The sequence below is a fragment of the Rutidosis leptorrhynchoides genome, chromosome 6 (genome assembly GCF_046630445.1).
Source record: "Rutidosis leptorrhynchoides isolate AG116_Rl617_1_P2 chromosome 6, CSIRO_AGI_Rlap_v1, whole genome shotgun sequence".
In the NCBI taxonomy this organism is placed as follows: Eukaryota; Viridiplantae; Streptophyta; class Magnoliopsida; order Asterales; family Asteraceae; genus Rutidosis; species Rutidosis leptorrhynchoides.
The window spans coordinates 268142002-268286180 of NC_092338.1; the positions used below are offsets into that span (position 1 = coordinate 268142002).

The 144179-nt window shown below is 33.1% G+C and overlaps 1 protein-coding gene across 1 annotated transcript; it reads right to left on the reverse strand.

Annotated features, from left to right (window-relative positions):
- Positions 1 to 54694: 54694 nt before the first annotated feature.
- LOC139854490 (uncharacterized) lies at positions 54695 to 55284 on the reverse strand. The gene is made up of 2 exons (XM_071843791.1): positions 54930 to 55284; positions 54695 to 54825 (listed from the first exon to the last, which is right to left on the reverse strand). The coding sequence occupies exons 1-2, from the start codon at positions 55282 to 55284 to the stop codon at positions 54695 to 54697; spliced, it is 486 nt and encodes a 161-aa protein (XP_071699892.1).
- Positions 55285 to 144179: the final 88895 nt, after the last annotated feature.

The following is a 144179-nucleotide window of genomic DNA, read 5'->3' on the forward strand; positions in this document are numbered from 1 at the left end:
AAGAGCTTCCGCTGTTGCATACTAAAATAAGGACAAGATTTGGAGTCCATGTTTATATGATATTGTGTAAAAACTGCATTCAAGAAACATATGTCGATGTAATATATTTCTATTGTAAACCATTATGTAATGGTCATGTGTAAACAGTATATTTTAGATTATCATTATTTGATAATCTACGTAATGCTTTTAAAACCTTTATTGATAAAATAAAGGTTATGGTTGTTTTAAAATGAATGCAGTCTTTGAAAAACGTCTCAAATAGAGGTCAAAACCTCGCAACGAAATCAATTAATATGGAACTTTTATAATCAATATGAACGGGACATTTCAATTATGTAATTTAGTCTTCCACTAATGTAACGACCCAACCCGTTATCCAACCAATACACGCTTAATTTTTGTTTTTCAAAAAAATCAGATTTACAGGCAAATGGAGCGCCGCTCCATATAGGGGCGCGCCGCTCCGATCCCTGCTGTCCCAAATGTCGTTTTCCCGCAAAAAGATCTCCCGCTCCCCGACACTTTTAGACGAAACGGTTTTCACAACATTTAATAATAATTAAAACTTAACACGTTTCAATTATAAAATGAGTTATACGACACCGGGCCCACATATGCCCAAATTACCCTTTAAGTACAAAATACAAGTTCGACCACATGATTTTAATACAAAATAAAGACCGATCATGGTGATTGGGAATATGCTACCCAATCCTAATCAAATCCAAAAGCAAGATCTTCTAAGCAACTACTCAAATCCACTAGTCCCCACGCTTACCCGAGCCACCGCATCCATGCAAATCTATAAAAATGTAAACAACGAGAGGGTAAGCTAACGCTTAGTGAGTGAAAATATACTACATACATATATATGCATAAAATGGACACGCCACACAAATAATCAAATACTGCATACCAGAGCATCCAAGCATAAAGGCAAGCTAAGCTAAGCATACCGTACGATCACTAAGCAATAAGTTAAGGATACATCAATAAACAATAAGTTCACCAACGACGATGTGAACAACGCCAATAAGCTACACCCGAAGGGTTAGCTTCATAACAACAATAGGACAATATATATATATATATATATATATATATATATATATATATATATATATATATATATATATATATATATATATAACCATAAAGCGTACAACGCCCAAAGTTAACCCCTTAACCCAATACCGAAAACCAAATACCACAATGAAGATTGGCTGAACTACACGAGCCTTAGTAAATCCGCATCCACACTAGACTACTATCTTCATTACCACAATAACATCGAGGTTGGCCGAACTACACGAGCCTTAGTGAATCCGCAACCACACGAGATCACTACCTCAATAAGATGACCGAACTACACGCGTCATCGTGACTCCGCATCCACACGTGACTCACTTCTCAATATTAAAACCCTTTGCCATTGGGGTTAATTAATCCACGTCACAAACACGTGTGATAACGTGCACACAAAATGTGCACCTCACCAAAGGTGGTCAACCAAAATGCACAACCATGCCAATTGGACCCATACACAAGTCCATCAAATCCACCTATATGTGAAGTGAGCTCTATAGTCGAGAATCACTTCACCCGACCCGCACCCATCCTACACATACATATGCACATAGGATATTAACACTCACCTTGTCGCCTTGATGAATGCCACCGAATAATCCGCAACACGCCAATGGAAAGTACCTATTCCATTAATCACATAACAAACAACACAATTAGGGTAGATTTACAAATCAACCTAAATTGACAACTAGTGCAATTTCGACCCAATTGCACTTCCAAGCTCAAACCGCGCCCAAACTAGCCAATAATCACTAACACAAGTGAGAATGGTCCTAATACGCCAATTAAACCCAATCGTAAGTGTTAAACACCAAAACTTACCCAATTTGGCATCTAAACCCTAATTTTGACCCATTTCAAAATTAGTCAACCCAAATTCACCTAAAGTGGTTCCAACACTTCCATAATCACTAACACTAGTGATTACACACTACTTACAATCCTTAAGCATGGTTAAATCATTAACCAACCCAAAACCCGCCAAATATCAAAATAGCAAGTTTCCATAAACCCTCTTCATCAACTAAATGGGTTTTACAACTAACAATCTCAAACCTTAACTTGAATATCAAATCAAACAAATGAAATTCGGAGTTTGAACTTACCAATACTACCACAACGTAGCCGTGAACGAGATGAACAACTGATGTTTGAGCAGAGTGGTATAAAATACTATTAATTTTAGCAGGAAAATACTATTAAATACGATACAATTTTACACAAGATATTTATTTATTTAGAGAATGGATATGCTTAAACCTTGCTACAACACTTATAGGCAGTGTACCTAATCGTACAGTAGTGTAGTTTTTAGTAAGTCCGGTTCGTTCCACAGGGAAAATCTTTAAACAAAGCTTAATGCTATATTAGTTTACTTTTATAAAAATACAAATATATATATAAGTAATATTATTATTATAAAGGGGGGTTTTTACCGTTTAATGACCGGTTTGTCGATTTTAAAACTTTAGTCGCAGTTAAAACCAAATGTAAAATATTAAAAATAAATACAAGACTTAAATTAAAGCGTAAAGTAAATAACGATAATGAAATTGTGAATAATAAAAGTGCGATAAAATAAACTTGCGATAATTAAAAAGTACGATAATTAAAAGTGCAATTAAATACAATAACAGTAAAAATGCGATAATTAGAAGTGCAATTAAATATAAAATAAAGGAAATTAAATATGAAATAAAAGAATTATACTTATTTAAACTTCCGTAACCATGATGTTTGACGTGTTGATTTTAGTTTTATGCCCATGGGTTAATTGTCCTTTGTCCTGGATTATTTAATATGTCCGTCTGGTTTTTGTCCATAACAGTCCATCAGTCATAAATATAATGTGCGAGTGTCCTCGTCAAATTATCCTTATACCCGAAGTTAAATATTCCAACTAATTGGGGACTTAAACTGTAACAAGATTTTAATACTTTGTTTAATAATTACACCAGGATGTCGACTGAGTGTAACCCAAGGTTTTAATATTTTGTTATCAATTATACCAAGTGTCCTTGTACATAATTTCACCCCTGTTTTAATTATTCTAGTGGCTATTAATCCATTCCCGTGTCCGGTTAAATGAACGATTATTCGTACATATAAATACCCCGCCCATCGTGTCCGATCGAGTGTATATGGTAATTTATAGGGACGCCCAATTGTAAATCTTTATATTAACATGAACAAACTATCATTTAGTTAAACAAATATAAAGCCCATTAATAGCCCATAGTCTAATTTCCACAAGTGTCGTTCCTTTGTCCAAACCCCAATTATGGTACAAAGCCCAATTACCCAATTTTAGTAATTAGCCCAACATCATGATTACTTCGGATTAAATAAGCATAATAATAACTTAGCTACGAGACATTAAATTAAAAAGGTTGAACATAACTTACAATGATTAAAAATAGCGTAGCGTTACACGGACAGAATTTCGACTTACACCCTTACAACATTTGCTAACATACCCTTATTATTAGGATTAAAATTAAAATTAAAATTAAAATATAAATATAAATATTTACGTATAGATATAGAGAGGATGGATATATATATTTTTTGCGTTCACCAAACTGCGAATTTATAGGAGATGTGGCCTGACTTTTCATGCCATGCGATCGCATGGACTTTCTTCTTCCTGGCCATGCGATCGCATGGCCAGCTGGGAGAGCTCACATGTTGCTTGTTTCCTTGTGCCGACGTTTTATAAATATAATATAATATATATATTAATTTTAAGAATTAATTATATATTATATTATATTCATATGCATAGTTGACTTGTAATTTTTAGTCCGTTGCGTCGAGCGTTGAGAGTTGACTCTGGTCCCGGTTCCAGATTTTCGAACGTCCTTGCGTACAATTTAATATCTTGTACTTTGCATTTTGAATCTTGTACTCTTGTAATTTTGAGACGTTTCTTATCAATAATTGGAACCTCTTTGATTGTTTTTTTTTACTTTTGAGCTTTTTGGTCGTTTGCGTCTTTAATTCGTCGAATCTGTCTTTTATCTTCACCTTTTATTATTTAAACGAATATCACTTTTAAATAGAACAATTGCAACTAAAAGCTTGTCTTTCTTGAGGAATAATGCTATGAAATATATGTTCGTTTTTAGCATTATCAAATATTCCCACACTTGAGCGTTGCTTGTCCTCAAGCAATATCGTCTTGAAATACTAGAATCACTTCTTTATTCTTCACACTTTGTACATCAGTGATTTCTATACGGCAGTATAAACAATGGTAGTAACGATATGGTTTGCAGTCCCACATGACTATAAAAATTTAGATCCATTAAGGAAATTGGATCTTTATGAAAACATTTGATTTTTTGAAAATTAAATCTAGTTTTTACCCTAGATAAGTTTTCCGGAATAACCCTTCACCGGTGTTTGCAAAATATTTTTGTGGGCTTGGTGGGTTTCAGATTTGAAAATTTTAGCTCAAAACTTGCTGTTTTGTGTCACCCACTTGGTAACCTTGTATTAGGAAAGCAACACGTCCAGTTTACTTGTCCCGTATATTACCTTTCGGTAAACTACCGTCCGGTTGTAAAGGAAAGCGTTGAACAAGCAACTGTTAAGGCAATGTCCCCTGACATGCTTTTAATTATGGTCTATAATGTGTCAGACGCAATTACTATCCTTGGTAGGAGCAATAGTAAAGCTCACCCTTATGATTTTTCGGTCTGGCACAAGGTCCTGTCTTTGACCACTATGCAACCACCGTTCTTACGGTTGACACCCGATTTAGTTCAGGTGACCTAATGAATTCCAGGTGAATTCCTAGGATTTTACGTTCAATGGTAATGAACGCATTGAAAATAGGGTTTTCAAAAAACAAATCGGTTTGTAATTTTGATCAAAATATTTTCTCGTTCAAGCTCGAGTTTAGATATCATTGAATTCCATGAGTTTGTAATTCTCAATCTTTAAGGTCAATCTCAAGGATTGAGTAATTTCAGGCTTAAAAGCTAATTTTTGATCTTTTAAGGAGATTATCCTTTCTGGGGATCTGATTCATTAGTCTTATCCAGCTAATTTGCATGGTGCCCCCCATTTTACGAGATAAATCCTTCTCATGGTTAGGATAAATCTGACCACTTGGCGACCCTGTTTAATGCTGAGGTCCGTGGATTTCCTGCTGATTTTAGTGATGACTTTTCTAGATTTTTCGTCAACCTACAGCTGGTCTGGACGATAACTTCTTGACCTAAATCAAGAAGCGCGTGTCTTTTTCAGAAGACTTTACTTCCTTTTAATGATGGAATTGATTCATCGTGTAGATCCATCTTTCTTACAGTAAATCAGGTAAAACTTTTTAGTTTAGTCCAAAGCAAAAGTATTTTCAGTTATTTGTACAATAATATGTGATATATGTTTTGAATAACTTGGAGAATTTTCCCACACTTGGCTTTTATTTTCCTTTTTATTGTCCTCTATTCTATTTTAAATGAATTTTAACATTTTGGTTTGTTTTTCAATTTATGTCCTTTCTGAGGTAACAATACTTTCGGTGTTAAAACCTAGTTTTATCGTTCATAAAATTGTATAAACATGATTTTGAGTTCATTTAATTGAAAATTTTGAAATTTTTTTACTAGAATTGGGTAGTCAGTATATAAGACTAGGGCTGTTCTTTATTATCAGAGAGCACTAGATTCTAATACAACTACTGCTTTACTAGTATTTTTAATGGTAACCAAGTGTTTATGATAAAAATTTAAAAAATCCGAAAGAATTTAACCCCTTCCCACACTTAAGATCTTGCAATGCCCTCATTTGCAAGAAATCAGTAACAATTTAAATTATTGAGGGTGATTTGTGTGAAAATGATTAAATTTTTACCAAAGTTTCCAAATATATTGGCGTTTGTTTGCTGAATGATAAATGGTGCACATCATTTGTTCATTCCGTCTTGTTGTTATTTCACATATATTTTGCATCTTGTCGTCAAAATTAGTAGCTTTTGCTGAACTTAATGCCAGTCTTTAAAAATGCGCTGTTTTACCCTGTTTTGTACAATCGACAATATACATACATACAAATATAATCATGCATGGCAATTTGAAATGGGATTCAATATCCCACTTTCAAATTCTAAATATGAAATATTAGTACACAATAATAATAAAAATAATAAAAATTACACAAATATATCCAATAACATAAGTTTAAACATGAAAAAATCAAAAGATAAAAACATAAAAATCATAAAAATAACCAAATGGAACTAAATCAGTCTGGATATGGGTTCCAGTTCATCTCGTCAGGTGGGTTCCATTGTTGGTTATAGGTGTTTTGATAGGCTTGGTTATAGTCATACCGGTTAAAGGGTGGTCGGATATCGGGGCAATGTGGCGGATAATGAGCAGGTCGAGTAGGTACATAGTTATTTGGTACCTGATATGATAGCTGGCTCATGATTTGGTGCTGATGAACTAACCAGCTATCGTGTTGGCGTCGCCTATAATCCTCGTATACTCGCTCGGAGTTCCACTGCTCATACATACTATGTCTGGCCGCGTTCGTCATTGCTTCCTCATCTATACGAACGTGGACGTCAAGAATAGCATCTCGAAAGACATCCCTAATGTCTTCCGCCTCCTTCATTACCTCGTCTGAGCCTCTCTCTACCTGAGGATGAGATCCCTCATAGGGTACTGCCTGGTTACGTCTACTTTTCAATACCTTAGCACCCACATAAACTTTCAATCCTAAGGGCTCAACCTGTTCTCTACAAAGCTGTAATGGACCCCCTTGGTTTCTATCAACACCTAAATACTCTCCAATGAGAGTCACAAAAATACCTCCTCCTATTATACTCCCGTCCTGCATTCCCTCTACAATTTTAGATAAATAAAAAGCAACACAGTAAGGGATATTGACAAAGCTTCTAGGATCCCGAATACACTTTAGGTAGAATAAATCATGTAAGGTAATTTTTTCTTTATTATGACCTCTCTGTGTAATCGAGTTAGCCAAAAATCTATGAATAATACGAAGCTCGGCTCTGTCAATATGTGTATAGGAGTGTCCTCCTGCTCGTGTAAAAACATCAAAATGTGACATACGCCTCCAAATGGCGTCAGCGTCAAAGTTACTATCTACCCTTTCACCATAATGAATCAAATTTGTACAATTGGGTAATAGCAACTCACCAGGAGTATATATCTTTAAGGCCCTGGCCATGTCCAACATGGACATTCTGTACATCCTACCGCCAAGGATAAACCTAAGAAATCTTCTATCATCTATTCTAACTATATTTGCATCAAGTGATACAGTACTCATCAACTCAACACACCATTCCTTATATACAGGTCTACGAATGGTGAAAAGACGTTCCCAATCTGTAAAAGAAGAACTGCCATACCTTTGAACTAAAAGCTGTCTAACACGGTCAGCTAGATGGACCGTTTCCAAAGGGGCCCAATCGATTACCCTTGGCACCTCTACATTTTTTGTTACCAATTTGAATTTGTTCCTTTGATATGTCTCGTAATCTCTCCATCTCCTATCAAATCTCAGATTAGGATGCAGAGTGTGCTCAGGAATCGTTGGGAATTCTACTGGCGGCCTCATTGAGAATACTATGAATTCATCAACAAACTGTACCGGATCATAATAAGGTATGTGCTGATCAGGCTGTTGTTGTTCCTGTTGTGGTTCTTGTTCGTGTTGCATTTCTGGTTCTGGTTCTGGTGCTGGTGCTGGTCGTCTAGATGATGATGCTCCTGAACCTCCAGTATCGGCTTTCTGCAAAACACATTAAACACAAAATTTGTGCATCCAAATATGCATTAGTGTTAGCAAAATAACAACTTAAAACAATCACTATAACATGTTAAATCAAAATTAAACTTATATACATTTTCACAATTTTTTTCAATTCTACATTTTTCAAATAAGCACATATGAAAATGTATACAAAGTTCATAAGCTTTTAACTCAAATAACATGTCAAAATATTCATTACTAATAATTAAACAAGTCTCAAATGGCAATTACATCAAATTAATCAAGTTCATGAATTTAAAAAGTCCACTTTAATCTCCAAAAATCATGTTTAGGATCATTGTTTGGATCATTTAACTATCTAAACATGTTACACTACTCAATTTAGCAATAATTCATGACAAAAATCGGCCATAACCTGTTTATATCAAAAAGCCCCAAATTGCTCAAGAACACAAACCCTAGATTTCTAAAAATTTTGAAGTTTTTGGCTTCAAATCATGTTAAATAGCATCAATCTAGGTTATACATGCATAAAATACTAACAATTTAACACTAATTACACTAGAAATTAACAAAATTGCATTAGGTAAAAAATTGGTAATTATCACAAAAACTAGGAATTTATAGAGTTTAGGGGTGTAATTTTTACCAATTTGCTGAAGAATGAGAATCTAGGCATGATTAGAGCAAGAAAAATGACGAATTACGGTGAATTTTGGTGAAATTTGGAGAGAATTTGAGTGTGTTTTCGGGTATGTGTGTGTTTTTGTGGAGAAAGACAGACCAGTCGACTGTCTTGTATCAGGTCTGATTTTTACCTCCATGCGATCGCATGGAGGTATAGTGAAAATCCCATGCGATCGCATGGGGGTCCGGGTACAGTGTTTTCAGCTTTTTTTTTTTTTTTTTAACTTTAACTTATAAAACAATTAAGTGATTAATTTTAAAATTTTGTTTCCCTTTTTCTTAGGACGAAGTCGTTTCGGATCGATGTCCTAGTCCGTCCTTCGACAAAATTTTAAAATTTGTCTTTTTCAAGCGATTGTTTTAAAACCTTAGTTTTTTGGGTTTTTTAATTTTTTTGGCATACCTTACTTCAATAAGATTAAAAATAGTGATAATAAAAGTTCTCGTCCCTCCCTTGGGTAAAGCAATTTCGGTTCAAAGACCTAGTCTTCAACTTACGACGAATTTTAAAAATCGTATTTTTAACTTAATGAGATAAAGTAAATTTTTGTTTTTAAATTCACACAACTTAAATATAAAATTCAAAATTAATATTAAAAATTCACACCAAACTTAAAATTTGAAATGCATAAAATTAAAAATTCATATTTTAAAAATTAAAAATTCACACCAAACTTAATTTAAAAATTCATATTATAAATTCACACCAAACTTATATTAATTTTTACAATTTTAAATATATTGTTTTTACAAAGTTTACAATATTAATTTAAGATTTATATATTAATTTTAAAAACATGGTAAAAATAAAATTAAAAATATTTTTGGCTTTTTATCCCACTTTAATCAATCAAATATTATCAAAAATATGCGCCCCTCTTTTCGGTAAAGTAATTTCGGTTCCATGACCTAATTTAACTCATGACGAATTTTTGAAATATTTTGGGTTGATTGATTAAAGATATTTATACCTTAAGAATAAACGTTAAATTTCGCAGTGATGTAATAAATTTTTGAATGATATCAATAATTTTGGTCGCCAAACCTAATTTTATTCAATACCAATTTAATACTTTATAGCGAACAAATTAGCGTTTATTATCAAAAGGTTAAAAATAAAAATAATAAAAACTGTACAAACATACCTGTGAAATAGATTTCTTAGTTATATGATCTATCCCATTCATAAGATAGTCGGTTTAATTGGTTTTCCATGGCTACATAGGCGTAACCTCGAGCATTCAGTGTCTTTTCTTCTAAACATATGAACGGTCCGTCTCTGCATAAAGTAACAAATTCGGTATTTGAATAGGTTTGATTATTTGAACATTTACCTCCATGTGACCATTTTTCGCATTTGTGACATCGTTCTAGGTGTCGTGCTCTTCTTTTCGCTGCGGATTTTGATTTTCCTTTACCAAATTGTAACTTATTATCTTCGCATCTGGATTCTTTTCTAACCCCGTCCAATCTTTCTCTGATTACTGATACTATTTCACTCGGAAGTGTGTCATTATTACGTTTAGTGATCAAAGCGTGTAGCATTAGACCATGGTTTAGTTCACAGGCAGTCTTCATTTCCTAAAAAAATAAAAATTCAGAATGGGGGGAGAAGACTAGTTCTTTAGGGTCTGCTAGGGAAAGACCATTCGGGTTCCATTTTCGAGAACTACATGAAAACATACAATCTAACTCTAACAGAAATACATATTATCCTTTAAAGACTTGATTCTTCCCACACTTAGTTAGCTGTGGTGTCAAAATTGTGATTAACTTCATCATCGAATTCCATTGGACTATCTATGTAGTGTTTAACTCTGTGACCATTAACTTTAAATTCATTCCCATTTGAATTTATTAATTCTATCGTTTCGTATGAGAAAACTCTTTTGACTATGAATGGTCCGGACAATCTTGATTTCAATTTTCCAGGAAATAGCTTGAATCGTGAATTGAAAAGAAGAACTCGGTCTCCTTCTTTAAATTCTTTTAAACTTCTGATTCTTTTATCATGCCATTTCTTCGTTCTTTCCTTATAGATTAACGAATTTTCGTATGCTTCATGTCTTAATTCTTCTAATTCGTTTAGTTGACTTAATCGTAGACGTCTAGCTTCATGTAAATCAAGATTACATGTCTTCAAAGCCCAAAATGCTTTGTGTTCAATTTCTACTGGAAGATGACATGCTTTTCCATAAACAAGTCTAAAAGGTGTGGTTCCAATAGGAGTTTTGTAGGCTGTTCTAAAAGCCCAGAGTGCATCCTCCAATTTAATGGACCATTCCTTCGAATTTGATCTTACGGTTTTCTCTAGAATACGTTTTAAAGCTCGGTTGGTATTTTCAACTTGTCCACTTGTTTGTGGATGATATGCGGTGGAGATTTTATGAGTTACTCCATATCTTTTAAGAACTTTCTCAAGTTGATTATTACAGAAATGAGTACCCTGATCACTTATTAAAGCTTTCGATGTTCCAAACCTTGCAAAAAGATGTTTTAAAAAGTTGACTACAACTCGTGCATCGTTAGTTGGGAGAGCTTGTGCTTCCGCCCATTTAGATACATAATCAATGGCTACGAGAATATAGAGATTACTATGAGATTTTGTAAATGGACCCATAAAGTCAATACCCCAAATGTCAAATACTTCACATACTTGGATAACATTTTGTGGCATTTCATCACGTTGATTTATTTTTCCGGCCCTTTGACAAGCATCACAGGATTTGCAAAGAAGGTGTGCGTCTTTATAAATTGTAGGCCAATAGAATCCAGCATCATAAACTTTTCTTGCTGTTAGTTGAGGCCCATAATGCCCTCCTGTTGGTCCTGTGTGACAATGGTTTAATATTTTACTAGCTTCATCTCCAAATACACATCAGCGTATTATTCCATCGGGACAACTTTTAAACAAATGTGGATCTTCCCAAAAATAGTGTTTTATATCACTGAAGAATTTCTTTCATCTTTGGTACGATAATCCTTTTTCAAGGAATCCACAAACTAAGTAGTTTGCATAGTCTGCAAACCATGGAATTTCTTTATAATCTATCTTCAATAGATATTCATCAGGAAAGTTGTCTTGTATGGCCGATTCATTTAGAACTTCTAATTCGGGATTTTCAAGACGAGAAAGATGATCAGCGGCGAGATTTTCTGCTCCTCTTTTATCTCGGATTTCAATATCAAACTCTTGTAAGAGTAAGATCCAACGGATTAATCTTGGTTTAGCATCTTGTTTTGAAAATAGGTATCTAAGAGCAGAATGGCCGGTATAGACCACCGTTTTTGCTAGAACGAGATATGATCGAAATTTGTCAAAAGCAAAGACAATAGCAAGGAGTTCTTTTTCAGTAGTTGTATAGTTTGTTTGTGCTCCTTGTAACGTCTTACTAGCATAATATATAGGTTGAAATCGTTTTTCAATCCTTTATCCTAAAACGGCTCCCATTGCAAAATCACTTGCATCGCACATTAGTTCAAATGGTAGATTCCAATTTGGTGTTATCATGATCGGCGCATTAGTGAGTTTCTCTTTAAGAATATTAAAAGATTTGATACACTCATCTGAAAAGATGAATGGAGCATCCTTTTCTAGGAGTTTATTCATAGGAGTGGCAATTTTAGAAAAATCTTTTATGAAACGTCGGTAAAAACCGACATGCCCTAGAAAACTCCTAACTCCTCTAACATTGGTGGGATGTGGAAGTTTAGGAATTACATCTACTTTAGCTCTATCCACTTCAATTCCTTCTTTTGAAATTTTATGACCAAGAACAATGCCTTCTTTAAGAATGAAATGACATTTCTCCCAATTAAGTACTAGATTTGACTGTTCGCACCTAATGAGCATTCGTTTCAGATTAGCTAGACATGTTTCAAATGTATCACCGAAGACTGAAAAGTCATCCATGAAAACTTCCATGCATTCTTCTATCATGTCGTGAAAAATCGCCATCATACACCTTTGAAAGGTTGCAGGGGCGTTACAAAGTCCAAATGACATGCGTTTGTAAGCAAAAGTACCATAAGGGCACGTGAATGTGGTTTTCTCTTGGTCTTCGGGTGCTATTGGAATTTAAAAATATCTGGAAAATCCATCTAGGAAACAATAGTAACTATTTCCAGCTAATCTTTCCAACATTTGATCTATGAAAGGTAAGGGAAAGTGATCTTTTCTGGTGGCGTCACTTAATTTTCTATAATCAATACATACACGCCATCCTGTTACAGTCCTAGTAGGAATAAGCTCATTTTTTTCATTTGTAATGACAGTCATGCCACCCTTCTTAGGCACGCATTGAACTGGCTTACCCATGGACTATCAGAGATTGGATATATCAAACCTGCATCTAGCAGTTTAATAATCTCTTTCTTAACTACATCTTGCATATTAGGATTTAGTCTTCGTTGGCGTTGCACATACGTTTTATGACCTTCTTCCATAAGGATTTTATGTGTGCAATACGAAGGACTTATTCCTTTAATATCATGAATCTTCCATGCAATGGCTGGTTTATGAGCTTTCAACACAGAAATGAGTTGTGATTTCTCATTTTCAGTAAGAGAAGATGATATTATTACAGGTAATTCAGATTCACCATGTAAATAAGCGTATTCCAAATGGTTTGGAAGTGACTTTAACTCTAATTTCGGTGGTTCTTCTATCGATGATTTATATCGATATCTGTCTTCTTCTTTTAGCATTTGAATTTCTTCTGTTGTTGGTTCATATCCATTAGCTATAAGTGTAGCTAACATTTCAGCTTCATCAATTGGTTCATTACCTTCTCCTAAAGAACATTCTCCTGTTCCTTGTAATTCTGGAAATTCTTCTAACAATTCTGCATGTGCATCTATAGTTTGAATATAATAACATATATCATCTGCAGATTGCGGTTGTTGCATTGCTCTATCAACTGAAAAGGTAACACTCTCGTCCTCTATACTTAGGGTCAGTTTCTTACCGAACACGTCTATCATTGCTTTAGCCGTGTTTAAGAATGGTCTTCCTAATATGAGAGGAACTTGAGAATCTTCTTCCATGTCCAGAACAATAAAATCTACTGGAAATACTAAAGTACCAACTTTAACTAGCATGTTTTCCATTATCCCTCTAGGATATTTTATTGATCTATCGGCTAGTTGTATGTTTATTCTAGTTGGTTTCAATTCTCCAAGGTCTAGTTTAGCGTATAGTGAATACGGCATTAAATTTATACTAGCACCTAAATCTGCCAATGCTTCTATTGAACTAAGACTACCCAGAAAACATGGAATTGTGAAACTTCCTGGATCAGATAGTTTTTTTGGTATCTTATTCAACAGCACTGCTGAACAATTAGCATTCATGGTAACAGCCGAGAGTTCTTCCATTTTCTTTCTATTTGAGATTAGATCTTTCAAGAATTTAGCATATCTAGGCATTCCTGAAATCACATCAATGAAAGGAAGATTTACATTTATCTGTTTAAACATATCCAAGAATTTGGATTGCTCGGCTTCAAGTTTCTCTTTCTTCATTTTACTCGGGTAAGGAAGTGGTGGTTGGTATGGTTTAACATAAGGTTTAGCCTTAACTGTGTTATCTTCATTAACCTTCTCAACTACCGGTTCTTTTTCCTTATCTTGATCAGGTTTTGGTTCTTGTGGAGTATGAATAGCTTCATCAGAAGTTACAGGTATTTCAGGTGGTTTAAGTGTTGTACCACTTCTTGTGGTAATAGCTTTAGCTGTTTCATTTCGGGGGTTAGCATTTGTATCACTCGGTAAACTTCCCGGTTTTCTTTCACCTATTAACCTTGCTAGGTTACTTACTTCTTGTTCCAGATTTTGAATAGAAGCTTGTTGATTTCTAAATGCTTGAGCATTTTGTTCATTAGTTTGTTTTTGAGATGTGAAAAACTGCGTTTGAGTTTCAACTAGCTTCATCATCATATCTTCTAAATTCGGCCTTTTATCATCGGTTTGTTGTGGTGGTTTGTTTTGAAAATTAGGTCTTTGCTGATTGTAAGTATTATTGGATACTTGTTGATTGCTAGGACCTTGTTGGTTGTTGTATGGAATATTTCTGTTATAATTCTGGTTTTGATTGTAAATCGGTCTTGGCGGTTGATAATTATTCTGATAATTATTTCCAGGCCTTTGGTTTATGTATGAAATATTCTCTCTATGTTCCATTGTTAATTCAATACTGAGACAATCTTTTGTCAAATGTGGTCCTCCACACTGCTCACAACTAATTCGTATTGAGTGAATATCTTTAGTCATCTTTTCCATTCGTCTCTCGACAGCATCTATCTTTGCGGAAATGGAATCTAAGTCATGGCAAGAATCGGCTCTAGCTGCTTTAGATGATCTAACGATATCTTTTTCTTGGTGCCACTCATGTGAATGGGAAGCAGTGTTATCAATAATTTTGTAAGCATCAGTTTCGGTTTTCTTCATAATAGAATCACCAGCTGCTATATCTATGTCTTTCCTTGTAGTGATGTAGCATCCTTGGTAGAATATTTGTACTATTTGACAGGTGTCTAAACCATGTTGCGGACATCCTCTTAACAACTTTCCAAATCTAGTCCACGCCTCATATAGAGTTTCATTTGGCTTCTGTGTAAACGTAACAATTTCTGCTTGAAGTCTTACGGCTTTAGATGCCGGAAAGAATTGTTTAAGAAATTTTTCAACTAAAACGTCCCATGTATCAATCGCCCCTTCAGGTAACGATTCCAACCAATCTTTGGCTTCTCCCTTTAAAGTCCAGGGAAATAACATGAGATATATCTGTTCATCCTCCACTTCTCGAATTTTAAATAGTGTGCAGATCCTATTAAAGGTACGTAGATGTTCATTTGGATCTTCCTTCGGCGCACCACTAAATTGGCATTGATTAGTCACCATGTGTAGAATTTGTCCTTTGATTTCATAATCTGGCGCATTAATGTCTGGATGAGTAATTGCGTGACCTTGGCCAGTGCGTTTAGCTCTCATTCGGTCTTCCATACTTAAAGGTTCCAGATTCTCCATAATTGAATTTGTTGAATCGGAATCACTAGAGGATTCTGATTTAATGGTTCGTTCCTCAACAATCTCTGTTTGAATGATTGGTGGTTCCGGAGGAAAGTTTAGTGGTTCAGGATCTACGAATCGTTCTTGAATATTCTTCGGATTCTCAATTGTGAGGTCGGGTTCAAAAAATGGATTATCCGAAATTTGAACTGGAGTACTTGGTCGACTGGATGACGATTCTAAAGAAAAATCCACGGCAGTAATATTTGCTAAATGTCTTGATCTAGTTACAGGTGGTGAACGTACAAAAGGTGGTGAACGTCTTGCTCGGTGCATTCACTGAATATCCTATTAGTTTTTAAAAGGAAAGAAAAATTATAATAAGTTATCCAATCAATAGACTTTTCTGATTTTGCCCACGTTTCGAATAGCCAAAAGATGCAGCAGAGGGGCAGGATTCGTTTGGTCTCAATATAATTAAGGACTGTTTGGCTCCAATAACCCGGTCCACGTACAAATCCAACTATTACTACGAACCAGAAAATTTTGATGTCTATCAATTTAACCACTTAAAATAAATTTTCGTAATTTTAAGAAATTTAGATAAGAAGTAGAATAAAAATCCATGTCCTAAAACTAGAATAGCGAGAAATAAGAAAGAAAAAGAGTTCGTCGAAAAAGGTCGAAAAAGAAAAATGGTTGAAAAATAAAAGGTGACGGAAAAATAAAAGAAACTTATAAAACTTAAAAAACACTTGACTAACCTAACCTTATTACTACAACTAACTTAAAATTATAATCACAAATTGAAATTACTAATTGGAATGATAATTGATACATAGGTAAAAGGCGTCTAAAAATATTAAAGCTTACAAGTAAAACTATATCCCAAATGGCAATATCTTATAAAGGTACTAAAACTTAAAAAGGCGTCGCAAAATTCTAAAGCACCTAAATCTTAGTCTAAAGAAAAAGTACTTAAGGGATTTTACGGCAAAGCCTAAAAATCTAGAAGTAAAAATAACTATGGCAAAAACTATGAGTTAAAAATAAATACGAGCGAAAAATACAAAAATTACGCTAAAACTATTAAAAAGGGACAAAATATAAAAATATACAAAAAGTTGTAAAAAGTACAATTTTTATAAAAATATTATTTATTTATTAAAACTATTAATTTTATAAACTAATTAACTAAATAATACAAATTAAATAAATAAAACTAAATTAATTATTTAAAATACTAACCCTAATTAGGGTTTTAATTAAATAATAATAATAATAATAATTATTACACCGTAATTAATGCAGTTGACAGACTAATCAGACGTGTCAGGTGAGCTCATGCGATCGCATGAGTTCTATGTTACCCGGCCATGCGATCGCATGGGCTAGGGTTTCGGGCCAGTTACTGGGCTGCTACAGTACTGGACTCGAGTGTTTTTTTTTTGTGTTTTATATATTTATATAATATATTTATATAAATTAAATAAAACTTATATTTTTATAAAATAAAGATAAAGAAACTTTTATAGAACTTAAATATTTAACAAACTCTTAAAAATATTTATATTTTTATTTTTCTTTTTATATTTTAGAATATTTAAAACGTATTTTTACAAAAGCGTATTTTTTTTTATAAAAGTAAACTTAAAAATAAAAATCTTTTTTTTATATATATATAGCGTTGCGCTTCCGGCTTTTAAGCAAGAAATTGAGTTCCCCGGCAGCGGCGCCAAAAATACTTGATGTTTGAGCAGAGTGGTATAAAATACTATTAATTTTAGCAGGAAAATACTATTAAATACGATACAATTTTACACAAGATATTTATTTATTTAGAGAATGGATATACTTAAACCTTGCTACAACACTTATAGGCAGTGTACCTAATCGTATAGTAGTGTAGTTTTTAGTAAGTCCGGTTCGTTCCACAAGGAAAATCTTTAAACAAAGCTTAACGCTATATTAGTTTACTTTTATAAAAATACAAATATATATATAAGTAATATTATTATTATAAAGGGGGTTTTTACCGTTTAATGACCGGTTTGTCGATTTTAAAACTTTAGTCGCAGTTAAAACCAAATGTAAAATATTAAAAATAAATACAAGACTTAAATTAAAGCGTAAAGTAAATAACGATAATGAAATTGCGAATAATAAAAGTGCGATAAAATAAACTTGCGATAATTAAAAAGTACGATAATTAAAAGTGCAATTAAATACAATAACAGTGAACATTCGATAATTAGAAGTGCAATTAAATATAAAATAAAGGAAATTAAATATGAAATAAAAGAATTATGCTTATTTAAACTTCCGTAACCATGATGTTTGACGTGTTGATTTTAGTTTTATGCCCATGGGTTAATTGTCCTTTGTCCTGGATTATTTAATATGTCCGTCTGGTTTTTGTCCATAACAGTCCATCAGTCATAAATATAAAGTGCGAGTGTCCTCGTCAAATTATCCTTATACCCGAAGTTAAATATTCCAACTAATTGGGGACTTAAACTGTAACAAGATTTTAATACTTTGTTTAATAATTACACCAGGATGTCGACTGAGTGTAACCCAAGGTTTTAATATTTTGTTATCAATTATACCAAGTGTCCTTGTACATAATTTCACCCCTGTTTCAATTATTCTAATGGCTATTAATCCATTTCCGTGTCCGGTTAAATGAACGATTATTCGTACATATAAATACCCCGCCCATCGTGTCCGATCGAGTGTATATGGTAATTTATAGGGACGCCCAATTGTAAATCTTTATATTAACATGAACAAACTATCATTTAGTTAAACAAATATAAAGCCCATTAATAGCCCATAGTCTAATTTCCACAAGTGTCGTTCCTTTGTCCAAACCCCAATTATGGTACAAAGCCCAATTACCCAATTTTAGTAATTAGCCCAACATCATGATTACTTCGGATTAAATAAGCATAATAATAACTAAGCTACGAGACATTAAATTTAAAAGGTTGAACATAACTTACAATGATTAAAAATAGCGTAGCGTTACACGGACAGAATTTCGACTTACACCCTTACAACATTTGCTAACATACCCTTATTATTAGGATTAAAATTAAAATTAAAATTAAAATTAAAATATAAATATAAATATTTACGTATAGATATAGAGAGGATGGATATATATATTTTTTGCGTTCACCAAACTGCGAATTTATAGGAGATGTGGCCTGACTTTTCATGCCATGCGATCGCATGGACTTTCTTCTTCCTGGCCATGCGATCGCATGGCCAGCTGGGAGAGCTCACATGTTGCTTGTTTCCTTGTGCCGACGTTTTATAAATATAATATAATATATATATTAATTTTAAGAATTAATTATATATTATATTATATTCATATGCATAGTTGACTTGTAATTTTTAGTCCGTTGCGTCGAGCGTTGAGAGTTGACTCTGGTCCCGGTTCCGGATTTTCGAACGTCCTTGCGTACAATTTAATATCTTGTACTTTGCATTTTGAATCTTGTACTCTTGTAATTTTGAGACGTTTCTTATCAATAATTGGAACCTCTTTGATTGTTTTTTTTTACTTTTGAGCTTTTTGGTCGTTTGCGTCTTCAATTAGTCGAATCTGTCTTTTGTCTTCACCTTTTATTATTTAAACGAATATCACTTTTAAATAGAACAATTGCAACTAAAAGCTTGTCTTTCTTGAGGAATAATGCTATGAAATATATGTTCGTTTTTAGCATTATCAACAACTTTAAAACCGGAGCTTTGGTGAGAATCCGACTCCTTCATCTCCAAATCAAGCTCTCTCTCACTAAAAGAGGGTTTCTCTCACTAGGGTTTGAAGAGAGTGTTTGTGTGGGTGAGAATGAGCTCCAATTGAGTTCAAGATCAGTTTTGATGATCCCAAACCGACCCCAAGTGAAAAGACCAAAGTACCCCTCATTTAAAACCTTTAAAAATGCTGAAAATTGCATCAGACGCAATCGGAGCGCCGCTCCATAGGGTGGAGCACCGCTCCATAGGGTGTAGCGCCGCTCCAACCTTCAGGTACTGACAGTCGAGGAAAAAACAGTTTTCAGTAACTTGTTTTGGCCATAACTTTTTGACCGTAGCTCCGTTTTCGATGAATCAAATATCGTTGAAAACGTAATAAGATTTTCTTTCTAATGGCATGACTTTGAAATATCAACACAAATTTATTTGTGGTTGAAAAGATACGTACACACCTTGTAACTTCAGACAACGTCCAGTTTTGTTCGACGTTCGAGCAAGCAACACGTACATGCTTCGTACACCTCATACACGCATCGTACACCATAAATACATTATGTACATTAAATATTTGGGTCTTACAACTCTCTCCCACTTAAACACGATCACGTCCTAGAGATCCTCGTCACTTAACCATCCGGACCTACACTCCACGGTCCTCAACATGAGTCCCAATCCGAATTTCCTAGACAATTTCCCAATAAATCACTTTTGACAACAAAATCGTCACCCTTGATTTATCAAATCCACAATCCCGAGCACTAAAACTTTGCTCAATCCCTCACATCGGGAAAAACTCAACCAATCTCGAACCGAGATATCACCCCTTTAGCGTACCCTTACCAAGTACAATGCTAAAGTAACCATATACCAACATAAGGTCAACCATCTAAACCGACGATGACCGAAATAAAATCGAATCCTTACGGATAACACTTACCACCTAAAATCCTTTGTAGTGCGCAACACGACCAATACGCAACTACCGTAACATCATAACAAACGGCTGAAACCGATAGCGCCCCAAATGACTATGGCAACGCAAATCCCAAGGTGTACAAAATCAACTATTGTCACACCCGTAACAACATGTGAGCGAAACACGGCTATCGCATCACTAATCCCACAACATGGTCCTCACGACTCCACTATCGGTGTATAAAAAAACCAATAGTTCACACAACATGGTCCTTACGACCCCACCATTAGCGCGTATAAAACAACCAATGTATCACACATCAAAATGAAGGCTGGTCGAAAACTACACGCGCCTTAGTGAATCCGCAACCACACGTGACTCACTACCTCCACCGCACAACAATCGGGATTGGCCAAACTACACGCGCCTTAGTGAATCCGAACTACACGAGAGTCACTATCCCAAAAGAATGACCGCAACCACACGTGTCATTTGTGAATTCGAACTACACGCGACTCACTCCTCAATACAATGACCACAACCACACGAGTCATTTGTGAATCCGAACTACACGTGACTCACTTCCACAATAAGATGACCGAAACTACACGCGTCATCGTGAATCCGCAAACACACGCGATCCACTTCCCATTCTCAACACAGGAATAGTAATCCCATTCCCCATCGGTACTCGAATTTCCCGATAACGTTATACCATACCGATATAACACTACTCTCATGATGAAGTCAGCGGACCTCGTCAACGGTCATGCTTCACCGACCGACGCTCTTTTGGCCTAATACAACGAGTAACGTAACATCGCGCTCTGCTACGCCATAGTGAATCTTAACGGATACCACTAACCATTCACACAATCAAGCAAGAACCACCTATATCAAACATAGGCACAAAACAATAATTCTCTAGAAGAGAATCCGATACTCACATCCCTTAACCGAGGGATTTCACCTTGCTCGTCACACACGTCCATTATCTCTCAACGAGATTTACCACATTACCACCTCGGTGATAATTCAAATCCAATATCATAAGTACAATTTAACCGAAATTGTACTCTACCACGATCGACCAAATCTAGGTCCTGACACAAATTCCGGATATACTAAAACGTCATCCAAAATCTCACACTAGAACTTCCTCGTGCGGGAGTGTAACTCCCCCACTTGAAACTACGTTCCATAACCGCATCTTGTACAACCGTACAATGCTACCAAAGGTAGACTTTACCAACAATTGGGTTCACACGACCCATCACCATATCTTGCTCCAACCTTGAGCATACTAAGGATCTTAACCTATCCTTAAATACTTCGAACGAAAAGTGTACCACAAATTACACAAACTAATTGCTTTAGCTTGTCAAATTTCACCTAGTCACTCATGTACCTAAGGGTTTCTCTCCGGCACCCTAAGTACAATGTAACCACAACACAATCGGAGTCGAACACCACACTAGTAGGTATGAAAGAGGCACCTAATGTCGCGTCATGCAGACTCTTTTACCAACATACATCGAGATCAACACTCGATTTCTCGGGTTTCATCCCATCTGTCGAACCTTATGGTTCATCAACTTCAACACAAAAGCGAACACGTGCTTAACAATTGAACACCAAAACCCATTTCCATGGCTTGGTAGAAACATTTCCCAAATACTAAGGAATGCTTGGTTGCACCAAGTCTTACGCCCTTCACCCGACAATCAAACGTCACCATAGGGTACTTCCATTAGGAACGTCACCCATATCAATAACATGCACAAACAATGCATCTAATAAACTCAAACTCAACGGCGCATAATAAATAATCAAAGGGCATATTTATTAAAATGAAACGTACCTTAACGTCTCCTTGCCGCACCTGTCCGCTAACTTGGGACATTCCGACTTACGATGTCCTTCTTCTTGGCAAATGAAGCACACCATGCCATCACCCTTTGGCAACGAACATTCCCAAGACTTGTGACCCCTCACGCCACAATTGTAACATCTAGACGCGATAGAATCCGATATACTCATCCGCGTACCACCCGTGCTCACACTCGGACCCTTAGTCCTCTTACTTGGAGCACCATAAGAAACAACCCTTCTCTCACTTGAAGGTTCACCCATCTTTGATCGCGAATACGACTCGAAACCTCTAGCCACGGCAAATAATTCCGAAAACGATTTCGCGTAACCCCGACTAATTTTATTCTTCAAGTCATCATTCAAAGTTCGATAGAAATCTTGCATCAACAAATGGTCATTCCCCAAATACTCCGGGAAAAAACGAGCCTTCGCCATAAAGGTCGTCTTGAGAGTATTCAAATCCATAGAACCCTGTTGCAAATTTCGCAACTCATTACGCATTTTCGACAAATCGGCTGAAGTTCGGAACTCCTCGAAGAATTCTTTCTTAAACTCGTCCCACGATAACGCCATAAACGTTTTGCCACCGACAAGATCAATCTTACCATCCAACCAATCCTTCTCCCTACTCCGCAACAAACTAGTAGCGAGTCTTGTCTTTTTCTCGGGGGGGGGGGGCATTCTGTAGTGACCCGAACTTTTCCATGTTTATATATATTAATTAAGATAGATATTTACATGATTAAATGTTTCCAACATGTTAAGCAATCAAACTTGTTAAGACTTGATTAATTGAAATATGTTTCATATAGACAATTGACCACCCAAGTTGACCGGTTGATTCACGAACGTTAAAACTTGTAAAAATGACATGACGATATATATATGGATATACATATGGTTAACATGAGATTATGATAAGTAAGTATCTCCATAAGTATATTAACAATGAGTTAGATACATATAAACAAGACTACTAACTTAAGGATTTCGAAACGAGACATATATGTAACGATTATCGTTGTAACGACATTTAAATGTATATATATCATATTAAGATATATTAATATATCATAATATCATGATAATATAATAATTTAACATCTCATTAGATATAATAAACAATGGGTTAACAACATTAATTGAGATCGTTAACTTAAAGGTTTCAAAACAACACTTACATGTAACGACTAACGATGACTTAACGACTCAGTTAAAATGTATATACATGTAGTGTATTTAGATGTATTAAAATACTTTTGGAAGACTTCAAGACATATATCAAAACACTCATACTTAACGAAAATGGTTACAGTTACTTTCCCATTCTTTTCTTTCATCAAGAATTCTAGTCGTATTCTTACCCGTATTATACACAGCTTCAAAACGTACTTACTATGGGTATATACCAATAGGAACTAGCATGGGATTCCACTCCTGATTATGTCATGTATGACTAATCAATTTTAACTTCTACCATGAGCTAGTCAACTAACTAGAACTCCTTTTAACCCCACTCACCACTCACCAATTACCACTCATCATTCACTCCATTTCACTTCCAATTCTCTTTCTAATTCTCTCTCAACACACACACACTATTATGAACGTATTATTCCAGTAGTTAATCATCATCTTCATCAAAAATCACTTCAAGAATCAAGCTATAATCATCATAGGAAGAACACTTCAAGAACACTTCAAAAATCCCTTCAAGTTTACTAATTTACTTCAAAGCTTTCTAATCCATTCCAAGTAATCATCTAAGATCAAGAAACCTTTGTTATACACAGTAGGTTATCTTTCTTATTCAAGGTAATATTCATATTCAAACTTTGATTCAATTTCTATAACTATAAACTATCTTAATTCGAGTAAAAATCTTACTTGAACTTGTTTTTGTGTCATGATCCTACTTCAAGAACTTTCAAGCCATCCAAGATCCTTTGAAGCTAGATCATTTCTTGTCACTTCTAGTAGGTTTACCTACTAAACTTGAGGTAGTAATGATGTTCATAACATCATTCGATTCATATATATAAAACTATCTTATTCGAAGGTTTAAACTCGTAATCACTAGAACATCGTTTAGTTAATTCTAAACTTGTTCGCAAACAAAAGTTAATCCTTCTAAAATGACTTTTAAAATTAACTAAACACATTTTCTATATCTATATGATATGCTAACTTAATGATTTAAAACCTGGAAACACGAAAAACACCGTAAAACCGGATTTACGCCGTCGTAGTAACACCGCGGGCTGTTTTGGGTTAGTTACTTAAAAACTATGATAAACTTTGATTTAAAATTTGTTATTCTAAGAAAATGATTTTTATTATGAACATGAAACTATATCCAAAAATTATGGTTAAACTCAAAGTGGAAGTATGTTTTCTAAAATGGTCATCTAGACGTCGTTCTTTCGACTGAAATGACTACCTTTACAAAAACGACTTGTAACTTATTTTTCTGACTATAAACCTATAATTTTTCTGTTTAGATTCATAAAATAGAGTTCAATATGAAACCATAGCAAGTTGATTCACTCAAAACGGATTTAAAATAAAGAAGTTATGGGTAAAACAAGATTGGATAATTTTTCTCATTTTAGCTACGTGAAAATTGGTAACAAATCTATTCCAACCATAACTTAAACAACTTGTATTGTATATTATGTAATCTTGAGATACCATAGACACGTATACAATGTTTCAACCTATCATGTCGACACATCTATATATATTTCGGAACAACCATAGACACTCTATATGTGAATGTTGGAGTTAACTATACAGGGTTGAGGTTGATTCCAAAATATGTATAGTTTGAGTTGTGATCAATACTGAGATACGTATACACTGGGTCGTGGATTGATTCAAGATAATATTTATCGATTTATTTCTGTATATCTAACTGTGGACAACTAGTTGTACGTTACTAATGAGGACAACTGACTTAATAAACTTAAAACATCAAAATATATTAAAAGTGTTGTAAATATATTTTGAACATACTTTGATATATATGTATATATTGTTATAGGTTCGTGAATCAACCAGTGGCCAAGTCTTACTTCCCGACGAAGTAAAAATCTGTGAAAGTGAGTTATAGTCCCACTTTTAAAATCTAATATTTTTGGGATGAGAATACATGCAAGTTTTATAAATGATTTACAAAATAGACACAAGTACGTGAAACTACATTCTATGGTTGAATTATTGAAATCGAATATGCCCCTTTTTATTAAGTCTGGTAATCTAAGAATTAGGGAACAGACACCCTAATTGACGCGAATCCTAAAGATAGATCTATTGGGCCTAACAAACCCCATCCAAAGTACCAGATGCTTTAGTACTTCGAAATTTATATCATATCCGAAGGGTGTCCCGGAATGATGGGGATATTCTATTATATGCATCTTGTTAATGTCGGTTACCAGGTGTTCACCATATGAATGATTTTTATCTCTATGTATGGGATGTGTATTGAAATATGAAATCTTGTGGTCTATTGTTACGATTTGATATATATAGGTTAAACCTATAACTCACCAACATTTTTGTTGACGTTTAAAGCATGTTTATTCTCAGGTGAATATTAAGAGCTTCCGCTGTTGCATACTAAAATAAGGACAAGATTTGAAGTCCATGTTTGTATGATATTGTGTAAAAACTGCATTCAAGAAACTGATTTCGATGTAACATATTTGTATTGTAAACCATTATGTAATGGTCGTGTGTAAACAGGATATTTTAGATTATCATTATTTGATAATCTAGGTAAAGCTTTTTAAACCTTCATTTATAAAATAAAGGTTATGGTTTGTTTTAAAAATGAATACAGTCTTTGAAAGACGTCTCATATAGAGGTCAAAACCTCGCAACGAAATCAATTAATATGGAACATTTTTAATCAATAAGAACGGGACATTTCAGTTGTTATCCGAGCGTTGGTCTTAGAGAACTAGAATTTTGCATTAGTGTGTCTTATGTAGTTTGTTAGGATGCATTAGTGAGTCTGGACTTCGACCGTGTTTACTTGAAAAATCATTGCTTAACAAATTTTGTTGGAAACTATATATTTTTAACATGTGAATATTATGTGATATATTAATCTCTTAACGCGTTTGATATTATGTAATAGATGTCTACCTCTAGAACAAGTCCCATTGACTCACCTAATAATAATGAAGAGTCAAATGTAAATTGGAATGATTCGTGGACTGATTCACAAGTTCCCGAAGAGGAACCGGAAGAAGAGTCAGAACCGGAAGAAGAATCGGAACCGGATGAAGAAATAGAACCGGTGGGGGAAATAATAAAACGGTTAAGTAAAAGAAAATCCTCAACCAACCGACCAAGGTTAATTATGGTCAATGGTGTTTCCGTCAAGGAAACAAAAAATTGGGAGGATTACCAATTCTCCGATGAATCGGATTCCGACGAGAATTCCGATGATGTTATAGAAATTACCCCAACTGAATTTAAAAAGGCAAAAGAAAATAATAAGGGAAAGGGCATAAAAATAGAGAAATCTAATTCTAACCCCGATGAACTTTATATGTATCGTCAATCCCCGAAGTCCTTAAGTTGTAACAATGACCCGGGAACCTCTAAACCACCAGGTTTTTCTAAACCAATGTGGATAACGACGGCTCGTATTAGGGGAACATCATATATCCCTAGAAACTTGGCAAAACAAACCAAAACTGAAGAAGAAGAAACAAGCAATTTGGAATAAGATAGTTGTATTCGTGTGGTGTAATATAAGTAATATAGTGTGCTTATGCTTTATGATATATGTAAAAATTGCTTGTATTAATAAGTATTTTTTTTTTATGAATCTAACTCTTGTATATTTTACAGTATAAAAACACAAAATGGATAGACAACCCAATATTTTAAGAGACCTACCCGGAGACATGATTGATGAAATCTTGTCTAGAGTCGGTCAGAATTCTTCGGCACAACTATTTAAGGCGAGATCAGTTTGTAAGACATTCGAAGAACGTTCCAAGAATGCCTTGGTTTATAAAAGGCTTTCGTTCGAAAGATTAGGGATATCACATTGGGAAATCCATAAGTTACGATGTGTTTACTTTGACGCATATATTGCGGGGAACCCAAATGCTATTTTACGCAATGGGTTAAGAAATTATTTTGACTCAATATATCCGAATATTGGACTTCATGATTTAGAAAAAGCGGCTAACATGCAACATAAAGAAGCATGTTATGCTTACGGATTAGTAATGTTCGCTTCTCACCAAAGTGAGAACAAGAACATCGGCCTACAACTATTAAACAAAACGTTCCCACAAGTGACGGAGTCGGTAATTGGGGTAAGAAATGAGGTTTTTAGATTGTTACGGGACTGTTGGACATTACGTAACCCTCGTCCCTTTGACGACGTTACAACACGCTGTCTTATCAACGGCCATAACGGTTATGTTCCACAAGACCAAGGATGGGAAGTAATCCTAGTAAAACCAGAATGCATGACTTGTTTCTGGACGTATGAATTACGTGTCTTTATTGCCTTTGCTTAACGACTTGTGTACTAGCTAGAATTATCTTCACAACCATCTTGTATCAAATTTATTGTGTGCTATATTTCATGCTATATGTAAAATAAGCGGTATTGTAAGTTTGTAAAATATTGTGTAAAAGTTTGAACGTAAAATATTATTATAATCAGTTTTTCATATAGAATTGTAGTAGTTGAATTGTATATTAGCTACTAAGTATGAACTTAACGGGTAGGTACTACCCGAATTTAAACTTATAAAACGCTAATATGAAGAAAAAGCTTTTATAAATGAGTTCATATTATGCTACGAAATACTATTAACTACTCTTAATATTCTGTATGATTAACTTGTTCCATTTGACTATTTTGAAGGAAATGGCACCGACTACTCGACACACCGTGAATATGAATGAAGAGGAATTCCGTACTTTTCTAGCTTCAAACATAGCCGCAGTACAGGCTGTGCTACATACCAACAATAACCTTGGATCTAGTAGTACAGGAAATCGTGTAGGATGCACCTACAAAGAATTCACTGCCTGCAAACCTTTGGAATTTGATGGAACCGAAGGACCGATCGGATTGAAACGGTGGACCGAGAAGGTCGAATCGGTGTTTGCCATAAGTAAGTGTACTGAAGAGGACAAAGTGAAGTACGCTACGCATACCTTCATAGGTTCTGCGTTAACATGGTGGAATACCTATCTAGAGCAAGTGGGACAAGACGATGCGTACGCACTACCGTGGTCAGTATTCAAGCACTTGATGAACGAGAAGTACCGTCCCAGAACCGAGGTCAATAAGCTCAAGACAGAACTTAGAGGGTTACGAACCCAAGGATTTGATATTACCACGTACTAAAGACGATTCACAGAATTGTGCCTATTGTGTCCGGGAGCATTCGAAGATGAGGAAGAGAAGATCGACGCGTTTGTGAAAGGATTACCGGAAAGAATCCAAGAAGATATAAGTTCACACGAGCCCGCCTCCATACAACAGGCATGTAGAATGGCTCACAAACTAGTGAACCGGATTGAAGAAAGAATTAAAGAACAGACTGCTGAAGAGGCCAATGTGAAGCAAGTCAAAAGAAAGTGGGAGGAAAACGGTGATAAGAATCACCAATACAACAACAACAGCAATTACAACAACAATCGCAATATCAATCGCAACTACAACAAATGGCCCAACAACAACAACAACAACAACAACAGCAACTACAACAATCATCTCAACAACAATAATAACTGCAACAACAACAACAATCAGAAGCAGCTATGCCAAAGGTGTGAAAAGTATCACTCGGGGTTCTGCACCAAATTTTGAAACAAATGTAAAAGAAATGGTCATAGCGCGGCGAAGTGTGAGGTCTACGGACCAGGGGTTAATAGAACGAAAGGAACAAATGGTGTCGGAACGAGTAATGGCGGAGCAAGTAGTGTCGGAGCAAGTTATGCCAATGTAGTTTGTTATAAATGTGGAAAACCGGGCCACATTATTAGAAATTGCCCGAACCAGGAGAACACGAATGGACAAGGCCGCGGAAGAGTTTTCAATATTAATGCGGCAGAGGCACAGGAAGACCCGGAGCTTGTTACGGGTACGTTTCTTATTGACAATAAATCTGCTTACGTTTTATTTGATTCGGGTGCGGATAGAAGCTCTATGAGTAGAGATTTTTGTGCTAAATTAAGTTGTCCATTGACGCCTTTGGATAGTAAATTTTTACTTGAATTAGCAAATGGTAAATTAATTTCAGCAGATAATATATGTCGGAATCGAGAAATTAAACTGGTTAGCGAAACATTTAAGATTGACTTGATACCAGTAGAGTTAGGGAGTTTTGATGTGATAATCGGTATGGACTGGTTGAAAGAAGTGAAAGCAGAGATCGTTTGTTACAAAAATGCAATTCGCATTATACGAGAAAAAGGAAAACCCTTAATGGTGTACGGAGAAAAGGGCAACACGAAGCTACATCTTATTAGTAATTTGAAGGCACAAAAACTAATAAGAAAAGGTTGCTATGCTGTTCTAGCACACGTCGAGAAAGTACAAACTGAAGAAAAGAGCATCAATGATGTTCCCGTCGCAAAAGAATTTCCCGATGTATTTCTGAAAGAATTACCGGGATTACCCCCACATCGATCCGTTGAATTTCAAATAGATCTTGTACCAGGAGCTGCACCAATAGCTCGTGCTCCTTACAGACTCGCACCCAGCGAGATGAAAGAAATGCAAAGCCAATTACAAGAACTTTTAGAGCATGGTTTCATTCGACCAAGCACATCACCGTGAGGAGCTCCTGTTTTGTTCGTCAAGAAGAAAGATGGTACATTCAGGTTGTGTATCGACTACCGAGAGTTGAACAAACTTACCATCAAGAACCGCTACCCACTACCGAGAATCGACGACTTATTTGATCAACTACAAGGCTCGTCTGTTTATTCAAAGATTGACTTACATTCCGGGTATCATCAAATGCGGGTGAAAGAAGATGATATTCCAAAGACTGCTTTCAGAACACGTTACGGTCATTACGAGTTTATGGTCATGCCATTTGGTTTAACTAATGCACCAGCTGTGTTCATGGACCTTATGAACCGAGTGTGTGGACCATACCTTGACAAGTTTGTCATTGTTTTCATTGATGACATACTTATTTACTCAAAGAATGACCAAGAACACGGTGAACATTTGAGAAAGGTGTTAGAAGTATTGAGGAAGGAAGAATTGTACGCTAAATTTTCAAAGTGTGCATTTTGGTTGGAAGAAGTTCAATTCCTCGGTCACATAGTGAACAAAAAAGGTATTAAGGTGGATCCGACAATGATAGAAACTGTTGAAAAGTGGGAAACCCCAAAAACTCCGAAACACATACGCCAGTTTTTAGGACTAGCTGGTTACTACAGAAGGTTCATCCAAGACTTTTTCAGAATAGCAAAACCCTTGACTGCATTAACGCATAAAGGGAAGAAATTTGAATGGAAGGATGAACAAGAGAAAGCGTTTCAGTTATTGAAGAAAAAACTAACTACGGCACCTATATTGTCATTGCCTGAAGGGAATGATGATTTTGTGATTTATTGTGACGCATCAAAGCAAGGTCTCGGTTGTGTATTAATGCAACGAACGAAGGTGATTGCTTATGCGTCTAGACAATTGAAGATTCACGAGCAAAATTATACGACGCATGATTTGGAATTAGGCGCGGTTGTTTTTGCATTAAAGACTTGGAGGCACTACTTATATGGGGTCAAAAGTATTATATATACCGACCACAAAAGTCTTCAACACATATTTAATCAGAAACAACTGAATATGAGGCAGCGTAGGTGGATTGAATTGTTGAATGATTACGACTTTGAGATTCGTTACCACCCGGGGAAGGCAAATGTGGTAGCCGATGCCTTGAGCAGGAAGGACAGAGAACCCATTCGAGTAAAATCTATGAATATAATGATTCATAATAACTTTACTACTCAAATAAAGGAGGTGCAACAAGGAGTTTTAAAAGAAGGAAATTTAAAGGATGAAATACCCAAAGGATCGGAGCAGCATCTTAATATTCGGGAAGACGGAACCCGGTATAGGGCTGAAAGGATTTGGGTACCAAAATTTGGAGATATGAGAGAAATGGTACTTAGAGAAGCTCATAAAACCAGATACTTAATACATCCTAGAACGGGGAAGATGTACAAGGATCTCAAGAAACATTTTTGGTGGCCGGGTATGAAAGCCGATGTTGCTAAATATCTAGGAGAGTGTTTGACGTGTTCTAAGGTCAAAGCTGAGCATCAGTAACCATCAGGTCTACTTCAACAACCCGAAATCCCAGAATGGAAATGGGAAAACATTACCATGGATTTCATCACTAAATTGCCAAGGATTGCAAGTGGTTTTGATACTATTTGGGTAATAGTTGATCGTCTCACCAAATCAGCACACTTCCTGCCAATAAGAGAAGATGACAAGATGGAGAAGTTAGCACGACTGTATTTGAAGGAAGTCGTCTCCAGACATGGAATACCAATCTCTATTATCTCTGATTGGGATGGCAGATTTATTTCAAGATTCTGGCAGACATTACAGCAAGCATTAGGAACTCGTCTAGACATGAGTACTGCCTATCATCCACAAACTGATGGGCAGAGTGAAAGGACGATACAAACGCTTGAAGACATGCTACGAGCATGTGTTATTGATTTCGGAAACAGTTGGGATCGACATCTACCGTTAGCAGAATTTTCCTACAACAACAGCTACCATTCAAGCATTGAGATGGCGCCGTTTGAAGCACTTTATGGTAGAAAATGCAGGTCTCCGATTTGTTGGAGTGAAGTGGGGGATAGACAGATTACGGGTCTGGAGATTATACAAGAAACTACCGAGAAGATCATCCAAATTCAACAACGGTTGAAAACCGCCCAAAGTCGACAAAAGAGCTACGCTAACATTAAAAGAAAAGATATAGAATTTGAAATTGGAGAGATGGTCATGCTTAAAGTTGCACCTTGGAAAGGCGTTGTTCGATTTGGTAAACGAGGGAAATTAAATCCAAGGTATATTGGACCATTCAAGATTATTGATCGTGTCGGACCAGTAGCTTACTGACTTGAGTTACCTCAACAACTCGCGGCTGTACATAACAGTTTCCACATCTCGAATTTGAAGAAATGTTTTGCTAAAGAATATCTCACTATTCCGTTAGATGAAATCCAAATCAACGAAAAACTTCAATTCATCGAAGAACCCGTCGAAATAATAGATCGTGAGGTTAAAAGACTTAAGCAAAACATGATACCAATTGTTATGGTTCGATGGAATGCTCGTAGAGGACCCGAGTTCACCTGGGAGCGTGAAGATCAGATGAAGAAGAAATACCCGCATCTATTTCCAGAAGATTCGTCAACACCTTCAACAGCTTAAAATTTCGGGACGAAATTTATTTAACGGGTAGGTACTGTAGTGACCCGAACTTTTCCATATTTATATATATTAATTAATATTGATATTTACATGATTAAATGTTTCCAACATGTTAAGCAATCAAACTTGTTAAGACTTGATTAATTGAAATATGTTTCATATAGACAATTGACCACCCAAGTTGACCGGTTAATTCACGAACGTTAAAACTTGTAAAAACGACATGACGATATATATATGGATATACATATGGTTAACATGAGATTATGATAAGTAAGTATCTCCATAAGTATATTAACAATGAGTTATATACATATAAACAAGACTACTAACTTAAGGATTTCGAAACGAGACATATATGTAACGATTATCGTTGTAACGACATTTAAATGTATATATATCATATTAAGATATATTAATATATCATAATATCATGATAATATAATAATTTAACATCTCATTAGATATAATAAACAATGGGTTAACAACATTAATTGAGATCGTTAACTTAAAGGTTTCAAAACAACACTTACATGTAACGACTAACGATGACTTAACGACTCAGTTAAAATGTATATACATGTAGTGTATTTAGATGTATTAAAATACTTTTGGAAGACTTCAAGACATATATCAAAACACTCATACTTAATGAAAATGGTTACAGTTACTTTCCCATTCTTTTCTTTCATCAAGAATTCTAGTCGTATTCTTACCCGTATTATACACAGCTTCAAAACGTACTTACTATGGGTATATACCAATAGGAACTAGCATGGGATTCCACTCTTGATTATGTCATGTATGACTAATCAATTTTAACTTCTACCATGAGCTAGTCAACTAACTAGAACTCCTTTTAACCCCACTCACCACTCACCAATTACCACTCATCATTCACTCCATTTCACTTCCAATTCTCTTTCTAATTCTCTCTCAACACACACACACTATTATGAACGTATTATTCCAGTAGTTAATCATCATCTTCATCAAAAATCACTTCAAGAATCAAGCTATAATCATCATAGGAAGAACACTTCAAGAACACTTCAAAAATCCCTTCAAGTTTACTAATTTACTTCCAAGCTTTCTAATCCATTCCAAGTAATCATCTAAGATCAAGAAACCTTTGTTATATATAGTAGGTTATCTTTCTTATTCAAGGTAATATTCATATTCAAACTTTGATTCAATTTCTATAACTGTAAACTATCTTAATTCGAGTAAAAATCTTACTTGAACTTGTTTTTGTGTCATGATCCTACTTCAAGAACTTTCAAGCCATCCAAGATCCTTTGAAGCTAGATCATTTCTTGTCACTTCCAGTAGGTTTACCTACTAAACTTGAGGTAGTAATGATGTTCATAATATCATTCGATTCATATATATAAAACTATCTTATTCGAAGGTTTAAACTCGTAATCACTAGAACATAGTTTAGTTAATTCTAAACTTGTTCGCAAACAAAAGTTAATCCTTCTAACTTGACTTTTAAAATTAACTAAACACATGTTCTATATCTATATTATATGCTAACTTAATGATTTAAAACCTGGAAACACGAAAAACACCGTAAAACCGGATTTACGCCGTCGTAGTAACACCGCGGGCTGTTTTGGGTTAGTTAATTAAAAACTATGATAAACTTTGATTTAAAAGTTGTTATTCTGAGAAAATTATTTTTATTATGAACATGAAACTATATCCAAAAATTATGGTTAAACTCAAAGTGGAAGTATGTTTTCTAAAATGGTCATCTAGACGTCGTTCTTTCTACTGAAATGACTACCTTTACAAAAATGACTTGTAACTTATTTTTCCGACTATAAACCTATACTGTTTCTGTTTAGATTCATAAAATAGAGTTCAATATGAAACCATAGCAAGTTGATTCACTCAAAACGGATTTAAAATAAAGAAGTTATGGGTAAAACAAAATTGGATAATTTTTCTCATTTTAGCTACGTGAAAATTGGTAACAAATCTATTCCAACCATAACTTAATCAACTTGTATTGTATATTATGTAATCTTGAGATACCATAGACACGTATACAATGTTTCGACCTATCATGTCGACACATCTATATATATTTCGGAACAACCATTGACACTCTATATGTGAATGTTGGAGTTAGCTATACAGGGTTGAGGTTGATTCCAAAATATGTATAGTTTGAGTTGTGATCAATACTGAGATACGTATACACTGGGTCGTGGATTGATTCAAGATAATATTTATCGATTTATTTCTGTATATCTAACTGTGGACAACTAGTTGTAGGTTACTAACGAGGACAGCTGACTTAATAAACTTAAAACATCAAAATATATTAAAAGTGTTGTAAATATATTTTGAACATACTTTGATATATATGTATATATTGTTATAGGTTCGTGAATCAACCAGTGGCCAAGTCTTACTTTCTGACGAAGTAAAAATCTGTGAAAGTGAGTTATAGTCCCACTTTTAAAATCTAATATTTTTGGGATGAGAATACATGCATGTTTTATAAATGATTTACAAAATAGACATAAGTACGTGAAACTACATTCTATGGTTGAATTATCGAAATCGAATAGGCCCCTTTTTATTAAGTCTGGTAATCTAAGAATTAGGGAACAGACACCCTAATTGACGTGAATCCTAAAGATAGAACTATTGGGCCTAACAAACCCCATCCAAAGTACCAGATGCTTTAGTACTTCGAAATTTATATCATATCCGAAGGGTGTCCCGGAATGATGGGGATATTCTTATATATGCATCTTGTTAATGTCGGTTACCAGGTGTTCACCATATGAATGATTTTTATCTCTATGTATGGGATGTGTATTGAAATATGAAATCTTGTGGTCTATTGTTACGATTTGATATATATAGGTTAAACCTATAACTCACCAACATTTTTGTTGACGTTTAAAGCATGTTTATTCTCAGGTGAATATTAAGAGCTTCCACTGTTGCATACTAAAATAAGGACAAGATTTGGAGTCCATGTTTGTATGATATTGTGTAAAAACTGCATTCAAGAAACTGATTTCGATGTAACATATTTGTATTGTAAACCATTATGTAATGGTCGTGTGTAAACAGGATATTTTAGATTATCATTATTTGATAATCTACGTAAATCTTTTTAAACCTTCATTTATAAAATAAAGGTTATGGTTTGTTTTAAAAATGAATGCAGTCTTTGAAAGACGTCTCATATAGAGGTCAAAACCTCGCAACGAAATCAATTAATATGGAACATTTTTAATCAATAAGAACGGGACATTTCACATTCAATAGTACGAAAACACCCTTCGACATCCGAGATCCAAGTTGTGCTTACCAAAGGATCCGATTTTCCGTTATACATTGGGGGTTTAGTCCTCATGAAGCTCTTAAGACAACGCTCCATTCCACTACTACCTTGAAGTTCGGAATACTTCCTATCCATTTCTTCTCGAAACGCACTCATTTGCTCCGCAACGGCGGCCGCAACTATAGCGTTAAACTCCAAATCGTTCATCTCGATCCCGTTTCCCGTCACCATTCTAAGGAATGCAAAGCGATTAGATCACGAACAAGGCACTTACTATAAACCATTCTGACCCGTAATCCTACAAGTCCCGCACAAAATTAAGCACACACAAAAGTCTAAGTCTAGGCACCTATCTCAAGTCACCCAAATCCCTTAGACCATGCTCTGATACCACTTGTAACGAACCAACCCATTATCCAACCAATACACGCTTAAATTTTTTTTTATTCAAAAAATCAGATTTACAGGCAAATGGAGCGCCGCTCCATATAGGGGCGCGCCGCTCCGATCCCTGCTATCCCAAATGTAGTTTTCCCGCAAAAAGATCTCCCGCTTCCCGACACTTTTAGACGAAACGGTTTTCACAACATTTAATAATAATTAAAACTTAACACGTTTCAATAATAAAATGTGTTATACGACACCGGGCCCACATATGCCCAAATTACCCTTTAAGTACAAAATACAAGTTCGACCACATGATTTTAATACAAAATAAAGACCGAGCATGGTGATTGGGAATATGCTACCCAATCCTAATCAAATCCAAAAGCAAGATCTTCTAAGCAACTACGCAAGTCCACTAGTCCCCACGCTTACCCGAGCCACCGCATCCATGCAAATCTATAAAAATGTAAACAACGAGAGGGTAAGCTAACGCTTAGTGAGTGAAAATATACTACATACATATATATATGCATAAAATGGACACGCCACAGAAATAATCAAATACTGCATACCGGTGCATCAAAGCATAAAGGCAAGTTAAGCTAAGCATACCGTACGATCACTAAGCAACATGTTAAGGATACATCAACAAACAATAAGTTCACCAACGACGATGTGAACAATGCCAATAAGCTACACCCGGAGGGTTAGCTTCATAACAACAATACGATAATATATATATAACCATAAAGCGTACAACGCCGAAGGTAAACCCCTTAACCCAATACCGAAAACCAAATACCACAATGAAGATTGGCCGAACTACACAAGCCTTAGTAAATCCGCATCCACACGAGACTACTATCTTCATTACCACAATAACATCGAGGTTGGCCGAACTACACGAGCCTTAGTGAATCCGCACCCACACGAGATCACTACCTCAATAAGATGACCGAACTACACTCGTCATCGTGAATCCGCATCTACACATGACTCACTTCTCAATATCAAAACCCTTCGCCATTGGGATTAATTAATCCACGTCACAAACACGTGTGATAACGTGCACACAAAATGTGCACCTCGCCAAAGGTGGTCAACCAAAACGCACAACCGTGTCAATTGGACCCATACACAAGTCCATCAAATCCACCTATATGTGAAGTGAGCTCTATAGCCGAGAATCACTTCACCCGACCCGCACCCATCCTACACATACATATGCACATAGAATATTAACACTCACCTTGTCGCCTTGATGAATGCCACCGAATAATCCGCAACACGCTAATGGAAAGTACCTATTCCATTAATCACATAACAAATAACACAATTAGGATGGATTTACAAATCAACCCAAATTGACAACTAGTGCGATTTCGACCCAATTGCACTTCCAAGCTCAAACCGCGCCCAAACTAGCCAATAATCACTAACACAAGTGAGAATGGTCCTAATACACCAATTAAACCCAATCGTAAGTGTTAAACACCAAACTTGCCCAATTTGACACCTAAACCCTAATTTTGACCCATTTCAAAATTAGTCAACCTAAATTCACCTAAAGTGGTTCCAACACTTCTATAATCACTAACACTAGTGATTGCACAGTACTTACAAGCCTTAAATATGGTTAAATCATTAACTAACCCAAAACCCGCCAAATATCAAAATAGCAAGTTTCCATAAACCCTCTTCATCAACTAAATGGGTTTTACAACTAACAATCTCAAACCTTAACTTGAATATCAAATCAAACAAATGAAATTCGGAGTTTGAACTTACCAATACTACCACAACGTAGCCGTGAACGAGATGAACAACTTTAAAACCGGAGCTTTGGTGAGAATCCGACTCCTTCATCTTCAAATCAAGCTCTCTCTCACTAAAAGAGGGTTTTTCTCACTAGGGTTTGAAGAGAGTGTTTGTGTGGGTGAGAATGAGCTCCAATTGAGTTCTAGATCAGTTTTGATGATCCCAAACCGACCCCAAGTGAAAAGACCAACGTACCCCTCATTTAAACCCTTTTAAAATGCTGAAAATTGCATCAGACGCAATCAGAGCACCGCTCCATAGGGTGGAGCGCCGCTCCAACCTTCAGATGCTGACAGTAGAGGAAAAACAGTTTTCAGTAACTTGTTTTGGCCATAACTTTTTGACCGTAGCTCCGTTTTCGATGAATCAAATATCGTTGAAAACGTAATAAGATTTTCTTTCTAATGGCATGACTTTGAAACATCAACACAAATTTATTTGTGGTTGAAAAGATACGTACACACCTTGTAACTTCAGACAACATCCAGTTTTCTTCGACGTTCGAGCAAGCAACACGTACATGCTTCGTACACCTCATACACGCATCGTACACCATAAATACATTATGTACATTAAATATTTGGGTCTTAGAACTAACCTTTGTCTAATTCTCCATAATAGAAACATTTGTTCTTACTCATAAATCACTTTATCATTTTTCGATTATTGTTAAAATGGAAAAATTTCTTAAATCAAAGTGGACCTCTCAACAGAGACACGTGAATCATATCATAATGAATCTGATAACTCAATTATTTGGCATCATCTTTTAATTCTGTCGGTAAATACCATCATGTAAGGTATTATACCTAATATCTTGTTTATGTTTTCAAGTTATAATATATATATATACACATATATACACGTATATATTCTTATCCAACTATAATGGTTCGTGAATCGTCAAGGTCTAGTCAAGTTTAAATGAATGTATGTACAAATCTTTAAATTCTTGAGATTTAACTTAACAAACTTTGCTTATCATGTAAGAAACATATAAAGATCAAGTTTAAATTTGTTCGGAAATTTTCGGGTTGTCACATGTATCTCTTAGACAAATGGGTGTTATAGATATATTAAGATATCATAATCATATGGCGAGTTCGAATATATATGAGTCATTTCCTATTGTTGGATTGTCTGAAGATTTTGGTAGTGAGCTTCAATTGTGCTCCTTTTTCTGTTTACAAGTCATCTGAAGTTGCTAAGGAGGCTGCTATTGATGGTAATAATTCTGAAGGCGTGTTAGTTTTTTGTGTTTTTGTTGCTATTACTTATAATGTATCCTGTTGATATTTACATGTGTTGTGTCATATTATTTTAAATAGCAGCAGTGGCTTCTAGGTTTCTAATCAATGATAATTCGTTCGCTTATCATAATGCATATACTACTAAGGTTATTTTAGAGTATATGTTATTCTTCGTAATGTTCTGTTTTTCGGTTCTTTATTTTTTTTAAATACGAATATTAGCTTCTAGCTTTACATTGCAGTTATCTACTAGCAATGATCAGATTTGCCATTCTATTCTCAAGAACAGTCTTGAAGTGCTTAATTTTGAGGTATGCTTCACTTTATGTATATAGTTTTTATTTCATATTTAGCCTAGGTTTTGTTTTATCGTAGTCGTTTAAGTTTTATCATTTGGTGAATTAGTTCATAATTGCAGAATTTCCAGGTATAAACTTGCAGACACAAATGTTCCTCCATTCAAAGTAAGGTTGTTCTATGTTATTGCGTCTTGGCTACATGATTTACCAGCCTGGATTTGCAGATAGAAAGGGTATGGTTTTATACCCGCTCTAATGTAAAAACTCCACCTTTACAACGAACTAATGATCACATACTAACATCTTTTATGCCAACAGATCTGCAGTTCATCGGGGGAAAATATGAATGAAGAAACGGCAACTTACTTAGATATACGTTTATTGTACATTTTTTTTGACATGGTTGTATGTATGAACGTCATGTTAATAACGTTGTGTGTAATAAGCATTTGAATGGTAGGCCATATAAAAAATGAGGTACGATAACAAACTACGTAGTACTCGCGTAGCGTAGCGCACTAACCTCAATACTTGTTTCTCTCATTTCCTTCTCAGGATCGATAGGAACACGAGATCCTTTTTCACCGGCACATAATCTACCTTTAACTAATTTAAAAATAAATTTTTATTACTATTATTTATATTATTATTATAATATAATAAAACTAAAAGTTAAGAAATTATTTAAAACATCAAAACTATTTAAATTTTCATCAATTAAAATAACATTCCAAATTCAAAAAAAATAAAATAAAAAATACGCTAAATTTTTAAAACAATACAATAAATTAAACATAATTAAAAACTAGTCGTCGCCTTCGTCTTCAATTTCAGCTTCGTCTTCCTTTTTGTCTTCGGCGGTGTTGAAAGGTCCGACTTTTCTTTACTTCGGTTGCACAGTGCTTTCATACTCTTCCATCTTTCTTTTTCACAAAAAGAACTGAGCACCCCACAGTGAACTACTAGGGCGAATAAAACCCTTATCTAATAATTCTTGCAATTTTTTCATCATCTCTTGCATTTCTATCAGAGCTAAGCGATATGGGGTTTCTACAATTGGAGAGGCTCTAGGGACAAGATCAATTCTAAACTCCATCTGATGATCCGGAGGCATACCCAGTAGCTTGTTAGGAAAGACATCAAGAAAGACATCTGGAAAGTATTTCACAACATGTGTATCTTTCAACTCCTTTACTTCTTTAGATTGATCAACAATATGGGCGATAAAATATTCACACCCACGAATTAAATACTTCTTGGCTTTCATGAATGTGCACAATGGAAAGGACCTTCTCCTTCATTCCGCATACACTGTGATAATTCGTCCACTAGGTGAACGAATTTGTGCTATCTTTTTATCGCATATAATCACCCCTTCATTACTTCCAAGCCAATTCATACCTACAATAACATGAAACTCCCCCATTTTCATGTTAAATTAAATCTATAGGAAAACCTCTTCACTTATTGTAAGTTACAATATTTATATGCGTCACTAACCAACACATATCTTTTCAATCGCTATTTCAAGTTCTAAGGGACAATCAAGCTTACAAATAGGTACATTCAACTTATGACAAATAGATAAGGAAATAAAAGACTTCGTGGCTGTGTAGGCAAAAAGAAAGTGTACAGATATAGAATTAACGGTGAAGGTACCTGAAACGATATCATGAGACTCCTTAGCCTCTTCAGCGGTAAGTTGATAAGCTTGAGGTCTAGTTCTAATACCTCCTACCTCTGGTTCTTTCTTATTTTCTTTTCTTTATACTTTAGCTTGTTCCTCTAGGTACTTAGGATAATTTGCTTGAATATGATCCCTTGATAGCAAGAATAAAAAAGTTTGGTGTTGCTACGATAATCCAAAGCTTTGTGCCCTAGTCTCCCACACTTAAAAACAAAGGTTCATTCCAACTAAACATTCACCCGAATGCTTCTTCCCACACTTAGAGCATGTAGAAAATTCGTTGGTGACTGTTTTGGTTGGTGAAGGAGTTAACTTAGGTTTCTGAGGTGAAGAATTCACTATTTTACCTTTCTTGAAGGGCGATCCATGACTTGTAGTTTGTAATGCATCATTCTTTCACTTACTCGCTCCTCTAGCTATCAATTCTTGCTCTCTCTCTAGAGCACCATTCATGATGTCAGTGAGTTGTTCGTAAACCTTAGGATCTATGAAATATTTAATTTCTGGATTTAAATTTTGAATTTAATGGCGCTTAAGTCGTGCAGGATCAGAAGCGTGTTTGGGAAAAAATTCTGACTTATCATTAAATTCGGCAGTATACTGTACCACTGATTGATCACCATGCTCAATAGCCATAAACTCGAGTCTTAAACGCTCCATTTAAGCTTCGGGGGCAAATTTATCCGTAAGCATCTTACGAAAAGTCTCCTAAGAAAAGTTTCTATCATTCTCGGGGTCGTGAATGGTCATAGTCAATTTTCACCACTCGAGACCCCTCGATTTGAGTTGATGGCTAGCATATAATACTTTCAGGTTTTTAGGACATTCACATAAGACAAACGTCTCTTCTATTTCGTCTAAGCATCGGATGCTCAATATAGGATCTATCTCCCCATTAGAAACTGGTAGCTTACAAGCCTAAAACATTTGTACTCAAAGTTTTTAGGTCCATCCTTCTTGACAACCTGTTCAGTAGGATCCATTTTCAGGATTGTATATTTATCCACAAACTCATCAAATTTTGTGTCTATTAGTTTTTCAACCCTACTAAGTAAAGTCAGGATGTAAAGCTTGAAAACACGCCCGACTTGTTCTTGGATGGAGAGGTTTCTTGATTCTCGGTAGTCTCCTGATTATGTTGAGGCTCCTCAAATTCATGGAAAACCTCATGTCCTTCAGGAGGTTATTCACCTCCTCCCTTCGAAGAAGACGACATTCTTTGAACTGAAATAAAAACTTACATGTCAAATGTTAACGCATATATTGGACATACAATAAGCCTTAACAAGTCCCCTTCTCGATACTTTAAAACTTTAGCAAGGTTCACAACTACCTAGTTTATGTTGGCCAGGCGTAATTACTTTGTTCCAAACCATGCTTCCATTTCAAAAGACACCTAGGTCGGTATGAAGATTCAACTTCCTACGATGCATACAATTCTAAGCATATAATCATAATAGTATACATAAGCATACTAACGCTAAGCACATTTCACTCGGTTTAAGCCTAAATAATCCTATAGTGGATTATCCAAGTTCCTTATAGCACCACTCTGATACGAATTTGAAACACCCTTGTTTCGTAAATTTTTTTTTGAACTGGTATGGAATTCTGCCATACTGCGAGGTACGTCAGGTATTTGCGTGACATGCAGTACAACATGAACAGACATCCAGAAAAGACTTTCACTTCGGCTTCCAAAACACGCTATACTGCGTGGTGCCCATGACATCTGCACGGTGCGCAATAAAACTGAAATAAACTTCTGAAAATTGTTTAAGGCTACTGAATTCAACTCACGTTATACTACGTTGCGCGTGCAACTTCTGCGCGGCGCGCAACATGCCTGGTTCAAGATCTGCACAAAATAAAACATCTTTTGATCCAAAACACATCAAATTAAGACTCTAAACTCTTTAAGTTACTGCAAATGATCATCATACGATAACTGTACTTTATACACATTTGTTTTAGACGATTTCAAACCAAAGACCCATATTGACCATGAGATAACAATATCATACATAGACCAAATTATACTTCCATATATTTCACACTTCATTTGACAACAAAACATGGCGTTAACACTTAAAGTGGTTCATTTCCTTGGGGGATTGGACTTTGAACGTCCACTTACCATAATACGAAATCTTTTATTATCTAGTCAAGTCTTCTCTTTTCCTTTCGTGCTAACACCAACTTCACATAAACAACATATTCAAACATACGAAGTAAGCAAAAAGCTTAGTGAATCAATAAGTGTAAATAGCTAAGCAAGAAACCAAACATGGCATATTGCATACAAAAAGTAGTAACACTTACTACATACATTGCTAACGGATCCGTAGCCTAATCAAATTATGAAAATCGCATTATGGCTTATTGTCACCTAAGCACACTAGCTTATGCTAGTCAACTAAGCATAATTGGGATATAATCCTCATTCAAAATCACATGTCATCATATGCAAGTCATTAACATGTGACCCATTTACAACTCATATACTCACCTTATAAATTTAAGTGTTCATTAATTGGTACAAAGAGTAAGATATCCTTTCTGCCATCTAGATACACAATTTAACATACACATAATTACTTCTAAGTCCTTTTACAATAGTATTTCTACATTCTAAGCATAATCCTTCTAATAAATTGACCCATACCCAGATTGACACTCTTATGTATCTTTTAACAATAACTTAGGAGATTTCTTATCTCTATTCTTTTTAGATAAATACCTCCATCTTGTTACAACTTAAAAAAATACCCAATAACCAACTTACTTCTATTTAAGTTAAACATCAAGAATTAGCTCTTTCATAACAAAATCCATAACTCATTTCATAACTTCAAGTCACAACAATTTTAAGTTGTGACTTTCAATTTATCAAGTTAAGGTTAATCAATAACAATTTAGCTTTTGAAACCATCCATATTATCTAATACCATTTTCTAACCCATTATATTCAATACTAACAACTTCAAATCAAAATCCCATATTATAAAACCAAGGTTAGGGCTTTTCTTACCAAATCAATAAAGCTATAGACGAAGGATTGAGTAATGTAGCAAATCTCCTCGCTAGCTATGTAACAACCATACTTTTTCCGTTACTATTGTTACTTGTCCGTTAATTATTTAACGGTGATTACGTAGAACTTTATGTGTTTAATTGATTTAAATGCATACATGATCCTAGTGGATTACTTGAATTAATATGTTTATATTAATTGATGAACTTGTTTTGGATAACGAAATACCTAGAGAACGACACGATTTCGATAATCGCATAGAAAGCCTTTAAGTTTACGGAACTCAGAAAATTGATAAAATAATTATTTTTAATAATTATTAACTTTATAAAAAACTTAATTAATTTACTATTTATTTAATAAGTTAAACCCGATGGATTGCGTTTTAACGATCGGTTAACGTTTCGGGAACCCGGTACGGTTAACGGCACTCGAAACGGACCACGCGCGTTCAAGTTAATAAGAAAAACAAGCTCGGGAGCACCCCTAGTGGGCCATTCGGCCAACCACCCCCAAGCCCCCTTAATTTTGTTGTTTGGGCTCTTAAATGGTCTAGTGGACTTTCTAAACTAAGGCCTAACTAGGTATAATTAGAAAATTAAAATACTGGAACCCTCATTCTCACTTTTCTTGGTCAAATTCTTTTGCTCTCTCCCTCTCCCTTGGCCATCGATCATCACCACCACCATATCCATCATCAAACCTCAAAATTAGAACAAGTCTCGTGCATTAAAGTTGTTGCTTTCTTCATCCTCTACACGTATCTACTTGCAATTTGTTATTTGAAGGTATAAAAACACTAACCCTAATCTTTATAAATCTGATTTTGTTCAAATGTATAGTGTACTAGGGTCTAGTGCTTAATTGATTGTGATTGCATGCGTAATTAGTCGTTATTTTGCGCGTTTGATGTGTTTTGATGTAATCATGAATTGGTTTATTATAAATCTGATTATATGAGTTTACTTACTGTTAATATAATGTATCTAGATGGATAGATCTCAAAAAATTAATAAATATGGACTTTGGATTTGCGTATTTTCATTACCGCATGTGTAAGTTATGATCAATTGAAGTTTTGTTAGGGTTTTGCATGCAATACGAATTTTTTGGTGTTTATACTTTATAAATGAGCCATTGAAATGCTAACCACTGAATTCCTTGTTAAGAATCACTCAATTTAGACTTAAGAATCATGTTAATTAATTTTGTATAACTCCCAATATGATTAAACGAATATTGGTAACTCGTATTGAGCTGAAACTGACTTCATGTGCACGCTAAATGACCTTATATATAATAGAAATTGTTTGAGACTTTGATCTTCTGGAATGTTGTTATTTAGATGTTCATAAACATATTTCATTTGTATGATAACTTTTGAAATCATTATTTGCTATGTGTTATATGCATCACCAAATGACATGTTTGAATGCTGTCCAAAACAGAAGATCTGACTTTAATGAATAAACTGTACAAAATGGCTACATGAAAGTCTTTGGTTATTTTATCACTAAAAATTTGGAGTGTCTAGGGTCATCTCCAATTTGTTGTTAGTTAGTTTCTATTTTTCTAAATTAAATGAGAATTTTTTCTAACACTGTTGCCCGTGCTGAAACTGATTTGGTAAGCCTTAACTGCACCTTATCTAAAACCTGACTTGTAGACATTGTATAAGGCCCTGACTAGGCTTTTTGGAAATGTTTATGAGTCTAGTTATGATCTGGAGTTTGCCATATTTCCATGACTTATGTGCTATGAATTATGCTCGTTGTTTGCAAGGTGTGCATAAATTCAATGTTATGCGATAAACTGTGAGCTAAAAAATGTTAGTTGACTTAGGATTGACATGTTGACCAAGATTGCATGACCTACTAATATGGTTGACTTTATTTGACCACTTTAACCAAGTTTGATGTGACAACCCAGAAATTTTCGACGAAATTTAAACTTAATCTTTATATGATTTCGACACGATAAGCAAAGCCTGTATTATTGAGTCTCAAAAGTTTTGGCATTATATTCATGTATTCAATTATCCTTTTGATTGTGCTCGACGATTCACGAACATTTATGTGCATATAGATATGTATATACAATATAAGGTTAGAGTAATTGAAAACGTTAACAAAGTATTAGATGTATAATACTTTACATGAACGTATTTGTTTCAATATATTTTTAATATATTTATCGACGAAATTAAAAGATAATTTCAAATGATTGAATTATCAGATACATTATGATATGATTACGAGTCTCTGTTATGAGGTCCACTGTGAGTTAAGAAATCTGTTTTATTTGGAAAATGGTAAAATGATTTACAAGTAAAAACAAATGTGTCAATTAACGGGAACTAGACAAGGGTTAGTGGAGATTCCTATTTGATTTCCAATTCATGCTTTACAATAATTTCCTCGTGATTCTTGATAAATAAATTATTTAACTTTCATAATATTTAATGAAAAGTGAAAACATGTAGTATAAATAACTTAGATAATGGATGTCGATCAGATAGACAAATTATCGTGCTACATTAATATGATGTCATACGTTTAATTATCCATTGGACTTTACCCTTCAATTCATGAACAACCATTTGTTAATGGACATGTGTATAAATATATATATACAATAAATTGGAATATTAATTTTTAGAATTAAATATATAAATAACTTGTGACGTATATTTAAAACGTGTCTATGAATATTGAATATATATGTATTAATAACGAGACGATGATTTAATGAAGCAAATGATCAAAACACTCAAATGTATAAATTACATTTCTTGTAATATAAATTATTGGCGAATAAGTTTATTTATTATTAAAGGTACGTGTCGTGAGACGTAAAGTACAAGTTTTCTTAGCGTACGAAAGGACGTTTGAAAAACCAGAACCGGAACATAAGTCGGGCATAAACATACAAGTTATTGGAGCTAAATTTACAAGTCACCTATACACGTGAATATAATATAATATATATGTAATTAATATAAATTATATATATATATATATATATATATATATATATATATATATATTATAAAAATATGTCGACAAGCTAAAATACAAAACGATTATGAGCTGGAACTTAAGGCCATGCGATCGCATGGCCATTGCCCATGAAACCCATGCGATCGCATGGGGTGGGATGGTGGCAAAGATCTATAAAGCTCGATCTGTTTTGGCCGAGTTCAGTGATTAATATATCTCATTCTCTCTACTCTCTCATATATACATATTAATATTATTATTATTATTATTATTTATATTATTATTATTAAGATTAATATTATTATTAATCTTATCATTATTAGTAGTATTAGTATTATTATTATTATTACATAAAATACTACGACGAGGTTATGTTCGAGTTATTTTTCAAAACGAGTTTCCAGGTGGATAGAGCTAAGGAAATTATGGGTTATTGCTAAGGAGGTTATGAGTATTGTTCGGGGGTATTGCTCGTGAGTTAAACTAGTGTTTATCATCTCCGTTGTTTCTACATACTTTCCTACAATATTGAATCACAATATTGATACGTGAGCATTCATATCTTATCTTTTATATATTAATAGTGTATCCATGTCTAGTGCTCGAGTATATATGTTTATACATGCTTGTATGCTTTAATTTTGTCATTAAATAGTTTATGATGAATCACGAATTTGATACATATGCTACTGATATAAAGTAAATGATATGCATGTCGTTGGAAATCTATCGAAAAATTAATAACTTCATTTAGAAATCGCGTGATTTTGATGAACGGATTAAAAGATATGGTCAACTGAATTATGTTTGACGTTAATTGAAATTATGTTTGAAACTGTAAATTAATATATAAATAACTTGTCTATGAGATTGATAAATTGGATTTTTAGATATTACTAATCGAGTAAATGAATTTCTATATAAGGCACGTCTCGTTTTGTTGAACAATTGTCAAAGTTGACTATCTTATCATGTTTTAAAGCTTTATAAATACTATAATCTGATTTTACAAGTATTGGAAAACTATGTGAAATAATAAAACATTTTCGATTGCCATGATAATTCAAATATAATATAACTCCTGAAATAAATAATATTTTGAGTTTGACAAACTATAAATTCGTTCAATTATCAAGACATATATTATGTTAATATAATAAACATGTATAGATTTAAAGGTCATATTGGGTCAGGTTAACTTTTGAGATGACTTTTGTTAACTTTTGCATGTCGGTCTCGAGCATTAAGATTGTGATACACTATGACCCAACCTAGCTTGTTAGACATGTATTGACCAACATATGTTCTCTAGGTTGAGATCTACGGTTATTTTGCATTCCGAGTTTCGATCACATTTCGGTGAATGACCTTATGTGCTGCAAAGGTGAGTTTCATTTGCTCCATTTTTAATTACTTTTGCAATCTATATTTTTGGGCTGAGAATACATGCACTTTATTTTAAACGCAATGGATACAAGTACATACTAAATTCTACACCGAGTTTGAACCGAAAATCCCTTAGCTTTGGTAACTAGTAACTGCCAGTTATAAGAACTGGTGGGCGCGAATAGTTGTATATAGATCCATAGGTCTTAACATCCCCGTCCGTTCCAGGTTTAGAGACCCTAGCCTGAACTATAAAGCGGACGTATGCGATTTGAGGTTAGTACACGTTGGATTGCGTGTATTGTACATGGTGGTTACATGTATGTTAAAATAGGGGTACATATTATAACGTTAAAGCTTAGTTACCAGGGTGCTCAATTTTGTAGAATATTTTGATAAACGTTTCTGGACGAAACAAATGAAATCTTGTGATCCAACTTTATTTACGAATTATGCTCAACATTAAAACTATGAACTCACCAACCTTTGTGTTGACACTTGAAAGCATGTTTATTCTCAGGTTCCTAGAAGTCTTCCGCTGTATGCTTATATGTGATACAAGCTATGTGCATGGAGTCATACATACGTTATTCGAGAAAACGTTGCATTCACAAAATCATCACCATGTATCTTATTTTGACTGCATTATCAACGTATGTAGTATTGTAAACTATTATTTACGGTGATTGTCTATATGTAGAAATAATCAAACGTCAAACCTTGGAATTTGATATTCAATTATGGTGTGCCTTTTCAAAAGAAAGCAATGTTTACAAAACATATCATGTAGAGGTCATTACCTCACTGTGAAATCGATGAATGATGTATTCGTCCAAAAAGGGATTTGGACGGATCATCACATTTGACTTTTGGTAGACTTGCATGAATTAGTTGACTTTTGCTTACATGTTGAGTCAGTCTGAGCACTAGGACTACACGTACACTCTGGGTTGACATAGTGTGACTTATGTATTTACTTAAGGTAATCTAATTGATTAGGTTGCGTTATACGGTTGTGATCGTCCAGCTACCATACTATTTTACTAAGCTCTTACTGTGCTTTTCAAAGGTGTGTCTACAGTCCCTTTTTCATCAACATTTTTGGGATGAGATACATGCTGCATTTGAAACTGTTTCTTAAACTGTTTTTATAGTTATTTTACATATTAGGCACGAGTAACTTAAACGAATATACATATGAGTTCAGATCAAAAATCCCTTAGCTTGATTATATTAATTACTTTACGTAAGCTCGACTTATAGGGACGGTACCGTTAGGTTTGACAAACCTTGCCCCAACGCACAGGGTGCTTATTCTGTTGTAACTTGTACACTTGATCTGTGTATGCTTAGAAAGGGTAAAAGGAAGACGCGTAGCGAATGAGATATCTGCAGTTTAAAGTCTTATAATCAAGTGCTCATGACAAATGTATACTTTTACGAAGCTTACACAGAAATCTCGTGGCCTAACTTACGATAAATGTTAACAAAGAATTATTACACTGGATACTGTTTTTCAGATTGTGCTTTATCCTACTTAAACCTGTGGTTTACGAACTAGAAACTAGACATGGTAATGTCTACAAACATTTGAAACAAAACCTTTTTGATGTCACACACAGTTGAAACTTGACATCGCTGATTACAAACAGTTTAACACTTCACATTCCTGTATGCAAACTTGTGACATTAAACCTTGGTGGTTTTATACTGATAAATGTTTACTAATTTCTGAATACTGATTTTCAGATACCGATTACTGATAAACGATTTTGATAACTAATTTTCGATAAATGATTTATGGAAACTGTTTTCCGAAACATATGATGAACTATTTACTTAAACCTGTAGATTCACTCAACTTTATGTTGACCCATTTTGCATGTTTTATCTCAGGTATTAATTGCTTCCGCTGTAGAACATTGTTGTTACATAGAAGTCAAGTCAAGCACTGAGACCAGATTTAACATTACCATTAATGGATTTTGACGGGGTGTTATAAGCTTGGACTATAATCTTCAAGTTAAAAGTCTCAATTTGACAAATCATCCAAACCCAAGGTCCCTCTCTCAAGAAATCAAAACCCGTTCTTTTTGTCTATCTTTATTACTTAGAGAATATGAGGAAAGAAGAAAATAAGAGATAAATATGGAACCTTCAAGGGTAAAAGGGTCTTTTCCCAAAACTTGCACAAAACACCCAAAAATTTGCAAAGTTACAAAAACCAACCCTGGCCTAGCCGCTTTATTACGCGGCGCACAGCTAGGCAAAAATTAGATTGTCACAAAAGGGTACCCTGAATTGAATCTAATTTCATACAAACATTACACTAACAGGTAATTGAATATTATCTAAAATAATAATTTTCTAAGTCATGACAAATATAGACACAAATACCAACAATTAAATATTCCTAGTACTAGCAATTAAAAAAAAAAGAAATGATCGATAATACCGAATAATGAGAGAAGAATAAACATTTGTCATTTCCTTGAATATCCAAAGGTTACAGCGCCAAGCTAGCTACTAATATTAACTATTTCCAAATTCACATTCTTCCCTCTCCCAAAGTTAATTAAATTAATTAGAGAAAGAGAGAGGAAGTATAGAAAATTACAAAAGAAATAAAATTAATTGGAACTAACTTGGAGCGGTAACAGAAGAAAGGTGTGTTAAAAATGGTTGATGGAAGCCTTAATTAATAGTAAATTAAGTCCTAAAAATTGCAATCCTAGTCCCTCCAAAAAGTTACAAAATTGATCCTGATATTTCCATTTTGGTCCCCAAATTTTTGGAGTTGGAAAAGTGTCCGATTGAAAAAAAGAATAAAAAAATTGCATCTTGCTGAAATCCGGTCGGATCTGCATTTTTAGGGTCGCATCTGGGTGTGTCAATGGTTGGATTTTGAGACAAACTGTCGTGACCCGCCAAAATCCCTATTGACGCCCTTAACTGCTAGCGCCTAACTAACCTGGACGGGGATGTCAAACCCTATGAATCCATCTATATCTATTCGCGCCCACTGATTCATTAACAAGTAGTTACTAGTTACCAAAGCTACAGGATTTTCGTATCAAATTCAGTGTAGAATTAAAGTAGCTAAGTACTTGTGTCTATTATGTAAAAACAAAAATGTATGTATTCGCATCCAAAAAATATAAATTTTAAAAAGGGACTATAACTCACCTTCAACTCAGCTACAGTTCAACAACAACGCAATTTCAAGTATTCTCAAAGTAACCACCTAAATATGTACAAGTGATCAACTATAGTCTAACATATAAAGGTCGGGTCATAATACAACACAATCCTAATGCTCGTAATTCACACGCAAAATTAAGAAAAGTCAACACAAAAAGTCAACTCAAAAGTCAAAGTAAAAGTCAAAGGTCACACCAAAAATTAACTCACAAGTCAACTTAGAAAGTCAAGGTTAAAGTCACACTCAAAGGTCAAACTCATAATCGTTATCATTCGTGTCAAAATATATAAAATTTATAATAGTTGCAATACATTTTAAAATTTCCAAACATTGCAGCAACTTTCGAAATTTTTATAAAAATAAGTAGACATCCGTTTGACTTTAAATAGATGTCATTCTCTTTGTAATTTAGTTATCTATGACATATCCAGGATTCAGACTCTAAATCACAACCGAAAAGTCGCAGCAGTTACAAATGCACTGGAGAGTCCATTCGAAAAGTTTCAACATTTATTCAATTTAATATAAACTTCAAAAATTCGTGTATGACGAAAGGCAACGCGAAACGACTCGATTCTTAATCCTAATATTATTAAGTTTTTAATTCCAATAATCCTATCAACCCATATTTTTAGTATTACATCGTTATCCGTTCAAAATCATTCTTTTTTAATTTACACAAATCGTATCTTAATTCAATCGTAGCTTTTGACTCGTTTAAGGAAAATACATGATATCTATATGAAAAATTAATAGCTTTTCGAAAGGAATTCGATGATAAACTTCTTATTACATGATTTTAAGTCTAACTCTTTCATATCTCAAAAATCAAATACGAATTTTAAACCGAAAATAAAATAATCATATCTTACAAACCGTACATCGAAACACGCAAATATCTAAATAATAAATTATTAATTTTTAGAAATCTTTTAAACTACATACAATTCATAATCTAAAAATATCAATTTCATATCAGTAGGTTAAATATTAAATTCGGGATTTATAATCAAAACCTTTTTCAGACAAATTAACGACTAAAACACGTCACACAAACATAGACACGAGCACTAGTATTGACTGTACTATGTAATTGAAGAAAAATCAGAGATATAAAAATATTGGGTTCTTAGATCTTACCTAAATCACAAAATTGAACGGTGAGAAAGAAAGATCTAACCGCGTTGAACACGGAATTGTAAACGATTCAATGATTATGCATGTAAAGTGATGATTTGATGATGATGATGAATGTCGATGATGATGGTGATGGTGAGAGAGTCACGGCCAAGAAAAAGAGAAAAGAAGGAAAAGATTTATGCACTAAGGATAAAACCTAACCCTAATTATACTTATATAATAACAGGTTACAAAAAGTGACACAACACCCCCCCTCTAAGGGGTGCCGATCGGCCAAACAAAAAGAATGGGACCTGGAACTTTATTTTTATTAACTTATGACACACACATGTAAATCCTAGCGATGAATGGTCTCGAAAAAGCTAAATTGCTAGCGGTCTCTAACGGTCGTCAGGTTTATAACGTACAAAGTAAAAATAAAATTTCTTAATAAACTTAATAATCCAAATAAATATTATAAATATTTATAATATTTATCAATATAAAATAACATAAAAATGTTATTTCATCAGTTGGTGACTATAAAGTTGATAACGGTCGTTAAGCAACACCTAACAGTTATAAGAAATTCCAAACCAAGGACCACGTAAATAATATAAATAGTATTTATGATATAATAAAATAAATAAAAGTCAACTAATTCACGTATGACACAATAGTCAAATATAATAGTCGTCATGAATAAATGGAGAAAGTTAACGGAAAAAGGTAGGTCATTACAGTACCTACCCGTTAAAGAATTTCGTCCCGAAATTTAGCTTAAGGTAGTTGTCTCCGTTGTACCAGGAAATAATTTCTGTTTGATCTGATCTTCTTGCTCTCAAGTGAATTCGGGTCCTCGTCTAGCATTCCATCAAACTTTAACGATCGGTATCTTGCTTTGTTTGAGTTTCTTGATCTCTCGATCCATAATCTCTATAGGTTCTTCAACAAAGTGAAGTTTTTCATTGAATCGAATCTAATCAAGTGGAATCGTGACATCTTCTTCAGCCAAACACTTCTTCAAGTTCGACACGTGAAAAGTATCGTGAACATAACTAAGCTCTTATGGCAACTTCAATCTATAAGTCACCGGTCCAATTCTTTCGGTGATTTCAAATGGTCCAACATATCGGGGACTTAGCTTCCCTCACTTATGAAAATGTACTACACCTTTCTAATGTGATACTTTCAACATAACTCGGTCACCGACTTGAAATTCTAACGGTTTTCTTCGGACATCTGAATAACTCTTTTGCTGACTCCTGGTGGTTTTAAGTCTTTCCTTAATTTGAACAATCTTCTCTGTAGTCTCGTGAATAATTTATGGTCCAGTAAGTTGTCTATCTCCAACTTCATTCCAGCAAATAGGAGATCTACACTTTCTACCATATAAGGCTTCAAATGGTGCAACATTAATTTTCGTACAGTAACTATTGTTATAAGAAAACTCGGCTAATGGTAGAAATCTATCCCGTCGATTTCCAAAATCAATAACACATGCCCGAAGCATTAACTCTAAAGTTTGTATGGTTCTCTCACTCTGAACATCTGTTTGTAGATGATAAGCAGTACTCATATCCAATTGAGTTCCTACGGCTTCTTGTCATGATTGAAAAAAGCTCGACGTAAAACGACTATCTCAATCAGAAATAATAGATATCAGAACTCCATGTCTCGATACTATTTCCTTCAAATACAAACGAGCTAATCTTTCCATCTTGTCAATTTCTTTAATAGGCAGGAAATAAGCAGACTTCATAAGACGATCAACTATAACCCAAATAGTGTCATAGTCGTTCACGGTAACTTCTTAATAAAATCCATATCAATACGTTCTCATTTCCACTCGAGAATCTCGGGTTATAGTAACAAACCAGACGGTTTCTGATGTTCAGCTTTAACCTTAGAATAAGTCAAACACCTTGCCACATAGGTAGCAATATGTGTCTTCAAATTAGGCCGCCAATACTGTTCCATAAGATCATGATACATCATTTCAGATCTTGGAGGATTTGAATATCTAGTCATATGAGCTTCATCTAACACAAGATTTCTCAATTCACTAAACTTTAGAACCCAAATATGTCCAATGAAATAACGAGTTCCATTCTCTTGTACCTCAAACATTTTATCCAACCATTTAATCATCTCAGCTTTCACATTATCTTCCTTTAAAGTTTCTTGTTGTGCCTCGGGAATTTGCTTCATGAGATTTTTTCGAATAGTCATATTTAAAGCTCGGACTCTTAGAGGCTTAACTCTTTCCTTTCAGCTCAAAGCATTGGCTACTATATTAGCCTTTCCAGGATGATAGCGAATTTCAGAAATCATATTCCTTTAACAACTCAACCCAATGATGTTGTTTAATGTTCAGTTGTTTTTGATTGAAAATGTGTTGAAGACTCTCGTGATCGGTATATACGGTACATTTGGTTCCATAGAGGCAATGTCTCATATCTTGATTGCAAAAGCTACAGCCCCCAACTCTAAATAATGAGTCATATAGTTCTGTTCATTAATCTTCAAATGTCGAGAGGCATAAGCAATCACATTGTTTCGTTGCATCAAAACCAAACCAAAACCTTGTCGCAACGCACCACAACATATAAAAAAATCTTCGTTCCCTTCTGGCAGTGACAAAATAGGCGCTGAAGTCAACTTTTTCTTCAATAATTGGAATGCTGCTTCTGTTCAGAAGTCTAATCATATTTCTTTCCTTTATGTGTCAATGATGTCAACAGTTTGGCCACTCTAGAGAAATCTTGAATAAATCACCGATAGTAACCAGCCAGACCTAAAAATTGACATATCTGCGTTGGAGTTTTTGTAGTCTCCCATTTTTCAATGGCTTCTATCTTAGCATGATCAACTTGAATTTCTTATCTACTGACAACGTGAGCGAGGAATTGTACCTCTTTTAACCAGAAGTCACACTTGGAGAATTTAGCGTATAACTCTTCTTTCCTTAACAGTTCCAACACCAATCTCAAGTGTTGTTCATGCTCTTTGTCATTCTTGGAATAAATCAAAATATCATATATAAAGATAATAACAAACTTATCTAGATACGGACTACACACACGGTTCATCAAATCCATGAACACAGCTGGTGCATTAGTCAATCTAAATGGCATAACCATAATTTTATAATGACCATAGCGAGTTCTAAATGCAGTCTTTGGAACATCGGCTTCTTTCACTCTCAATTGGTGATAGCCTGACCTTAAGTCAATCTTGGAGTAAACACTTGATCCATGAAGTTGATCTAACAAATCATCGATTCTCAGAAAGATCCACATCCATGAAGTGGATATCAATTCTTAATTGACAACTTATTCAGTTAATGATAATCAATACACATTCGAAAAGATCCACCCTTCTTCTTAACGAACAAAACAGGTGTGCCCCATGATATCTGCTAAAAAGTCACATTTTGACCCCAATATTTAGTCCCCAAAACAATAAAGTTCCAAGATTTATCACCAAAATACTTGCTTTGTCGGTTAAAAGTGAAGATCAAGTGATTACGATGCCGGTGCAAAAAGAATCAAGAGAATCGGAGCTAAAACGAATGTTCTAGAGGGAAAACGGTGAAAGACAAGTTACGACCCTAGAAACCAAGTTACGATCCAATGATAAAGCAAAACGATCCAACAAAAACAACAAACCAGGGTAGCCATATGGCTGCCATCCGGATTGCCATACGGTTTGCCATATCAGAAACAGCCTGCCATGCATCCGGCCAGGCGAAACGGTTTGCCAGGCCATACGGCTTGCCATACGGCCTCTCAGCCGTATGACACCAAAAATATTTTCTATTTAAAGGGAATTTGTCATCCATTTCTATACACATTTCAATTCACTTCTCTCTCTCTCTCTCTCTCTCTCTCTCTCTCTCTCTTTCTATAATATTAGTCATACTTTCAAGGTCTTCGACTCCGTGCAGGAAACCTAGTACCCGGAGAAGAACGCCAAAGATTGTATTAGGAGCGGTCTGGAGTTTGAAGTTGTCACTTTTATATTCGGAACTTGTTTAATCTACTGGTACTTCTATTCTTTGTCTTTATATAATGTCTTTCATTATTATGCTTTGTTATATCGTTACCATGATTTGCGAGTAGTTATCTTTAGTGTATGCTATGATGTAGTCAGTTATAATGCTGAAATTATATTATGGTTTGTGTATGATGTTGAAATGCTTTTCGATTATGCTTTAAACTCAATCGCTTTTCCAACTAATAGAACGTAGTTATCGGCTCTGTTATTAGGAATTCGCTAACCCCAATTCAGAGGAAACTATCTGTTTTACCCCTTGGTAAGAGAAGTCTATCAGATACAATGTAAATTTGACTGAGGCACACAGGTTGTAGTAAGTCCACCGAGACTTGGAATCCGATTAAGGACTCTTTCATAGTGAAACATCTAACTAGACCTATAGTACATTATTGGTCTTAGACCATGCTAGTGTAGTCACCAAGCATATAAATTTTGTAGGTGCACGCTGAAGCACAAAGGTTGTTGTAAGCTGTATCTCTACTAAGTAAGGCCAGGGAACCCGGTCAGTGCTGATTAGTACACTTCACCACAACGCGGTCTCAAGCATTGCACCCCGCATGAGGGATTCTTAGTTAATTAAGGAACTGTTTTTTTAAACACATAAAGGATTGGATCGTTAGGATAACCGAACGTGTTCATGGAAGTCAACTTAACTTGGCCATGGTGTTCTTTATGGTTTAACTCTTTTTAAGGGCCTAACTATCTTTTTGAACCCAATCATTAACGAAAGCATCAAAACACATCACGTCTCTAGGTTATGGCATACCTTGTATTTCATTTTTCTTAAGAAAGTTTAGACCTTTGTGGAATGTTAATACGTCACCCAACCGAGTCTCTCAATTGGATGAGCCATTTGAACGTGTATGCCTGTAGTCAGACTGCACGGGCGTCAGGGGTAAGGGACATTGTTGTCTATTTATAATCTTCAAGCCTAACGCATTACCCAGTGACATGTCTTATGATAGGGGCATTAGGGCCAGTGTATTGAATACAAGGTCACTACCTATTCATGAGCCAGCATTCCATAATCTCGGCAGAGTAACTGACGAAACCATAGTATGCACTTGCTTTAACCTTATCTGAATTACAAATTTTTTCGAATTTACTTTATTTTATCTCATAAACTAGAAAACCCAAAATTATGTATTATACCACTACTCCTTCACTTTAGGATTATCTTAAGCTTTAGTTATAGGTTCGATTCTACTTATATCTTAAATATTTGACCCTAGGTCATACTTCCCTTACTCACCATGATAAGGAGTAGTACGATTTAGGCCCCGCTAAATATAAATTTTAAACTATTGCTCTCACCTCCCAATAGCTGATTCTGACGCCTTGCGGCCTAACCACACCGCATAAACAAAACCTTCTGTTTCAGTCATATTAAGGTGGAAGTAAGTTTTTGGTGCCACTGCTGGGGAACTGGTATCAGAAAATACTGCTTCTATCAAACCTATTTGCAAGCATTTTGTGGTGTCTAAGAAAGACAATTATACACGGACTTGGTAGTTAGATTTTCGAACAGTCATTAATTATATTGGAACCAAAAGGATCCTGCCTCTCCGTAGTCAGCCTAGCCACTTGGTTTGTTGAATAGTTCGTGCGAAGCTCTGTTATCGAAATACCAGGGAATCAGTAGCAAGTGCCAAAAACATAATTAAACTTAGAATAATTACCTTAGATTACCTTGGATTACTTTAGTTTACCTTAGTTTAAGATCGCTTTAGTTTACTTTAGACTAAATTAGGAACTTAGCTTATCTACCTAAAATTTTAAACAAGAGGGCATACTCAGTGTATGACCCAAACCCGATCTAGACCAGGGCCATTGTTATTTATAACTAATCCAGACACAATAATCTCTAAAGTACGTAAAGAAGAACGAATCAGAAATCGAATGGCGTTATGCGTTACTCTAGCAGAAAACACCAAAACCTCGATTGAAGGTCGAGGAGGACCAATCAGATTCTCGGAGATTCAAGGACACTCGTTCGAGTTAAAGCATCATATTATACAGCTCATCCAAAATGGCTGTCAATTTCACAGACTACCGTATGATGATCCTAACTCTCACCTTGATAAATTCATATCTCTTTTGAACTCCTACAAATAGCCAGGGATAGGACAAGATAGAGTCCGGCTATACTTGTTCCCATATTCTCTCACTCATCATGCACAAACATGGTTTGAAGGATTGGAAAAAGATTCCATCACGTCATGGACGGAGATGGCTACTAAATTCCTAACAAAATATTTCTCTCCTTCTAAACAAACTAGGCTTAAGATTGACATCATTAACTTTAAACAAAGTTATGATGAATCTCTTTACACCGAATGGGAGTGATTCAAAACCCTGCTGAAGAAATGCCCTAATCACCAGTTAGACGATCGGCCCAAATTTGTACCATCTACAATGGTGTTACTGTACATCATAGGACAACAATCGATGCAGCAGCTCAAGGAAATTTGATGAACCAAACCTCAAACGAAGCATGTGAGTTTCTCGAGAACATGACAATGCTTCATCATGACTGGAACACAGGTGAAACAACTTCATCATCTGCCCCACTCTCTGCACTTAATAATCAAATGGAGGCCATAAAATTCCTCACGGACAAGATGGAGTCTTTTTTCAAACAACTCGGAGAATTGAACACGCAGCCGCATAGGTTAACCAGGCTCAGTCTTGTGTTAACTGTACCATCCCACAACCCACTGAAGAATATCAAGTTAAGTACGAGAATCCTGAAGGTTCAGTCTGTTACGTCCAATACCCAGCTCATCAATCAAATCCCGGATTCAATCAACAGCCTAGGGTTAACTAATTTTAAAGAAATAACCAGCTTTTTCGCTATCGTTACCCACCTTATCCACCTCAAAAATCTCAATTGACCTATGATCAACCACTTCCACTTACTAGACCACCAGCTGAGGAAAATTCTCCCACCACCCAAATTACGAAAGTAACCAACCCTGCTCTCGGGACTGATGATTAGTTAACTCAGTTCATTTAAGGTCAACAACAGCTAAATTAGAGAACTGCATCTAGACAAAACCAGACAGAGATACTCATGCGAAATCAATTGGCTCTGCTCAAAAGTCTATAAACGCAACTCGAGTAGTTATTACAACGCCTTAAAACTCTACCACAAGGAAGATTACCTAGTAATAATATCCAAAATCCTCACATAGAGGAAGCTAAGCAAATGGATTCCATAATCCTAAAGGAAGAACCACGAAGAAGGTCAGCTAGGCTCAACAACAAATCAACATATACTCAGAAGCTGCCCACTCAAACTCCGGTTCGTGTACCTTATCTGTAAGACCCTGAATTTTATACATCACATTCAGTTTCAGAGTGGCACGCCATACCAAGAAAGTGGCACGCCGTGCCAAAGCAAAATTCAGCAAAACTAGTTTCAGAGTGGCACGCCGTGCCAAGGCAAACAATAGCAATTCAGAACCTAAGTGACATGCCGTTCCAGTTAGGGTTTAATGACGAATTTGGAAGTATTTATCATGGGTTTGGGTGTTAAATCACTAGGTAGTAAGTGTGTTGGTGTTTTAGTGTTCTGAAGAACATGTTGTTGGTCAAAATGGGTGTTGACCTTGATTTAGTGTCAAACTAAGTTTTGAGTCAAGTTTTGGTGAATAAAGTATGTAAATACTTGGTTTAGGTGTTAATTGGTATTTTGAAAATATAATCACTAGCCGTTAGTTATCATGAGCATTTTTATGACTTGTATCAAAATGGATAAATTGAATTGGGTCAAATTTGATGATGACACTAGTTTTGGTCAAATGGATGTTTAAACACTCGTGTTAAATGTTAAATGGAATTTTTGGAAGTAATCACACGTGAGAAGTGATTTTGAGTCAAAGTGGTGTTTTTAATATAAGTCAAATGTCGTCAAGTGCAATATGGGTCAATATTGCACATGTTGCAATTTTGGTGTAAATGGTGTTTGAAATGATCACTACCTAAGTAGTAATCTAGTGTCGGGACCTAGGTTGGTCTAATTAGTTTAAAGTACAAATTGGGTTAACTTGTAGTTATTAGTGTGGGTTTAAATTACCACTCGAAGTGGTAATTGGGTTGAGCTCATTAGGAGATAAATGGACGGGTCAAACGAGCAAGGTGAGATCCCTTGACTAAGGAACGTGGGTGTCGGGTTCTCTTATAGAGAATTTTTATTTAGGTGCATATTGTGACTATGTGTGATATAGGTGGTTGCTTGCTCGGATATGAGGATGTAGATCATGTTATACATGACTTGTGCGGGCATTCCAAGGTGAGTGGAATAATTATATGTGTATGTATATAATGTATTTATTTGTATGGAATGCGATGTGGGTTTAAAGTTTGGGTGTACGATACCACATCGTATTTGCATGTGGTATGGGTTTAAAGTTCGCGTGTTCGATACCATATCATCATGTGTGTGTATGTGTGCGTGAAGTGTGGGTTTAAAGTTCACGTGTATGATACCACATTTCACGTGATGGGTGGGTTTAAATTTTGGGCGTTCGATACCACCCCGGGGTTAGTGATATATGTCGTTGTACATTAATGGTTGTTGTGAACACCGATGGTCATTGGTGTGTAACATTCCCTTGTGCTATTAGTTAACCATGGTTGTGTGATTTTTGTATTTAGCATATTAAATTGTGAACTATATGCTATTGGCGATGCTAGCTTATTATGAATTGTGGATATTTAGTTTATGCATTGATATTGCATGGTTGGTGAATTGCTAGCTCGTATGCGATATTTTTGTAAGTGTATGCAAGTAAGTAGATTATATATGTATATGTATAATTATTGCATTCACTAAGCTTTATGATTACCCCTTTCGTTGTTTACCTTTTTACAGGTATTGTGATTGTGAAGCTAGCTAGTTGATAGACTACATGCGTAGGAGCGCTTGGGCTCGATGGGGTAGCTTTTGGATATATGGACGCGGATTGGGGATTTGGTATTCCCCAGGATTATGCTCTTGGTATCGGGTTGGTTTATTGAGTCTTAACCCGTACTTTGTGTATTTGGGTCATTATTACAAATGCTTTTGTAATGTGTCATTTGTGTACCAAGTGTCATTATAAATTGTTAAATGTAACGCTATGATATTATGTTTTTGGTTAAAACAGAGTTGGAAATGTTATGTATTATGAACGCTATATTGGGACGTAACTTATAAAAATATAGTGCTTCGTTTTTGGTAAACGAATTTGGGGTCGTTACATTATCTTGGAAGGCTACTAGAAGAATCATCCAAGCTTGATACCTATAAACTTGAAGAAAGATTCTTGGACACCATGTCTAAAGTTCTCAACCAGAAGAGATACATTCGAAGGCTTCTCTCTACAAAGGAAAGGATAATAGATTCCAACAAAATTCCATTGAGTGAAGAATTATCAACATTACTCAGAAACTCTTTACCAAGAAACTAGGTGATACGGGCCGATTCATTTTTCTGTGTTCAATCTACCAATCTGGAACCATTCATGCCCTAGCAGATTTAGGACCAAGTATCAACCTAATTCCTTATTCTCTCTACAAGAGATTAGAGCTACGAGACTTGTCACCAACAAAAATGACAATCCAACTTGCCAATCATACAATTCGATATCCTAAGGGCATAGTTGAGAACGGCTTGGTGAAAGTCGACAAATTCTTGTATCCTGCGGATTTCGTAGTGATGAATATTAAGGGAGACCTACATAAGCCGATAGTATTAGGGAGACATTTCATGAATACGGATAGGACTGTCATTGATGTGTACAATCAAACTTTGATCTTGTGATCACATGGGGAGAGCATTACCTTTAAGACCTACCAATCTTTCTGGACAGGCAGAGATGTTTGCTATTTCCACCAGATGGATCACTTTCGGTGATAAGCCTCCACCACCAGCCGATGATATCAAAATGGGTGTCGAATCACAGTCTGTTGATGACCCAGAAATGGAAGAAGAGGATCCCAATGAAGAAATAGAGGAAGAGGAAGAATCGAAGGAGGAAGAAGAAATGGGAGACGTAAAAGAAACTGCGATAGTACCCTCTCTAAGCTTATAGCGTACGAAGAATTAATGAGGCTAGAGACGGAGGATCATAGTTTAATTATTCGATTAATTAAGAAGACTGCTAAGGCCGAAGTTAAAGATATAGAGATTGACCCCGCCAGTGTCGACGTAAAACACCAGAATACTGAAGAAGCTCGTTCATCAGACAAGTCTACAGAAAGAAGCTATACCGATGATGACGAGGAAGAAGAGAAAAATGAAGACATTCTGGATGATTCATATTCTCCGACCGCACCAGATCAAGAGGAGCCGGACTCTTCTTCAGATCAAATTCCGGTCATATCTAATCACACCGACATGATAACCTTCATCAATGACACCAATGAATTTGAAGATATTCTCGAGGCCATCCGTAAAGCAATATTTTTTTTCACATCTCGTTTAAAGGAGCAAATTAAGGCTATCGAAGAAGAATACAACCTTCATCTACCAAGAGAAGATGATAATGTTGAAATCCTAGAAGAGCGCATTCAAGACTTTATTAATATTTTTCACGATCATATCTACCATGAAGAAAGGCAATGAGAGCACAATTCAGTTGTTCGTACTATTCTCGTGATAAGATTTTGTAGAGATCAGAAGATCATTTACTCTAAGGTTTACAACACCTTAGCCGAATCTGTACTTCCGTTCTCAGAAAACCAACGAGCACTACTGACTCTCATTCGGAAACATATGGATCTTTCCACTGGACGCCCGACTTATCACTTTGATTCTCAAATGATCGAAGATATTCACAGCCTCTTCGTTCTCTTGGAAAGAGATAATTTTGAAAGCACACTAGACAGACTAGTGATTTATGTAACAATTGATCACCACGCTGATCCGATTATCAAGGAGTTACGAGACGTAGTAGCAGAAGAAGGAAGACGCAACAATCTATTCTCACACCTGGAACCAGACTGAGTCAACATATCCACCTTTGTTACAAATTAGTTAGCACATATGATATTGGTTAAAAAGTCACATTTTCACCTCGGTATTAAGGCCTAAAAACAATATAGTTCCAAACTTTATCACCAAAATACCCGCTTTATATGTTAAAATTGAAGATCAAGTGATTACGAAGACGGTGCAAAAAGAATCAAGAGAATCAGAGCTAAAACGAAGATTCTAGAGCGAAAACGGTGAAAGACAAGAAATCAAGTTACGATCCAGTGAATTCAGCAAACCAGGCCAAGCCTGTTACGACCCGAAAATTTTCGACCAAATTTAAACTTAATCTTTATTTGATTTTGACTCGATAATCAAAGTCTGTAATGTTGAGTCTCAAAAATTTTGAACTGTTTCATATATTCAATTGACCTTCGACCATTCCCGACAATTCACGAACCAAAATTTGTAAATAGATATGTATATATTTAAATAAATATATATATATAATTTGAAATATAATTTATGATGTAATCGTTAAAATTAATTATGTAAAATAAAATAAAAATATGATATTATGATAATTATTATTTAAAAATATCTATATATATAAATAAAGTATATTAAATATATATTTTGTGATTTCGAATCTATTTAGTAAACGACGATAACACTCAATTCCCATTCGATGGATATTAAACAAGTTAAATACGAACTCATATGATTTTAAAATAAATAGTGATCCAAAAATGAGTTATATAACTTATAGGCTTATTAAAAATGTATTTAGGAGCTATTCGTTAAATTTGAACCCTTTTTATATTTTACCCAGGACCGAGCATGGACAGTGATTTAATTTTTATTTAGTAATTACGGACAAATTTTTTTACCATAATGACTAAAATAAATAAATATTACTGTAAAAATTCGGGATTTGTTTTTGAAGACTTTATCCGCCACTGATTAACGGTAAACGAAATCCAGTCCGTGAAAGGCGACGGCTAATATATTATCACATGTTTTATTTTTAATATTATTATAATTATTATTATATTATTATTAATATTATTATCTTTTCTTTCAACCAGTCCGTGAATGGAACCAAGACACAATAATTCGAATCAGATTACTGTAAAACATACATTACTAATTTGATTACTGTGCAACTTTTGAATTCTATGATTATAGATTATATTATATATACCTATATGCACCTATTAATCCAATGATCCATCACCTTTCTCCCTTTTATTTATTTGAACAACTATCTCAACTTTCAGCAATATGAATTACTTATGTTCTAGTTCATGTTCAACCTCAACAAAAACCTGCAACCACCTTTCCGCTTTACTATACAACTGAGAACCCAATCCACCATCTCAACCATCGATAAAGAGAACCACCCTAGCCACCATCTCACCACCTTTCTTATTTATATATTTATTTTGTTTAACGTTGCAAACCACTGATAATGCTAAAAACGAACATATATTTCATAGCATTATTCCTCAAGAAAGACAAGCTTTTAGTTGCAATTGTCCTATTTACAAGTGATATTCGGTTAAATAATAAAAGGTGAAGACAAAAGATAGATTCGACGAACTGAAGACGCAAACGACCAAAAAGCTCCAAAGTACAAAATACAATCAAAGAGGTTCCAATTATTGATATGAAACGTCTCAGAATTACAAGAGTACAAGATTCAAAACGCAAAGTACAAGATATTAAATTGTACGCAAGGACGTTCGAAAATTCGGAACCGGGACCAGAGTCAACTCTCAACGCTCGACGCAACGGACTAAAAATTACAAGTTAACTATGTATATAAATATAATATAATATAATATATAATTAATTATATAATTAATTATATAAATATTATATTTATATATTAAAACCGTCGGCAGACTAGGATCCAAACTTGTGTGAGCTGGAAACCACTACTCCGCACTCGCGGAGCCTATAAAGGCAAAAACCTCCGCACTCGCGGAGGTCTGAACAGTAAACGTGGGCCTATAAAAGGCCGAGCATTCGGTCGAATTTTACACATCTTTTTCTTTCCATCCTACTTAAACTTATGTATATATATATATATTTATATTTTAATTTTAATTTTAAATCCTAATAATAAGGGTATGTTAGCGAATCTTGTAAGGGTGTAAGTCGAAATTCTGTCCGTGTAACGCTACGCTATTTTTAATCATTGTAAGTTATGTTCAACCTTTTTAATTTAATGTCTCGTAGCTAAGTTATTATTATGCTTATTTAAAACGAAGTAATCATGATGTTGGGCTAATTACTAAAATTGGGTAATTGGGCTTTGTACCATAATTGAGGTTTGGACAAAAGAACGACACGTGTGGAAATTAGACTATGGGCTACTAATGGGCTTTATATTTGTTTAACTAAATGATAGTTTGTTAATTTTAATATAAAGATTTACAATTGGACGTCCCTATAAATAACCATATACACTCGATCGGACACGATGGGCGGGGTATTTATATGTACGAATAATCGTTCATTTAACTGGACACGGGAATGGATTAATAGTCTATGGAATTATTAAAACAGGGGTAAAATTATGTACAATGACACTTGGCATAATTGATAACAAAGTATTAAAACCTTGGGTTACACGCAGTCGATAACCTGGTGTAATTATTAAACAAAGTAATAAAATCTTGTTACAGTTTTAGTCCCCAATTAGTTGGAATATTTAACTTCGGGTATAAGGATAATTTGACGAGGACACTCGCACTTTATATTTATGACTGATGGACTGTTATGGACAAAAAACCAGACGGACATATTAAATAATCCAGGACAAAGGACAATTAACCCATGGGCATAAAACTAAAATCAACACGTCAAACATCATGATTACGGAAGTTTAAATAAGCATAATTATTTTATTTCATATTTAATTTCCTTTATTTTATATTTAATTGCACTTCTAATTATTGCACTTTTATTTATTGTCATTGTATTTAATTGCACTTTTAATTATCGTATTTTTAATTATCGCAATTTTATTTTATCGCACTTTTATTTATCGCAATTTCATTATCGTTATTTACTTTACGCTTTAAATTAAGTCTTTTATTTATTTAATATTTTACATTAGGTTTTAACTGCGACTAAAGTTTTAAAAATTGACAAACCGGTCATTAAACGGTAAAAACCCCCTTTATAATAATAATATTACTTATATATATATTTGTATTTTTATAAATTAAAACTAATATAGCGTTAAGCTTTGTTTAAAAGATTCCCTGTGGACGAACCGGACTTACTAAAAACTACACTACTGTACGATTATGTACACTGCCTATAAGTGTTGTAGAAAGGTTTAGGTATATCCATTCTATCAATAAATAAATATCTTGTATAAAATTGTATCATATTTAATAGTTTTTCCTAGTAAAATATAAAGCTATTTCATATACACCTCGCAGAACATCAAGTATTTTTGGCGCTGCTGTCTGAGAACTTAAACGCCGAAAGCACAACTCTAATGATATAAATAATAATAATATAATTTTGTAAAAGTTTTTATTAAGTCCTTCGTATAAAAATATAAGTTTTAAAAATATAAAAATATAAAAATACAAAAAGAGTTTGTTAAAAAAAACATATAAATTTTAAAAGTATTTTTATTTTTGAGTTTAAATATAAGTATTTTATTGTTTTATAGAAATATTTATTTATATATATATATTTTATATTTTAGAAAAACAGAAAAAAATAAAAAATAAAAACTGAACCTGTACAAAATCGACCCTTTCTCAGCTGAAATTTAACCCTCCGCGACTCGCGAAGGTTTTGAACCGGGACCAATCGCACTCGCGGAGGTCCACTGTCAGGCTAGGGTTTGACTCTGCAAACTGTAATAATTACGGAGTATTATTAATTATTACTATTAAACCTAATTAGGTTATTAATTATTTATTATTTAGTTTAGTTTTAATTATTTAATTTGTATTTTTAAGTTTTAATTAATTTTATAAATATATAAAAATTAATACTTTTATAAAATAAATAATATAAAATAATATTTTTATAAAAATTGTACTTTTTACAACTTTTAGTATATTTTTATATTTTGTCTCTTTTCATTTGTTTTTAGCGTAATTTTTGTATTTTTCGCTCATTTTTACTTTTAAGATATATTTTTACCATAGTTATTTTTATTTCTAGATTTTTAGGCTTTGCCGTAAAATCCCTTAAGTGCTTTTTCTTTAGACTAAGATTTAGGTGCTTTAGAATTTTGCGACGTTTTTTTTAGTTTTTAGTACCTTTTTAAGATATTGCCATTTGGGATATAGTATTTCTTTTAAGCTTTAATATTTTTAGACGCAACTTTTAATTTTTTAGTTTTTAGTTCCTTTTTAAGTTTTAACGCGCTACTTTATTATTTTTATTTTTCGACGCCTTTTACCTATGTATCAATTACCATTCCAATTAGTAATCTCAATTTGCAATTTTAATTTTAAGTTAGTGATAGTAATAAGGTTGGGTTAGTCGAGTGTTTTAAAGTTTTATAAGTCACTCTTTTTCTTTCTTATTTTTCGACGCCTTTTATTTTTCAACCCTTTTCTTTTTCGACCTTTTTCGACGCGCTCTTTTTCTTTCTTATTTCTCGTCATTCTAGTTTTTAGGACATAGATTTTTATTCTATTTCTTCTCTAAATTTCTTTAAATTACGAAAATTTATTTTAAGTGGTTAAATTGATAGACATCAAAATTTTCTGGTTCGTAGTAATAGTTGGATTTGTACATGGACCGGGTTATTGGAGCCAAACAGTACTCAATTATATTGAGACCAAACGAATCCTGCCCCTATGCTGCATCTTTTGGCTATTCAAAACGTGGGCAAAATCAGAAAAGTCTATTAATTGGATAACTTATATAATTTTTCTTTCCTTTTAAAAACTAATAGGATATTCAGTGAATGCACCGGGCAAGACGTTCACCACCTTTTGTACGTTCACCACCTGTAACTCGATCAAGACATCTAGCTAATATTGTCGCCGTTGATTTTTCTTTAGAATCGTCATCCAGTCGACCAAGTACTCCAGTTCAAATTTTCGATAATCCATTCTTTGGACCCGACCTCACAATTGAGAATTCGGAGAATATTCAGGGACGATTCATAGATCCTGAACCACTAATCTTTCCTCCGGAACCACCAATCATTCAAACAGAAATTATTGAGGAACGAACCATTAAATCAGAATCCTCTAGTGATTCAGATTCAACAAATTCAATTATGGAGAATTTGGAACCTTTAAGTATGGAAGACCGAATGAGAGCTAAACGCACTGGCCAAGGTCACGCAATTACTCATCCAGACATTAATGCGCCAGATTATGAAATCAAAGGACAAATTCTACACATGGTGACTAATCAATGCCAATTTAGTGGTGCGCCGAAGGAAGATCCAAATGAACATCTTCGTACCTTTAATAGGATCTGCACACTATTTAAAATCCTAGAAGTTGAGGATGAACATATATATCTCATGTTATTTCCCTGGACTTTAAAGGGAGAAGCCAAAGATTGGTTGGAATCGTTACCTGAAGGGGCGATTGATACATGGGACGTTTTAGTTGAAAAATTTCTTAAACAATTCTTTCCGGCATCTAAAGCCGTGAGACTTCAAGGAGAAATTGTTACGTTCACACAGAAACCAAATGAAACTCTATATGAGGCATGGACAAGATTTGGAAAGTTATTAAGAGGATGTCCGCAACATGGTTTAGACACCTGTCAAATAGTACAAATATTCTACCAAGGATGCGACATCACTACAAGGAAAGACATCGATATAGCAGCTGGTGGTTCGATTATGAAGAAAACAGAAACTGATGCTTACAAAATTATTAATAACACTGCTTCCCACTCACATGAGTGGCACCAAGAAAAAGTTATCGTTAGATCATCTAAAGCAGCTAGAGCCGATTCTAGCCATGACTTAGATTCCATTTCTGCAAAGATAGATGCTGTCGAGAGATGAATGGAAAAGATGACTAAAGATATTCACTCAATACGAATTAGTTGTGAGCAGTGTGGAGGACCACATTTGACAAAAGATTGTCTCAGTATTGAATTAACAATGGAACAAAGAGAGAATGTTTCATATCTAAACCAAAGGCCTGGAAATAATTATCAGAATAATTATCAACCGCCAAGACCGATTTATAATCAAAACCAGAATTATAATCGCAATGTTCCATACAACAACCAACAAGGTCCACGTAATCAACAAGTATCCAACAATACTTACAACCATCAAAGACCTAATTTTCAAAACAAACCACCACAACCCAATGATAAAAAGCCAAATTTAGAAGATATGATGACGAAGCTAGTTGAATCTCAAACACAGTTTTTCACATCTCAGAAACAAACGAATGAACAAAATGCTCAAGCATTTAGAAATCAATAAGCTTCTATTCAAAATTTGGAACAAGAAGTAAGTAACCTAGCAAGGTTAATAGGTGAAAGAAAACCGGAAAGTTTACCTAGTGATACAAATGCTAACCCCCGGAATGAAACAGCTAAAGCCATTACCACAAGAAGTGGTATTACACTTAAACCACCTGAAAAACTTGAAATTTCTGATGAAGCTATTCCCACTCCACAAGAACCACAACCTGAACAAGATAAGGAAAAAGAACCAGTAGTTGAAAAGGTTAATGAAGATAACACAGTTAAGGCTAAACCTTATGTTAAACCATACCAACCACCACTTCCTTATCCGAGTAAAATGAAAAAAGAGAGACTTAAAGCCGAGCAATCCAAATTCTTGGATATGTTTAAACAAATAAATGTAAATCTTCCTTTCATTGATGTGATTTCAGGAATGCCTAGATATGCTAAATTCTTGAAAGATCTAATCTCGAATAGAAAGAAAATGGAAGAACTCTCGGCTATTACTATGAATGCTAATTGTTCTGCAGTGCTGTTGAATAAGATACCAGAAAAATTATCTGATCCAGGAAGTTTCACAATTCCATGTTTTCTGGGTAGTCTTAGTTTAATAGAAGCATTGGCAGACTTAGGTGCTAGTATAAATTTAATGCCGTATTCACTATACGCTAAACTAGACCTTGGAGAATTGAAACCAACAAGAATAAGCATACAACTAGCCGATCGATCAATAAAATATCCTAGAGGGATAATGGAAAACATGCTAGTTAAAGTTGGTACTTTAGTATTTCCAGTAGATTTTGTTGTTCTGGACATGGAAGAAGATTCTCAAGTTCCTCTCATATTAGAAAGACCATTTTTAAACACGGCTAAAGCAATGATAGACGTGTTTGGTAAGAAACTGACACTAAGTATAGAGGACGAGAGTGTTACCTTTTCAGTTGATAGAGCAATGCAACAACCGCAATCTACTGATGATACATGTTATTATATTCAAACTATAGATTCACATGCAGAATTGTTAAAAGAATTTCCAGAATTACAAGGAACAGGAGAATGTTCTTTAGGAGAAGGAACTGAACCAATTGATGAAACTGAAATGTTAGCTACACTAATAGCTAATGGATATGAACCAACAACAGAAGAAATTCAAATGCTAAAAGAAGAAGACGGATATCGATATAAATCATCGATAGAAGAACCTCTGACATTAAAGTTAAAGCCACTTCCAAATCATTTGGAATACGCTTATTTACATGGTGAATCTGAATTACCTGTAATAGTATCGTCTTCTCTTACTGAAAATGAGAAATCACAACTCATTTCTGTGTTGAAAGCTCATAAACCAGCTATTGCATGGAAAATTCATGATATTAAAGGAATAAGTCCTTCGTATTGCACACATAAAATCCTTATGGAAGAAGGTCATAAAATGTATGTGCAACGTCAACGAAGACTAAATCCTAATATGCAAGATGTTGTTAAAAAAGAAATTATTAAACTGCTAGATGCAGGTTTAATTTATCCAATTTCTGATAGTCTATGGGTAAGCCCAGTTCAATGCGTACCTAAGAAGGGTGGCATGACTGTCATTACAAATGAGAAAAATGAGCTTATTCCTACTAGGACTGTAACAGGATGGCGTGTATGTATTGATTATAGAAAATTAAATGACGCCACCAGAAAAGATCACTTTCCCTTACCTTTTATTGATCAAATGTTGGAAAGATTAGCCGGAAACAGTTACTATTATTTTCTAGATGGTTTTTCTGGATATTTTCAAATTCCAATAGCACCCGAAGACCAAGAGAAAATCACGTTCACGTGCCCTTATGGTACTTTTGCTTACAAACGCATGCCATTTGGACTTTGCAATGCCCCTGCAACCTTTCAAAGGTGCATGATGGCAATTTTTCACGACATGATAGAAGAATGCATGGAAGTTTTCATGGATGACTTTTCAGTCTTCGGTGATACATTTGAATCATGTTTAGTTAATCTGGAACGAATGCTTATTAGATGCGAACAATCAAATCTAGTACTTAATTGGGAGAAATGCCATTTCATGGTTAAAGAAGGCATCGTTCTTGGACATAAAATTTCAAAGGAAGAAATTGAAGTGGATAGAGCTAAAGTAGATGTAATTGCTAAACTTCCACATCCCACCAATGTTAGAGGAGTTAGGAGTTTTCTAGGGCATGCCGATTTTTACCGACGTTTCATAAAAGATTTCTCTAAAATTGCCACTCCTATGAATAAACTCCTAGAAAAGGATGCTCCATTCATCTTTTCAGATGAATGTATCAAATCTTTTAATATTCTTAAAGAGAAACTCACTAATGCGCCGATCATGATAACACCAAATTGAAATCTACCATTTAAACTAATGTGCGATGCAAGTGATTTTGCAATGGGAGCCGTTTTAGGACAAAGGATTGAAAAACGATTTCAACCTATATATTATGCTAGTAAGACGTTACAAGGAGCACAAACGAATTACACAACTACTGAAAAAGAACTCCTTGCTATTGTCTTTGCCTTTGACAAATTTCGTTCATATCTCGTTCTAGCTAAAACGGTGGTCTATACCGACCATTCTGCTCTTAGATACTTATTTTCGAAACAAGATGCTAAACCAAGATTAATCTGTTGGATCTTACTATTAAAAGAGTTTGATATTGAAATCTGAGATAAAAAGGGAGCAGAAAATCTCGCAGCCGATCATCTTTCTCGTCTTGAAAATCCTGAATTAGAAGTTCTAAATGAATCGGCCATACAAGACAGCTTTCCTGATGAATATCTATTGAAGATAGATTATAATGAAATACCATGGTTTGAAGACTATGCAAAATACTTAGTATGTGGATTCCTTGAAAAGGGATTATCGTACCAAAAACGAATGAAATTCTTTAGTGATATAAAACACTATTTCTGGGAAGATCCACATTTGTTTAAAAGTTGTCCCGATGGAATAATACGCCGATGTGTATTCGGAGATGAAGCTAGTAAAATCTTAAACCATTGTCACACAGGACCAACAGGAGGGCATTATGGGCCTCAACTCACAACAAGAAAAGTTTACGATGCTGGATTCTATTGGCCTACAATTTACAAAGACGCACACCTTCTTTGCAAATCCTGTGATGCTTGTCAAAGGACCGGAAAAATAAGTCAATGTGATGAAATGCCACAAAATGTCATTCAAGTATGCGAAGTATTTGACATTTGGGGTATTGACTTTATGGGTCCATTTCCAAAATCTCATAATAATTTATACATTCTCGTAGCCATTGATTATGTATCTAAATGGGCGGAAGCACAAGCTCTCCCAACTAACGATGCACGAGTTATAGTCAACTTTTTAAAATGTCTTTTTGCAAGGTTTGGAACACCGAAAGATTTAATAAGTGATCGGGGAACTCATTTCTGTAATAATCAACTTGAGAAAGTTCTTAAAAGATATGGAGTAACTCATAAAATCTCCACCGCATATCATCCACAAACAAGTGGACAAGTTAAAAATACCAACCGAGCTTTAAAACGTATTCTAGAGAAAACCGTAGGATCAAATCCGAAGGAATGGTCCATAAAATTGGAGGATGCACTCTGAGCTTTTAGAACAGCCTACAAAACTCCAATTGGAACCACACCTTTTAGACTCGTTTATGGAAAAGCATGTCATCTTCCAGTAGAAATTGAACACAAAGCATTTTGAGCTTTGAAGACATGTAATCTTGATTTACCTGAAGCCGGATGTCTACGGTTAAGTCAATTAAATGAATTAGAAGAATTAAGACATGAAGCATACGAAAATTCGTTAATTTATAAAGAAAGAACGAAGAAACGGCATGATAAAAGAATCAGAAGTTCAAAAGAATTTAAAGAAGGAGATAGAGTTCTTCTTTTTAATTCACGATTCAAGCTATTTTCTGGAAAATTGAAATCAAGATGGTCTGGACCATTCATAGTCAAAAGAGTTTTCCCATACGAAATGATAGAATTAATGAATTCAAATGGGATTGAATTTAAAGTTAATGGTCACAGAGTTAAACACTACATAGATAGTCCGATGGAAATCGACAACGAAGTTAATCACAATTTCGATACCACAGCTAACTAAGTGTGGGGAGAATCAATTCTTTAAAGGATAATATGTATTTCTGTTAGAGTTAGATTTTCTGTTTTCGTGTAGTTCTCGAAAATGGAACCCGAATTGTCTTTCCCTAGCAGACCCTAAAGAACTAGTCTTCTCCCCCCATTCTGAATTTTTTTTTTTTAGGATTTAAGAGATGAAGACTTCCTGTGAACTAAATCATGGTCTAATGCTACACGCTTTGATCACTAAACGTAATAATGACACACTTCCGAGTGAACTGGTATCAGTAATCAGAGAAAAATTAGAAGGAGTAAGAAAAGAATCCAGATGCGAAGATAATAAGTTACAATTTGGTAAAGGAAAATCAAAATCCGCAGCGAAAAGAAGAGCACGACACCTTGAAAGATGTCACAAATGCGGAAAATGGTCACACGAAGGTAAATGTTCAAATAATCAAACCTATTCAAACACCAAATTTGTTACTTTATGCAGAGATGGACCGTTCACATGTTTAGAAGAAAAAACGTTAAATGCTCGAGGTTACGCCTATGTTGCCATGGAAAACCAATTAGTCCGACTATCTTATGAGTGGGCTAGAGCATATCAATAAGAAATCTATATCACAGGTAAGTTTGTACAGTTTTCATTTTTTATTTTTATTTTTAACCTTTTGATAATAAACGATAATTTGTTCGCTATAAAGTATTAAATTGGTATTCAATAAAATTAGGTCTTGCGACCGAAATTATTGATATCATTCATAAATTTATTACATCACTGCAAAATTTACCGTTTATTCTTAAGGTATAAATATCTTTAATCAATCAAACCAAAATATTTCAAAAATTCGTCATGAGTTAAATTAGGTCATGGAACCGAAATTACTTTACCGAAAAGAGGGGCACTATTTTTGATAATATTTGATTGATTAACGTGGGATAAAAGCCAAAAAGATTTTTAATTTTATTTTTACCATGTTTTTAAAATTAATATATAAATATTAAATTAATATTGTAAACTTCTTTAAAATTGTAAATATTTGAAAAATTAATATTTTTAATATAAGTTTGTATGTATAAAAACATAAATATAATATAAGTTTGATGTAAAATTTTATTAATATGAATTTTTAATTTTATGCATTTTAAATTTAAGTTTGGTGTGAATTTATAATATGAATTTTTAATTAAGTTTGGTGTGAATTTAAAAATGAAAATTTACTTTATTTCGTTAAGTTAAAAATATGATTTTTAAAATTCGTCGTGAGTTGAAGACTAGGTCATTGAACCGAAATTACTTTATCCGAGGGAGGGACGAGAACTTTTATTATCATTATTTTTAATCTTATTGAATTAAAGTATGCCAAAAACATTAAAAAACCCAAAAATCTTTCTTTTAAAACCGCGCTTAAAAATGACAAATTTCAAAATTTTGTCGAGGGACGGACTAGGACATCGATCCGAAACGCCCTCATCATAAAAAGAAACAATATTTTAATTTTTGAATTAATTTTATGTTTATAAAGTTATAAGATTTTTATTAAAAAAAAAAAACAAAAACCACCGCGACTCGCGGTGATTTAAACTGGCCCACCACCGCACTCGCGGAGGTCACAAAACCCAGATGGTTATCTGGTCGAACAGACCAGTTTCAATACACACAAACACACACACATTTTTACCCGAAAAACCCAAGAAAATTCATCATAAATTCGCCATTTTCATCATTTTTCATCAAATCTTTCATAAAATCTCAATGAGGAGACTATTATCAAGGAATTACTCAAGAAAATCGGTAAATTTCTACACCTAAAAAGAATTAAATCTGAATTTTAGTGTTCTTGAACAATTTCATACATAATTCGATTTTGATGCTTTCTAGTGTAATAATGCTTCAATTGTTTGTGTATTATGCTTGTATAACCTAGATTGATGCTATTTAACATGATTAGAAGCTTTGAACTTCAATTTTTGAATAATCTAGGGTTTGTGTTCTTGAGCAAAATTAGGGCTTTTTGATATAAACAGGTTATGACCGATTTTTGTCATGAATTATTGCTAAATTGAGTAGTATAACATGTTTAGGTAGTTAAATGATCCAAACATTGATCCTAAACATGATTTTTGGAGATTAAAGTGGACTTTTTAGGTGCAAAATTCATGAACTTGATTAATTTGATATAATTGTCATTTGAAACTTGTTTAATTGTTAGTAATAACTATTTTGACATGTTATTTGAGTTAAATGCTTATGAACTTTGTCTACATTTTCATATGTGCTTATTTGGAAAAGTATAGAATTGTAAAAAAAAAAAATTGTGAAAATGTGTATAAGTTTAATTTTGATTTAACATGTTTTTGTGATTGTTTTAAGTTGTTATCTTGCTAAAACTAATGCATATTTGGATGCACAAAAATTGTGTTTGATATATTTTGCAGACTGAAAGGGGTGAATCTTCATCCCAGGCTCACAATGCTCCTCCGGAAGATGCAAATCAACAGGAAATTAATAGCCATTACCGACAAGATATGCCTCACCCAATTGTTTCATATTCAAACATTCATGAGGCAGATTTACATCCGAATTTGAGATTTGATAGATATTGGATAGACTATCCAAAATATCAAAAAAACCTGCACAACCTTGTGTCTAATAATGTTGAGGTACCCAGAGTTATAGATTGGGCACCATTAGAGGTAGTGGAATTGGCCGAGCCAATCAGGGAATTACTTGCTCAAAGGTATGGTAATTCTATTTTTAGTGATTGGATACGTTTATTCAACATGCGTAGACCTGTGTATAGAGAATGGTGTATAGAGTTATTGTGTACTATTGAAATAAATGATTCGGTAGATACTTTAACTGATCGTAGTTTTATTAGATTTTTATTAGGAGGGGAGATGCGCCATATGTCTTTACTAGACAAGGCTCGGGCTTTAGATATATATACACCCGAGGAGCTAGCATATTATGATTGCCAGAGGTTAATAGTTTATGGTAGGAGGGTGGATGAGAATTTTGATACGAATGACGTATGGAGTAGGATGACTAGCCATCGCCGATTCCAGGGGGGATTATACTCTTATCTTGATATTGATAGAGCTGAATTAAGAGTAATCCATAGGTTTTTAGCCAATTCGATTACACAACGAGGTAAGAATAAGGAAAAGGTAAATGAACAGGATTTGTTTTACCACATGTGTATTCGAGACCCACACAGCGCTGTAAGTATATCTTTTTGTGTGGGTTATTATTTATTGACTATAGTTAGGGGTATGAGGCGTGGTAGCATAATAGGAGGTGGTATATTTATTACTTTAATTGCTGAATATCTCGGTGTGGATAGAAGTCGGGGGGTTATTAAAGGCAGAACCAGAACCACGCGATAGAATATATTTGCGTGTTTATCATGGTACTAAGGTCTTAAAGAAACGAAACAACGCAGCAGCACGTTATGATGGCAGGCATCCACAGGTTGAGAGAGATCAACAGCCAGGTAACGTGGGAGGGGGAAATGAAATGACAGAAATGCAAAGGTTTATAGCTTCACAAGAATATGAAAATGCTAGACATCGAGCATTTGAAGATTGGCAAGTTCATCAAAATCACATCATAGCTCATTGCCAACATGTAGGTAGAAACTATATTCCTACTCCAAAGCCCGAATTTCCTCCCTGGTCTATAGAGATCCAACCACCGTATCCTACTTATAACCCAGCTGAAGCATTCTATAACACATACGGTTATGCATGGAACCCCTACTGGTATCAGTATCAACCCTAGTTTATTTAATTTTATTTATTTTATTTTTATAATGTTACTACATTCAGCACTTATGTTGATATTGTAATAGTTTTTATAATTTTCTAACTTTTATTATTAGATTTTAATAATTTTTGAATGTGGGGTAATATATCAAACTTCAAAAATATGTATATACGTTTGCAGTTTATCTTATGTACACAACAGGGTAAAACAACGCATTTTCAAAGACTGGCATTAAGTTCAGCAAAAGCAACTAATTTTGACGACAAGATGCAAAATATATGTGAAATAACAACAAGACGGAATGAACAAATGATGTGCACCATTTATCATTCAACACAAACAACAATATGTTTGGAAACTTTGGTAAAATTTAATCATTTTTCTACGCTAATCACCCTCAATAATTTAAATTGTTACTGATTTCTTGCAAATGAGGGCATTGCAAGATCTTAAGTATGGGAAGGGGTTAAATTCTTTCGGATTTAAAAAAAAATAATTTATTTAAACACTTGGTTACCATTAAAAATACTAGTAATGTAGTAGTTGTATTAGAATTTAGTGCTCTCTGATAACAAAGAACAGCCCTAGTCTTATATACTGACTATCCAATTCTAGTAAAATTTTTCAAAATTTTCAACTAAATGAATTTAAAATCAGGTTTATACATATTTATGAACGATGAAAACTAGGTGTTAATACCGAAATTGTCGTTACCTCGGAAAGGACATAAATTGAGAAACAACTCAAAATGTTAGAATTTATTTAAGAATGGAATAGAGGAAAATAAAAAGGCAAAGAAAAGAAAATAAAAGCCAAGTGTGAGAAATTTTTACCAAGTTTTTCAAAACATATATCACATATTTCTGTAACAAATAATTGAAGATACTTTTGCTTTGGACTAAACTAAAAAGTTTTACCCGATTTACTGTAAAAAAGATGGATCTACACGATGAATCAATTCCATCATTAAAAGGAAGTAAAGTCTTCCGAAAAAGAAACGCGCTACTTGATTTAGGTCAAGAAGTTGTCGTCCAGACCAGCTGTAGGTTGACGAAAAACCTAGAAAAGTCATCACTTAAATCAGCAGGAAATCCACGGACCTCAGCATCAAACAGGGTCGCCAAGTGGTCAGACTTATCCTAACCATGAGAGGATCTGTCTCGTAAAATGGGGAGGGTGCCGTGCAAATTAGCTTGATAAGACTAATGAATCAGACCTCCAGAAAGGAAAATCTCCTTAAAGATTAAAAATCAGCATTTAAGCCTGATTTTACTCAATCCTTGAGATTGACTTTAAAGATTGAGAATTACAAACTCATGGAATTCGATGATATCTAAACTCGAGCTTGAACGAGAAAATATTTTGATCAAAAATTAAAACCGATTTGTTTTCTAAAAACCCATTTTCAATGCGTTCGTTACCATTGAACGTAAAATCCTAGGAATTCACCTGGAATTCATTAGGTCACCTGAACCAAATCGGGTGTCAACCGTAAGAACGGTGGTTGCATAGCATGGTCAAAGACAGGACCTTGTGCCAGACCGAAAAATTATAAGGGTGAGCTTTACTATTGCTCCTACAAAGGACAGTAATTGCGTCCGATACGTTATAGACCATAATTAAAAGCATGTCAGGGGACATTGCCTTAACAGTTGCTTATTCATCACTTTCCTTTACAACCGGATGGTAGTTTACCGAAAGGTAATATACGGAGCAAGTAAACTGGACGTGTTGCTTTCCCAATACAAGGTTAGCAAGTGGGTGACACAAAACCACAAGTTTTGAGCTAAAGTTTTCAAATCTGAAACCCACCTAACCCACAAAAAGAATTTGCAAACACCGGTGAAGGGTTATTCCGGAAAACTTATCTAGGGTAAAAGCTAGATTTAATTTTCAAAAGATCAAATGTTTTCATAAAGATCCAATTTCCTTAAAGGATCTAAATTTTTATAGTCATGTGAGACTGTAAACCACATCGTTACTACCATTGTTTATACCGCCGTATAGAAATCACTGATGTATAAAGTGTGAAGAATAAAGAAGTGATTCTAGTATATTTCAAGACTATATTGCTTGAGGACAAGCAACGCTCAAGTATGGGAATATTTTATAATGCTAAAAACGAACATATATTTCATAGCATTATTCCTCAAGAAAGACAAGCTTTTAGTTGCAATTTTCCTATTTACAAGTGATATTCGGTTAAATAATAAAAGGTGAAGACAAAAGATAGATTCGACGAATTGAAGACGCAAACGACCAAAAAGCTCAAAAGTACAAAATACAATCAAAGAGGTTCCAATTATTGATAAGAAACGTCTCAGAATTACAAGAGTACAAGATTCAAAACGCAAAGTACAAGATATTAAATTGTACGCAAGGACGTTCGAAAATTCGGAACCGGGACCAGAGTCAACTCTCAACGCTCGACGCAACGGACTAAAAATTACAAGTTAACTATGTATATAAATATAATATAATATATAATTAATTATATAAATTATATATATATATATATATATATATATATATATATATATATATATATATATATATATATTATATTTATATATTAAAACCGTCGGCAGACTAGAATCCAAACTTGTGTGAGCTGGAAACCACTGCTCCGCACTCACGGAGCCTATAAAGGCAAAAACCTCCGCACTCGCGGAGGTCTGAACAGTAAACGTGGGCATATAAAAGGCCGAGCATTCGGCCGAATTTTACACATCTTTTTCTTTCCATCCTACGTAAACTTATATATATATATTTATATTTTAATTTTAATTTTAATTTTAAATCCTAATAATAAGGGTATGTTAGCGAATGTTGTAAGGGTGTAAGTCGAAATTCTGTCCGTGTAACGCTAATCTATTTTTAATCATTGTAAGTTATGTTCAACCTTTCTAATTTAATGTCTCGTAGCTAAGTTATTATTATGCTTATTTAAAACGAAGTAATCATGATGTTGGGCTAATTACTAAAATTGGTTAATTGAGCTTTGTACCATAATTGGGGTTTGGACAAAAGAACGACACTTGTGGAAATTAGACTATGGGCTATTAATGGGCTTTATATTTGTTTAACTAAATGATAGTTTGTTAATTTTAATATAAAGATTTACAATTGGACGTCCCTATAAATAACCATATACACTCGATCGGACACGATGGGCGAGGTATTTATATGTACGAATAATCGTTCATTTAACCGGACACGGGAATGGGTTAATAGTCTATGGAAGTATTAAAACAGAGGTAAAATTATGTACAAGGACACTTGGCATAATTGATAACAAAGTATTTAAACCTTGGGTTACACGCAGTCGATAACCTGGTGTAATTATTAAACAAAGTAATAAAACCTTGTTACAGTTTAAGTCCCCAATTAGTTGGAATATTTAACTTCGGGTATAAGGATAATTTGACGAGGACACTCGCACTTTATATTTATGACTGATGGACTGTTATGGACAAAAACCAGACGGACATATTAAATAATCCAGGACAAAGGACAATTAACCCATGGGCATAAAACTAAAATCAACACGTCAAACATCATGATTACGGAAGTTTAAATAAGCATAATTATTTTATTTTATATTTAATTTCCTTTATTTTATATTTAATTGCACTTCTAATTATCGCAATTTTATTTATTTTCATTGTATTTAATTGCACTTTTAATTATCGTATTTTTAATTATAGCAATTTTATTTTATCGCACTTTTATTTATCGCAATTTCATTATCGTTATTTACTTTACGCTTTAAATTAAGTCTTTTATTTATTTAATATTTTACATTAGGTTTTAACTGCGACTAAAGTTTTAAAAATCGCCAAACCGGTCATTAAACGGTAAAAACCCCCTTTATAATAATAATATTACTTATATATATATTTGTATTTTTATAAATTAAAACTAATATAGCGTTAAGCTTTGTTTAAAAGATTCCCTGTGGACGAACCGGACTTACTAAAAACTACACTACTGTACGATTAGGTACACTGCCTATAAGTGTTGTAGCAAGGTTTAGGTATATCCATTCTATAAATAAATAAATATCTTGTGTAAAATTGTATCATATTTAATAGTTTTTCCTAGTAAAATATAAAGCTATTTCATATACACCTCGCAGAACATCAACCACCTTCCTTCTCTTGATCATCATCGGTAACCACCTTAAACCACCACTCCACCACCCCATCGTTCATTCAACAACAACAAACCTTATACCTCTAACCGTCACCTGTTACAACTGCTTCTATCCGAAGAACAAACCAACATGTTATCGTTTAAATCCTTCGATGTTACTGCTTTGGTTGAAATAATCACCCAAACACAACCCAACTTGAAACCCCACCTTTCTATTAACTGCTACTACTTTACTGTGTTTGTTTCAATCAAAAATTAACCAAGAACACCCACTTGTTTGCCATGAATTCCTGTCACCGATGTATCTTTTTCTTTCTCTAACGGTCACAACAGATATCCATTATGCTACTGCTATTACGCATACATATGTCTGTTTTTCTGCTTGAACGTCACAAGCTGATGCTCCCTTCTTTTGTAATGTTAGTTATGATTATAAGTAATGTGATGAAAAGATGATTACAGTTACATGTATGATAAAGTATGATGAAGATCACCTCATCATAACCTCCAATTTGTGACCAATTAAAACCCATTAAAACCAGTTTTTCACTTTGATCGATCAATGAGTCAAACACCTTCATCAGCTACCACCTCCATCGAAGATCACCACCATTATGCTGCTGTTTGCTGTTGCAGTAAGCAGAGGAACACCATCTTCAACCGGAACAATCACGATGAAAACCACGAAGATGATGATGCTACAGTAAATGATGGCCAAAAATATTATGTGTTTCATGTACCTAATTACACGTTCCGCGTATTTTAATCACTAGATTAAGCATTTCACTTGAACTTATACGTGATTCGTGTAAGATGATGATTACGGGTATACAAGATGATAATGATACATGATGTTTCGATGATGATTATGTATGATAATGATATGGATATGATTATGATTATGGTGATAAGGATGATGGTTAGGGAAGTATGATAGATGAAGTCTGGATGATGATATTAACGATTGTATGATGACATGTTGGTGTATTAGTTCGTGACAATGACAGAAAACATTAGGAACCGTAAACCCTCTTCGGGTTGAACATGGATTTGCAATATGGATTGGGCTAATTAGTTACTAACTTGCTTATGAATTTTCTAATGGGCCGACGGATATTTAGGTTATAAGGATTTCGGGTAGTAATTAAATCAAAAAAGTATCACACAGTCTATTGGTTTGGTATGTTATCAGGTTAGCGGGAGGTCGCGGGTTCTTACCCGGACTTGGGCATTTTTTAAGGGCTATTTCTTTGAGGTAGTTTACTTATTACTCATTATTATTATTATTATTATTATTATTATTATTATTATTATTATTATTATTATTATTATTATTATTATTATTATTATTATTATTATTGTTAATTATTACTGTTATTAGATTATTACAAATATTAAAAATATAATTTTTAGTATCATTCATACAATTAATATTATTATCATTATTGTTAGTATTAGTAATATCATCATCATCATTATTATTATTATTATTATTATTATTATTATTATTATTATTATTATTATTATTATTATTATTATTATTATTATTATTACTCTTATTATTATTATTATTATTATTATTATTATTATTATTATTATTGTCATTATTATTTTTATTATCATTATTATTATTATTTTTAACATTAATATTATTTTATCAAGTAACTATTAGTTATCTAAAACTATACTTAATACATATTATATAACTATATTTTTATTTATTTAAAGTACATAAATGAATACATTTATGAAACATACAAGTTATTAATATAAAATGATATCACTAATAAATATATATATAAATTTGTTTGATTACAATTATATATGATATAGGTTCGTGAATCCGAGGCCAACCTGCATTGTCCAGTTCTGTCGTATGCATATTATTACTACAAAATATCGTATCGTGAGTTTCATTTGCTCCCTTTTTAAATGCTTTTGCAATATATATTTTTGGGACTGAGAATACATGCGCTGCTTTTATAACTGTTTTACGAAATAGACACAAGTACTTAAAAACATTCTACGATTGAGTTACGAATACACCGGATATCACCCCTTTATAGTCTGGTAATCTAAGAATTTGGGAACAGACCCCCAAATTGACGCGAATCCTAAAGATAGATCTATGGGCTTTGACAAGCCCCAGTCAGAGAATTTGAACTGCTTTAGTACTTCGATTTTAGTATACAACTGCCAGCTTTAAAAGGAATGACCTGTTTGTGAGGTGTACACAACCGTCATTTTTAAAAGAGTGGCCTGTTTGTATGCTGTTTGCATGCAGTTTGCGAAATGCCTGTATGCGGGGGATATTCTAGATGCATTTTAATAATGTCGATTACCAAGTGTTAATTTCATATGAATGATTTTTACAGCAGTGAGCAGACCTGCACAGATTGTTTTCAAAATATGAGTATCTTGTGGTCTATTATATTATTGAAAATGATTGTTTATGATAAACTAATGAACTCACCAATCTTTTGGTTGACACTTGAAAGCATGTTTATTCTTAGGTATTAAAGGAATCTTCCGCTGTGCATTTGTTCATTTTAAAGATATTACTTGGAGTCATTCATGGCATATTTCAAAAGACATTGCATTCGAGTCATTGAGTTCAACAAGAATATTATTAAGTCATTTATAGTTTGGATATATTATGAAATGGTATGCATGCCGTCAACTTTCGATGTAATGAAAGTTTGTTTTTTAAAAACGAATGTAATGTTTGTAAAACTTATCACATAGAGGTCAAATACCTCGCAATGAAATCAACTATTGTGAATCGTTTATAATCGATATGAACGGGGCATTTCAAAGCCAAACCGCTTGCCACTATGGAAAACAGCTTGCCACACGGCCAAGGCAAACGGGCACTAGAAACATGTCACATGGCAAACGGCCCCTGCAAACGGGCTGCCAAACGGCCTGTCAGCCATTTGCAGGAAAATTTCACTTCTATTTAAAGGGTCTTTGTCATCCATTCACTTCAATTCACTTCTTTCTCTCTCTTTCTACAATATTAGTCATACTTTCAAGGTCTTCGACTCCGTGCGGGAAACCTAGTACCCGGAGAAGAATGCCGAAGATTGTATTAGGAGCGGTCTGGAGTTTGAAGTTATCACTTTTATATTCAGAACTCGTTAAATCTACTGGTACTTCTATCCTTTGTCTTTATATAATTTTCTCCATTATTATGCTTTGTGATATTATTGCCATGATTAGCGAGTAGTTATCTTTTGTGTATGCTATGATGTAGTCAGTCATAATGCCGAAATAATATTATGGCTTGTGTATGTTGTCGAGGTACTTTTCGATTATGCTTTAAACTCAATTGATTTTCCAACTAATAGAACGTAGTTATTGGCTCTGTTATTGGGAAGTCACGAACTGTCATACCCCCAAATAGGGTCGGGGAAATATGACTTCACAATATCATAACACAAGTATGTATAAACGAGAACGACTCTATATGAGACGTTTTTAGTATAAACTAATGTATTTAAAGCAGCGAAAAGTAATGTCATTACAATTAAACTTAAATGTTTTAATGCAATAATGTGAATGTATAAATGCGGACTCCAAAAGCAGCAAAGTCCAAATAGCAAATAATCTTTAGCAATCTTCACCTGAGATAAAACATGCTTAAAGTGTCAACCAAAAAGGTTGAGCGAACAACATAGGTTTAATATATATAGTTTTAGACCACAAGATTTAGTTATCAAAAGTAAATGCTGAAGTTATGATATCGAAACGTAAACAAAGTTACCCCTGGACACCTTGAACTGTCAGTGTCGTAATCATTATTATGTAACTAAAGACCAACGGTCAAATGGTTAGAGATGTCACTCTCAATAGCGCTATTCACAATAACTAAACTTACCAAATTCTAGTAATTAACGATATCATGGTAGGGATTTAGCATGAATCAAAGCATGTCAGCACAGTTAAACAGTTTGCGGGTACTTGTGTCTAAGCGTAAAACAGTTTAAAAGCAAGCATGTGTCTCACCCCAAAGTTATAAAACAGTTAAGAAATAGTAAAAAGAGGGGCTATAAAGTTCACCTTAATAGCAGGTAGATAGTCCACGCAAGTAATAAGAACGGAGTATGTAATCAGAGATCTCAACCTAGAGATATTATGTTCGATCAGTTAATGTCTAATAGACATAAAGTTTATTTATTAATATAGCAAACTATATTAACAGTGACCGTTTTCGAGAAAAGTTTTATTTATATAAGTGATAATATACTTAGTGTACTTAAGTGTTACTATATAGATAAGTGTATAGGTTATACTAATAATAGTATTATTATTTAATTAATCAGCTATTATGTATATCTATCATTATATGTTACATCTATAAATATACCTCTATGTGATACATACATATACATATACTCTTTATTATTATTATACATGTATGTATTCATAACTATATGGTATATACATACTAGGTGTAGGTGTTACATATAGATAAGTGTAAGATGATACGTATATATATACACTTATTACTTTTTATTATTATGTTTACTAACTTATATAACTTACACGATACACATTCATACATACATACTCACGTACATATACATACATATATACTCTTACATATACACGTATGTATACATCTAAATATATACACAAGCATATATCCACCTTTATATATGTATGTATGCATGCATGCTTGTATATCATTATCATTATTCTTTAATCAACACCACATAAATCATAACTATTATTATAGCCCAATAACATTAATCATCTGACTTATTCAATCTTTTAGGTTTAACAACCTTTAACCCTATTAATCACATTATAACTAGCTCACTTTTATTTATTAACATATTCATGATTCAATATCTTTTATCATTCTATATTCATAATACACATAACATAGGGACCAACTTTGTAATTTGAACTAGTGTCATCATCTTCTTTTTCTTTTGGTCATCTCACTCGACAACTTTATAGAGTATATATATCTACTCTTTTATTTATTTAAAGAAACCCATCAAATTTTATTTGTTTATAAATGTTAATTTAAGTTTCAATATTAAAAGTGATTGTATTTATATCTAGTGTTATAAATTATAAGTTTTTCAAAATCACATAAGTGATACATATGCATGGTTTGATTAGTTAACTGTAACTTAAATTCTTTTTCATATTTTATCCATAATCTTAACTATATTATTATTACGCATAACTTATTTTCAAGTGTTAATACTTATGCTAATACTCATATTCATAATCATATTAACAATCACATTCATATTTATTAACCAAAATATTATTAACCATCCTCGTGTTTATCTATACTCATGTGCATATTCATAACTAATAACATAAAGAAATTAAAACAAAGTAAATGTATGATTGAACTTAGAGTATTAGGGATACCTCAAGGTGGATTAGAGCAAGGAAAGGATGATGAAAGGTTGTGATGATAAACCTAACAGAAGCATAAAAAAATACCGCAGCAAAAGTGGCCAAAACGAGCGGGTCTCGGGCTGTTTGGACGTGCAGAAACACCGCAACAGGAGCAGCAACAATGGATCGATTATGGGCTGTTTTGTCGCGCAGAAACAGAAGAAAAAGTGCAGCAACATCGAGTCGATCTTGCGCTATTTTGATCATGAATTTACAGCAGTCACAGGAGCACTTTTGGGGCTGTTTTAGGTGGCGGTTTAGCTGCAGAAACACAGCAGGAAAATAGCAGCAAACAGTGGCTTAAAAGGTGGCGATTTGGTGGTGGTTTGTGTCATCGAACAGCAGAAAAAAACGCAGTAGCAGTAGCTCGATTTGGGCAGGTTTGTGGGCTGGTTGAGGTGGTGTTTGTGAGTCGATGGTGGGTGTTGATGGTGCAGAAAAACTGTTGAACAAAAGAAGGAAAGAAAGAAAGATTTGTGAGTTGCTTTTAAGCTTATGAGTGATTGAGGAATGGGAGTGATCAAGAGTGGTTTATAAAGGCTAAGCATTAGAATTTGATTACATCTACAATTGCTTCAAGTCTTGGAGATTAGCTTAGTAATTATAATTAGTTTAGGACTTCTCATGACTTAGATTAGGATTAGGATTAATATAACTAGATTAGGATTAGGATTAATTTACTTTGTTCTTAAGTTTTTTTTTTTTAAACTAGCCGTCCCATATTATGTTATATAAATATTTATTTATTTTTTTTTTCTGTTGTACATATCATATGTATATATATATTTTGAAAAAATTTTTTATTATTTTTTTTATTCGGCTTATTTTGCATTTAATATATATATATATATATATATATATATATATATATATATATATATATATATATATATATATATATATATATATATATATATATATATATTTTAAAGTTACATCTTATACAAAATTCATTTTATTTAGTTATACTAATAACATTAATAATAATAATAGTTTTTAGGGTTTGGGTTTAATATTAATATTAATATTAATATTAATATTAGGTTTAGTATTTATTGTGATAGGTTAGGTTTAGGGTTTTAAATAAGATTAGGGTTTCCGTATTTAATAAATTCTAGTATTAATTAAGATCATTAATTATGAACGGATAACAGCCCTAATGATAGTATACTGAATAAGACAATGAAACCCTTAGGGAAAGCTGTTAAACTCAGATTGGAAAAATGAGGGTTGTTATAGTACCTCCCCGTTAATTTAAACTTCGTCCCGAAGTTTCAGGAAGACTTCTCGGATGCATCAACGTTTGAGGAAAATATGAGGACATCTCCGCTTCATTTAGTCTTCACGTTCCCAGGTATACTCGGGGCCTCTACGTGAATTCCAACGGATTTTGACAATAAGAAATTTTGCCTTGTTTCAAGTGTTTGATCTTACGATCCATAACTTCTATAGGTTTTTCGATGAAGTGAAATTAATGCGAAGATCATTCAAGGGAATAACGAGTATGTCGTCAACAAGACACTTTTTAAAATTCGAGATGTGAAATGTATGATCTTTATTTAACAGGAAGTGTTGACTAAAACAAAATTATCATTCGGTCAACGTTTTGTTAAAGCAAAGTCTACACTTAATTACAGTGGGGTCCTACTTGAGTGAGAGTTGATATTGTATGAAATTTCAGCTAAAAGAGCCTAGGTGATTAGAATATCTAGTCTTATTTACTTCCTCCATGACTAGTTCTTGAAAATTTCTGATTAATGGTGATTTTTATAGGATCAACATGTATTCCTTCACTATTAACTACATGTCCAAGGAATTGTACGATTCGTAGCCAAAGTTCACACTTGGAAAAACTTGGCATACAGTTGTTCCTTCTTTAAGAGCTCTAGAATCAATTGCAGATGTTGCTTATGCTCTTTCTCGCTCTTGGAATAGATTAAAATGTCATCAATGAAAACGCTTACGAATTTATCAAGATAAGGTTTGCATACACGGTTCATAAGATCCATGAATACAGCAGGAATATTGGTTAAACCAAAAGGCATGACCAGAACTCATAACGCCCACAGAATGGTACGAGTGATTAATGAAAGATATCGTTCAACATTATAATACATACGAACTTATCCTTGCGGAAAGCACCTTATGATCATGATTTTAACTATATGTTGAAACAGAGGTCGAAATTTGTTTAGAATTACATCTAGTTGTAACTAGTTTAGAGTAAACACATAAACATCATAAACGTTTAAGGTAACTCCTTTAGAGAGGATAGCGAGGATTATAAGTTATATTTCTGATATGAAACTGCACGAGAGGTGTGATCTCTTGATGGGAAAGACGTTCTCGCTTAGATGGCGAGCCGATCTATCATTCACTTATGAGTTAAGTTCGGATGAGAATCAATGTGAATCATTGGTTATAAGGAATAGTGTACACCAGGTGAGAAAATCTCCGAAAATGCTTTCTTGTGCCAAAAAGATATTAAATCATAGAATTGACATTTTACGAGGTTGCTGTGATTTAGTCGTGAGATATCAGAAGTAAAATCTTCTCAACGGTCAATCACAAAAGGGAAAAGTTGATGAGATTAGAGAGTTTTGATTGATGAACTTAATGATAAGTTTCGGAGAGCGAGAGGAATTATGATTGCAAATAATACGAAAATTTTTATATAAATGAGTAATGAAAATTTTATAGAAGTTCGAGTCGTTTAAGGTGACAATGTAGAAAGGAATGAAGTTCTTAGTAAAACTAGAGTTATGTACAACATGTACTATTTTACGTAAAATATCGTTTGAATAAAAGATATGATTTGAAAAAGTGAGAGTATAATTTTATATGTACTAGTCAAAATAAATAAAGGTAAATTTTATTTACTTTGTTATATAAATATATACAATTTATAAAATCTGCAAGAATGGCAGTAAATAAATTTATTTTATAAAATTTTGAGAGGATCGCACAGTAAAATAGTGTGTGTAGAATTTTGGTAACATAATTTTTTTTCATATTTCGGAGGTTACGAGTTGGAAACAGATCAATGAAGATCGGGTGAAGGTATTTTGAAAATTTCGAGTTATTTTTAAGCAAAAATGTTGCGAGGTAATGAAATCTATTGCATTTAAATACGGTTGTTGACTATTATTAGGACATATGTTCTTGGAATTCAAAATGTTCATGTGTGAAGCTGTTGCTGACAGGTGAGATATGAATGGTAGAGTATGAGAACGTGACAGTGAATGTGGTGTTTATAATATCTTCGTTTGAATATTCAAATGAAAATCTTGCGAGTGGTTGTCGCTTATCTTCAACGGATTTCCTAATGGGTTTATAAAAATCTACATTAGGAGCGTAATTACCGATAACAGGAAACATGCTTCGTAGAAATTCCGGGGGTGTCACTTAAGAATATGCATCCTTCCTTCCAGCGGGGATGTGATAATTAAGCGTCAAAGAGATAAGTTGTTTAAGAAAGAAAGAATACAAAGCTTTACAGCTTTTATGGCATAGGAGAATTTATTAATCTACTCATGGGTATGAGATTTATGGTTTGATCGTAACGATCTTTTCGTATATCTATAAATCAGATGTTGATTAACCTTCATTTAATAACATGAATGGCTTGGAAATTTCTCTTTGATTCACTTTCTATTCCATATGTCATGAATTGGAATTTCTATATGAATTACCGTAATATAATCACGTCGGCCAAGCGTCATTATATTTCACTAATTCATATTTCCATTCCAAGGTCACTCCATAAGGTCAGGACACGTGATCAAACTTAGATAGTTGACGTGGAAATGTTGAGTCATGAGTGACATCCCTTCGTGTGAGTCAAAGGATACTTTAAATCATAATGGCAAAGTCAGGTCATAGGATATGTATGGTTATGATAACATTCACACACTAACCGATCCTTTAGAGTCGGGATCAGGCAAGATGATAGGGTTTTAGCTTGATATCCTTAGGAAAGGATACAAAATATCAATAGAGGTAAAAGCAGGTAGTAAGATGAATTGGCAGTATAAAGATTAAGGGAAAGCGCTTAAAACTAAGGCAGGAAAGGTTATAGTCCTAAAGATTGCTAAGGCACCTAACTAACACATAAGACACACATAAAATGCAATCCTGGTTCTCTATAACAAGCCTGGGCTCTGATACCACTCTGTCATACCCCCAAATAGGGTCGGGGAAATATGACTTCACAATATCATAACAGAAGTATGTATAAACGAGAACGACTCTATATGAGACGTTTTTAGTATAAACTAATGTATTTAAAACAGCGGAAAGTAATGTCATTACAATTGAACTTAAATGTTTTAATGCAATAATGTGAATGTATAAATGCGGACTCCAAAAGCAGCAAAGTCCAAATAGCAAATAATCTTTAGCAATCTTCACCCGAGACAAAACATGCTTAAAGTGCCAACCAAAAAGGTTGAGTGAACAACATAGGTTTAATATATATAGTTTTAGACCACAAGATTTAGTTATCAAAAGTAAATGCTGAAGTTATGATATCGAAACGTAAACAAAGTTACCCCTGGACACCTTGAACTGTCAGTGTCGTAATCATTATTATGTAACCAAAGACCAACGGTCAAATGGTTAGAGACGTCACTCTCAATAGCGCTATTCACAATAACTAAGCTTACCAAATTCCAGTAATTAACGATATCATGGTAGGGATTTAGCATGAATCAAAGCATGTCAGCACAGTTAAACAGTTTGCGGGTACTTGTGTCTAAGCGTAAAACAGTTTAAAAGCAAGCATGTGTCTCACCCCAAAGTTATAAAACAGTTAAGAAATAGTAAAAAGAGGGGCTATGAAGTTCACCTTAATTGCAGGTAGATATTCCACGCAAGTAATAAGAACGGAGTATGTAATCGGAGATCTCAACCTAGAGATATTATGTTCGATCAGTTAATGTCTAATAGACATAAAGTTTGTTTATTAATATAGCAAACTATATTAACAGTGACCGTTTTCGAGAAAAGTTTTATTTATATAAGTGATAATATACTTAGTGTACTTAAGTGTTACTATATAGATAAGTGTATAGGTTATACTAATAATAGTATTATTATTTAATTAATCAACTATTATGTATATCTATCATTATATGTTACATCTATAAATATACCTCTATGTGATACATACATATACATATATTCTTTATTATTATTATACATGTATGTATTCATAACTATATGGTATATACATACTAGGTGTAGGTGTTACATATAGATAAGTGTAAGATGATACGTATATATATACACTTATTACTTTTTATTATTATGTTTACTAACTTATATAACTTACACGATACACATTCATACATACATACACACGTACATATACATACATATATACTCTTACATATACATGTATGTATACATCTAAATATATACACAAGCATATATCCACCTTTATATATGTATGTATGCATGCTTGTATATCATTATCATTATTCTTTAATCAACAGCACATAAATCATAACTATTATTATAGCCCAATAACATTAATCATCTGACTTATTCAATCTTTTAGGTTTAACAACCTTTAACCCTATTAATCACATTATAACTAGCTCACTTTTATTTATTGACATATTCATAATTCAATATCTTTTATCATTCTATATTCATAATACACATAACATAGGGACCAACTTTGTAATTTGAACTAGTGTCATCATCTTCTTTTTCTTTTGGTCATCTCACTCGACAACTTTAAAGAGTATATATATCTACTCTTTTATTTATTTAAAGAAACCCATCAAATTTTATTTGTTTGTAAATGTTAATTTAAGTTTCAATATTAAAAGTGATTGTATTTATATCTAGTGTTATAAATTATAAGTTTTTCAAAATCACATAAGTGATACATATGCATGGTTTGATTAGTTAACTGTAACTTAAATTCTTTTTCATATTTTATCCATAATCTTAACTATATTATTATTACTCATAACTTATTTTCAAGTGTTAATACTTATGCTAATACTCATATTCATAATCATATTAACAATCACATTCATATTTATTAACCAAAATATTATTAACCATCCTCGTGTTTATCTATACTCATGTGCATATTCATAACTAATAACATAAAGAAATTAAAACAAAGTAAATGTATGATTGAACTTAGAGTATTAGGGATACCTCAAGGTGGATTAGAGCAAGGAAAGGATGACGAAAGGTGGTGATGATAAACCTAACAGAAGCAGAAAAAAATACCGCAGCAAAAGTGGCCAAAACGAGAGGGTCTCGGGCTGTTTGGACGTGCAGAAACACTGCAACAGGAGCAGCAACAATGGATCGATTATGGGTTGTTTTGTCGCGCATAAACAGAAGAAAAAATGCAGCAACATCGAGTCGATCTTGGGCTGTTTTGATCACAAATTTACAGCAGTCACAGGAGCACTTTTGGGGCTGTTTTAGGTGGCGATTTAGCTGCAGAAACACAGCAGGAAAATAGCAGCAAACAGTGGCTTAAAAGGTGGCGATTTGGTGGTGGTTTGTGTCGTCGAACAGCAGAAAAAAAAATGCAGTAGCAGTAGCTTGATTTGGGTAGGTTTGTGGGCTGTTTGAGGTGGTGTTTGTGAGTCGATGGTGGGTGTTGATGGTGCAGAAAAACTGTCGAACAAAAGAAGGAAAGAAAGAAAGATTTGTGAGTTACTTTTTAGCTTATGAGTGATTGAGGAATAGGAGTGATCAAGAGTGGTTTATAAAGGCTAAGCATTAGAATTTGATTACATCTACAATTGCTTCAAGTCTTGGAGATTAGCTTAGTAGTTATAATTAGTTTAGGACTTCTCATGACTTAGATTAGGATTAGGATTAATATAACTAGATTAGGATTAGGATTAATTTACTTTGTTATTAAGTTTAAAAAAAAAAAAAAAAAAAAACTAGCCGTCCCATATTATGTTATATAAATATTTATTTATTTATTTTTTTTTTCTGTTGTACATATCATATGTATATATATATATTTTGAAATTTTTTTTATTATTTTTTTTATTCGGCTTATTTTGCATTTAATATATATATATATATATATATATATATACATATATATATACATATACATATATATATACATATACATATATACATATATATATACATATATATATATATACATATATATATATATGTATATATATATATTTTAAAGTTACATCTTATACAAAATTCATTTTATTTAGTTATACTAATAACATTAATAATAATAATAGTTATTAGGGTTTGGGTTTAATATTAATATTAATATTAATATTAGGGTTTAGTATTTAATGTGATAGGTTAGGTTTAGGGTTTTAAATAAGATTAGGGTTTCCGTATTTAATAAATTCTAGTATTAATTAAGATCATTAATTATGAACGGATAACAACCCTAATGATAGTATACTGAATAAGACAATGAAACCCTTAGGGAAAGCTGTTAAACTGAGATTGGAAAAATGAGGGTTGTTATACGAACTTCGATTCAGAGTACACTATCTGTGTCATCCCTTGGTAAGAGAAGTCCATCGGATACAACGCAAGTTTGACTGAGGCACACCGGTTGTAGTAAGTCCACCGAGCCTTGGATTCCGACAGAGGACTCTTTCATAGTGAAACATCTAACTAGACCCCTAGTATATTGTCGGTCCTAGACCATGCTAGGGTAGTCACCAAGCATATAAACTTCATACATGCACGCTGAAGTACAACGGTTGTTATAAGTTGTACCTCTGCTAAGTAAGGCCATGGAACCTGGTCAGTGCTGATTAGACACTTCACCAAAATGCGGTCTCAAGCATTGCACCCCGCTTGAGGGGTTCTTGGTAAATTAAGGAACTGTTTGTTTAAACACATAAAGGATTGGACCATTAGGATAACTGAACGTGTTCATGGAAGTCAAAACCTGACTTGGGCATGGTGTTCTTTATGGTTAAACTATTTTAAGGGCCTAACTATCTTTTAAAACCCAATCACTAATGAAAGCATCGAAGCACATCATATCTCACGGATATGGCATACCATGTATTTCATTTTGCTTAAGAAAGTTTAGACCTTTGTGGAATGTTAATATGTCACCTAACTGAGTTGCTCTATTGGATGAGCCGTTTGAACATATATGTCTGTAGTTGTGACGACCCAGAAATTTCCGACCAGGAAATTTCCGACCAAATCTAAACTTATTCTTATATGATTTCGACACGATAAGCAAAGTCTGTATTGTTGAGTCTCAAAATTTTGAACTCTTTTATGTATTAAATTACCCTATGACTACTTTCGATGATTCACGAACCATTAATTGTAAATAGAAATGTATATATAAATAATTATATATGTAAATAATTATATATTATAAATTAAATTATTATGTGATTTAGTTATAATGAAAGATAACTTAAGATAATTTAAAATCTATTATTTAAAAACTGTTTGGTTAATTATAGAGTATATATTGAATGTAAATGAAATTGGACATAAATTATCAACGTTACCAAAGTATTAAATGTATACTTTGAGTATATTTGTTTCAATATATATATATATATATATATATATATATATATATATATATATATATATATATATATATATATATATATATATATATATATATATACTTATTTATGTAATACAATTTGATAAATAAAACAAAATTTTAGATATAGTAATTTGAAAATAAATGAATATAAATTCTATACATAAATATGATTATATGTATATTGTAATATATATAAAAGGTATAAATCTTAAATATTCAAATGAGTGATATCATACAAAATATTATATATATATATATATATATATATATATATATATATATATATATATATATATATATATATATATATATATATATATATATATATTGTTTGTGATTACAAGTTAAAAATATAGTAATATTATTATTACTTCATTGTTATTAATATTAATATTAATTTAAATATAAATATCAGTATTATTAATATTATTATATAAAATATATAGATATGAAATTTGATACGATTAATGTGTTATAATTACTAAAATTACTATTATCATTATTAAAATCATTAATATTATAAGTAGTAGAGAAATTTTAATTATTATTATTACCAAGAATTATAAATCTTATTTAAAATTTATCATTATTACTTTCATCATTAGTCTTATTATTTTTGATTTAATAAATATCATTATCATTATTATTATTAGTATTTTTGTTAACAATAATAATAATATCAATATTATTATTATTAATGTAATTAATAATTATTAATATTAAAAATAATATATATAGAAACTGATATTTACGCATATTATATCACAGATATTTTTTTTGTTTGCTTTCTGCTTCCTCTTTTTCTTCTCTAATCCGTGAACCCTGTCCACATCAACAACCCTACAAAAAATTTTTTTGATCATTTATTATTTATGGAATCAATCCTGCGAACAGCCTTACATAACCACTTCTGCGAATTGATAAAGAAAACAGATGCTGTATATTTACTTTATTTTTTTCTTTCTCGTTCTGTCATAAATTCAAAACCATTTAACTTTGATCTGATTCGGATCAAATTTAGGAAAAGTAAGAATGAAGATCTCATCTTATTCAGGTTGTGATTGTGTACACGCATTTTCATATTTTAATTCAATAAAACAAAGATGAATTTAGAAGTCAAAGTTTAGATTGAAAAAGTCAACTGGATCGTTCTTCATGAAATTCGAGTTATAGTTAATGTTTTTGGATCATTTGATGATTCTAATGTATTATAATGTTAGTTTAGAAGATAGTTCATGAAGAAATCAGAGTCTTAAAACGTCTTAATTTTGAAATCAATAAATGAATTTTTTTTCTTCGATGAATACAGCAAGTGCTGTTCTATCTTTTATTTAATTTTTTTATTTAATTTTGTTTCTGTTAATTTATGTAATGATATCAGTTTTATATGTTTAAATTCCCATGTTAAATCAAATATCAATTCGTTGTTAGGCTTGATTTTCTGGTCGACTGGTTTTAGAAATAGAAAGAGATGATAGAAAACGTAGTTAAATACATATGAGTATGGATTCATAACAGAAAAGAGGATACGGAGTATTGGTTAGAGAGTAATATCGGGGAACGAGAGGTCACGGGTTCGAGCCCGGTCCAGGACAATTCTTTTTAAACAAAGCTTTTAAGGGTATACACAATCTCTTTTATTATTATTATTATTATTATTATTATTATTATTATTATTATTATTATTATGATTATTATTATTATTATTATTATTATTATTATTATTATTATTATTATTATTATTATTATTATTATTATTATTATTATTATTATTATTATTATTATTATTATTATTATTATTATTATTATTATTATTATTATTATTATTATTATTGTTGTTATTGTTATGATTATTATTATTAGTTTTTAAGGTTATAATTATGATTATAAATTGTTATTGTTACTAGTGTTATTATTATTAAAAGTATTACTAATAATACTAGTATTGTCATTATAATTATTAGAATCACCATTATAATATTTATTATAAGTATTATCATTATTATTTTGATTATGATTATAATTATCATTATTTGGAAAGCAATACAACCTAATATTATTATCATTAATATTTGTATTATTACCATACTTATAATTATTACTATCATAAGAATTATTATTAAGGTTATCATTATTATTATTATTATTAGCATGATTATCATTATTAATATTGTTATTGTTAAAAACTATTATCATTACAATCAATATTACTTTGTTAACATGAAAACTAATACTGATATTATTATTAATATTATAAATATCATTATTTTTTTTAAATTAGTAGGATTGTGAAAAGAAATAGATTTTAAAAATAAATATACTGTTTTTCAAGAAAATTATAAATGAAATATCATTATTATTATTATCACTTATCATTATCAATATTATTACAAATAGATATTCGTATATAAAATTTCATTATCATAATATTAGTAATATATATCACTATATTTTTTTAAAAATGATACTAATTAAGTATAAAAGATATCAATTAATATATAAGTATATTTTCATCATATAAAACCCTAGTATAATTTTTTATTAATAACCTGTTATAAAGAAAGATAATTATTAGTTACATAAAATATATAAATTAAATATATTAAATTTAACTAAATAACATATAACATAACAAGCATATTATTATTAATAATATATATAAACTTGCTCGATTACAATTATATGTGTTAATCGATATACAATTGATATAGGTTCGTGAATCTGAGGCCAACCTGTATTGTTCAGTTTCGTCGTATGAATATTTTTACTACAAAATATTGGATAGTGAGTTTCATTTGCTCCCTTTTTAAATGCTTTTACAATATGTATATTTTTAGGACCGAGGATACATGCGCTGCTTTTATAAATATTTTACGAAATAGACACAAGTAATCGAAATTACATTCTTTGGTTAGATTATCGAAATCGAATATCGCCCTTCAAGTCTGGTAACCTAAGAATTAGGGAAATGCCCCTAATTGATGCGAATCCTAAAGATAGATCTATTGGGCCTAACAACCCCCATTCATGTCTATGGATGGCTTTAGTACTTCGAGATTATTTTTATACAGACGTCGATGTCTGTGGGGATACTCTATGCATTATGGTTAATGTCGGTTACTAGGTGTTCAATCTATATGAATGATTTTTATGAAGATGGCTATATGCATGCATGATGTTTATGAGAAATGAAAATATGAAATCTTGTGGTCTATTAAAAATGATGAAAATGAATATTGTTGATAAACTAATGAACTCAACAACCTTTTGGTTGACACTTGTAAGCATGTTTATTCTCAGGTATTAATGAAATCTTCCGCTGTGCATTTGCTCATTTTAGAGATATTACTTGGCGTCATTCATGACATATTTCAAAAGACGTTGCATTCGAGTCATTGAGTTCAACAAGATTATTAGTAAGTTATTGATAGTTTGGATATATTATGAAATGGTATGTATGCCGTCAACTTTCGATGTAATGAAAGTTTGTCTTTTAAAAAAGAATGCAATGTTTGTAAAATGTATCATATAGAGGTTGTTAGGACCCTGAAGTTGTATAGTGTTAATGTGAATTAAGCTTTAAATGAAGGTTCCTTAGAAGAGGACTATATAAGGAACCTAAGTAGTCCTAATTAGATAGCCATTGTATTTTAACCGAGTTCTAGAAGCTGTGGAATGTAATTTTACCGATTCTCTCTCATACCGAGTCTTCTTCCTATATACCGAATCTCATTCTATCTTATCTTTTATCTCAATCTCAACATGATCTGACCTATCATTTGGTATCAGAGCTTCCAGGAAGTGATTCTACATCACTATATTGATCCAGAGATTGTAGATTACAGAATCTGAATACTCTCGGTAAAATGAATCAGATTCGGTATTATCGAATTTGATAATCTGACGTTCAGATTCTTGTGATAAGTTCAGCGAAGGTGTATTAGGTCTATTAGAAAGAGTTTCGATCATCATTACAGCTTTTTAACTTCAATTATGGAGAATCAAGTTGATTTTTAGAGTTTGTGGCTAAAACTCTCGATATTGCTTAATTAAAGCTTGATTCTGGTGTTTTGTGAAGATTTAAAGATTCAATTATGTTCGTGAGGTGTTAAATCACATTTCTGTCGGTTCAATTTCTTCAATTCTTCAAGTTTTGAAGATTTGATCAACACTCGGTATCGTAACTGTCATATCGAATCTGCTTCATTACTGGAAATTCATCTTAAGTGTTGCAGATTGTGGTGTGTTTGTGATTCTATCACATTCGGTTTGATCATACGCAGCTAATTGGTGTGGTTTGAGAAAGGATTCTATTATATTTCTAAGTTTTAGACTTAGACTCGGTATTGTCAACTGCTACAGTTGACATTCGGTATCCTGAATCTTCGGTATCATTGATATTCTGTTTGTTACTAACATGTTTTCTTGTGCAGTAAGGTTACCGAATCTAATTCAAGGGAATTGGATTGAGTTTACACATATTATTTTACAGAATTTGACTACCGAGTCAATTACCGAATCAGAATCTCGGTTTCACTTAATTCTTTGGTTTTAAGTGTACTGAAGCTTCAAGTTGTGTGGTTACTGAATCCATACCGAATTTAGGTGTGTTACTTGTGATTCTTATCAGTTTCTGATACAGAATCTGGTTTACCGAATTGTTACCGAATCTGCTACAGTACCGAACCACTTACCGAATCTGCTACTGTACCGAATCTTTTACCGAATTTGACATTCTTGTTAGATTTTATAATGAACCCTGATCATAGATTGTGTTTAATACCGAATCTATACCGAATCTACCTCAAATTAAGATGTCTACACAAGATACTCTTATCATTGGATCAGATTCCCGACCTCCAGTGTTGTTTGATGGCAAGTACACTCAGTGGCTTCATCGTATTACACAGTACATAGATTATAAGGGTGAGAAAGCTAAACATATTTGGGCTTCTCTGAGAGATGGTCCAGTTGTTGATTTTCATCCAGATACTGGTATGCCAATTCCAGTCTATGAACTTTCTGGTGATAAACGTGAAAGAGCTCAGGGTGACATAGAGGCTAAGAATATTGTCATGCAAGCTATCCCATATGAGCTATTTGAAAATGTTGATAGCAACACTAATGCAAAAGATATATGGGATGAGATCAAACGACAACAAGAAGGTTATGACATGTCAGACGTTACTAAATTGAATAAGGCTCTGGGATTGTATGAAGATTTCAAGCAGGGACTAGAAAAACAACTCAAGGATACCTACCGTTGTTTCAATGGTGTTCTCAATGAGTTGAAAAGGTGTAAGATTGTAAAAGTACATGTTAAAGTCAACATGAAATTCCTCAAAAAGCTCAATGCTGATTGGCTTCCTTATGGAACCATTGTTCGATCTACCAAACAGATTGACAAGTTAACTATTCATGAGCTTGTTGGAGTTCTTATGCATTACCAACATGAGGTGTCTAAACTTCAAGAAGGAAGGAAAGAGTCATCTCCAAGTGACCCTCTTGCTCTAATTGCCAAAAAGAAGAGCAAATCATTTTCCAAAAGCTTGTCCAAGAAAGTGCTTGTTGAAGAATCAACTGATTCTGAAGAGTTGAATCTTTCTGATGTTGATGATTCACACCTTGAATTAGTCAAGATGGCAGCCATGTTCACAAACGCCTTGAACAAACACAAGTTTATTGGCAAATCAAGCAATCAACGCAAACACTCATCATCTTCCTCGTACTACAAGAAAGCTGATCAATCCAAACAACAACGTGCTGATGATTCCAAGAAGGAAGATTCAATCTGTTTCAATTGTGGCAAAGCTGGTCATTACTCTCGTGAGTGCAAGATGCCTAAGAAGAAGGACGCAGCTTACTACAACAAGAAAATGTTGATGGCTAAGATTGTGGAAACTGGGGGAGAGGTGAAACCGGTTGATGATACTTGGTTTAACTGGACTGATGATTCAGACTCAGAGGTGGAACATGCAAATATTTGCAAGGTGACTAAGCTCATCAAAACTAAGGAAGCATTGGAGAATTCTAACTCAACATCTGACGATGATGAGGTACAATCAACTGAAATCTCACCTGATTTTATAAAAATGCAAAATGACTTGATGAAGAATCTGGTCTCAATGTCAAAAGAAGTCAAAGGCTTAAAATCTGAAAACAAGGTTTTAAAAGATAAAATCAAACTTTCTGAGACCAAACCATCTTCATCCAAATTACAATCGGAATTGCAAAAGTTGACCGTCCAACTCAGCTCCTTGGAATCTGAGTTGGAAGATCTTAAAAAGACAATTCATCCGATTAAAGTTGAACGAACTGATTATCGTTTAAAATCTGAACGACTTGCAGAAAAAGTTCAATTCTTAGAAAAAATCTTTCTGATTTAAAAAACCAACATGAACCCACACTTTCAAAGCTAAACAAGAAAATTATTCATTTGGAAAATGCAATAATTGAAAAAGACACTGAAATCTCTTCGTTGTCCAAAGAGTCTGTTCTAATGAAAGCTCAACTTGCTCGATATGAGGAAAAACTCTATCGAACAGAGCAATCTAAAGCTATCATGGATATGGAACTTTCAAAACAAACGATTTTCATGAATAGACCAAAAATGATTCATGGTGAAAAATGGGGGTTGGGTTTTGAAGATCCTAAGATCTTAGATGGAGCTTCCAAAAAGATTCCAGGATTATATCATTCTGATTACTTTCAAGCTGGTTTACCACCGCCATTTGTGCATTCTTCTGATGCTGATTTTGATGATATTATTGTTAATCTCAAATCTAAAAAATACCATCAAATTAGCTTAATGTATGAGAAAATTAATGCAAAAATGGGTAAATCAAATCCTGATTTCTTGAAGGAACTTGTTGAAACTGAAAAGAATGTGCAATGTGCTAATTATGTGCTGACACGTAGATTGGTTTACATTCCTACACTCATGCTAGAGAAATACATTTTAATGCTTGAGAATGACGTGTTTAATAAACCTAGTTCTAGCATTGTTAACATAGATGAGGTGATTGATGAACCAACTTTTGATGTGAAACCAATTCTACCTACTTTATCTGCATGTTCTGATAATGTTTTCCATGAAGACCTAGCACATGAACTAACTGTTTTCTTTGAGACAGAATCTCTAGGTCAAAATTCTTTAGATGAAAAAGTAGAACCTCATACTGAACCGATTATTGAACCTTTGATAGATTTTGAAAGTCAACTTGATCCTTTGCATGAATATTATTTGCATTTACCTGCTGTACGTAATTTGAATCGTATAGTATCTCAACTAGAAAAGGAGAATATTGACTTGCAACTTAAGTGCCAATCATTAGAACAGATGCTTGCTCTGTGTGATAAATTGCCTTCACTGCCTAAGAAAGAATGTTCCTATGCTTTTAAGGAGGGTGAAGTGATAGTTTCTGCTGAAGAATTATGTCTTGAGGTTAAAAACTTAAAACAAAAGATAATTCAACTGAAACAGGCTAACACACTTAAGAAATCGTCTAATATTGAAACCAATGTGCTTGAATGTATTGGTGGGATTACTAAGAAGGGGAAGGGAATGTCAACATCTAAGGATGTAAAACACATTACTATTCTTAAAAATCCTCTACGTTCTCAATTTGACAATCGTGGTTCAAAAGTTATTTCTACAACTCAATTTGTTGTCAAAAAGGTTCATTCTTCCGATGGTTCTGTGTCAACTGAAAAGATTCCTATGATTCCAATGACAAAAACTTCAAAAACGAGTCTTTTAACGACATCAGTTAGGTCCACACAACACCCAAGTCCTAAACCTGATTTAAGTGAGTATGATGCAAAAGAACGTAAAATCAAATTGGAAATTTTGCAAAATCAATCATCTCATGTGTCAACTGAAGAGTTTGGACGTCTAACTAAACAAAGGTGTTTTTCATGTCACAGTTCATAATCCAAACTTGAATTACAAATCTGTATAGGTTCCTAAGTCCATGACTAAGAAAGTAGCAACCAAACCAACACAATCTGCTAGTCGGCCTAGGAAATCATCTCATGTTTTTCAATTTTCATCTGTGAACAAAACATCTACTTAGAATAACTTGTGTGTTAAGACTTCTGATAACGATGTAAAACTTGATATTGCGTATGATGCTTCATGTAATGTGGTTTTAAATTATGCTTTATTGTCTAAACTGCATGATGCTTTACGTGATTATCTTGTCGTTGATCCAAAGTTTATTGTTGGTACTAACTGTAGAGGACCCAAGAAACTTTGGGTACCTAAAATCTAGGAAATTCACATTTATAGGGTTTTGACGTCTGTGTTTGGTATATCGATTCCGGTTGTTCTCGACACATGACGGGCAATAAATCCTTGCTTGTCAACTTTATTGACAAATTCCTAAGAACGGTTACTTTTGGAAATGATGAGATTGCAGCGATAATGGGTTACGGAGATTTTGTGCAAAATGGCATTACAATCAAACGGGTTTCATATGTTGAAGGTTTGGGGTGCAGTTTATTTAGTGTGAGTCAATTCTGCGATGGAGATCTTAAAGTTCTGTTTGAACGTCGACAATGCTCGGTGTAATCCACCGAAGGAAATGATCTTCTTGTTGGTAAACGTCGTGCTTCACTATACACTATTGACCTCAATGATGCACCTTCACATACAACCATGTGTTTGGCCACTCGTTATACCAAAGAAAATTCTTGGTTATGGCATCATCGGATGTCACACCTGAATTACAAGGGTATCAATCGACTAGTCTCTAAAGACTTAGTTAATGGTATTCCAACCTTTCACTATAATAAGAATCATGTGTGTCCATCTTGTGCGATGGGTAAGCTGAAACAGACTAATCATCCGCTTAAGCAAAACCTCAGTACTTCATCGTCTTTACAACTATTGCATATGGACTTATGTGGACCCATGCGTATTTCTAGCCTCGGTGGCAAGAAACATGTGCTTGTCATTGTTGATGACTATACCTGTTTTACATGGATTTTTCTTTGGCGAACTAAGTCAGAGACCCCCGCCATTATCATTGAGTTCATTAAAAAGACTCAACGCTCTTTTAACAAACATGTTAAGAGCATTCGAACTGATAATGAGACGAAATTTAAGAATGACATGCTTGATAGTTATTTGAAAGACCAAGGCATTGAACATCAGTTCTCTGCTGCTCGGACCCCCCCAACAGAATGGAGTAGTCGAACGATGTAATTGTACGTTATGCGAAGCAGCTCGAACGATGCTTGCTTACTCTAAACTACCTCCAAAAATGTGGGGGGAGGCCATTTCAACTGCATGCTATACCCAAAATTGTTGTATTGTTAATAAACGTTTTGATAAAACTCCATATGAGTTATTATATGGTAGACGCCCGAATGTAAAATATTTTTGTGTCTTTGGTTGTATATGCTATGTGCTTAATGATTTTGACAGCCTCGGAAAGTTTGATCCAAATGGCGATCAAGCCATATTTCTCGGCTATTCTTCGAACAAAGTTGCTTATCAGGTTTATCACAAACGGACAAAATCGATTAAAGAGAGCATAAATGTCAAGTTCGATGAATTTTCGGGAATGGCTTTTGAACAACTCAGTTCAAAATCCGATCCTAACCTGGCTACTTCTTCTTCCGCACAAAACTCAATTTTCTCGACGAAGGGTGTTACTACGGTTACATCAGAGGAACTGGATATCTTGTTTGATAGTCTTTATTCTCCTCAAAGGATTTCAAATGTTCAAGTCGTGCCGGTTACACTGTTACAGTCAACTACTGTGGAGACTCAACAAAGTCTTTTTGATGAAGATACAACACCAACTGATTCACCTGTTGCTTCTTCATCCTCCCTACCACCTCTTGTTACTGATAATCTTGAACTAATTCAAGATTCATCAGTTGATACAACTCCAGTTGTTTCTCCAGATACTCAATTGAATCCATTAGATAATGTTACATCAGATCAAGCGGATCAAGGCTCAACGTCAACAACGGTTGATGTTTCAATGGATACCACTGATGTACAACCTCTTCCACACAACCGATGGACTAAAAGTTATCCAATAGATCTTATTATTGGTGATGCATCTGCTCCAGTATCAACTAGAAGGGCTACTTGGAATATGTGTCTATACACTGCCTTTCTTAGTAAGATTGAACCAACAACGGTTGCTCAAGCTTTACTAGATCCGAACTGGGTGGTTGCAATGCAAGAAGAGATCAATCAATTTGAACGGTTGAAAGTATGGTGATTGGTTCCAAGACCAACGGGTCAACGACCAATAGGGGTTAAGTGGATTTTTAAGAACAAGAAGGATTCTGATGGAATTGTGGTTCGAAATAAGGTACGTCTTGTGGCCAAGGGATATCGACAACAAGAGGGTATTGATTATGAGGAAACGTTTTCTCCGGTTGCTAGGATTGAGGCTATTCATCTTTTCCTTGCATTTGCTTCTCATATGAAGTTCATGGTATTTCAAATGGATGTCAAAACTGCTTTTTTGAAAGGTCATCTTCAAGAGGAAGTCTATGTCGATCAACCAGAAGGCTTTGTCGATCCCATTTATCCAAATCATGTATACTACTTGGAGAAAGCTTTGTATGGTCTAAAGCAAGCACCGCGTGCATGGTACGAGACCTTAACAAAGTATTTGCTGGACAACGGCTTCTCTCGTGGAACGATTGATACAACGCTATTCATCCGTAAAAACCACGGTCACATTCTCTTGGTTCAAATTTACGTTGATGACATTATTTTTGGTTCCACGTCCCCAACCTTATGCAAAGAATTTGGTGACCTTATGGCCAACAAATTCGAAATGAGCATGCTTGACCAGTTAAATTTCTTTTTGAGGTTACAAGTAAAACAATTACCAAACGGGATTTTTCTCAGTCAAACAAAGTATATCAACGATATGCTAAAACGTTTTAAAATGACTGCTTTAAAACCAATGACAACCCCAATGAGGACTTTACTGGATGCTGATACTAATGGGAAACCCTTTGATATTACACTTTATCGAAGCATGGTTGGTTCTTTAATGTATCTGACAGCAAGTCGACCCGACATTACACTTGCTGTAACTGTCTGTGCCCGCTTTCAGTCAAACCCTAAGAAATCTCATTCCAAAGATGTTGTTAGGATTTTTTTAGTACCTTAAAGGTACACCTAACCTTGGGATCTGGTATCCTCATGGATCCGATTTCAATCTCACTGCTTACACTGATGCGGATCATGGTGGTTGCCATGTTGATAGTGTAGTGACCCGAACTTTTCCATGTTTATATATATTAATTGAGATTGATATTTACATGATTAAATATTTCCAACATGTTAAGCAATCAAACTTGTTAAGACTTGATTAATTGAAATATGTTTCATATAGACAATTGACCACCCAAGTTGACCGGTGATTCACGAACGTTAAAACTTGTAAAAACTATATGATGACATATATATGGATATATATAGTTAACATGATACTATGATAAGTAAACATATCATTAAGTATATTAACAATGAACTACATATGTAAAAATAAGACTACTAACTTAATGATTTTTTAAACGAGACATATATGTAACGATTATCGTTGTAAAGACATTTAATGTATATATATATCATATTAAGAGATATTCATACATGATAATATCATGATAATATAATAATTTAAAATCTCATTTGATATTATAAACATTGGGTTAACAACATTTAACAAGATCGTTAACCTAAAGGTTTCAAAACAACACTTACATGTAACGACTAACGATGACTTAACGACTCAGTTAAAATGTATATACATGTAGTGTTTTAATATGTATTTATACACTTTTGAAAGACTTCAATACACTTATCAAAATACTTCTACTTAACAAAAATGCTTACAATTACATCCTCGTTCAGTTTCATCAACAATTCTACTCGTATGCACCCGTATTCGTACTCGTACAATACACAGCTTTTAGATGTATGTACTATTGGTATATACACTCCAATGATCAGCTCTTAGCAGCCCATGTGAGTCACCTAACACATGTGAGAACCATCATTTGGCAACTAGCATGAAATATCTCATAAAATTACAAAAATATGAGTAATCATTCATGACTTATTTACATGAAAACAAAATTACATATCCTTTATATCTAATCCATACACCAACGACCAAAAACACCTACAAACACTTTTATTCTTCAATTTTCTTCATCTAATTGATCTCTTTCAAGTTATATCTTCAAGTTCTAAGTGTTCTTCATATATTCTACAAGTTCTAGTTACATAAAATCAAGAATACTTTCAAGTTTGCTAGCTCACTTCCAATCTTGTAAGGTGATCATCCAACCTCAAGAAATCTTTGTTTCTTACAGTAGGTTATCATTCTAATACAAGGTAATAATCATATTCAAACTTTGGTTCAATTTCTATAACTATAACAATCTTATTTCAAGTGATGATCTTACTTGAACTTGTTTTCGTGTCATGATTCTGCTTCAAGAACTTCGAGCCATCCAAGGATCCGTTGAAGCTAGATCCATTTTTCTCTTTTCCAGTAGGTTTATCCAAGGAACTTAAGGTAGTAATGATGTTCATAACATCATTCGATTCATACATATAAAGCTATCTTATTCGAAGGTTTAAACTTGTAATCACTAGAACATAGTTTAGTTAATTCTAAACTTGTTCGCAAACAAAAGTTAATCCTTCTAACTTGACTTTTAAAATCAACTAAACACATGTTCTATATCTATATGATATGCTAACTTAATGATTTAAAACCTGGAAACACGAAAAACACCGTAAAACAGGATTTACGCCGTCGTAGTAACACCGCGGGCTGTTTTGGGTTAGTTAATTAAAAACTATGATAAACTTTGATTTAAAAGTTGTTATTCTGAGAAAATGATTTTTATTATGAACATGAAACTATATCCAAAAATTATGGTTAAACTCAAAGTGGAAGTATGTTCTCTAAAATGGTCATCTAAACGTCGTTCTTTGGACTGAAATGACTACCTTTACAAAAACCACTTGTAACTTATTTTTCCGACTATAAACCTATACTTTTTCTGTTTAGATTCATAAAGTAGAGTTCAATATGAAACCATAGCAATTTGATTCACTCAAAACGGATTTAAAATGAAGAAGTTATGGGTAAAACAAGATTGGATAATTTTTCTCATTTTAGCTACGTGAAAATTGGTAACTAAACTATTACAACCATAACTTAATCAACTTGTATTGTATATTATGTAATCTTGAGATACCATAGACACGTATACAATGTTTTGACCTATCATGTCGACACATCTATATATATTTCGGAACAACCATAGACACTCTATATGTGAATGTTGGAGTTAGCTATACAGGGTTGAGGTTGATTCCAAAATATATATAGTTTGAGTTGTGATCAATACTGAGATACGTATACACTGGGTCGTGGATTGATTCAAGATAATATTTATCGATTTATTTCTGTACATCTAACTGTGGACAACTAGTTGTAGGTTACTAACGAGGACATCTGACTTAATAAACTTAAAACATCAAAATATATTAAAAGTGTTGTAAATATATTTTGAACATACTTTGATATATATGTATATATTGTTATAGGTTTGTGAATCAACCAGTGGCCAAGTCTTACTTCCCGACGAAGTAAAAATCTGTGAAAGTGAGTTATAGTCCCACTTTTAAAATCTAATATTTTTGGGATGAGAATACATGCAGGTTTTATAAATGATTTACAAAATAGACACAAGTACGTGAAACTACATTCTATGGTTGAATTATCGAAATCGAATATGCCCCTTTTTATTAAGTCTGGTAATCTAAGAATTAGGGAACAGACACCCTAATTGACACGAATCCTAAAGATAGATCTATTGGGCCTAACAAACCCCATCCAAAGTACCGGATGCTTTAGTACTTCGAAATTTATATCATATCCGAAGGGTGTCTCGGAATGATGGGGATATTCTTATATATGCATCTTGTTAATGTCGGTTACCAGGTGTTCACCATATGAATGATTTTTATCTCTATGTATGGGATGTGTATTGAAATATGAAATCTTGTGGTCTATTATTATGATTTGATATATATAGGTTAAACCTATAACTCACCAACATTTTTGTTGACGTTTTAAGCATGTTTATTCTCAGGTGATTATTAAGAGCTTCCGCTATCGCATACTTTAATAAGGACGAGATTTGGAGTCCATGCTTGTATGATATTGTGTAAAAACTGCATTCAAGAAACTTATTTTGTTGTAACATATTTGTATTGTAAACCATTATGTAATGGTCGTGTGTAAACAGGATATTTTAGATTATCATTATTTGATAATCTACGTAAAGCTTTTTAAACCTTTATTGATGAAATAAAGGTTATGGTTTGTTTTAAAATGAATGCAGTCTTTGAAAAACGTCTCATATAGAGGTCAAAACCTCGCAACGAAATCAATTAATATGGAACGTTTTTAATCAATAAGAACGGGACATTTCAGTTGGTATCAGAGCGTTAGTCTTAGAGAACCAGAATTTTGCATTAGTGTGTCTTATCGAGTTTTTTAGGATGCATTAGTGAGTTTGGACTTCGACCGTGTTTACTTGAAAAATGATTGCTTAACAAATTTTGTTGGAAACTATATATTTTTAACATGTGAATATTATGTGATATATTAATCTCTTAACGCGTTTGATATTATGTGATAGATGTCTACCTCTAGAACAAGTCCCATTGACTCACCTAATAATAATGAAGAGTCAAATGTAAATTGGAATGATTCGTGGACTGATTCACAAGTTCCCGAAGAGGAACCGGAAGAAGAGTCGGAACCGGAAGAAGAATCGGAACCGGAAGAAGAATCGGAACCGGATGAAGAAATAGAACCGGTGGGGGAAATAATAAAACGGTTAAGTAAAAGAAAATCCTCAATCAACCGACCAAGGTTAATTATGGTCAATGGTGTTTCCGCCAAGGAAGCAAAATATTGGGAGGATTACCAATTCTCCGATGAATCGGATTCCGACTAGAATTCCGATGATGTTATAGAAATTACCCCAACTGAATTTAAAAAGGCAAAAGAAAATAATAAGGGAAAGGGCATAAAAATAGAGAAATCTAATTCCAACCCCGATGAACTTTATATGTATCGTCAACCCCCGAAGTCCTTAAGTTGTAACAATGACCCGGGAACCTCTAAACCACCAGGTTTTTCTAAACCAATGTGGAAAACGACGGTTCGTATTAGGGGAACATCATATATCCCTAGAAACTTGGCAAAATGAACCAAAACCGAAGAAGAAGAAACAAGCGAGTCGGAATAAGATAGTTGTATTCGTGTGGTGTAATATATATAATATAGTGTGCTTATGCTTTATGATATATGTAAAAATTGCTTGTATTAATAAGTATTTGTTTTTATGAATCTAACTCTTGTCTATTTTACAGTATAAAAACACAAAATGGATAGACAACCCAATATTTTAAGAGACCTACCCGGAGACATGATTGATGAAATCTTGTCTAGAGTCAGTCAGAATTCTTCGGCACAACTATTTAAGGCGAGATCAGTTTGTAATACATTCGAAGAACGTTCCAAGAATGCCTTGGTTTATAAAAGGCTTTCGTTCGAAAGATGGGGGATATCACATTGGGAAATCCATAAGTTACGATGTGTTTACTTTGACGCATATATTGCGGGGAACCCAAATGCTATTTTACGCAATGGGTTAAGAAATTATTTTGACTCAATATATCCGAATATTAGACTTCGTGATTTAGAAAAAGCGGCTAACATGCAACATAAAGAAGCATGTTATGCTTACGGATTAGTAATGTTCGCTTCTCACCAAAGTGAGAACAAGAACATCGGGCTACAACTATTAAACAAAACGTTCCCACAAGTGACGGAGTCGGTAATTGGGGTAAGAAATGAGGTTTTTAGATTGTTACGGGACTGTTGGACATTACGTAACCCTCATCCCTTTGACGACGTTACAACACGCTGTCTTATCAACGGCCATAACGGTTATGTTCCACAAGACCAAGGATGGGAAGTAATCCTAGTAAAACCAGAATGCATGACTTGTTTCTGGACGTATGAATTACGTGTCTTTATTGCCTTTGCTGAACGACTTGTGTACTAGCTAGAATTATCTTCACAACCATCTTGTATCAAATTTATTGTGTGCTATATTTCATGCTATATGTAAAATAAGCGGTATTGTAAGTTTGTAAAATATTGTGTAAAAGTTTGAACGCGAAATATTATTATAATCAGTTTTTCATATAGAATTGTAGTAGTTGAATTGTATATTAGCTACTAAGTATGAACTTAACGGGTAGGTACTACCCGAATTTAAACTTATAAAACGCTAATATGAAGTAAAAGCTTTTATAAATGAGTTCATATTATGCTACGAAATACTATTAACTACTCTTAATATTCTGTATGATTAACTTGTTCCATTTGACTATTTTGAAGGAAATGGCACCGACTACTCGACACACCGTGAATATGAATGAAGAGGAATTCCGTACTTTTCTAGCTTCAAACATAGCCGCAGTACAGGCTGCGCTACATACCAACAATAACCTTGGATCTAGCAGTACAGGAAATCGTGTAGGATGCACCTACAAAGAATTCACTGCCTGCAAACCTTTGGAATTTGATGGAACCGAAGGACCGATCGGATTGAAACGGTGGACCGAGAAGGTCGAATCGGTGTTTGCCATAAGTAAGTGTACTGAAGAGGACAAAGTGAAGTACGCTACGCATACCTTCACAGGTTCTGCGTTAACATGGTGGAATACCTATCTAGAGCAAGTGGGACAAGACGATGCGTACGCACTACCGTGGTCAGCATTCAAGCACTTGATGAACAAGAAGTACTGTCCCAGAACCGAGGTCAATAAGCTCAAGACAGAACTTAGAGGGTTACGAACCCAACGATTTGATATTACCACGTACGAAAGACGATTCACAGAATTGTTCCTATTGTGTCCGGGAGCATTCGAAGATGAGGAAGAGAAGATCGACGCATTTGTGAAAGGATTACCGGAAAGAATCCAAGAAGATATAAGTTCACACGAGCCCGCCTCCATACAACAGGCATGTAGAATGGCTCACAAACTAGTGAACCAGATTGAAGAAAGAATTAAAGAACAGACTGCTGAAGAGGCCAATGTGAAGCAAGTCAAAAGAAAGTGGGAGGAAAACGGTGATAAGAATCACCAATACAACAACAACAGTAATTACAATAATAATTGCAACAATTATCCCAACAATCGCAACTACAACAAACGGCCCAACAACAACAACAACAACAACAACAACAACAACAACCACAACAGCAACTACAACAATCATCCCAACAACAATAATAACCGCAACAACAACAACAATCAGAAGCAGCTATGCCAAAGGTGTGAAAAGTATCACTCGGGGTTCTGCACAAAATTTTGCAACAAGTGTAAAAGAAATGGTCATAGCGCGGCGAAGTGTGAGGTCTACAGACCAGGGGTTAATAGAACGAAAGGAACAAATGGTGTCGGAACGAGTAATGGCGGAGCAAGTAGTGTCGGAGCAAGTTATGCCAATGTAGTTTGTTATAAATGTGAAAAACCGGGCCACATTATTAGAAATTGCCCGAACCAGGAGAACACGAATGGACAAGGCCGCGGAAGAGTTTTCAATATTAATGCGGCAGAGGCACAGGAAGACCCGGAGCTTGTTACGGGTACGTTTCTTATTGACAATAAATCTGCTTACGTTTTATTTGATTCGGGTGCGGATAGAAGCTATATGAGTAGAGATTTTTGTGCTAAATTAAGTTGTCCATTGACGCTTTTGGATAGTAAATTTTTACTCAAATTAGCAAATGGTAAATTAATTTCAGCAGATAATATATGTCGGAATCGAGAAATTAAACTAGATAGCGAAACATTTAAGATTGATTTGATACCAGTAGAGTTAGGGAGTTTTGATGTGATAATCGGTATGGACTGGTTGAAAGAAGTGAATGCAGAGCGTTTGTTACAAAAATGCAATTCGCATTATACGAGAAAAAGGAAAACCCTTAATGGTGTACGGAGAAAAGGGCAACACGAAGCTACATCTTATTAGTAATTTGAATTCACAAAAACTAATAAGAAAAGGTTGCTATGCTGTTCTAGCACACGTCGAGAAAGTACAAACTGAAGAAAAGAGCATCAATGATGTTCCCATTGCAAAAGAATTTCCCGATGTATTTCCGAAAGAATTACCGGGATTACCCCCACATCGATCCGTTGAATTTCAAATAGATCTTGTACCAGGAGCTGCACCAATAGCTCGTGCTCCTTACAGACTCGCACCCAGCGAGATGAAAGAACTGCAAAGCCAATTACAAGAACTTTTAGAGCGTGGTTTCATTCGACCAAGCACATCACCGTGGGGAGCTCCTGTTTTGTTTGTCAAGAAGAAAGATGGTACATTCAGGTTGTGTATCGACTACCGAGAGTTGAACAAACTTACCATCAAGAACCGCTACCCACTACCGAGAATCGACGACTTATTTGATCAACTACAAGGCTCGTCTGTTTATTCAAAGATTGACTTACGTTCCGGGTATCATCAAATGCTGGTGAAAGAAGATGATATTCCAAAGACTGCTTTCAGAACACGTTACGGTCATTATGAGTTTATGGTCATGCCGTTTGGTTTAACTAATGCACCAGCTGTGTTCATGGACCTTATGAACCGAGTGGGTGGACCATACCTGGACAAGTTTTTCATTGTTTTCATTGATGACATACTTATTTACTCAAAGAATCACCAAGAACACGGTGAACATTTGAGAAAGGTGTTAGAAGTATTGAGGAAGGAAGAATTGTACGCTAAGTTTTCAAAGTGTGCATTTTGGTTGGAAGAAGTTCAATTCCTCGGTCATATAGTGAACAAAGAAGGTATTAAGGTGGATCCGGCAAAGATAGAAACTGTTGAAAAGTGGGAAACCCCGAAAACTCCGAAACACATACGCCAGTTTTTAGGACTAGCTGGTTACTACAGAAGGTTCATCCAAGACTTTTCCAGAATAGCAAAACCCTTGACTGCATTAACGCATAAAGGGAAGAAATTTGAATGGAATGATGAACAAGAGAAAGCGTTTCAGTTATTGAAGAAAAAGCTAACTACGGCACCTATATTGTCATTGCCTGAAGGGAATAATGATTTTGTGATTTATTGTGACGCATCAAAGCAAGGTCTCGGTTGTGTATTAATGCAACGAACGAAGGTGATTGCTTATGCATCTAGACAATTGAAGATTCACGAACAAAATTATACGACGCATGATTTGGAATTAGGCGCGGTTGTTTTTGCATTAAAGACTTGGAGGCACTACTTATATGGGGTCAAAAGTATTATATATACCGACCACAAAAGTCTTCAACACATATTTAATCAGAAACAACTGAATATGAGGCAGCGTAGGTGGATTGAATTATTGAATGATTACGACTTTGAGATTCGTTACCACCCGGGGAAGGCAAATGTGGTAGCCGATGCCTTGAGCAGGAAGGACAGAGAACCCATTCGAGTAAAATCTATGAATATAATGATTCATAATAATCTTACTACTCAAATAAAGGAGGCGCAACAAGGAGTTTTAAAAGAGGGAAATTAAAAGGATGAAATACCCAAAGGATCGGAGAAGCATCTTAATATTCGAGAAGACGGAACCCGGTATAGGGCTGAAAGGATTTGGGTACCAAAATTTGGAGATATGAGAGAAATGGTACTTATAGAAGCTCATAAAACCAGATACTCAATACATCCTAGAACGGGGAAGATGTACAAGGATCTCAAGAAACATTTTTGGTGGCCGGGTATGAAAGCCGATGTTGCTAAATACGTAGGAGAATGTTTGACGTGTTCTAAAGTCAAAGCTGAGCATCAAAAACCATCAGGTCTACTTCAACAACCTGAAATCCCGGAATGGAAATGGGAAAACATTACCATGAATTTCATCACTAAATTGCCAAGGACTACAAGTGGTTTTGATACTATTTGGGTAATAGTTGATCATCTCACCAAATCAGCACACTTCCTGCCAATAAGAGAAGATGATAAGATGGAGAAGTTAGCACGACTGTATTTGAAGGAAGTCGTCTCCAGACATGGAATACTAATCTCTATTATCTCTGATAGGGATGGCAGATTTATTTCAAGATTCTGGCAGACATTACAACAAGCATTAGGAACTCGTCTAGACATGAGTACTGCCTATCATCCACAAACTGATGGGCAGAGCGAAAGGACGATACAAATGCTTGAAGACATGCTACGAGCATGTGTTATTGATTTCGGAAACAGTTGGGATCGACATCTACCGTTAGCAGAATTTTACTACAACAACAGCTACCATTCAAGCATTGAGATGGCGCCGTTTGAAGCACTTTATGGTAGAAAGTTCAGGTCTCCAATTTGTTAGAGTGAAGTGGGGGATAGACAGATTACGGGTCCAGTGATAATACAAGAAACTACCGAGAAGATCATCCAAATTCAACAACGGTTGAAAACCGCCCAAAGTCGACAAAAGAGCTACGCTGACATTAAAAGAAAAGATATAGAATTTGAAATTGTAGAGATGGTCATGCTTAAAGTTTCACCTTGGAAAGGTGTTGTTCGATTTGGTAAACGAGGGAAATTAAATCCAAGGTATATTGGACCATTCAATATTATTGATCGTGTCGGACCAGTAGCTTACCGACTTGAGTTGCCTCAACAACTCGCGGCTATACATAACACTTTCCACGTCTCGAATTTGAAGAAATGTTTTGCTAAAGAAGATCTCACTATTCCGTTAGATGAAATCCAAATCAACGAAAAACTTCAATTCATCGAAGAACCCGTCGAAATAATGGATCGTGAGGTTAAAAGACTTAAGCAAAACAAGATACCAATTGTTAAGGTTCGATGGAATGCTCGTAGAGGACCCGAGTTCACCTGGGAGCGTGAAGATCAGATGAAGAAGAAATACCCGCATCTATTTCCAGAAGATTCGTCAACACCTTCAACAGCTTAAAATTTCGGGACGAAATTTATTTAACGGGTAGGTACTGTAGTGACCCGAACTTTTCCATGTTTATATATATTAATTGAGATTGATATTTACATGATTAAATGTTTCCAACATGTTAAGCAATCAAACTTGTTAAGACTTGATTAATTGAAATATGTTTCATATAGACAATTGACCACCCAAGTTGACCGGTGATTCACGAACGTTAAAACTTGTAAAAACTATATGATGACATATATATGGATATATATATAGTTAACAGGATACTATGATAAGTAAACATATCATTAAGTATATTAACAATGAACTACATATGTAAAAATAAGACTACTAACTTAATGATTTTTTAAACGAGACATATATGTAACGATTATCGTTGTAAAGACATTTAATGTATATATATATATATCATATTAAGAGATATTCATACATGATAATATCATGATAATATAATAATTTAAAATCTCATTTGATATTATAAACATTAGGTTAACAACATTTAACAAGATCGTTAACCTAAAGGTTTCAAAACAACACTTACATGTAACGACTAACGATGACTTAACGACTCAGTTAAAATGTATATACATGTAGTGTTTTAATATGTATTTATACACTTTTGAAAGACTTCAATACACTTATCAAAATACTTCTACTTAACAAAAATGCTTACAATTACATCCTCGTTCAGTTTCATCAACAATTCTACTCGTATGCACTCGTAATCGTACTCGTACAATACACAGCTTTTAGATGTATGTACTATTGGTATATACACTCCAATGATCAGCTCTTAGCAGTCCATGTAAGTCACCTAACACATGTGGGAACCATCATTTGGCAACTAGCATGAAATATCTCATAAAATTACAAAAATATGAGTAATCATTCATGACTTATTTACATGAAAACAAAATTACATATCCTTTATATCTAATCCATACACCAATGACCAAAAACACCTACAAACACTTTTATCCTTCAATTTTCTTCATCTAATTGATCTCTCTCAAGTTATATCTTCAAGTTCTAAGTGTTCTTCATATATTCTACAAGTTCTAGTTACATAAAATCAAGAATACTTTCAAGTTTGCTAGCTCACTTCCAATCTTGTAAGGTGATCATCCAACCTCAAGAAATCTTTGTTTCTTACAGTAGGTTATCATTCTAATACAAGGTAATAATCATATTCAAACTTTGGTTCAATTTCTATAACTATAACAATCTTATTTCAAGTGATGATCTTACTTGAACTTGTTTTCGTGTCATGATTCTGCTTCAAGAACTTCGAGCCATCCAAGGATCCGTTGAAGCTAGATCCATTTTTCTATTTTCCAGTAGGTTTATCCAAGGAACTTAAGGTAGTAATGATGTTCATAACATCATTCGATTCATACATATAAAGCTATCTTATTCGAAGGTTTAAACTTGTAATCACTAGAACATAGTTTAGTAAATTCTAAACTTGTTTGCAAACAAAAGTTAATCCTTCTAACTTGAATTTTAAAATCAACTAAACACATGTTCTATATCTATATGATATGCTAACTTAATGATTTAAAACCTGGAAACACGAAAAACACCGTAAAACCGGATTTACGCCGTCGTAGTAACACCGCGGGCTGTTTTGGGTTAGTTAATTAAAAACTATGATAAACTTTGATTTAAAAGTTGTTATTCTGAGAAAATGATTTTTATTATGAATATGAAACTATATCCAAAAATTATGGTTAAACTCAAAGTGGAAGTATGTTCTCTAAAATGGTCATCTAGACGTCGTTCTTTCGACTGAAATGACTACCTTTACAAAAACGACTTGTAACTTATTTTTCTGACTATAAACCTATACTTTTTCTGTTTATATTCATAAATTAGAGTTCAATATGAAACCATAGCAATTTTATTCACTCAAAACGGATTTAAAATGAAGAAGTTATGGGTAAAACAAGATTGGATAATTTTTCTCATTTTAGCTACGTGAAAATTGGTAACTAAACTATTACAACCATAACTTAATCAACTTGTATTGTATATTATGTAATCTTGAGATACCATAGACACGTATATAATGTTTCGACCTATCATGTCGACACATCTATATATATTTCGGAACAACCATAGACACTCTATATGTGAATGTTGGAGTTAGCTATACAGGGTTGAGGTTGATTCCAAAATATATATAGTTTGAGTTGTGATCAATACTGAGATACGTATACACTGGGTCGTGGATTGATTCAAGATAATATTTATCGATTTATTTCTGTACATCTAACTGTGGACAACTAGTTGTAGGTTACTAACGAGGACAGCTGACTTAATAAACTTAAAACATCAAAATATATTAAAAGTGTTGTAAATATATTTTGAACATACTTTGATATATATGTATATATTGTTATAGGTTCGTGAATCAACCAGTGGCCAAGTCTTACTTCCCGACGAAGTAAAAATATGTGAAAGTGAGTTATAGTCCCACTTTTAAAATCTAATATTTTTAGGATGAGAATACATGCAGGTTTTATAAATGATTTACAAAATAGACACAAGTACGTGAAACTACATTCTATGGTTGAATTATCGAAATCGAATATGCCCCTTTTTATTAAGTCTGGTAATCTAAGAATTAGGGAACATACACCCTAATTGACACGAATCCTAAAGATAGATCTATTGGGCCTAACAAACCCCATCCAAAGTACCGGATGCTTTAGTACTTCGAAATTTATATCATATCCGAAGGGTGTCCCGGAATGATGGGGATATTCTTATATATGCATCTTGTTAATGTCGGTTACCAGGTGTTCACCATATGAATGATTTTTATCTCTATGTATGGGATGTGTATTGAAATATGAAATCTTGTGGTCTATTATTATGATTTGATATATATAGGTTAAACCTATAACTCACCAACATTTTTTTTGACGTTTTAAGCATGTTTATTCTCAGGTGATTATTAAGAGCTTCCGCTATCGCATACTTAAATAAGGACGAGATTTGGAGTCCATGCTTGTATGATATTGTGTAAAAACTGCATTCAAGAAACTTATTTTGTTGTAACATATTTGTATTGTAAACCATTATGTAATGGTCGTGTGTAAACAGGATATTTTAGATTATCATTATTTGATAATCTACGTAAAGCTTTTTAAACCTTTATTGATGAAATAAAGGTTATGGTTTGTTTTAAAATGAATGCAGTCTTTGAAAAACGTCTCATATAGAGGTCAAAACCTCGCAACGAAATCAATTAATATGGAACGTTTTTAATCAATAAGAACGGGACATTTCAGATAGAAAAAGCACATCTGGATCAATTCAGATGTTGGGGAATAGGATAGTTGGTTGGTCATCCAAAAAGCAGAACTGTGTGTCTTTATCAACAGCTGAGTCTGAGTACATTGCTGCAGCTCATTGTTGTTCACAACTTTTGTGGATGCAAATTCAACTTTCAGACTATGGCTTTAAGTTTTCTAAGACCCCAATTTACTGTGATTCACAAAGTGCTATTGCAATAACAAGCAATTCGGTCTAGCATTCTAAGACTAAACACATAGATATTCGTTATCATTTCATTAAGGACCTTGTAGAGAAAGGGGATGTAGAGTTATACTTTGTGCCTACCAAAGTGCAATTAGCTGACATGTTCACTAAGCCTTTAGATGAACTTAGGCTAAAGTTCTTGATCAAAGAGATTGGCATGGTAGAGTATAGTGCTTGATATTCCTTAGATCTGTTGGGACTTAATCTTAGGATCTTGTGTTTAGGGGGAGTAGATACTTTCTAGGGGGAGCAACTACTTTCATATGCTTTGGATATCATCTTTTAAGGGGGAGCCTTTAGATTTATGATAACTTCCTGGATATAATTATTCAATGGTTACGTAAGGGGGAGGTAACTCATTGATATCATATTTCAAGGGGAAGTTAATTCATTTTCTGGGTAATTTTATCAAAATGCTGATTTACTTTCTTGTATATCACATTTTGAGGGGGAGAAAATGAGAAAATTAATCAAAAATATTATTTTTCAAAAGTGAATTCATAAACTCTTTGTTTTATATCTGAAATAATTCACTAAGGCTTGTATACATCTCAGTATGCAACCCGTTTTAACAATTGGTATCACTGAAGATTTGTACTTTGTTCACAAATTCAAAGTTCTTTTAAGTACAAATCTTATTTTGAAAAATTCATAAAAATTGGAAAAGATAAAATCCAAAAATATTTGATTTTTACTGAATAAATGCTATTTTTAGCATTATACCGAATCTGACATCCAACAGTACAGATTCGGTAAGTTCAAAGTTTTCAAAAATTGTCTCAGAATTGTTTTTCATGAAAAGATTAAAAAGAATTTTAAGAGGAAAAGTCAATTTGTCAAGATTTTGAAGTTAAATTGATAAAGTTTTGAAAAGTGGACTTTATTCGGTAAAATAGGCCCATTCGGTAAAGCCCGTTCGGTATTTTATCTTCGGTATCTATAAAGGAGGGTCAAAGTCAAACTACTCTCTTACTGTGCTTAATTACCTACCGAGTCTAATTGAACATACCGAATCTGTCTAATCTACCGAATCCGTTCTTCTATTTCTTCAAATCTTTGGTATAATTTTATTTTAATCATTGCTTTAGTTACATTCGTGTAGATCTGAGATAATTAAATGTTTTTCAACCAGAAAAGATCAAAATAACTGGATTGTGACTCAATTTTGAAATTTTGTTGATTATACCGAGTCTGAGTCGTATTCTTTTAATCTTTGATTAAACTCAATTGATTTGGTTAATTAACATGAATTCTTATCTACTCTGAGTTATATTAATTGATCTATCATTTGACCGAGCTTGATTACATGTTTAATTGATTGTTTGATGGATTCTGTATCTACCGAATATGTTCTATCTACAGTACCGAGTCTGTTCATACGATTAACATGTTGATCTGCTTCTAATTGAGTGGTTAATTGATTATGGTTGCGATTTTACATGATAGAATATGCATGTTTGAGTGACTTTATGTTAATTTTGGAGGTACCGAATCTGTTCTTCTCTTGATACCGAATCTGACTTTTGGTACCTTGAAACTTTTTGATTTTTAACTTCAAACACTTAACATGTTTATTTTATATCTTTCTAATCTGAAAACTCAAGCTTATTTGGTTACAGAATCTCAAGTTTTCATGACTACCGAATCTGCTTGAATTATGTTTAAAAATTGACTAAGTGTTGTTCTGATTCTTTGTGTTATATAATTGACTTTGCATGATGAATTTGTATTGTGATGAATATCATATGAATGTCATGATTTTCAATTACTTGTTCATATTTGAGAATAAAGGATTTTTATATTTTTGAAAAACCATAAAAATCATAAAATATAAAAGATAAAACATATACAAAGGATTTCAAAGGCAAATAAGAATAGAGATATATGCTTTATGTTAAATATCTTGTGGTCTTCTATTTCTTATTTATACAGCTAAATGACGAACAATCACTTCATCAACTCTGAAACCAACATTCCCTGCAACTACTGGACTGCAATTCTAGAGAGGCACACTCTGTGGCCTGCTCTAAACTCTACAGTCAGTGTACCTGTAATAGATCTGGAGGTACTTAACAGAACAATTAGGTTTGGGGAAGCTACACAACCTACTACTGAAAATCCAGAGGGAACACAAGCTCGTTTTAAATTTCAACTGAGAGGAGTTCAAGGGAGGAGGAGTATCACCAAGGCTGATTTCAGGAGGATATTCAGACTTCCTGTTGTGTAGAATGCTCCTGCTTTTCCTGCTACTCAACAAATGATGTCATCTGTCTTTGATCTTGGTTATGTTGGAGCCCGCAATGTTCCTTCGGCTAAGTTTCAGAAGAAATATCTGCACTCAAGGTGGTATGTGATCTTCTCAATCATCAACAGATGCTTGCTGATGACAAGGAGTGGATCCGACAGCCTGACTGTGCCAATGCTGAAGTTGTTCTACTCTTTCATAAGAGTAGAAGCTCCTGACTATGCAGAACTAATATGGGATTTGGTTCAAGCTCAAGTTGATAAACCAAGGGATTCATACATCCCTTGCCAAAGGTTTTTCTGTATCTTTATCCATGATGCTATAACTACTTACAGAAATGCAAATATATTTGTACAAGGTACACATGGATTACAGATGAAACGATTTGGAGAGCTGAAGATGAATACCCCGATGGTATCTGATAATCAATTCACTGCGCCGATTCCAAATTGGCTAGTGAGGCTAGCTGAACCTCAAGAAGCTCGTATGCGTTCTTATTTTGAGGCTGTACGAATACCTCTTCCTAACCCGGTACAACAAGAACAAGTTGAACCCACCGCGGTTCCAGCCCTAGAGGTTGTAGAGGAACCTGTAGTACAACCACCTGGACCAGCTAATCCTCCACTTAGGGTGAACCTTAAACGATCTAGGGCAGCACTCCAAGCTCAACCCGTGAGGATCAGGGAACCTAGTTCAACTAGGATTGAACCAACCCTTTCCACAACACCCGAAGTGAGCAGTGACACCGACACTTCAGCAACAGCATCTGAATCGTCTCCCGAACATTCTCCTAAGAGAACTCGATATATCCCTGATGAGATGATTCAGACTCCGCCAACCCAACGAGTAACTAGATCTAGGACTTCGACACCTATCGTCCGCCAAACAGTTACTACTACCGTTGGTGATACAGACCATGACCTAGAGCCAATTAGGTCACCCTCACCCATCTCCGTATCACATCCAATAATAATAGTAAGCCCTACGCTAAATGAAGCGCAAGTTTCGGTAGGCAAGAGATCTAAACGCACGGATGGTACAAAGGCCACTAAGCCCATCCATTCTAAACAGGACTTAATAATAAATCCTACAAAGCAAGGTGCTTCGACATCTAAGGAAGTAAAGTCTTCCTCTGCAGTAAAGTCTGCGTTGACTCAATCGATTGAGGAAACTCAATCATTGAAGTCCAGAACGGCCGAAGGGGAGCCGAAAAATCTTGAAAAGGCACCCTGCGTATCGGCTGGAAATCCTCCTGTGCCTCAACATACAACAGGGTCTCGAGGTCCGGCTTATCTTAATGAGGGAGATCTGCCGCGTCCCATGGAAACGAGTCAACATGACAATCATTCGGGATATTTATCAGACTTCCAGCAAACTGATCCCTTGATTCATGAAAGTAATTCATTGGATCAAACCACTTCTCTTCCAGATTCTGAATCTCAGGGTCTGGAGGAAGAGTCTTTAACTGAAAGAGATGTGCCACCTCATGGTATATCAATGATTTCAGGAGTCGGAGATAGCAATATCTCTGCGAGAGCTAAACCGACGGATAGTTCTGCTACTCTGTCAGAGTCCCATGAGACTAAAGTCATGGAGTTGGATACTTCGAAAGAAACTTCGCCGGTGACAACTTCGGTTGTTACCCAACCTCCATCAGAAGGGGATATCACGAATCTGACTAGTAGTATGTATAGCCCTACATATAAGAATAATACCGCACAATCATCCTTACCTGCCCTCACGGAAAATCACACACTTCCATCGACATCGCCTTCAACAAATGATGCTGCTGCTGCTGTTCCCATTGTTACTTTTCCATCATCACCCTCTCATTTACCACATTTCTTTGATGCTTTGGAGCAAGAATATTTCAGTCGTATGTTTTCTAGAGTCAATATTGATGTTCTTCGACGCACTTCGCTTCAAGCATTGTTTCGTGCTCGTGTTCGATATCCACTTACTTCCTGATCTTCTCCTTTAAGTCCTCACCGTGATGATGAACATGACGATTCTGATCCTCAGAATAGCCATGAGGGGGAGATAGGAGTAGATGGAGAATATCTATTGGTGAACATTTCAACCAAGGGTGGTGATGTGAGGTCTTCATCAGCTTCACAAGCTCAACAAGTTCAGACGGAATCAGAAATGATTTTTGCACATGATGAAATTGATGATAAGGAGCCTGAGCAAGTTATAATTCCAATTGTTCATAAAGAGGCTGATAGTGGACCAGTAGATGAGGATTTGAACTTAAGTGATTTTTATCTTGAAGAGACGGATGATGATGGGTTTGTCATCTTAAGAAAGTTATCTTCAGTATCTTCAATTCCGGAAGATGTAGAGATTGTAGATGAAGGGAATCCTGATCCAGTAATAGAAAGTGATGATGAAATGGATTCTTCTGATGATGATGAAGACAATCTTTATGTTGATCCAAATGAAGATGATATCTTTGATCATATTGAAGATGATGATGTTCCAAATGATGATGCAACAAATCCTACTGATCATCCATCGAATTCTACACCCTCATCGAGTTCACATTCAACAAATGCTAATGAAAGCTCAACTTCTGGTACATCTACATCAAGTGAAACAGTAAATTTTAGATTCAAATATAACCATGGAATATTCTTTAAGAATTAGGAACAAAGATTGTTATTGGGAGTTGAACATGATTTTATAACGTTACGAAACACATTCATCGAAGAAAATACTTACAAGATCTTTCACATCAAAGATACACCAAGGAGTAAAAGATTTACTTATATAGGTTCACGATTGCTTCCAGCAAGTGAAAGGAATTGGTATGAGTTTATGTGGAGGAAACATATCAACAAAGATGAAGATGATTTGTGGCTTTAAAGAAAATATCGTATTTCAGAAGTGTTGAATATTGCTCGAGTCGGAGTAGAGATAAGTGAAAAGAAAGACGTCATCAGTCAGTTCCACGTTATTAGAGAAGATGAGAAAGAGTACAAGTTCACAGAAGCAGATTTTCATAATCTTGACATGCTTGACATCATTCACATCTACAACTGCCTCAGTATCATCACCATTCGACCTTTTGCTAAGGCTCAAGCTTTGGAAGCTGTGAAAAGATACATGATGGAGACAATTGAACTGATGAGACGTGAAGATTTTCAAATAGGTCTCGAAGCAAATAGGAAAAAGATTCGAATAACGTGTCCAAATCAATTTACAGAGGGACTGAAGGATATGAGGATGTTTCAAATGCAATTTGAACCCGAAGGGTTTGTATTTGTAAATTCTCAAAAGGAAAAGGTGTTCATTCGTACTGAAGAGCTGAACAAATATTCAGATGGAACACTTAAGGCTGCACTGAAGTATCTTAAAATTCGTCAAAGCAAGGTTGATGACTTTGATACAAAAATGGGTCTTGGAGAGTTTATAAAGCATATCAGAGATCGTTTAAAGCTCAAAATCCGTACAAGACAGTTTGAGATTCTTCGTGGCCAGAGAAAGAGAAGGTATTTCAAGGAAATGGATGAATATCCATTACATGAGGGAGATCCAAGGAAAGCGTGGGGAGTCTGGAAAACTTCTAAGAAAATTTCAGAAAATCAAGTAGAAGTTTCAAAACCAGATGGCTCACGATGGAAACTAACGTTTGGACCTCTCAAGATTTCACAATAGGATTATATTGTAAAGTTCACATTTAACACTAAGGGGGAGATTGTTAGGACCCCGAAGTTGTATAGTGTTAATGTGAATTAAGCTTTAAATGAAGGTTCCTTAGAAGAGGGCTATATAAGGAACCTAAGTAGTCCTAATTAGATAGCCATTGTATTGTAACCGAGTTTTAGAAGCTGTGGAATGTAATTTTACCGATTCTCTCTCATACCGAGTCTTCTTCCTATATACTGAATCTCACTCTATCTTATCTTTTCTCTCAATCTCAACATGATATGACCTATCAGAGGTCAAATACCTCGCGATGTAATCAACTATTATGAGTCATTTGTAACCAAAATGAACGGGGCATTTCAGTTGGTATGAGAGTGGTAGTCTTAACGGACCAGGTCTTGCATTAGTGTGTCTAATCGATAGTTGTTAAGATGCATTAGTGAGTCTGGACTTCGACCGTGTCTGCATGTCAAAAGTTTTTCTTATCATTTCGTTTCAAAAATTACCTGCTTATCATTCTTAGTCTAGACACATCTTACTGCATTGATTGCATGAATAGTGTATAGAAAAAAATTCATATCTTAGCGTATCTGTTACTATAAACTTTGCCTGATATATTCCGTAAATTCCTCCGTAATCTACGAAATCTTTTGTTCTATATATATAGATATTCTATGTAATTAGAATACCATCCAATATCCGAAAATCATTTTCTATCGAAAAATTCTTTACTCAATCGTACGAAATGGAACTCGCCACTAGTTCAAGTTCTTCGGAATCCGACAGCTATTCCGACCTGGATGTTCACCTAAACTCCGAAAGCAGCGTCACCTGAATGAATCAACCAATCAGCCATCATCAATTCTGGATGAATTGGGGATGGGTTTGTAGTCGACGTAATTAATGGAAACGAGAAGAAGGCGATCCTTTCCATCAACCGAATTCACCTCTTGGCGAAGAACCTGAAACACTTACCGGTGAACCTGTTCGAAACACCATTTACTCTCTCATTTCCAGAGTATCTCGTCATGACTATATACTATCTCGAATTTTGGATCTTATTCATCCGCTCGTCCAAACCGACAATCACCCCGGTGTAATAGAAGAAGTTAATGAACTTCGCGCTCAGGTAGTGGCTTTGGAGAATATGGTGCAAAGGTTACAAGCACCAGCAGCAGCACCTGCAGCAACAGTACCACCATCAGCAACACCAACAGTATCATTATCACCGCCAATAACAACATCCGCACCCCACACCTCAACATCATAATCTGTACCTCGAACATCAATGTCATATGCACCATAGATACCAAGGAGTACCAAAAACAATAACCGATGAAGTATTAATTCATAACTTCGTTGGAGAAACATTCTGCGGCGATTATGTAATCTCCAAAGTCTTAGAGATTATCTATTCTAGTCCTAATCATAAATCAGATGAGTGAACCAAAATGATAGAAGGAAGAGTAGAAACCTTGACAAGAATGGTGCGTGATTTACAAGCTAGACTTGTTTTACCAGCGGCATCAACAGTACCGTTAGCATCATCAGCACAGTCAGTGCCGTCAGCATCATTAGAATCAGCAGCATTTATAACATCACAAGCTCCACCAGTTCAAGAATCACCGAGGACATCATTACGAATCAATAACGAGTATATTGTATCAACGAGTTATGAAGTATTAACTCAATTCCTCTGAAGAATTTATATGTATATCTTATATATATAAATTTTGAAACCATCATAAATATTTTCGTATTAAGCTATTATGTATGAATTGAAAAAGGGTAGATACTACTCGGTTAAATTCATATTATTAATATGCTATAATCCTTCGATTAACGACTTAACCATCGTTAACCACAATATCTATTTCAACTCAATGAATTCCGTTTCATAATAAACTAAGTGTATTATTCAATTACATGTTTGATTTTACACTTTCGATATACTTGAAACTTTCTATAAAACATCATTTGTACCTTGCAAAGCTAGCAAGAGTTCTACAAACATCAACATGATTCACCGAAGAAATATCCATAAGAATAAATAAGGAAGTGTTGATCAGAGTAGTGAATTACTTTGTGAAGATTATGTAATCTCTATTGTTTTAGAGACTATTCATTTCTAATTCCAGCCGAAAATCAAATGAGCTAAATTTAATATTAACTCATCAAATCTGTATTACACCTGAAGAAAATATACATATATATATTTTTATAAAGACTGTAATAAAATCCTCTGGTACAAAATATTACTTGTGAAACTTTTAACAGGTAGGTAATACCCAAGAAATATATAAATTCATAATTAATAGGTTACATTCTTCGAATCTGATTCAGCAATCATCAACTATACTCACTATTTTCACAACGATATACATTCTTTCATAAAAATCAAAACAACCGTTCTCATCCAAATTCAATTTCATATTCTGATTTTGACATATGAGAATCCAAGTCAAGACTCAACAGGAGACATCACACTTAAATCTCTACATCTTTCAAAGCTATACTTTGACTTCAAAATTGTGCTAGAACATCACTTTTACCCAGAAAAATATTTGTATCATTCAAAATTCTAGCACATCGTATGTATATTAACGATTACATTATGTGTTCAAACCCTTCAAAATTCCAGAAGACACTTCAAATAATGAACAATCGAAATGATGATCCAACCACATGTTACCCACAGTCATGTACCTGAAAATCTCTCAAAATCAAAGTCATAGTTTAACACTTATCCTTGTCAGACCTTTGGCATTTATTAGAAAAAATAACTTTACAATTACTTTCAAAAAATAGCCAATTTTGTCACACCTCCAGCAAAATCAATTTCGACTTTTTCATCCGGTTTAGCCTTATTATAACCTTGATATATACGTTGCCCTGTATGTCATTGTTACTGGGGAACCGTTTATATTGCACCACATTAGCAGTAAACTCACCAGCAACCGTATTGATCTAGTACTTTCTGAAAAATCATTATTTCTATCGAAACCTCATCATCTACTCATCTACATCTTGTAACAATAATTGCCATACCAACTACCGAGAATTAGCAATCAGTCTTTCGAATCTCGCAATGAATCTACGCTAATAGTTATATATATACATATAACATTTACCTCCAAGATTTACATACTTCGAATGTGAACTTTCTGAAAAACACCCTAAACTGCGAACTAGTTCTCGAAATTTTGAAAAAAAAAAATGCTGATGAAGCAGCAAAAACTGTAAATGACCTTAACAGCTAAAAGTTTGATGATAAAAAATAGTGTGTTGGCAAAGCTCGGAAAAAGAGAAGATTTGGTACTGAAAAATGGATTGAGCAAACCATGAAGGAGGCTGTGGACAAATCATAAAGACTAAATCTGCCTTCAAAGGATCCAAATAATTCAGTGCCTGCTGAAGTCATTAACGAATACCTTACTCCTAACTCTAAACCTTTATGGACAAATCTCTTTCATCATCCATCGATATTAGAAATTCTAAGATATCATCGTATCTTTCATTATACATATCCTCGATATTTCTGAAGATATTTTCATAACTATTCTTATCTGAAATCATTTATCCCTTCGTACTATCAGTGTTACGTCATAAAGGAAATTGGTTAATTTCTATATTCTGTAAACCTTCGAGTTTAAATTATGAATGTTTTTGAAGTAGTGTTAGGAACTGAAGCATGAGTTAGTATAATATAATGACACTTGATCAACGTGATTATATTACAGTAAGTCATGCTGAGTTTCTAATGGAACATGATGATTCACAGACCATAACGTCATCATCTGCCATGTTACACTACTCTTATATTCTACCTAATCTCCAAACATATCAAGAACATATCTTCCTGATAGTTCTATCTTTCCCGGATATTCTAGTAATTTGACAAATCAAATAGTGATAATACGTTCCTCTCTGCTTAGAATATTATAGTCATTCGAAACTCTATACCTACGAATTCTGGACCATTACTCGCCTTACTAGAGGTCGAGAAGAGAATAAAAAGGCAAAGAGCTCCAAAATATAAGAGAAAATATAAAGCCCAATAATAACACGGAGGTTACAAACCGTGGATATTAATACGAATAGCAATATAAAGACACGGTAGGATTAAGAATAGTATCACCCCAAGGAAATAGTAGAAGTAAACAGATTTTTCTGATGGAAGATTGAAAAGAAGGATGACAGAAATGATAATTAGGAAAATATCAAGGATTAGAACTGGATTAAGCATTTTCACAATCTTTTGGATGTATGAACTAAGAAAGAAAGTATAGGAATGGTGAGAATAATGGAACGGAAGAGTTTAATTTATAAAGGAAAAATCAGATGTAACAATCGAGACAGATGACCGCATTTAATTAAGGAGATCCTAATTCCCTTAAATCCCAAAGAATCAGATCTTATAGATTTTGAAGATTTTCTTTAATTCCTTGAATCTCGGAAATCAACCGTGACTACATCACCGGTTAAGACAAATCTGCATTTACTCATTTCACTCTTTTGTGATAGCTTCACTCGTACTCCTCACATAAACGAATTGTTTTATCCATATTACTCACTAATGATAAAACTCAAATTTTCAAGTCGTATGTGTCATGAAAACATACTTATTTCCAGCCATGACGATCCCAATTAAATTTCGGGATGAAATTTCTTTAACGGGTAGGTACTGTGACGACCCGGAAATTTCCGACCAAATCTAAACTTATTCTTATATAATTTTGACACGATAAGCAAAGTCTGTATTGTTGAGTCTCAAAATTTTGAAATCTTTTATGTATTAAATTACCCTATGACTACTTTCGATGATTCACGAACCATTAATTGTAAATAGAAATGTATATATAAATAATTATATATATAAATTATTATATATTATAAATTAAATTATTATGTTATTTAGTTATAATGAAAGATAACTTAAGATAATTTAAAATCTATTATTTAAAAACTGTTTGGTTAATTATAGAGTGTATATTGAATGTAAATGAAATTGAACATAAATTATCAACGTTACTAAAGTATCAAATGTATACTTTGAGTTTATTTGTTTCAATATATATATATATATATATATATATATATATATATATATATATATATATATATATATATATATATATATATATATATATATATATAATTAATATACTTATTTATGTAATAAAATTTTATAAATAAAACAAAATTTTAGAAATAGTAATTTGAAAATAAATGTATATAAATTCTATACATAAATATGATTATATGTATATTGTAATATATATAAAAGGTATAAATCTTAAATATTCAAATGAGTGATATGATAAAAAATATTATATATATATATATATATATATATATATATATATATATATATATATATATATATATATATATATATATATATATATATATATATATATATATATATATATATATATATTGTGTGTGATTACAAGTTAAAAATATAGTAATATTATTATTACTTCATTGTTATTAATATTAATATTAATGTTAATATAAATATCAGTATTATTAATATTATTATATAAAATATTTAGATATGAAATTTGATACGATTAATGTGTTATAATTACTAAAATTACTATTTTAATTATTAAAATCATTAATATTATAAGTAGTAGAGAAATTATAATTATTATTATTACCAAGAATTATAAATCTTATTTAAAATTTATCATTTTTACTTTCATCATTAGTCTTATTATTTTCGATTTAATAAATATCATTATCATTACTATTATTAGTATTTTTGTTAATAATAATAATAATATCAATATTATTATTATTATTAATGTAATTAATAATTATTAATATTAAAAATAATATATATAAAAACTGATATTTACGCGTATTATATCACATATTTTTTTTTTTTTTTTTTTGCATTCTGCTTCCTCTTTTTCTTCTCTAATCTGTGAACCCTGTCCACATCAACAACCCTACAAAAAAAAATTTGATCAATTATTATTTGTGGAATCAATCCTGCAAACAGCCTTACATAACCACTTCTGCGAATTGATAAAGAAAACAGATGCTGTATATTTACTTTATTTTTTTTCTTTCTCGTTCTGTCATAAATTCAAAACCATTTAACCTTGATCTGATTCGGATCAAATTTAGGAAAAGTAAGAATGAAGATCTCATCTTATTCAGGTCGTGATTGTGTACACACATTTTCAGATTTTAATTCAATAAAACAAAGATGAATTTGGAAGTAAAAGTTTAGATTGAAAAAGTCAACTGGATCGTTCTTCATGAAATTCGAGTTATAGTTAATGATTTTGGATCATTTGATGATTCTAATGTATTATAATGTTAGTTTAGAAGATAGTTCATGAAGAAATCAGAGTCTTAAAACGTCTTAATTTCGAAATCAATAAATGAAATTTTGTTTTCTTCGTTGAACACAACAAGTGTTGTTCTATCTTTTATTTTAATTTTTTTATTCTATTTTGTGTCTGTTAATTTATGTAACGATATCAGTTTTATATGTTTCAATTCCCATGTTAAATCAAATATCAATTCGTTGTTAGGCTTGATTTTCTGGTCGACTGGTTTTAGAAATAGAAAGAGATGACAGAAAATGTAGTTAAATACATATGAGTATGGATTCATAACAGAAAAGAGGATACGGAGTATTGGTTAGAGAGTAATGTCGGGGAACGAGAGGTCACAGGTTCGAGCCCGGTTCAGGGCAATTCTTTTTAAACAAAGCTTTTAAGGGTATACACAATCTTTTTTATTTTTATTATTATTATTATGATTATTATTATTATTCTTATGATTATTATTATTAGTTTTTAAGGTTATAATTATGATTATAAATTGTTATTGTTACTAGTGTTATTATTATTAAAAGTATTACTAATAATACTAGTATTATCATTATATCATTATAATTATTAAAATCACCATTATAATATTTATTATAAGTATTATCATTATTATTATGATTATGATTATTATTATCATTATTAGGAAAATAATACAACCTAATATTATTATCATTAATATTTGTATTATTACCATACTTATAATTATAATTATTACTATCATAAGAAATATTCTTAAGGTTATCATTATTATTATTATTATTAGCATGATTATCATTATTAATATTGTTATTGTTAAAAACTATTATCATTACAATCAATATTACTTTGTTAACATGAAAACTAATACTGATGTTATTATTAATATTAATATTATCAATATCATTATTTTTTTTAAACTAGTAGGATTATGAATAGAAATAGATTTTAAAAATAAATATACTGTTTTTCAAGAAAATTATAAATGAAATATCATTATTATTATTATTATCACTGATCATTATCAATATTATTACAAATAGATATTCGTATATAAAATTTCATTATCATAATATTAGTAATATATATCACTATATTTTTTAAAAATGATACTAATTAAGTATAAAATATATCAATTAATATATAAGTATATTTTCATCATATAAAAACCCTAGTATAAATTTTTATTAATAACCTGTTATAAAGAAAGATAATTATTAGTTATATAAAATATATAAATTAAATATATTAAATTTAACTAAATAACATATAACATAACAAGAATATTATTAATAATAATATATAAACTTGCTCGATTACAATTATATGTGTTAATCGATATACAATTGATATTGGTTTGTGAATCCGAGGCCAACTCTGCATTGTTCAGTTTCGTCTTATGAATATTTTTACTACAAAATATTGGATAGTGAGTTTCATTTCCTCCTTTTTAAATGCTTTTGCAATATATATTGAGACGACCCGTCCTAATCCATAAGGACGAATACAATAACATATGGTTACATTGCGAGGTTCTGACCTCTATATGATACATTTTACAAACATTGCATTCATTTTTGAAAGACAAACTTTCATTACATTGAAAGCTGACAAGTATGCATACCATTTCATAATAATCAACTATAAATGACCTAATCTGTCATTTACTTAATAATAATCTTTATTGAACTCAATGAATTGAATGCGACATCTTTTGAAATATGCCATGAATGACTTCAAGTAATATCTTTAAAATGAGCAAATGCACAGCGGAAGATTTTTTTCATACCTGAGAATAAACATGCTTTAAAGTGTCAACTAAAAGGTTGGTGAGTTCATTAGTTTATCGAATTAATCATTTCCATAATTTTAATAGACCACAAGATTCTCATTTTTCATAAATATCATTACACTCGCAAGTGTATAAAATCCATTCGCATGATGAACACCTGGTAACCGACATTAACTTTAATGCATACAGAATATCCCCCGCATACTCGCAAGTATGCCATATACTAGCAATCACAATCACCATTTAAATCGAACTACTAAAGCATTCCAAATTCCAGAATGGGGTTTGTTAGGCCCATAGATCTATCTTTAGGATTCGCGTCAATTTGAGGCCATTTCCCTAATTCTTAGTTTACCAGACTTGAAGGGCGATATTGGGTCTAATAATCCAACCATAGAATGTAGTTTTAAGTACTTGTGTCTATTTCGTTAAACATTTATAAAACAGCGCATGTAATCTCAGTCCCAAAAATATATATTGCAAAAGCATTTAAAAAGGGAGCAAATGAAACTCACAATCTAATATTTTGTAGTAAAAATATTCATACGACGAAACTGAACAATGCAAGGTTGGACTCGGATTCACGAACCTATATCATTTGTATATATATTAATACACATAATTGTGATCGAACAAATATATTATTATTAGTGATGTAATTCATTTATATAGTAGATTAATAAGTTTCATTATATATATTTTCATTTTATATATAGATATATTAATATAGTTAAGTTATGTGTATTAAATATATATTTATATATATAATCTTTATTTTTATGCTTATAACTTTAATAATGTCATTAATACTTTTATTTTTATAATCAAAATTATTTTAATAATATTGATATAGATAATACTTGTTAATAATAATAATGATAGTTTTTAATTATAAAAGTAATCTTGTTATAATATAAAATTTTCAGTACAAATGTTAATCTTGATACTAATAATAATAAGAATGATAATAATGATAATAATACTAATAATACTAATTATATTTATGATAATAATGATAACATTAGTAATAATACTTATGTTAATAATGATAGTAACAATAATAATAATACTAATACTTATACAATGATACTAATACTAATATTAATGAAATTGGTAAAAAAATTGTGTTATTTTCATAATAACACTAATAATAATAATCATAATCATAATAATAATACTTGTATCAATATTAATCATAATAATAATACAAGTACTACTTAATGATAATATTTAGTAATAACAAAAATGATAATATTATTAATCCTATTATTTATTATCATAATAACAACAATTATTAATAATAATAACAATAATAATAATAATAATAATAATAATAATAATAATAATAATAATAATAATAATAATAATAATAATAATAATAATAATAATAATAATAATAATAATAATAATAATGATGATAATAATAATGATGTTGATAGAAGTAATCTTAGTATGAAAACTAACTCATTAGGCTTTTTAAAAAAAATAATGCCGCTGCCTAGTCTCGAACCCGTGACCTCCCGCTCGTTACACACTCCCTTAACCATTGGGCTATTGCCCATTTTCTAATTTAAACCCCAATTCTTTTACTTATAACCCGATTACTTTCTGTTCTCTCTTCTCTCTTTCTTTCAAACACCATCGGCCAAAATCACTCAACACATGAAACTAGCTAATTAGGGTTTTTATCTAAAACTTGTAACTGAATTAAAACCGACTGGTATGGATGTTTTTATAAAAAAAAATAAAAAATTATAATAAAACTAAAAAAAACCTGCTGTATCATACGAAGAACAAAAACAAAACTCAAATTTAATTTTTGAATTCCGAATTGTTTTAGACTATAATTATAACATGAAAGAGGTCTTAAATCGTTTATGTAAACTTTTTGAATCATCAATTGATCCTAAAACAGAAACATGAACTCGAATTTGATCCAAGAAACTTGTTGACTTTTTAATTCAAAAAACTTTAACTTGAAAATTCGAAATCGATAGGATGAATTGGAACTTGATACTTTACAAAAAGATTGAATGAACGATTCCTAACAACATGACATTTCTAGATTTTTAAATTAATTACGAAATCATGTTTTTGGCAAAATGACCAAGAACAGAGGGTATCGAGCTTTATTTTAATTATTTTCAGTTTAATTCAATTACCAGATGCAGAGTATGAATTATATAATGTGGAAATTGCTGTTCTTAATTGTGATTGAGAGGGACTTGTAACAAACTGAAGACAGGCAGAATCATTCCACGAAGAAACAGATAAAAAAATATAAAAAAATTCAAAGGAGATAAAGACCCCTCACTGAATTTGTAACTTGTCTGTTTAGTGGAATTGCACAGATAGTGAAAGGAATTAAATAACACACTGTATATATCAGTTTTTATATTTTATATATATCTGTATTTATGTGTGTGTGTGTATATATATATCAGTTATTTATATACCTACATTTGTATTTCTCTTATATTCATATATTTATAAATTTATATTTATAGATTATGATTAATCTTTTAATAAATATAGTAATAATATCCTTAATATTTTAACTAGTAGTAATAAAGTATAATATTAATATTAATATTATTACTAATGATAATGATAATAATTTTTTATGAAATATATAACACTAATACTATTTACAGCAATAATACTAATTATACTAATATTATTAATAATAACATTAATACTAATAATAATAATAATATATAAATTTATATATATCCACTTTCATATTTATGTATTATCTGTTGGTATTAATATCAATAATATATCTAACATAAAAATATTTTTATTATTAATGGTACTAATAATATTATTAGTTATAATAACATTAATTTTACTGATAATAATAGAATTAACAATAATAATATAACCATTTATACTTATCTAATTTCATACATATATATATATATATATATATATATATATATATATATATATATATATATATACTTTATATAATAGTGATGATACAAATATTAATATTAATGTTAGTATTATTAATAATAATGAAAGTAATGATAATAATATTAATATAGCAGTTATAATTCATCAATTATATCATTTTTACTTAGTAACATAATATATTTACTCTTTAGTATTTAATTATTATTTATATTTAATATTTCTTATGTATAGAATTTATATATATATATATATATATATATATATATATATATATATATATATATATATATATATATATATATATATATATATATATATATATATATTCATATGTATATATATTTACATATTTATTTACATACAATTGTTCGTGAATCGTCGGGAATAGTCAAAGGCCAAATGTATATATGAACACAGTTCAAAGTTTTCAATATTACAGACTTTGCTTCTTGTGTAAAAATCAAATAAAGATTAAGTTTAAATTTGGTCGGAAATTTACGGGTCGTCACAGTACCTACCCGTTAAAGAAAATTTGTCCTAAAATTTGATCGAGGTCGTCATAGCTAACAATAAAAATGTTTTCATGATGAATATGAGTTGATAAATATAGTTTTATTATCATAGAGTAGTATAGATGAAATAATTTGATTACTCGAAGAGTACGAATGAAGCTGTCTCAAAAGATTGAGATCGAGATTTAACTTTTGACGTAGTCATGGTGGATTTCTTGAATTCAAGAGATTTAAAGTAAATCTTTGTAATAAGATTCGATTCTTCAGAAATTAAGGCAATTAGGGTCTTCTTTGGTTAAATGCGAGGATATGGTCTTGATTGCTCTGTCGGATATTTCACTATAAATTAAACTTTTTCCGTTCCATTATTTTCTATTACTTTAATTTCCTATACTTTAATTCATATTTCCAAATTATCAGTCAATATGCTTCATCCAGTTTTAATTCTGGATATATTCCTGACTTTTATATCAATCATTCTCCTTTTTCATCTACCACTGGAGGAATCTGTCTACTTCTACTATGCTCTTAGGTTTATAGTGTTTTTAGTTCTCCCGAGTCTTTATATTGCTATACGCATTTATATACACGGTTTGTAATTTCGGCGTTGTTGTTGGGCTTTATATGATCCCTTATATTTTGATGTCCCTGCTTCTGTCTTCTATAATCATTGACATCCACAGTTAATTCTCTCTTATTTGCTGTGATTTATACTCCCATTTCTATTTTGAAGCTTCATGCTTTTGTTTTCTTTTCGCAAGTAATGGTCCAGAATTAGTAAGTATAGAGTTTCGAATGAACATGGCTAATGTTCTAAGAGAGAAATTGTAATAGCACGATTTTGATTGGATAAATTACCAGAATTCCAGAGAAAAGATAGAACTATCAAGAAATTATGTTCTTGATATGTTTATATATTAGATAGAATGTAAGAGTCGTGTAGCATGACACATGATGACGTTATGATCTGTGAATCGTCACGTTCCATTAGAAACTCAGCATGACTTACTGTAATATAATCACGTTGATCAAGTGTCATTATATTATACTAACTCATGCTTCAGCTCCCAATACTACTTCAAAAACATTCATATTTTAAATTTGAATATTTCAGAATTTAGAAACTAAAACAGTTTCCTTTATGATGTAACACTGATATTGCGAAGAGATAAACGATTTCAGATAAGAATAATTATGAAAATATCTTCAAAAATATCGAGGATATTTTTGATTAAAAGATACGATGTTATCTTAGAATTTCTAATATCGATGAATGATGAAGAAGATTTACCCGTAAAGGTTTAGAGTTAGGAGCAAGGTATTTGTTAATGACTTCAGCAGATACTGAATCATTTAGATTATTTGGAGGCAGGTTTAGTCTTTGCGATTTGTCCACAGCATCCTTCATAGTTTGCTCAATTCATTTTCCAATTCCAAACCTTCTCTTTTTCTGAGCTTTACCAACACATTATTCTTTATCATCAAATTTCTGACTGTTAAAGTCGTTTACAGTTTTTGTTGCTTCATTCAGCTTTTTCAAAACTCAGAAAAGTGATTCATAGGCTAAAGCGCTTTTCAGAAATTCAGAGTTGAAGTTCGTAAATCCAGGAGATAGAAGTCATATATATATATATATATATATATATATATATATATATATATATATATATATATATATATATATATACATATATATAATTGTTGTCATAGAATCGCTGAGAAATTTGAGATTATCGATTGATGCCTCTCAGTATTTGGTATGGTAATTATCGTTACAAGATGCCGATGAGTTCATGATATGATTTCAATAGATAAATATAGTGATTTGTCGGAGAGATTTAAGCTAAGGAGCAACGAGGTTGCCGGTACGTCTGCTGGTAATATGGTGGAATATAAAAGGTTCTCTGGTAACAATGACATATAGGGCAACGTATATATCAGGGTTATAATAAAGCTAATCCGAATGAAAAGTTGAAGTTGTCTTGCTGGAGCTGTGACAAAATTGGCTAATTTAAAAAAGAATTGAAATATTATTTTCGGTAATAACAATGCCAAAAGAGCTAGCACAGATATGTGTTAAACGTTTAATCAGGTTCCGAGAGTTTTTCAGGTGCACAACTATATGCATAAATCTTTTCTTCCGTAGATAAAGAGCGGTTGGTTTATCCTCTCGATTGAGGTGTTTTCAAGAATCATGAAAGGTTTGAACGCAGATTGTAATTGTCAAGATACAAATGAGGTTTAAGATGAAATCAAGTGGCAAACTTTAAGAAATATTTAGTTTCGTATGTTATAATCAATATTTTAATTCATTTTAATTGTCCAATGTTAGTAGTCCACAGTTAGTAGTTCAATAATTCATATATAGTTTAATATATAATATTCGAATTAATTAATACGTATCGTGACCCATTGTATACATGTCTCAGACTCGATCACAACTCAAAGTATATATATTATTTTAGAATCAACCTCAACCCTGTATAGCTAACTTGGTCATTACCGCATATAGAGTGTCTATAGTTATTCCAAATAATATATATAGATGACGCCAATATGATATGTCAAAACATTGTATATGTGTCCCGACGATATTTAAAGTGCATAAAATAAATAACAGAAATTATATAACGATAAATAAAATTGCGAGAATTAAAATTCGATAAATAAATATAATAAGGAATTAACAGTTAGCTAGGAACAGTCGGCTAGGATTTTGTTAGCGTGAATTCTTAACAAAATTTCTCATAGTTAATTTGTTTGTTTCTAAGAAATTTTATTTCTGTCCAATGTTTTCTTCATTATGCCACTTGTTGGATTCTGATATGTCAAAATCAAAATATGAAATTGAATGAAAATGATTAGTCTGCAGTGAACGGATACGTATATCGGTGGATGTAAGAAGGATAGTAAATGACCGTTGAATCAAATTTGAAAGAATGTACAGTGTAACTTATTAATGTGAAATCTAAATATTCCTCGGGTATTACCTACCCGTTAAAATATTTTCACCATTAATAGTTTGTACGAAAGAATTTTTAATTACAATCTTTATGAAAACATATAAACATATATATTTTCTTCAGATGTAATCATGGATTTAATGAGTTAATATGATATTAATCTCATTTTCTTTTTGGTTTGAGCTAGAATAAATAATCTCTAAGAGTTTAGAGATTACATAATCGCCACAGAATGTTTCTCTAATGATGTTATGGATTAATACTTCATCGGTTGTTGTTGTAGGTACTCCTTGGTATCTATGGTGTGTATGACATTGATGCTGGAGGTACAGATTGTGATGTTGAGGTATGGGATGCGGATGTTGTTGTTGTTGGTGGTACTGTTGCTGCTGGTGCTGCTGCTGGTGCTTGTACCCTTTGCACCATATTCTCCAAAGCCACTACCCGAGCGTGAAGCTCGTTGACTTCTTCTATTACACCGGGATGATTGTCAGTTCGGACGAGCGGATGAATAAGATCTAGAATTTGAGATAGTATACCGTCATGACGAGATACCCTGGAAATGAGAGAGAAAATAGTATTATGAACAGGTTCGCCAGTAAGTGCTTCAGGTTCTTTGCCAAGAAGGGAATGTGGTGGATGAAAGGGATCACCTTCTTCTTGTCTCCAATGATTAAGTAGACTACGAACCCATCCCCAATTCATCCAGAATATATGATGGCTGAGTGGTTGATCCATTCCGGTCACACTGCTTTCGGAGCTTGAGTGAAACTCCATATCGGAATCCGAGGGACTTGAACTAGTGGCGAGTTCCATTTCATACGATTGACTAAAGAATTTTTCGATATGAAATGATTTTCGGCTATCAGATGGTATTCGAATTATATAGAATATTTATATATATAGAACAAAAGATTTCGTAGATTACGGAGGAATTTGCGGAATATGTCAGGCAAAGTTGGCAGTAACAGATATGCTAAGATATGAATTAGCAGATACGCTAAGATATGAATTTTGTCTATACACTATTCATGCAATCAATGCAGTATGATGTATCTTAGACTTAAGATGATAAACAGGTAATCTGTCATTTACTTAATAATAATCTTTATTGAACTCAACGACTTGAATGGAACGTGTTTTGAAATATGCCATGAATGACTTCAGGTAATATCTTTAAAATGAGAAAATGCACAGCGGAAGATTTCTTTCATACCTGAGAATAAACATGCTTTAAAGTGCTAACCAAAAGGTTGGTGAATTCATTAGTTTATCGAAATCAGTCATTTCCATAATTTTTATAGACTACAAGATTCTCATTTTTCATAAATATCATTACACTCGCAAGTGTATAAAATCCATTCGTATGATGAACACCTGGTAACCGAAATTAACTTTGATGCATATAGAATATCCCTCGCATACTCGCAAGTATGCCATATACTGGCAATCGCAATCACCATTTAAATTGTAGTACTAAAGCATTGCAAATTCCAGAATGGGGTTTGTTTGGACCATAGATCTATATTTAGGATTCACGTTAATTAGGGGCCATTTCCCTAATTCTTAGGTTACCAGACTTGAAGGGGCGATATTCGTTTTAATAATCCAACCATAGAATGTAGTTTTAAGTACTTGTGTCTATTTCGTCAAACATTTATAAAACATCGCATGTATTCTCAGTCTCAAAATATATATTGTAAAAGCATTTAAAAAGGGAGCAAATGAAACTCACAATCCAATATTTTGTAGTAAAAATATTCATACGATGAAACTGAACAATGCATGGTTAGCCTCGGATTCACGAACCTATATCATTTATATATATATATTAATACACATAATTGTGATCGAACAAATATATTATTATTAGTGATGTAATTCATTTATATAGTAGATTAATAAGTTTCATTATATATATTTTCATTTTATATATAGATATATTAATATAGTTAAGTTATGTGTATTAAATATATATTTATATATATAATCTTTTTTTTATGTTTATAATTTTAATAATGTCATTAATACCTTTATTTTCATAATCGTAATTATTTTAATAATATTGATATAGATAATACTTGTTAATAATAATAATAATGATAGTTTTTAATTATAAAAGTAATCTTGTTATAATATGAAATTTTCAGTACAAATGTTAATCTTGATACTAATAATAATAAGAATGATAATAATACTAATAATACTAATTATATTTATGATAATAATGATAACATCAGTAATAATACTTATGTTAATAATGATAGTAACAATAATAATAATAATAATAATAATAATACTAATACTTATACAATGATACTAATACTAATATTAATGAAATTAGTAATAAATTGTGTTATTTTCATAATAACACTAATAATAATACTCATAATCATAATAATAATAATAATACTTGTATTAAAATTAATCATAATAATAATACTAGTACTACTTAATGATAATATTTAGTAATAACAAAAATGATAATAATATTAATCCTATTATTTATTAACATAATAATAACAATTAATAATAATAATAATAATAATAATAATAATAATAATAATAATAATAATAATAATAATAATAATAATAATAATAATAATAATAATTAATAATAACAATAATAATAATAACAATAATACTAATGAT

Excerpts from the sequence above, each read along its gene's own strand:
- LOC139854490 (XM_071843791.1), bottom strand. The coding sequence starts at position 55,284 with ATGACTATTCGAAAAAATCTCATGAAGCAAATTCCCGAGGCACAACAA. Across the intron at positions 54,826-54,929 it reads TGAACATCAGAAACCGTCTG|TTGATCGTCTTATGAAGTCT; the intron begins GTTTGTTACTAT and ends TTTGGGTTATAG.